The following is a 117,814-nucleotide window of genomic DNA, read 5'->3' on the forward strand; positions in this document are numbered from 1 at the left end:
AGTAGAAAGTACAATATTTCCCTCTAAAATGTAGTGGAGTGGGAGTATAAACTAGCAAAAGCTGAAAGAAACCAGATTAAAGGGTATACATGCACCGAATAATCTGACTACTGGGGAAAAAGCTAGATGTGTTTATCTGATTTCTCATAATCAGATAATGGCTTTTTTCTGATAAAGCCTATCGGATTATGCTGTTTACATGACCATTTGAATAATCAGTTAACTCCAGAAATCAGATAATGATCGGTTTATTAGTGTGCATGTAAACGCGCTCACTGTCCGAGGGCTGCCGTAGAATGGCAACGAGGATGTCAGCCGACCAACACTCGCTACCCAGCCCCTGGTTGCGACGATTTGCAATGCTGGCCAGCTAGGAATTAACTAGCAGCCAGTACAGTACAGTCCTCTAATGTCTAGTTAACATTTACTGATTCATTAGAAAGAAAGCTAGCTGGACATTGGTTTTGAAGCCTCTTTGGTCATGGAGCTCCCTCCATCTCTTGAACGCCTGACTGAGGTTTACTCTTGTTTTTCCTCTTCTTTTATCACTCTCCTTTTTGCTCTTTTTTGCCTCCTCAGACAGAGGAGCTCGTTTTTTGCTAGGCCGTTTTTCACTTGTCTCCAAACTTTGTCCATCTGCCACTGTGCTCGTGACTCAACTATCTCATGCCCAACTCCTCATAAGGACCAGCTCCAGTCCCTGATTGGCTGACCAATTTCGCAATACATGACGCGTTTCCTGCCGTAAAGCAGATTTTTTCCACAAATTTTTGGCACCGGTGGCAGAAGCTTATTGTACAGCCACTAAGTAACCTATGTAAATGCTGATAGTCAGATTTTACTGTGGCCACTACCCTGTGCATCCCACATTATTTTCATAATGATATATTTAGGAAAAGATGCTATCTGTTGCCTCTTTAAATTATTAAAGAAAAGATTGTTTTATTTAATATTTTACACAATTTATTCTTGTGGTCTTTATGTGCATCTATAACATATTTATATAAACAGCTATTCTTTCATATACATGTGTATATAGTCCTGTCCATGTCTTGCCTTTTTTGTCCAGCTTGTTGTCCTTGTTCCTATCTGATATGTTTATTCATGTGTAAGCAGAGGTGGACAGAGTACACAACTTCACTACTTGAGTAAAAGTACAGATACTTCTATTACTCCAATACAAGTAAAAGTAGCTTAGTTAAAATATTACTTAAGTAAAAGTACTAAAGTATTTGCTTAAAAAATTACTTAAGTAAAAGTACTTAAAAAAATGTCAGAAAATACAGGAAAGGAAAGCAGCTTTATTGTCATTCTGACGCGATTCTGCTACAGAAATGTTTATAGCTAAAAAAATAAACAAATAAAGGCAAGAGGCCTCATAACACAAACTCAGCTGCATTCATCAACAAATTAAATTGCTTCATATTGCCAAGAAAACAAATTTTACCTCCAACTGTATTTTTCTCACAAAAACTCAAATTTCCTTTTCTTGTTGTCACATTTGAACACAATATAGGCCTATGCTGCAAAAACTCAAAATCTTACCAAGAATATTGGTCTTATTTCTAGTCAAAATGTCTCATTTCTAGTCAAAACAAACCTCATTACACTTAAAATAAGACACATCATATAAAAAGTAGCTTGTTTTTAGAAAATTACTTACTTGTTTCAAGCAAATTTTCACTTGAAATGAGTAGAAAAATCTGCCAGTGGAACAAGATTTTTTTTGCTTGTAATAAGAAAAAAAAACCTTGCTCCACTGGCAGATTTTTCTACTTACACACACACACACACACACACACATACATATCTATAATAGTATAAAAAAGACAAACAGACACTTGAACTAATAAGAATCATTCTATGGGGTACCATTTGTAAAGTGGCTCACACTGAAAATAACATCAACATTTTGCCACATTCAGCTTCAAACAATGTTTAAAAAGTGTTTTTTTTTGTTTGTTTTTTTAAAGATTATTTTTTTTGGGCTTTTGCCTTTAATTGACAGGAGAGAGTGAAATGGGGGGGTGAGAGAGAGTGGAGGGATGACATGCAGCAAATGGTTGCGAGCCGGAGTCAAACCCGTGACCGCTGCAGCGAGGCAACACCTCTGTATGTGGGGTGCCGGAAAACATGTTTGGAGAAATTTTAATTGATGTGTACTTTGAGTTGTTAGTGTCCCTTCGGAGGGAATCGCCTTAAGAAATACTTTTGGGTAGAAAACCAGCAGACTTTAGCTATAGTATATATATGAATATCTCACATTTTTCACGTCACTATATCACCGTTTAGACTAATCTGATGTTGGTAAAGTCTATAAACACAATGATTGAACAAACATTACTATTTCTGTGTGCACATTTTGTAAATAATAACATGGTTATCGTAGATTAGCTGGGCTAACCGTTAGCTGTTAGCCCCCTTAGCGGTGTCTGTAATGACTCATTAACTCTAAACGGTCCATGAAAAAAATATTTCTTTCCAGCGGATATCTTAGTCTTATCTCTGAGCTAGCAAAGCAGTTTTGTGTTGCTATGTGTGGTATTTATTCAGTTTTGGGAAATCATGATGTCTAGAAAGCATAGTGGTCGCAGCTGACAGGGTCAGCTAACAGCAGCAGCAACGCTAACATCAGGACATCATCTGTTAAAAGCCTCCCGTTGTCGGATACAACATGAAACTACTCCAAGTTAGCTCAATCATGTTGTAACTAAGACATCTGCTGGAAAAAAATATTTTTTTCACGGACCATTTAGAGTTAATGAGTCATTACAGACACCGCTAACGGGGCTAACAGCTAACGGTTAGCCCCGCTAATCTACGATAACCATGTTATTAATTACAAAACGTGCACACAGAAATAGTAATGTTTGTTCAATCATTGTGTTTATAGACTTTACAAACATCAGATTAGTCTACACGGTGATATAGTGACGTGAAAATTGTGATATATATATATTTATACAACAGTTAGTTCCGGCCCTGCAATCTGATTGGTCGAGAGACAGTAAAACCGTGACCATATTGGAGTACAACATCACGGTTATTTCACTGTGTATGTATCACTCCGCCTCACAGCTGATTGCAATCAACAATCAAATCAAAACTGACGGTTAGTGTCAGTTAGGTCAGCAGTTGCGTTGTAGGCTAATTAATTCATCCACTGTCAAACAGCTAAAAAACATGGATTTATTTCCTAAAATAAGTTTTGAATTGAACTATGAATGGTCATCAGAGGAAGAGAAGGGAGAGGAGAAGCTGAATCCATCTGAGCATACATCCAGGTTTGTCAGTGTTTCATCAGCAGAGCTCAATGACTTGGAGAAAAGCAACATACTGTCAGATCAGAAGGCAGAGTTGGCTGTGCCTGTGAAGCGACAGTCCACCATGCAGTCACCAGAGACTTATTTCACCGGCTGCACAATTAATGGAAATGTGCAGATAAATGTGTATAAAGAGCAAGTGCCTGGCGCACCATGTCTGCGTTACATAGCAACGGTGACAGCGGAGTCCTGAGAGAACTATTTTTGTTGGCGGAAGACAAATAAAATGCTTAAATTATCTATTTTGTCCTCATTTTTCAACATTTCTTAATCAGCCTTGCTTATTTAACTGTTGAACTGTTGTATAAAAGCAATATCACACTCAAGCTCGTGATGCCTGCGGCCTCGTGCCTACAACCGAATCACAGCCGTGACGATATCACAGTACAACATCACTGCCTCTCGTGTGACATTGCTTAAATATACATAGCTAAACTCAACGAGGTAAACAACAAGGCGATTCCCATTTACACAGTGGTCAAGAGTGCTGGACCAGAAGTGTTGCACAAAAAAACGGAAGCTGGCTGCGTTCTGTTTTGCCTCCGTGTTTCCGTGAAAAATAAGGTGAATACGTCAAATAAAATTTCTCCAAACATGTTTTTTGTTATTTTAGGTAGTTATTATCACGCTAATGTATGTTCAAGTGTTCACTTCCCCCGATAAGTTGGTTTTAATTCGTTATTTGATTCTGTAAACACAGTCTGACCATCTCAAGCTTTTGTTTAGGTACTTCCAGTGACCGGCAGTGTGAATTTACATGTTAGCTAAATATTTAGTTTCACCCAGAACATTTAGATTTAACATTTAGATTTAGATTAAGATTTAGATTTGATTTAATATTTAGATTTAGCATTTAGATTTAACATTTAGATTTAAATTTAGATTTAACATTTAGATTTAAATTTAGATTTAATATTTAGATTTAGCATTTAATATTTAGGTGCCACATTTAATATTCAGATTTAACTATTTAATATATTTTATAAAATATAAGTTAACAAATATTGCTGTAAATGTGGTAAAAGGTGACGTTAAAAAATTCACAACACTTTTTTAAACATTGTTTGAAGCTAAATGTGGCAAAATGTTGATGTTATTTTCAGCGTGAGCCATTTTACAAACGGCACCCCATATTATTCTTCGTATCAAAAATCTCGAACTTGGGCTTGAGATACAGCCACAGATGCTCGGGGCCAGGGGAGTTTCTCTGGCGGTTTCTTCCTCTATTGCTGCTGAAGCCTTCGACACCGCTATCGCATGATGTGGATGTGAACCGCCAAAGTAAAGTTTTGTTTTAAGCATGACGTAGTACAGGTACGGCAATATGACTAAGACAAACCATACGCGAATCAGCAGAAACAGTTTACTTTCTTTGGTATCAGAATTTCATCAGCTGACATAAGAGCAAAAGTAGTGGGTAACCAGAGCATCAATAGAAATGCAATGAAGTAAAAGGTATACAATATTTGTCCTTCAAATGTAGTGGAGTATAAGTTAAACGATCCCCCAAAAATTTACTCAAGTAAAGTACAGATACTCAAAAATGTACTTAAGTACAGTAGGCTACTCAAGTAAACTTCATTACTGTCCACCACTGTGTGTAAGTACATTAAAAGCAATGAAAAAAAGAAACACGGAGTTAAATTTCTTGTATGTGTTCACATACTTAACCATCATCGGATCATTCATGTGATTACTTATTAATAATACTAACTCGTTCATTTATTTTATATTGAACACTTTGGGGCTCCATACTTCACAGCCGAGAAGACAACCTTTATTCCAAACGTCAAACAAACATCAAACTCTGTGTGGGTGCCTGCAGGGGTAGGAGGAAGCGGTAGGCCTACATCTCACCAAATCATACGTCAAACGCTCAGACCAGACCCACAGCCGTAAGCTATTTAATGCACGCCCTTTATTTCTGCGGGTTTCCCTACTGAGCATTAAGTGCTCGCGCGCTTTTACGCAGAGCAGCCAGAAGCGTCCGAGCGCACAGTCTCCAGTATGGCTCACCGATACTCCCAAATCATCCCTGCGACCATGCTGTTGATTCTGGCAATAGTCGGGATTCTGCTGGTGGTCCTTCCGGCTAAAGAGATGGAGACACCACCCGAAAACATGGTAATGAATATATATATATATTTAATGCAGTATTTCATGATTGGCAGGTACAGTTTTTATCTTTTTATAGGAGTGGTCTGATCTTATTGGGAGAACAAGGGAGGGTCGTTTATTTTATTTTCTCATCCTAGATTTATATTCTATTCTAGCCCTTCTTTACAATATACATACATCTCTTACTAGCACCATAGCTCATCAGTTGCGCTTTGCCATAAGCAGGGGGCACCAGTTTTGTCTCTGAATGAGGGTTTTATTAATGTATATGTGGTTGTGCACATTAGAAGTTCCATTAAGATAATAATGTTTAAATTGGGGTCTACTATTTGAACATGTGGGGAGGGTGTTTCACTTTTTTTTTTTTTTTTTTTTTACTTAAGTCTAGTGGAGTGTTCCAGAGACACATGACTCTAATACGAACTTGCTCAGCCATATGTCTCTGCTTCAGCTAAATGCTCAAAATGAAACACACAGCTGTGCACTTCGCTTGACATGCAAGAGATACCAGCCTCAGCAGTTGAAATGTGCTCTGCAGAAGGAAGTGGCACAGAGCACCACTGATTGGACAACAAAAAGAATCAAAGAGTGTAAGATAAAAGAAACGGTTTGTGAGCTTTGTTTGAGATTCTTTGTGAGAATGTTATTCATGTGCTCTTGCTTTTGTTAATGTGGCAGACACATTGAAATCGTTTTGAAAAGGGTACAGAAATTTATCTCATTCTGCTACATACAGTTTTTGCCCTTTAACTAAGAAGTAATGTTTGAGTAGAACTTGATGCTTTGAAGTTGTCATTGCAAAAAAGCACACATGGAGAAACCAAGTCAATATTGATGAATGAGTCAAGACAACATAATACATAACCCATGTTACTGAAGCAAATGAGTTTAAGTCTGACAGCAGACTATTTGTTTGCAAAAAGAATTAGTTCAACCACAAAGGGCAATAATCTTAAACAAAAAAATGTATAGAAGTTGCAAAGTTCAGAGGATGCCTCTGCTGTAACCACATCCTGTCAATACCACAGCTGAGAACAAACTAAACAGAAGAACCATGCACAAGTTGTACAACACCGAGTGATGACAAGTGCTAATACAAATACATAGTAAATAAAATGTACACAGACAATACCATTTGACATTAGTTTCTGTGCACTGAAGCATTCCAGATGTCATATTGGTTCAATATGATACATCAGCATAGCAATATATTACACTTTGAGCAACATTATAATGGCTAGAGTGAGGTCCTGGAGCAGGGGTGGGCTGGCCATAGGGAGGTTTTGGAGTATTCCCGAACGGCCAGTCTGTTCCAGGCCGAACCGGCCGGTGGTCGTTTTTTTACCCCATAAAATGCAGCCGCGGTTGACCGCAGCAGCCTGCCCTCGCAGCCGCAGGTTGCACAGAGTGGAACGTCAGACTGGGTCAATCTAATATTTTGCATATTAAGGGGAGATACGAGCGGCACTTCCCAATTTGAGCTGATCCTTGCTTCTATTGAAATGTGATTGGCTCAGCCGCTCAGTCAATAAACTGTTGTTTTCCTGTTACAAAAAGAAAAATAAAGAAAGAGGAGCGGGGTAAATTAGCAGACGCATAGTGCGTCCAAATTCACACCTGTTCTTCTTTATGGATTTTCTCCACGACCGTGTGTCATAGCGAGAAGCCACGCGTATCTCGTGAAACAGAGGAACCGCAGCTTTCCGACAAGACCACTTGTTGGTAGTCCACAGTTTTCACAGCGAAAAACAACGATAAAGTTACACTAAAATCATGAATAGCAGAGCTTTCATACAGCTTTACACACACATTACTCTTGGATGGATTACTCGCGAATGCAGGGTCGCACAGAAATGCCACGCATATCACAGAAAGCGCAGGAGCAGAGCTTTCCAATGATACCACACATCATTGTGCTGTCATCCCATCACGCTATAAATACAGATCAAATTGTCTACAAAATAAAAACCTGACGAATTTCTTTACAATCCATGATACTAGGCATGAAACGATATGTCGAATTTCACGGTGTCGCGATAAAATAAATTCTCGATACCGTCCTGGGAATGCCACGGTAGTTATATAGCTGCTTTCTCCTACAGAGCCGGTAATATGACTGTGTGACTACATTCCCCATAATCCTTTGCATGCAACTGCGCGCGCAGGTGAAAGCAGACTCGTGCAGCTCAGCCTCTCAGCCTTCGACTCTGACCCGTGCGTGACCGGAGGAAACAGCGAATAAAAGTAAAGCCTGATTTATGGTCCTGCATTGAATCAACGACGTCGCTACGTCGTAGGGTACGGGGCTACGCAGAAGGCTCGCAGAAGGCTCGCAGTAGCCCCCGGCATAGCCTGACGTACACCTCCCCAAAAATGTAACTACACGTCGAGGCGACGCAGACCCAGCGCAGACCGGCAGGGCTGTGATTGGTTTGCTTGGTAGCAACGCATTTCCGGTTCCGTATTTCCAGATTGCGCCATCCCCGCCATCTTTAAACATCTTCTGTTGCGATGTAGATGTTGCAGTATTAAGGCTCATTATATATATGCTATTATGCTCAACGTTCAATACGGATATGGATACGGCCGGAGCCGTCTGTCCATGCTCCGCGTTCGTTTCTCTGTGACCGGAAAAGCCGGAAGCTAAACAAACAATAACCACTCAGGAAAGGAATGCAGCCTCCTACCGGAGGAATTGCACCGCGATGAAACAGAGTGACGGAGAAGTTCGAAGGGTTCGCGACGGCGTCACGGCAACAACGTAGCGACGTTGTTGAGTCAACGCAGGACCATAAATCAGGCTTAAGGAGATTGACTGTTCTTCTCTATTGATTTTCTCCACGACCGTTCGTCATAGCGAGAAGCCACGCATATCACGTGAAACAGCGGAATCGTGGCTTTCCGACAAGAAAGAAAATGATAAAGTTACACTAAAATAATGTATAACAAAGCTTTCACACAGCTTTGCACACACATTACTTTTGGATGGATTATTCTTATTATTATGCATATCACATGAAAGCGCAGGACTAGAGCTTTCCTCTCCTCATCTCCTGTTCTAGGGTCTCCTTGATGTCAAGATTGTCAACCTGGCGTGAACAAACTGAGTGAATCGTGTGTTTTTGAGTTTTTCTATGACTTCCAGGGAGATGGCTGGGCTTTATTTATTTTGGTTTTCTTTTACACACATCTCTACCCACCTCTCCCCCTCTCTCTCTCTCTCTCTCTCTCTGTCTCTCTGTGTATCTGTGAGTGAGGGATTGTGTGTTATTGAGTTTACATTATTTCTAATTTGTTAATTTTGTTGTTGTTGCAGGGTCTGATTGTTCTAAGTTCTGTATATTTGATGAATATTAAGACTACTCTATCCTCATAATTTGATGTCATTCAGATGACTTTCTAGTAATAGTACTACACTACTTTTGTTCAGAGTAGGTTAAAAAATACCGAATGTTTCCATTTTCATATTCTGTCACTATAGTTTTAATTGACATGACTTTGTTATGGCACTTTAATGTCTGCCTGCCTAGCAGTAATAGGGGGGAAATGAAAGCACATGTTCAACTGTGTGTTGATTTGTTTATGATACGCTTCCAAGTTAAAAAATAACATGCTGTACAGTGTACATGCACTATTTTTGAATAAAATAGCTATTTTTAACAATAAATTTTCTCTTTTTTTCCCCTTGTATAAATATCGTGATAATATCGTATCATGAGTTTCTGGTATCGTTACATCCCTACATGATACAGATCTTGTTATCAGTGACTTCATATAGTGAGGAATATCATATCTTACCATGTCTTTGGCTTGCATGTGTTTCTCCCTGTCTATCCACATTTGTAGTCCAGCTTTCAAGATGCAAATATCTCCATATTGTCCAGTTGACACTCCATCAAACTTTGTATGACAAGACCAGCACACTTCACACCTTCACCAGACAACTGCAGCCTAATTATGCATGCTGACAGGGCCGTAGTCACCATATACATTGAGCCTCTCCAAACCACGCTCCCAGGCTGAATTTCAACCCCAGCCTGCCCCTGTCCTGGAGGCATGATGTATGTTCTGTTAACATAATGTATGTTCCATCTCACACAGGCTCTACCCTCTACTGGACTCTTTGGGTAAAACTCCTTTTAATCACAAGCACGCATTTGCACATTGAGAAAAGTAAAAATGTAGGCGGCCAATCCGGATGAGCCTACCTAAATAAATGCTGACCCCAAAATATATACGGAGGCGGATTCCTTCCGTCAGACATCTTTTTTCTTTTCAGTGAATGGCAAGTAGCACACTAAGCAGCTTCTTGCATGGATTGAGTTGCCACTTCAAGGATGTCATCAGTGCCTCGGTGCAGACCAAGCACAGTGGTGTTTAGCAGCCACCTGCCTGCAAGGCCTTTCAGGCGCTTCCCCAGTCTATTGCCTGTCTTTCAACCCCTGCAAGGTTAGACCAAAGCTCCACCCAGTTCGGTTCCTTACCAACTGGGTTGGCTGGGGCCCCCTACTTCCACACTGTGATGGCCTGGGTTATGAAGAAGTAGGCAGGCTACAGTGGCTAACCTTTAGCCGGTCAAGATCAGTGTGGCTGGGTCGATGTTATGTCATGACGGCGTTCATTCATCAGGCTCCGCCAACTGTACCAAAAGAGTCTATTAGAGTTCTATTAGCAAAGACGCAGCGCTCTACCTAGGGGCCCTGTGGTTCCTACATCACCCATTGAAAAGGGTGTAGGATGTCTGATGGCGGGAATCCACCTCCCTGTATACTGTGAGGTCCCAGGTATTCAGGTAGGCTCATTCTGATTGGCTATGCTTTTGTCAGTGTGTAAATGATGTGCTAGTGATTAGAGGGGTATTACCCAAAGAGTCCAGGGGAGGGCTCCACCTCAGCTAAAAGAGCTATGGTTACATTATTGTAACCTTTGTTTCTGACATGTAATGCTCTGTCTGTTACAGTATGGGATTGTTCTGGATGCAGGCTCATCCCACACCTCCATGTACATCTACAAATGGCCGGCTGACAAGCAAAATGGCACTGGTATTGTTACCCAGCACAGCGAGTGTCATGCAGCAGGTGAGCTCCTCTCAGTGGGTGAGAGAGGGCTGGCATAACATACGATGCAACACTGCTTTTTAGGGTTATTATCCTATTATCCATTTTTAAGGTGCAAGAAGAAGAACAATGGCTAATTGTGGTCCAGCTGAGCTATCTGTGCTGGGAAAGCCTAATGGCCACGCCAAACATACCTATGGAGAAGTGTTCAGATATGGAAGAAGACATAAGAAAAGAAGAAGAAGAAGGGGGGATGAGAAAGAGTAAAAGGAAGAAGAGGAGGAAGACAAATAACAAATCCATGAGAATCCATTGGTAGAACTCTCTTGGAAGAATCTCATTAATTCTCATTAATCTCATTAATTCTTGAAATAGCTTTGAAATCACATGTTTCTAACCCACACAGCACAACATCTGAGGAGGCAGAAGCATGTTAAAACTGCACCGCCCAGGACTCGAATTCACAGCCTTTACATGGGAGGTTGCTATCAAGTTAAGCTACCTTACCAGTATATAATATAAAGATGACTTTACACTGTGATACAGCCAACCACCAGGGTGTAGCATATCAGCTGTATATGCATTTACAGGCAGATTTCTAACTAGTGTCAAAAAACTCGAGACAAAACTCTGACAAACACAATTTGCAGACTTCAGCTAGACAGCACAGAAAACACCTGGAATGTCTTTTTACAAAGACTAATTGATCCATAAGTGAAAAAAAGAGGAATGATGGCCCAGAATTCTGATGGCAGAATTCAAAATTTGATCAACATACTAAATTGGTAAAAAAAAAAAAAAAAAAAAAAAAGCAGACTAGCGCTGACAAGGGCCATACTGCAGCAGCGAGGGCCACAGATGTTCACCAAGAGCCCAACACTGACCAACGAATGCCTGCTGACTCAATTTGTCAGGGCCTTTAATTTGCCCAAGTTCTAAGATCCATCAACTTTAATTTTATCACAGTAAAGTGCAGGTCAACTTACGCTGCTCACAGCAGCAAATGAAAATTTCAAAAATGCCATTCACTTTAATTACAAATCTCAAAACTTGGTCAAGCTTAACCAAAACATTTCATGTATATACCACTGGAGTTTGACTTGAAAATATGTTTGTTTTCTTACTCTGAACTGACACTTTAACCCCAGACTGTCCTGGTGGTGAAGAAATTCTCACTTCCACTTCCACAATGTCATCCTACAGAAACATATCCAATGACTTTATAAGAAAACCACAGAAGCAAGGTCAACATGCTATGTGTTGTGTAAGACTTCTGTTACTAAGTGCTCTACTTCCTCACCATGCCATTTGTGCCATCTTAGTCATTGCCAGTTGTTCCTGGTTTGTTTTTAGAGTTTCCCTGGAAACACCAACTAGAGCCTTCATCATTCATCCTTCTAAGACAAGGAAGTCCACTTTTTGAGAGGGTCAAGCTGTAAACAGAACTACTTTCTCTTTCTGTCAAGGTGGAGGTATATCCAGCTATGCAGGTATTCTTGGTGGTGCAGCAGCAAGTCTGGAGGCCTGTCTGGAACAAGCTGTGAAGGATATCCCCAACTCCAGGCACCACCAAACTCCACTCTGTCTGGGAGCTACTGCAGGGATGAGGATCTTGAAGTTAGTATAAATTCCTATTAAGACAGGACATTGTACTAATATATCTACCACACTGCTTATCAATAATGCATGAATGCATGAGAATGGATCTTGGAAGAATTTAATATTGTTTCATTCCCCATCTAACTCTCACCACACTTTAATAGCATGGTTAATGCCACAGAGTCCGAGCGAGTACTGAAGGAAGTGGAGAACAAACTGCGGTCATACCCTTTCAAATTCAAGGAGGCAACCATCCTGAGTGGACAAGAGGAGGGGGCATATGGTTGGGTCACAGTCAACTACTTACTTGAAAACTTTGTCAAGGTGAGCTCTGACATTTTTGCTCAACACACAGGAAATCACAGAGGAAAATAATCAGCCCTTAGATGCTTTTTCCCAATCTGGCCTTATTGAGTCAATCCTATGAGTCTTTCATAATCTAACAAACTCAATCAGTTTTATACAACCAACATGATTTGCTTTGACCTTGAAAAGATTAATGAGGTTGAACCAAATTAATAATTATCCAAAAGTTGTGGTGATATTTAATGGTCAAATTATTTTCCATAAGATATTCTAACTTATCCTTTTTATTTAACGTACTCAATAATGTAGAAAATGTTTAGGATTTTGATCAACCTCTGAAAAAAGGTTGTAAACTGACTAAAACACTTTAATGTAACTAATCTGTTATGCTGAAAAACATATTTATTTTAACCCAGGCATGTCCAAAGTCTGGCCTGGGGACCCATTGTGGCCTGTGGACCAATTTTAAACAGCCCTCGGCTTGCTTTTCAAAATCAACTTAATATATATGGCCAGTCACACAATATTGGTTAATCAAACAAAAACAAAGCATTTTTTTTCCATTCACCTCACTATGACAGGATCATCATACAGTTTGTAGATGTGCAAAAGTAGGAACTGCACAGGTGGAACTAATGTAATGATATGTAATGATAAACAGATGGTTATTAGGCAAATAGAATGCTTACCTAACAGCAGACATTTCCTGCTAGGAAGCAGACATGGCCACAGCAGAGAAGTGGAAAGTGGAAAGGGGAACCGTCACTTTCAGTAATGGAGAGTTGAATACTTCACTAAGATGAAACATGTGTTTTTGTCTCATTTATTCGTGACTTTTCTTTCTTTTTTTGATTTAAATAACCCATTAGATGTGAGAAGCAATTGGCTCCCAGATATTTTCATATTATCTGAACTGACCCCTAATAAAAAAGTTTGGACACCGCTGTCTTAAGCATTATCCACTAACCCCATAAATCATTTTTTAAGAGCACTCTCTAAAAATAATCCACTGGCTTAACTTAGAAAACAAAACAAAACAAAATAAAGGTAACAACTTGCATTCATCCTGTTAAGTGGTTCCCACTCTGGCCTTATTGATATAAGTCTTTTATAATCTGGCAAACTCAATCAGTTTAGTACAACCAACATGATCTGCCTTGATCTTGAAAAGCTCAATTAAGTTGAACCAACTTAATATTTATCCAAAAGTTGTGGTGATATTTACTGGTCAAATTATTTTTCTAGTTATATTCTTACTTATTATTTTAATTCGGTCATACTCAAAAATGTCAAAAAGGTTTTTGATTTTGACCAGCTTCTTAAAATAAGTTGTCAGCTGACTAAAACATGTTAATGTTTTAACATATTTTTTTTATGTTGAAAAACTTCTTTATTTTAAGTGTTATCCTCTATCATTTTTTAAAGTGTATTTGTGTGATGTATTTATGGTTACTACCAGTGTTTAAGTGCCCACTAAGACCACAAGCATGAGGAAGCTTATTAAGGCAGATTACTGCCAACAAGTGGACTGTTATAGACTGTTGTGAATTATGAAATACACTTATTTCTGAATACCACTTTGAAAAGGCATTGGGAAAGTGTGCATCGAGTGTACAGTGTGTCGTTTTGGGAGGGTTACTATTAAAATATATTCCACTACTGATTACTGAATGTGTATTCTAAAATGAAATTTGTAACATATTTCATAAGATTACTCAGACTGAGTAATGTCTTTTAAATACTTTGAATTACTTTTGGAATACCTCACAATCGTCTTGCTGAGCTCATTTGTCTGGCTTTTACATTTTCATGCCAAAAACACATGACAGTGTCCTGGCTGTGCATCTACTCTCCCATTGTGGTGTGGTGGGTGCACTGCACACACTTTTTAAAAATGGTTTTATGGAAAATGCGTGCCTCATATGAATTTTACATAGTGTCCTAACAGCAAGCAAGCATCGCTCTCTGTCCACACTGAGTCTGTTAAATATGCTTCTGTTACTTAATGTAAACAAACCATGTAACTACCTATCAGCTGTGTGCTCGACTAGAAACGTAACTACTTAAAGGATGGGCGAATACAAGCTATTTTTCAACGTTTTTTATTTTTTAAACAGAAAACATGCATTTTATATTGTGATATTTACTGGAAATGACATACAATATAGCCAACAAGTAGCATGATATTAGTGATGGTCATTTGAATCGACCATGGTGGATGAATGATTCAGTTGAATTCAACTCCCAAGACGATCCTCACCCAGCTGTCAATTCGATTGAGACTGGCCAATAGGAACGTGGCCCCGCCAATGACATTATTTTCGCAGCAAAAGCAAAATCCTGACACAAGAGCAAAGACTAAAGGCCCGAACATACTGGGGTGGACCGTATGCGGAACGGACTCCGCGGAGGTCCGCGCGGACTCAAAGCGGACGTTCGCAAGCCCTTTTACAGGAAACTACAACGTGGAAGTGCGCTCGACAATGGAAGCCCGAATGACTGCGGACATTCCTCGCGGAGTCCGTTCCGCGTACGGTCCACCCGAGTATGTTCGGGCCTTTAGGTTTTGAGAGAGAGAAGAAAAATGTTTTGTCAGAAACAATTTTTTTGAGAGAAAATGTTTTCACGCTGATAGCAAAAAAATTTGAGAGTAAAAAAAAGTTTTTTGAGAGAGTTTTTTTTCTCGGAAATCTTTTTTCTATGACAAAATACTTTCTCTCAAAACTTTTTTTAGTTTCAAATATTATTATTTTTGCTATCAGTGTGAAAACTCAAATAATTTTTTTTCTCTCAAACATTTTTTTCTCTCATATCATTTATTTTCTTGCATGTAATAAAGACACAAATCTAACTCCATAGAGGGTCACCAGAGTTATTAGGATTCGACACCTGGGAATTACTGCACCATACTTTGTGCCCATCCATCCAGTAAATGTCTACTCTAGTGCAGTGAATACTTTGATGTGCTGGTGGTGCTAACTGAAAAGTCAGAGGATCACAGTCATTAGGATTCATCTTTTACAGGTCATACAAAATTTCATGGCAATCCATAGGGCTGTGTCACTCTGAACCACAATGATAGACCAACTGACAGATTGTGACCGACTGACGTTGCCTTAAACTCTCATTGGTTTCATGACTAAAACACACAGGGGCTTTGAAAATATCGGTGTTTTTGGCTGGATGTTTTTCTCAGAGTAAATTCTGCTCAGTACTGGAATATTTTGATTGTCCTACTTCAGTTCAAATTGTTGTATCTTGACATTTCCTTTCTTGCCATTCAGTACGGTTTTGTCGGGCGTTGGCTGAATCCAGGCAGGAAGACAAGTGGAGCTTTGGATTTGGGCGGAGCTTCCACACAGATTACTTTTGAGACCTCGGAAGAGGTGGAGGACAAGGAGAAAGTGATGGAGCTTAAGTTTTATGGACAAACCTACAGACTATACACCCAGAGCTTCCTGTGCTACGGTCAAGGCCAGTTTGTAAAGAAACTGCTGGCCTATCTTATCAAGGTACTGTTCATAACATGCAAAGCCTAACAGTTACATATGGCTGTTAATAAACATCAACATTTTCATGATTTCTGCCTTAAAGGGATAGTTCAGATTTTTTGAAGTGGGTTTGTGTGAGGTACTTATCCATAGTCAGTATATTACAAACAGTAAATGTCAGTCAGCACAGCCCCAGTTTAGAGAAGCAGTCTGGAGTTTGACATGAAAGCTTTACCTAAAAAAAAGTCCCAACTAAAAAAAAAACCACAACATCAATTTGAGTGTACACTCTATTTAGAATATTTTCACTGCTTTACCTTAATGGCAGACAGTGGTTACCTGTGGAAAAATATGCAATTATTCTAGCTAGCTCTTCAAAGCTAGACTCCATTGAAAACACAGTGATTTAACACTGCTGAACACAAGAGCTGCTGGTCTGCTGTGGCCTCAATCAGTCAATTATTAGTTGTGTTAGTGTATGACTTTGGCATTTAAAAGGGTTAATTAAGTTTTGCCAAAGTCACGCAATAACACAAACGAACTTACTAATCGAGGCAGTGAGAGACGAGCAGCTCCCATGTTCAGTGAGCTAAAATACTTTTTCTCTCAATGGAGTCTGGTGGCTTTGACGAGAGCATAGATGGAGAAATGAAGCCGCTAACTGCTAAACAAGCTGACTCATGGAAAGGTAACATGGTGAAAATACTCTCAATATAATGTGCACTTAAGGCTCACTAATTGACACACTGTATTTCACTTGCCTAATCTGGACAAAACCCAAAATGTAAAATAACAATTTGTGGTGCCAGACTATTTCTTGGCCATTAGCAGTGATATACTGGAATCTTGCCAACACTGTGAGATTGCAAGGCAACCAGTGGGGACTCCAAGAGGGTACAGGCATTAGTAGGTAGGTGGATTTTTTTTTTTTTTTTTTAACATTCGGACAGTGCCAGGCTACCTGTTCCCCATTTCCAGTCTTTATGTTAAAGGGATAGTGCACCCGAAAATGAAAATTCAGCCATTATCTACTCACCCATATGCCGATGGAGGCTCAGGTGAAGTTTTAGAGTCCTCAAATCACTTGCGGAGATTCAAGGGGAGAGGGGGTAGCAGCACAACTCCACCTAATGTGGGCTTACGGCGCCCCAGATTCAAACGTCCAAAAATATATAATTGAAACTACAAAATATCTCCATACTGCTTGTCCGTAGTGATCCAAGTGTCCTGAAGCCCCTACATAAAAAGTCATTTGAAAAAACGTCATTTGAACTCTGTTTTTAGCCTCATTGTAGCCTGCAGTTCTAACTGCCTCTCTGTGCACCGCGTTCACATGTGCGCGCTTGCGCAAGACCGTGAGACATGGGCACCGCATTCGTGTGTTCACGTGCTTTTGCTGGTCTCGCGCGCAAGCGCACACACGTGAACGCGATGCACAGAGAGGCCGTTAGAGCTGCAGCTCTCATCTGACTCTCTGCAAGAAAGAGCCTAAGCCTTTTTTCAAAAATGTCAAACTATTCAGGCTGGTAAATTGTATATGTTTCTAGTCTACCAGTTTACTTGGAACTACAGGCCTACTTGTTATATGCTGTACTTTACTACTAATCTTTATTTCTTATTATTTATTTATTTATTTTGCCTCTTTAAGACTCAAGGTGTGAAACCTCAAGTGTACCATCCCTGCTATCCACAACAGTTCAACATATCTATCAAGCTGGGGGAGGATGTCTTTGATTCTCCGTGTACTAAGAGCTACAGGCCGGCCCAGTTTAATCCTCAGATGACTGTATCAGTCGTGGGCACAGGAGATTACCAGAACTGCCTGGACAACGTCACAAAGATGTTCTCCTTCGACAGCTGCTCTTACTCCAAGTGCTCCTTTGATGGAGTCTTCCAGCCCAGTATGAGCGGAAACTTCATGGTAAGAGAGCCATTTAGACGGATGGGGCAAAAGTAACAAAAAAGTGCATAATAGTTTTTACTCATAGACCAACATTAATGTTGTTAAAGTTGCAATGTTTTCTCATTCTCCACAACATAGTGTATACCAATTTATCAGTAAATGTCAATACTTTACATATATCATCAATCAATTCAATCAATTTTATTTATAAAGCCCAATATCACAAATCACAATTTGCCTCACAGGGCTTTACAGCATACGACATCCCTCTGTCCTTATGACCCTCACAGCGGATAAGGAAATATCATAACACATTACTTTATGGACAAAAAGAAGTTCAACTGAGAAATAATGTTACATCAGTCATTAATACACAGCTTGTCAAAGAATGTTGAAGAAAATGTTTGTTTCCTTTCTTAGTGTCCTTCTTGACAGTTTTACCTAACGTTTTTTACATTCTCAATCCAAAGTTTGTGAAGCTCATGATTATGTCCAAAGGAGCTTTAAAAAGTTGCACCCCACTTTACTAGCCCACCACAATCAATTTTTTCAACAGTGGTGTGGTGGTGGGTACGCTGTTGCTTCCATCCATTCATACTCCTGCAAGGAACTTGTAGGTCAAAAAATGATAGCAATGGAAAATGGAGGGGACTGTTATGTGTATGATTAGGCTAAAGTCAGGGAGCAATGTGCATAGTAATGCTCTGCAAAGTGGAAACTGCCTAAAAAACTGTATAATCCCTATGGGGGTGGTGTGCCTTCCTTAAGCTTGGGTCCTCTACCAGAGGCCTGGGAGTTTGAGGGTTCTGCGCCGTATCTTAAGGTAGCTGTAATTAAACCTTTTCTAAAAAAGTCCACCCTGGATCCAGAGGTGTAACTATAGACCAATATCTAATCTTCCCTGTCTTTCAAAGATCCTTGAGAAAGTAGTCGCAGACCAGCTGTGTGACTTTCTCCACAATAATAATTTATTTGAGGAATTTCAGTCAGGATTTAGAGTGCATCATAGCACTGAGACAGCACTAGTTAAAATTACAAATGACCTTCTGATTGCTTCAGACAAAGGACTCGTCTCTGTACTTTTATTAGATCACAACTGACCATCAAATTCTGCTACAGAGACTGGAAGTTATTGTTCTTGGTCCCAAACAACTCAGAGACTCTTAATCTGATGACATAGTTTCTCTGGATGGCATTGCTCTGGCCTCTAGCACTACTGTAAGAAACCTCGGAGTAATATTTGATCAAGATTTGTCTTTTAACTCCCATTTAAAACAAACTTCACGGACTACGTTTTTTCATCTGCGTAATATTGTGAAAATTAGGCATATCCTGACCCAAAAAGATGCAGAAAAATTGGTCCACGCTTCTAGGCTGGATTACTGTAACTCCCTATTATCTGGTAGCTCTAATAAGTCTTTAAAAACTCTCCAGAACGCAGCGACACGTCTACTGACAGAAACTAAGACGCGAGAACACATTTCCACTGTTTTAGATAAAATCCTACTCCTAACTTATAAAGCTTTAAATGGTCAGGCTCCGTCATATCTTGGAGAGCTCATAGTGCCATATTATCCCACCAGAACACTGCGCTCTGAGAATGCAGGGTTACTTGTGGTCCCTAAAGTCTCCAAAAGTAGATCAGGAGCCAGAGCCTTCAGCTATCAGGCTCCTCTTCTGTGGAATCATCTTCCTGTTGTGGTCCGGGAGGCAGACACCGTCTCCACATTTAAGACTAGACTTAAGACTTTCCTCTTTGATACAGCTTATAGTTAGGGCCGGCTGAGGCTTGCCTTGTACCTAGTTAGGCTGACTTAGTCCTAGTCTGCCGGGGGACCTCCTATAATACACTGAGCACCTTCTCTCTCTCTCTCTCTCTCTCTCTCTCTCTCTCTCTCTCCCTTTTGCTAACACTCATGTCCTGTAACTGCATCTTGCTAACTCGGCCATACTGCATGTCCCTAACTCGGCTTCTTCTCCGGAACCTTTGTGCTCCACTGTCTCGCATGTTAACTTATATCACAGCGGTGCCTGGATAGTGTGACGTGTGTGGTTGTGCTGCTGCCGTAGTCCTGCCTGATGCCTCCTGCTGCTGCTATCATTAGCCATACTTCTACTGTTATTATACACATGATTATTAGCACATATGTATACTATCATATATTAATATATACTTTCAACGTATTGTACCACAATAGCCGTAATCATTATCTTACTATATAATGACGAAAACTCTGTTCGTCTGTGGGTGTGTCTGTTCCATGTTTTTCTCCTCACTGACTCGGTCAATCCACGTGAAATTTGGCACAGTGGTAGAGGGTAATGGGAGGATGCGAATGAAGCAATATTACATCAATTGGCCAAAGGGGGGCGCTATAGCAACCCACTGAAATTGCAAACTTTTAATGGACATATCTGATGCCCCGTATGTCATAGATACATGACACTTTGCACAGAGATGCCTCTCCTCATGAGGAACAAATTTGCCTTAGAACCCATAACAGTTATATAGATTTTTGGCCATTTTGAATTTTTGGAAAAAAATCAATCTCTTCCTAGGAAGTTTGACCAATCTGCATGAAACTCAGTGAACATAATCTAGGGACCAATATCTAAAGTTCCCTCTTGGCAGAATTTGGAAAACTTACTTCTTCTATAAGGCAATGAATATTGCGGAGTGCGTGGCTCATCAGATAAAGGTGTATAGCATCTCAAGGGTTTCACCGATCACCATGCAACTTTGTAGGCATATGACCACACATAATCTGAGGGGACCCCTACATTATTGACCCAATCAAACAAAATGGGAGCGCTAGAGAGCTAATTTCTTATATATGCCTAACCGCCATATCGATTTTTACTAAACTTGGTAGATATGTAGTATGTATCTAATTGGCAACTGGGTGGCGCTATAACAACAGAAAAATGCTTTAAAATGGCTAAAATGCGACCGATTGCTGTGGCTCCCCCTGTGGCCGAATGTTTTGGGGGTTTTTTCTAATTTTTGGTATGACTAAGTCATGGTATGGTATGCTGTACATAATCACAGAAACTGTCAGTGTGTCATTCTGTCAGTCAGTCATTCTGTCTGTCAGTCAGTCACTCTGGATTGACTTAGTGTCCCATCTTCTCTACAGGCATTCTCTGCCTTCTACTTCACACATAACTACCTCAGCCGCCTCACCAACATCTCCATCATGTCCCCCAATCGACTGAAGAGTGCAATTCAACTTGTCTGCAACATGACCATCTCTGAGGTATTCTCCAGAACCCAGCTCTCTGAGCCCAAACCTAAAAATTAACACAAAAAATAATAATAATGATACTAATAATAATGATAATAATGATAATAATTCACAAACATGCTCATGTTTAAAACCACCAAATAGGCCAGTAGACTCTCATTTTAACCCCAAAACCCAAATGTTATCTGGTATTGAATATTGTGATTGTGATTTGAATAACAATATAAAATCAATTGTATTTCCACTCATAGCTGACAGAAAAGGCAAAACAGAAAGAGAAATACATGAAGAATGTCTGCGCCATTTCCAACTTCGTCCAGGTCCTCTTACTGCAGGGCTACCATTTTGATGAAGACTCCCTTCTTTCCATCTCTTTTCAGAAAAATGTCAGTGGTAAAGGAAACCTTTCTGTTCATCATTTGCTACGATTTAAGTCTGCACTGTCTACGGCACTGACAGCAGCAGACTTGTCCATGGTGTGCTTTGGTTTCAGTGGGTCCCTTCTTGTGTTTTTGCAGGTAGGCGGAGCCTCCATAGGCTGGGCTCTGGGGTACATGCTGAATCTGAGCAGTATGGTACCAGCAGAGAGATTTGGACTGATGAAGGCTCTGCCTCCAGGGACCTGGGCTGGCATTCTCTTCCTCTTCATCCTCCTCCTCCTCATTGCACTGGTATACCTACTGATGATCTACAGAAACACAAGAACTAAAGAAGGCATGGTGTAAAAGTGAGGGAAACACACCTCCCAGTCTAATTCATATTGCTCAGTTTTGGAAAAAACTGCAAATATATTTAGATTTTTTTCTTGAACTATTGTGTGCATGTACACAAAATCAACACAGCACTAAAATGTAGCCTGCACAGTTTTTTTTTTGCAAATCCAGAACCCTTCTGCTTGATTGTGTATGTGTAAATTAAACTACAAAATAATTTAGTTATAATAATGTCTTAGATCCATTAAGTACTAATACACCCACTTGAGACAACACAACATGACCACATTAGAGCAGTATGTTCTCTGTTTTCTCCTTGTTGTGACTGAAGCAACACATCTACACTTCAGAAGACACCTGAGGAGACTTTAACAGGCACAAGTGCCTACAAATTATGAAAGCTAAATGTAAGAATAAAGGAATAAAACCCAGATTGTATACATTCAAATGAGTGCTCAGCTGTGGTCATAGTATCTGTGAAGGCATTTTTCTCCAACAGATGTTTTAGTTTAATTAACTTTAACATATTCATTTTAATCAGCTGAATAAATCTGTCACATTTACATCTTGTATGGCTGTTGGTATATCCAGGACTAGTTATGTTCCTGTTCATGGACCTGTTTTTAACTGTACTTCTACTTTTTATTCAAGTATTTTTGAGCCAGTAATCTACGTTTTACTTCACTACATTTGCCATTTATACCTGTGTTACTACAAGTCTGCTGTATATGCAAAGTTTAAGTATAGAGGGAGCGCAAGCAGGGCTGTTTCTAGCTTTTTGGGGGTCCTTTGCAAAATCTTGTTTTGTCCCTCTATTTCAATCACTCATAAATTCATACCCAATCTGCATCATATTTCATATGCATGAGACACACAAAAACTTATTTCAATATAACTTAGCTGCATTTCTAGCATTAAAACACAAACTAAGTGTCACTGGCCCCCATCAAAAAAGACATTTGTCCACCAGCCAGAGCCAGGCCCAATCAAAAAATGCTTGCCACCTGGCCTAACAACTTTTCTGGTGGAGACCCTGCACTCAAGTTGCACATACTATAGGTGAAAATGTAGTTAGCTAGCTTACATTTGTTATGTTAATTCTTCATGTGCAATGTTAATCTGTGATGTTATGATAAGGAGGAGAAGGGTAGAGAGGAAGAGAGAGTGGGAGATCATTAATATCTCAGTGGTATAGTTTATTCCTATTTCTTTGATGAGCTGACCTACTCATGAAAACAAGTGCTGTGTTTTCATTATTTTGCACTGGCCTGCACAGAATGTAACTTGTACTTTGAGTACTTTTTTTTTTTTAGTTGAGTAGGTTTTTCAAAGGGTAGTCTTCAGTTCAGTTTTGGGGGTGGTGACATTGATGTGTATCCAGTGTAATGTTTCCCATAGAACTAGAAAGCCCCAACCAAGGGTGTTGTAGATGGAGTCTCACACAAAGTGGAGGCTTGGAGATTTATAGAGTGTAAGGGCATAACAGACAGTTTTAGTCCGTGAGCCAGGACCCCAAATTTGGCCCACCGGTACCACCTTGGGGGAATAATTCTCATAGTGATTTTTAGCACGGTAGCCTATACATCTCTAGTGTTAGAAAAATGTGATAGCCTTGCACCGGTGGTAGCTTTCTATGTGATATCACTTGATTTATAACCCCATAGGAAAACTAAAAAGAGCTCCAAAAAAGCCTGGCCGAATGGAGGTTAGGTCATATAAATCTATGTAGACTGACAATGCAAGCTCTGAGAGCTACCAAACTTGTCATGCTGGACAACAGGATATCCCTTTACATAATAGAAAAAAACAGAATGCAAATATCTTAATGCAAATAGGAGATACAGATTTATAAACACATACCTAAAAATAGGCAGAAATGTAAAAGATGGGCATCTATGTAGAATGCTCTCAATTATTTTGCAATATCTCTGCCATGGATTTTCATAGCAACACATGTTGGCTTGTTGGAAAGGTGTGGTTGTACTGAATCCAGCGATACCAAAACTGTAAAGATAGCTTGCATATTCAGGGAGTCAGCCCACGAAACATGAGGTGTCCCAAATGAAAGCAAACAAAACAGTAGCTTTTGACTTCATTTAATTTGTAGAGATCCCTTATGGTATTATTTAACAATTATTGGCCTGTTGTTTATGTTGGAAAAGTCAATAAAAACCCTAAGGCACATGTAATCACATGGATTTTAATAATAAAATTGTGAATCCTAATGTAGAGGGTGCTGTACGTTGTACAATCAGAGTCCAATATGGAGCATCCGAGAGGGCTTTTGGGGTTGAAAGCATTGGGGGAGATCTGTCTGAGAGAACAGAGTGATCCAGGGTGACGTAGTGAGGGATTGGTGGTTCTGAAAAAGGGTTTGGGTCCGGGATGGTGGGACAGTGGAAGGAAGGAGTCCAGAGACAGTAAGGGTGGAGCATTGGAGGGTGAGGAGACAATGGAGTTTTAGTGGAGGAGGCCTGGAAGAAGTAGAGGAGACAGCTGGTTAGAGCAGAACAAAGTGGTAAGGAGGATTAACTCTAACTACAAGTGTACATGAATATATGAAACTATACTCAAAAGCTTGCAACTGACCAACAGTAGTAGGCTTTAGTCTGCGAGCAGGGAGAGGGCGGTGAGTCAGGCTGAGCACTCCATGAGGGAATAAACGTTAAGATAATCCTGAGACAGAGACAGAGACAAGGTAAGGCAGGGGACACCAAACAAGTGAAGCAGGCAAACACTATTATTGTTACTGTACTATTTACTTCTTTTACATTACCTAATAATCACAAGAGTCATCCTCGTCTTCCACATCTTCATCTGAACTTTCCACACCATCATTGGTAGATGCCTGGTTCTCAGGCAGTCTACACGTCTGTATATCTGAGGCCATTTGCAACACACACACATCTTGAAAGTGTGCATTTTTTTGTACAGTTACAGGCCAGTAGTTCCAGGATGGCCCCCAGTGCTGGCTGGCCTTCCATCCAATCTACCACCAAGTGTTCAGTGTCCTCTTCTTTCTCCATCTTCCATCCTCTGCCAACAGGGCTTGGGACTTGGAGGTCGTTCTCCAAACACCTTCTCCATACACAAGCTTGATAGCTGGCTCGCTGTGCATGTTTTCTTAAGCAGTCCTTACACGGTGGGAGTTGATGGCTTTCGATTTCACCTTTTTTCGTACAGAAAAGGTGATACCTGAGCTCGTTGACCTTGGTGGTTGATGGTTTCGGAGCATACAGGGCACACGTAAATGCCTCGAGTTTGTCCATCAGTTCTGGGGAGAGGTCCCAGTCTTGGCTCCCCATCTTTTACATTTCCGGCTATTTTAGGTATGTGTTTATAAGTCTGTATCTCCTATTTGCATTGAGATATTTGCATTCTGTTTTTTTCTATTATGTAAAGGGATATCCTGCCGTCAGGCATGACAAGTTTAGTAGCTCTCAGAGCTTGCATTGTCAATTTACATGGATTTATATGACTTAACCTCCATTCAGCCAGGCTTTTTTTTGAGCTCCTTTTTAGTTTTCCTATGGGGTTATAAATCAAGTGATATCACATAGAAAGCTACCACCGGTGCAAGGCTATCACATTTTTTCTAACACTAGAGATGTATACCGTGCTAAAAATCACTATGACAATTATTCTCCCAAGGTGGTACCAGTGGGCCAAATTTGGGGTCCTGGCTCACGGACTAAAACTGTCTGTTATGCCTTTACACTCCATAAATCTCCAAGCCTCCACTTTGTGTGAGACTCCATCTACAACACCCTTGGTTGGGGCTTTCTAGTTCTATGGGAAACATTACACTGGATACACATCAATGTCACCACCCCCAAAACTGAACTGAAGACTACCCTTTGAAAAACCTACTCAACTAAAAAAAAAAAAAAAAAAAAAAGTACTCAAAGTACAAGTTATATTCTGTGTGGGCCAGTGCAAAATAATGAAAACACAGCACTTGTTTTCATGAGTAGGTCAGCTCATCAAAGAAATAGGAATAAACTATACCACTGAGATATTAATGATCTCCCACTCTCTCTTCCTCTCTCTCTCCCTTCCCCGCTCACCGACTATTTCAGGATGAGGAGATTTTACAAAGTGACTCAGCAAAAGTTTGAGACAATCTCCATCATGCTTCACTTTGATTTGAAATACTTGCTGGATAGGGTATATTTGGACCATGTATTTTATTCAGTAAGACAGTTGGTGCTTCTGAAAGTTGAGGAAGGATCTTTCCAATTCCAATGACTTGCCTGAATTGAAGGCGGGGCCTCTTCACTGATGCATGCCTGGGTACTTGCTACTCTGTTTCAATGTGTGTTCACAGAATGCTAGGAAGGAGCATTGCCTAGTCTCTGTAGAACTCGACTTGGAAGGGCCTGTCCTACCAAGGAAGCATCTTTAGCCCGTTTTACACAGAGATCGCACCACAGGGCATCTAGTGTGACAAATACGCATCGGCATTGCTTTTTGAACAACAACAATGGCATTAAATAGTCAATAACAATCATTTACCGTCCCTGTTACGTGGCGGCTGATCTGGTCCTCTGCTCGGAGGGTAAGCAGCTCCCGGATCTCATGTTTTCCCAATTTGCTGACATCTCATCTACAGCATTACGCATCGTCAAAATATCATACCCATACCACATGACTGTCATATTTATACAGACACCATTTAAGCGCTGTTACTACCTCCCATGGTGGATTAAAGGCAAAACCACTATGTCCCCCCCCATTCCGCGATCGAACCTTAGATATAGTGAGGCGGCATAATGGCGTGATATTCCCGCTTTGAACAGGCAGTGTAAAATGGACTCTTGGCTTCGAGAAGCACAGACTATGTATGAGGAACATTGTTGGTTATTAACTGTACTGCTGGAATAGAAAGAAAATCTGAGAAAACTGAAACAATCATAGATGCAACAAGGCGATTTCAGGATGTTGTGGGGTTTCTGGAGAAGGTGTAATGCAGCTTTTGAGAGAAGCTTTTAAATTCTCTCAAACAACCGGAAAATAGGACATATACAATAGAGTGGGAACGGGATGGAAAGGGCTCATAATAATTAGTACTATTATTATTATTTAATCTATTAAGTGGAAACCTCAGTGTAAATCCAATGAGTGGCGGTAATGCAAATTTTTGGATGCACACCGCCTTTGAAAACCAAAGAAGAAGAAGGACAAATTAAGCACGGAACAGTTGCGTCGCAGGCTTTCCTGACGGACTGTTTACAAAGTTACAACACAGGAAGTTTGCTTTGACAGCGGAGAGCGTAATGCGTTGGGGGCTGCAGATTCACTCGCAGATTCACTCGCAGATTCACATGGTAGAATAGTTAATTCTTCAATACATCGTTAAGTTGATGCTTAAACAGGAGCGACAATGTTCGCGGGGCTGCCTGAGCTCGGGATATCCAACGGAGAGGATCTTAAAGAAACTCTCACCAACTGTACGGAGCCCCTGAAAGCCATTGATCAGTTTCAGGTATCGTTAACGCCACGTTATAAGGTGTATGTTTGCTAAACAGAATTTAGTTGATAAATATAGAGGTATTTACTCCATGGTAACCATACAAACCATGGTGTGTAGTGTTGTGACGTTACAGTTCGAATATCCCAGAAGATACCTTAATGATGTAGCGTAACTAGTGTAACTTACCTGCAGGTATTCTCTGTAACATCTTAGCTAGCTGTTTGTCTCTGGTCTTTGTGATAGGGCTTATGTTACCACATGCAGATGCGCGAGATTCTCAGTGTGGAAGTACTGATACATCGTCTTGTGCAGGCGAGGAAACGAAGACACATTACGACGAAACATGATTTCACAAGCGTTAAGTTACACGACCTGTTGCGTGCTTTATTTGATTTCTTTTGAAAATAAAGTGTTACAGTTAAAAATAGCCAACCCAAACCATTTGAAGATGAACAGGAAAATACTGAAGTGCCGCTTGAATTCGACCTTTTCCTTGCACTCAAAACTTTTAGTTTAGAACAATATAGTAACAAAAAACTTAAGGAAGAAAAAAGAAGATTAATGTGGCACATGGCCCTTGTCTGACAGGAATTTAATATCAATTTAACGTAACTTTTTGTTGTTTTTGTTTGAGTAGGCCTACATTATTCCAATCATGTGAATGCAAAAGCATTGAGTTAGCATTGTACAACACTTTTTTATTTTATGTGATCATAAAAGTTTATTGCGGGTAATATAGGTTTCTTGGTGTAAAAGACTAAGACAAAGGGATGAATACAGAGTCAGGAATGCTTTGTAGTTCGCCTTAGCACATTCATATAAAATACTCTAATGTTTGCACAGGTGGGAGGTCACTAACTGTGTACAACTTAACTCATTGTGCAAAATGTCTTTTACCACAGCATTAACTGTAACCCATAGAACCATTGTGAAATAAATAAACATTAATCACTGTGTAATGGGTAACGTGAGTGATTTAAAACACATTTAAACAAAGTTTTCTTAGGTTTATGGCCTTAAACACATTTTCTCACTGCATACAGGGAAACTCCACCCATTTAGCCCTGACGCACCACAATGTGTTAAGTGCATAATGATAGTGTTTTTTGCTGGCCTTAAACTAATTAGGTGAAATCAGATTTATAAATTTTTGTCAAATTAACTCAAAACTCAAAATTTTTAGACATAACATGAAATATTATGTCAAACTCACAAGAGAAAACAAGAGTTTTTGTGTCAAGTGAACATAATGTTTTTATGTCATTTTCAGATAGCTTCAGATAGTAAATGATAATGTAATAAGTTACTATCTCTTAAAGAAATAAGTGTTGTCATTGTTATCCACATTGTTTTATGTCTCTAGGTAGGATTATTGTGCTGTTGTTCTTATCTGTTAGTTGACTTGTTACAAATCCATAAAAGCTACAAGCACAAACTAAATAATAATGCTTGACAGTTTACCAGACAGTCAAAAGAAGGAATATTATTTAGAATATGTAAATAGTTTCACAAGTCTTGAGGCTACTACTGATTCATACCATCAGCTATATACACTGATCAGCCAAATCATTAAAACCACTGAGAGGTGAAGTGAATAACATTGATCATCTTGTTACAATGCAATGTTTTGGGTCCTGGCATTCATGTGGATGCTTCTTGATGCGTTCCACCAATTCAAACACCATTACAGATGAAGTTCACCCCCTCATGGCAACGGCATTCCTCAATGGCAGTTTCCCTCCCAGCAGGACAGTGCAAAATGCCACACCATATAAACTGCTCAGGAATGACCTGAGGGACGTGACAAAGAGCTCAAGGCATCAACCTGGTTTCCCCAGATCCCAATCTGATCAAGCATTTTAGGGACATGCTGAGGGGCCAGTCAGTACGTTTACATGCAAAGCTTAATCGAGCTATGCTCAAAATTTGATTTTGGCGTCTAATTGGACTTCTGTCCTTGACCCAGTTTACATGCAACTGAGAAAATCGAATGACTGACGGGAACGTGTCCTCCTCCTCAACACTAGGTGGTGATATGCGTCGTTTCAGCGGGTTAATACGGCCCCCTTTCCGGTTGACCTATTACGTCATTTAATAATAAACAACTGGAGTCAGGCAGCAGACCGGCATTTTCGAACAACAGCAAGATGGATAATCGTACAGCTTTGTTCATCTCGTACGTAATGTACGCATTACTGATTGTGCAGATAAGGTACACGCTATCCCTCGTGGTCATGGTGATTTCGAAAGGCAGACAAGAATGCCGTATGCTGTTGGAGGGCTTCAGCAATAGCATGTCTTGTCTGTTCCGGGGTCATACGCCAGCGTGGGGGGTGTGGAGCATGCGCACATGCATTGTTTACCTCCGATTAAGGCGTATACATGCCGGAGAAAATCGAATTCCAGTCACATTATCTGGGTGTCTTAATCGGAGCTGGAGAACTCCGATATTAGTCGTTTACATGCACTTCAGTTGTCCAGTTATAGTCGGATTAAGGCAATAATTCGTTTTTTTCAAGTGTCATGTAAACGTACTGACTGCCATTAGTGATGGCGAGATGAAGCTTCATGAAGCATCGAAGCTTCCTATTCAATTGGTTCACTCATGGGCCGAAGCTTCATGGTGCTTCATTTGCTCTACTGTGCTATCAAGTGGACAATAAATGTAAAACAGGCAGAGTGATTATAATGGCACCATGGCTTTGGTGTGTGAAGCTTTAAATAAATGATTGATGTTTGTGATGCCAATACATAAATTATGAACTTATTAATATGATGTCTGTCTGTATGATACAATTGCGGGGTCAAAAGGGAAAGTGGAAACAAATTGGGGAGAGGGTTGTGATGTGAATGTGCTTGTGTTACTTGGTTTGTGACTGTGCTTATGTTACTAGGGACATTTTATTCATTTTTATTTCGAAATAACAACTTTTCCACAGTGCTGGGCCTCAGGCGGTTTCTTTTTTCTTTTTTTTTAGATGATTTCGCCCACTTTAGAAAATACCCTTTCACAGGGCACAGATGAAGCTGGGGTACAGAGAAAAGCAACAGCAAGTTTTTGCAAGTTGGGATATACATTTCTCTGTCTTTCCCAATACTCCAGGGGGTTCTCCAGTCTATAGGCTGAAATATGTGCCACCAGAAACTGAATTTGAATCATTTATATTTGAATTTGAATTTCTAAACTTGAATAATTGCATTGAAAAACTGAATTTGAATCACATAATTTGAAATTGTATTGTTTAATTTGAACCATTGCATTGAAAAACTGAATCTGAATAGTATAATTTGAAATTGAATTTATTTCTATATATCTTCACATTCAGTTCTCACAATTCAAATTCAGTTCTCAAAATTCAATTTCAATTTACTGTGACAGACATCCGGGTAGTTTAAGGATGAAGGAAGAGCAATCGAGGACAGATACACAGGACTCCTCTTCGGCCAATAAGCACCTACATTTCTGAGCACGTAGGAAGAAGCGCTCGCCTTGATCCATAGACCATAGACAATAGGCTCGTTCAAGATGAACCGCGCCTCGCCTGAAAAGTACACGGGAGCAGGCGGCCGCAGCAGGGGGCGGTAACAAAAAGCTGCGGTGAAGTCGGACAGTTTCCCGACAGTTTCCAGCAGCCTTCAGTCCGTACAGGAAGTCACAGACACATATTACATCCTGTCTGGAATGATGTCAATTCATTAAAAAAGTGATCAGACCCATATATCAGTTTGTTTTCAGTCTCCAGTTGTTTTAATTATTATAGATTAATTTATTAAAATGTTTTACAGGTGATCTGTAGTTTATGTTCATGGTTTAACCTCCATTTGATATGAATTCTCCTGTAAATCAGCATCATATCAGTTTGACCTGTCCCCTCAACTACACAGGCTGAATAAACTGTGTTTGACTATAAGGTTAATATTTTCAGAGGAAAAAAAATACAAGACAACAGCTTTCATTAAGGCTCAGTCAGATACAGTCAGGGCTTCACATCTGATGTTATTTTAAGAATCCTCACATCCCACTGACCACAAGTCTCTGTGTTGCTAAATGCTTCAATAATTAAATCGTCCAATATTAATATAGTACAGTAGACTCTGTATAGTTTATGATGAATGTATTCAGTCTCTGACAACTAAACTTCACCATCAGTCACACAACATGTTTTCTGTTCACAGAATAAACCTTCAGATCAGACAAATACAACCTTAATCTCTAAAATCCAACAAAAATGAATAGTTTATCTAAAACGTCATGTTGTTGAGTCGACATCTTAACCAATCAGCTGTTAGATCAGGTGAGAGCCAGGCGGTGCAGTCGGTGGGGAGCAGCTGCAGCGCCTGGCTCTAAAAACTGCGGCCGCCTCGCTCTCGCGGTTTTATCGCTGTCCACTTTTGTAATACGTCAGAGCAAGTTGGGATGAAGTCGGACACAAAACTAACTGGCATGCATTGTGCGCTGATCGCCGGTGATCAAATCTGCGCAGGCCTGGCTCATCTCGAACGAACCTATATATACATAGACGCCGCATCAAGTGGTGCTATATGTCAACGTCACCGCCATATTGAATGTGGCAAGGCTGCGCTGTAAACTAATACAAGTAAATGGACTTAATTTCATAAAGCGCCTTTCTACAAAGAAATTTACGTTAATGCCTCGTTTATTAATTCACACACGCACTAATATACTTGGGAAAGAGTTAGGCACCAAAAACAATGTATTTGATCTTCTCAGATGGCTAAGATAAGAACTTTATTGATCCCACACAGGAGTAATTCACGTTACATCAGCTATAGAGAACAAGGTAGTGCCGAAAAACAATACATAGTATATATACATATATATAAATGTATGTATATATACTGTGTATTGTTTTTCGGCACTACCTTGTTCTCTATAGCTGATGTAACGTGAATTACTCATCTCGAACGGACCTATATATATACGTAGACACCGCATCGAGTGTGTATGTGTATATATATATATATATGTATATATGTATATAAACATATATATATATATATATATATATATATATATATATATATATATATATATATATATACACACACAGTACAGGCCAAAAGTTTGGACACACCTTCTCATTCAATGCATTTTCTTTATTTTCATGACTATTTACATTGTAGATTCTCACTGAAGGCATCAAAACTATGAATGAACACGTGGAGTTATGTACTTAACAAAAAAAGTTCTAGTTTCTTCAAAATAGCCACCCTTTGCTCTGATTACTGCTTTGCACACTCTTGGCATTCTCTCGATGAGCTTCAAGAGGTAGTCACCTGAAATGGTTTTCCAACAGTCTTGAAGGAGTTCCCAGAGGTGTTTAGCACTTGTTGGCCCCTTTGCCTTCACTCTGCGGTCCAGCTCACCCCAAACCATCTCGATTGGGTTCAGGTCCGGTGACTGTGGAGGCCAGGTCATCTGCCGCAGCACTCCATCACTCTCCTTCTTGGTCAAATAGCCCTTACACAGCCTGGAGGTGTGTTTGGGGTCATTGTCCTGTTGGAAAATAAATGATCGTCCAACTAAACGCAAACCGGATGGGATGGCATGTCGCTGCAGGATGCTGTGGTAGCCATGCTGGTTCAGTGTGCCTTCAATTTTGAATAAATCCCCAACAGTGTCACCAGCAAAACACCCCCACACCATCACACCTCCTCCTCCATGCTTCACAGTGGGAACCAGGCATGTGGAATCCATCCGTTCACCTTTTCTGCGTCTCACAAAGACACGGCGGTTGGAACCAAAGATCTCAAATTTGGACTCATCAGACCAAAGCACAGATTTCCACTGGTCTAAGTCCATTCCTTGTGTTTCTTGGCCCAAACAAATCTCTTCTGCTTGTTGCCTCTCCTTAGCAGTGGTTTCCTAGCAGCTATTTGACCATGAAGGCCTGATTGGCGCAGTCTCCTCTTAACAGTTGTTCTAGAGATGGGTCTGCTGCTAGAACTCTGTGTGGCATTCATCTGGTCTCTGATCTGAGCTGCTGTTAACTTGCGATTTCTGAGGCTGGTGACTCGGATGAACTTATCCTCAGAAGCAGAGGTGACTCTTGGTCTTCCTTTCCTGGGTCGGTCCTCATGTGTGCCAGTTTGGTTGTAGCGCTTGATGATTTTTGCGACTCCACTTGGGGACACATTTAAAGTTTTTGCAATTTTCCGGACTGACTGACCTTCATTTCTTAAAGTAATGATGGCCACTGGTTTTTCTTTAGTTAGCTGATTGGTTCTTGCCATAATATGAATTTTAACAGTTGTCCAATAGGGCTGTTGGCTGTGTATTAACCTGACTTCTGCACAACACAACTGATGGTCCCAACCCCATTGATAAAGCAAGAAATTCCACTAATTAACCCTGATAAGGCACACCTGTGAAGTGGAAACCATTTCAGGTGACTACCTCTTGAAGCTCATCGAGAGAATGCCAAGAGTGTGCAAAGCAGTAATCAGAGCAAAGGGTGGCTATTTTGAAGAAACTAGAATATAAAACATGTTTTCAGTTATTTCACCTTTTTTTGTTAAGTACATAACTCCACATGTGTTCATTCATAGTTTTGATGCCTTCAGTGAGAATCTACAATGTAAATAGTCATGAAAATAGAGAAAACACATTGAATGAGAAGGTGTGTCCAAACCTTTGGCCTGTACTGTATATATGTGTGTGTGTGTGTGTGTGTGTGTATATGTATATGATGTATATATACTGTGTATTGTTTTTCAGCACTACCTTGTTCTCTATAGCTGATGTAACGTGAATTACTCCTGTGTGGGATCAATAAAGTTCTTATCTTAGCCATCTGAGAAGATCAAATACATTGTTTTTGGTGCCTAACTGTTTCCCAAGTATATTAGTGCGTGTGTGTGAATGAATAAACGAGAGGCATTAACGTAAATTTCTTTGTAGAAAGGCGCTTTATGAAATTAAGTCCATTTACTTGTATTAGTTTACAGCGCAGCCTTGCCACATCCAATATGGCGGCGACGTTGACATATAGCAGCAGCGGGTAAACCCACTCGATGCGGTGTCTACGTATATATAGGTTCGTTCGAGATGAGCCAGGGCTGCGCAGATTCGATCACTGGCGATCAGCGCACAATGCATGCCGGTTAGTTTTGTCAGAGATACTGGATGAAGGGAGATACCCAACTGTAGGCTTATCCAATGTTAAGAAAACGGTTACTCTTCCTGTCTCCTAAGTGGGCGTGGTTAGCGCTCCCTCCAATCAGAGCCTGTTCTCCCTCAACCCCCCCTTGATCTGTGCGGATGAAAAATGCAGCTTTAGTGTCAGAATATTGGGAAGATGTGTGGCTTGTGGAAAATGAACCCAATATTTACTTTAGTGACTACAGGGCGAAAGAATTGACCATAAATTGTGATCACGTTCATTTTCCTCATTGACGACAATACATTCAGAGCTGCCGCAAGTCTCCTATGGGGGCGTGGCGCTGACGTCACTGAATCAGGAAGTGAGCTGAGTTGGGTATCTCGCTTCATCCAATATCTCTGGTTTTGTGTCGGAGTTCATCCCGACTTGCTCTGACATATTACAAAAGTGGACGGCAATAAAACCGCGAGAGCGAGGCGGCCGCAGTTTTTAGAGCCAGGCACTGCAGTTGCTCTCCACCGACTGCACCGCCTGGCTCTCACCTGATCTAACAGCTGATTGGTTAAGATGTCAACTCAACAACATGACGTTTTAGATAAAGTATTCATTTTTGTTGGATTTTAGAGATTAAGGTTGTATTTGTCTGATCTGAAGGTTTATTCTGTGAACAGAAAACATGTTGTGTGACTGATGGTGAAGTTTAGTTGTCAGAGACTGAATACATTCATCATAAACTATACAGAGTCTACTGTACTATATTTATATTGGATGATTTAATTATTGAAGTATTTAGCAACACAGAGACTTGTGGTCAGTGGGATGTGAGGATTCTGAAAGTAACATCAGATGTGAAGCCCTGACTGTATCTGACTGAGCCTTAATGAAAGCTGTTGTCTTGTATTTTTTTTCCTCTGAAAATATTAACCTTATAGTCAAACACAGTTTATTCAGCCTGTGTAGTTGAGGGGACAGGTCAAACTGATATGATGCTGATTTACAGGAGAATTCATATCAAATGGAGGATAAATCATGAACATAAACTACAGATCACCTGTAAAGCATTTTAATAAATTAATCTATCATAATTAAAACAACTGGAGACTGAAAACAAACTGATAGCCTATATGGGTCTGATCACTTTTTTAATAGTCTGAGTGGGCGGAATGTCGCTACAAAGATCAGCCTCTCATTGGGCGGAACGAGCCACCCGCTGAAGTCCCGCCCTACCACCTACCAAGTTTTCAACACGTCCTTTACTAACTTTTGCGGTGTTTGATCTTGCAGGGATGTAGCCATTTTTCTGCCATGGTTCGCGTCCTGTAGGCGATATTTTTGTGGGCGTGTTACACCAAAACCTGTTTCCCCCTGGCAATATTTTTTCAAGCGCACCGTTGCTGTGGCACCGCCAAGAACGATTGTGATTGGTTGAAAGAAATACAAGCAGCTGGGGCATTTTTTTCTCCAATCTTAAAGTGAGAGTTGGCCCAGCCAGACCTTTCTTTTCTTGAGAAAGGTGAGCGAGACTACTTTTTTAATGAATTGACATCATTCCAGACAGGATGTTAGTGTGTCTGTGACTTCCTGTACAGACTGAAGGCTGCTGGAAACTGTCCGACTTCACCGCAGCTTTTTGTCACCGCCCCCCGCCGCGGCCGCTTGCTCTTGTGTATTTTTCAGGCAAGGCGCAGTTCATCTCAAACGAGCTTATTGTCTATGGTCTATGGATCAAGCCGAGCGCTTCTTCCTACGTCTTCAAAAACGTAGGTGCTGATTGGCCGAAGAGGAGTCCTGTGTATCTGCGCTCGACAGCTCTTCCTTCATCCTTAAACTACCCGGATGTCTGTCACAGTAAATTGAAATTGAATTTTGAGAACTGAATTTGAATTGTGAGAACTGAATGTGAAGATATATAGAAATAAATTCAATTTCAAATTATACTATTCAGATTCAGTTTTTCAATGCAATGATTCAAATTAAACAATACAATTTCAAATTATGTGATTCACATTCAGTTTCTGGTGGCACATATTTAAGCCCATACCAGTCTTCCAATGGTGGGTTCACCCAGGTACATTTTGACCTCCACTGTTGCGTCTGCAGTGACATTTTGGGTCCTCGTCTGCAGGACTGTGGTGTCCAAATGATGCCACAGTTTGCTACCTAAGACAGAAAAACAGGCTGCAAGTGACTAAATACAATAACACAATTATACAAAATACAAAATATATCCATTACTTTGAGTCACAGGCTGAGAAGCTTCTGATATGTGCGGTTGTGATGATGATGATGAGGAGGAGGAAGAGGAGGAAGAGGAGGTGCTGTTTCTCATAACAGCAGCAAGTGGGCCTCTTCTCGGCATCTGCTGCTTTATTTGGGTTAAAGAAGCCAATCTTTTTGAACCTGGGATCGAGCAGTGTCGCCAGTGACATGATGCTCATTGACTGTGTGCAGCTTCTCCCTTAACTGTCTCCTCAGAGTCTCAGCCATTGCTGTGCTCTCTGGAGTTTGGACACATCCCCTTTTCTCCTCCAGTGCGTGGTGTAGCATTGACAAAAGGGGAATGACTTTTGATCTAGACACCCTCTTCTCCTCTGACAGCTCAACTGTGGCATCATTAAATGGGGACAGTCATTATTCTGCGATAATGACATACTGCTCTGATGAGAGTGGGGCAATGTCAGTGGTGCGTAGGCCTGCCAAAGCTGCTCCTACAGGTTCCCTGAGGTCATAAAGACATTGGGGCATATGGTATGTGCTGTTCCAGCGTGTGTCCACCTCTTGAATTAGCTTCAGTGCTGGCAGGCCCATTTGCTCCTGCACCTGTGTCAGCCTCCCCTATAAAATTAGCCAACAAAAAGTGATTGATTCAAGTGTCACTGCAGCAGCAACTTAAACAAAACAGCATCACTTAGAATATTGCAATGAAATAAAGGAACTCACCTTTGCAGTGGTGCTACTCTTGAAATAGCCCACTATCTTCCTTGAGTTTGCCCGGATGTCAGACAACACAGTGTTTTAGTCAAGAGCCTTTTTTATCAGTACATTTAAAGTATGCGCCACACAATTTGTGTGATGCAAACTAAGCTACTTGGCACAAGCACCCATATTTGCTGCCCCATCGGTCACAAGGCAAGTAACTTTGTGTGTAATACCCCACTCTGACATAAGTGCTGCTTTTACTTTTGCCAAATTTTCAGCAGTATGTGCCTGTGAAATGCAGCACCCCTAAAACAACAGAATGCAAAGAGGTGCTTGCGTCTATAAAATGGCATGTCACAGCTAGATACGCATCAGTGTTGATTGAGGTCCACATATCTGATGTTAAATTAACTGCAGATGCCTTCGCCACAATGGCTTTGGCTTTCTCCTTGGATTCCTTGTATCTGTCCTCCACCCATGGGCGGATCTACCGGGGTGGCATAGGGTGGCAAATGCCACCCTAAACGAAAGCCATGCCACCCCTGCTGCCACCCCAGTTGGCAGCAACGAATTCAAAGGAAAGTTATGGCCAATTTGACATTTACGAGCGCGAATCTCCAATGTCCGACTGCAGTGAATGCAGCACAAGATAACGCCAGAGCAGCAAGAGACTGCTTTGTTTGGAAAACTGAGTGGAGCCTATTCCAGAAAGCGGGTTTAGTGAAAACTCTGAGTATGTTAACCCTGAAATGAGGGAAACTCTGTGTTTTCAGTTCCAGAAAGAGAGGTAATTCAAACTCTGAGTCAGTCACCATGGCAACTGAGTCTGTGAACCTAACCTGCTCGCTGGTTAGGTTTTTCTCCATCTCCTCCCTCTTACACGCTGTTTCATTTCCTCATTCATTCAGTCCGTGTAAAAGCTTGTATCGAAGCGCATTAATTAGCGGAGATTTACCGTCTGTCACAGTCTAAATCCTGCTGGATATTAGTTTGTTACTCAGGACTGTCTTAAGTTACTGAATTTATGCACATCAATCATTTCTTTGGACATCAGTTTATTGTCTTTACATTCAAATATTACACAGCGAGAATTCATCCTCAGCTCAGAATCAAACCTCTGTTCTTTTTATATTTATTATTTTTTATAACACTGTGCACAAGGATCAGACTGTCAGTCTGTTAGAGCAGCTCCGAAATGTTTATTGCACATATTGTGTAGGTCTAATTATTTAAATTTTAAAAATCGGTATGAAGCTTTAGACATGTATCAATGACTAATGATCTCTATCACTGATGTCATTGGTTGCACTGATGGAACATAATTCCTATAGCCTAATATTGGGGATTATATGTTAATATTTCTGAGTGAGCAATGGTGCAGCATTTCAGAGTCTTTAAATTTACTGCATTTGTAGCTGAAAAAAAAGTCACTGAATGCTGTTGAGTCAAGATACAAATAGATGTCCAACATTTTAAAATTATTACTGGGTCAGACTGTGAGTTTACAGTCATGTCTTTATGTCTTTGATCTGTAGCCTAGCCTATATGTTTTAAATCTTCCTATTTTTCAGTTGCTGCCTCCTGTGTTTTTCCCCGTCAGATTAAATCTGAACAAATATATTATTATATATTATTAATATAATGTAATGTATCTACAGCCTGATACACAGTCAGATTCCACCACTTTATCTTCATTAAGGAAATGTAAGTCTGATAAATGATGAATAAACGGACAACACTGAATAAAACTTTTTTATTAACTTTATGGTTAACTTATTTACACTTTCCTCGCTCTGACTCAGGCTCTTCTTTTAAAGATAAACGTGCACCGTCTGCTACACATGCATTAATATCTCTACATCCACTGGATTAAAATGGAGGCGTTGTCTTTTATTTGTGAGTGAACATTCTCAGAGTTGACTAAACTAACTCAAATCAGCTGTTCTGAAACTGGTAACTCAGAGTTTCCCATCTCAGGGTAGATCATCTCAGAGTTCAGGGTTAGACTCAGGGTTTATTGAACCTCCTTCAACACTTATTCCTAATATGAACTGTTTCACATGAAACCTCAAATGCAAGACATTGATTGCATGAGATTAAGTTTGTCTGTATGAGTTTGTAAATGGCAGCCCGTGCCCTTATGTAGTGTGAACATACTGTTTCTCATCAGACTGTGATAACTGTGATTAAATTCAGTATATATACGTATGCCATATGTTGCCACCCCTCAAAAATTCCTGCCCCCCTCTTGCCACCCCATAAATATTTTTCTAGATCCGCCCCTGCCTCCACCATAGCTTTCAAAGCCTAAAGGAAAGAGGAGAACACTCTTGTAATGGCAAATATGGGGAAATGGGGAAAATGCTTCATGTGCTCACATACACACCTGCTTTGTGGGGAGAACATAGTGAGGGTTCAAAGCTTTAACAAGCTTTCTGAACCCTTTGTCCTCCACAATAGTGAAGGGCTGGGAATCCTCAATCACCATATTCTTCTCCTGATGACAAAAAAAAAATGCAGTATTCAATTAGAGAGGTCTTTAATTAGTCACATTTAAAATATACATTAATGTTGTCTAATACAAACGTACCATGTAATTATATGTTTGTATGCTGTCTTATCATTGCATCCTAAAATGGCTTACCTGAGCTTGGTCCACCTTGGTTGGTCTCCTTGTTTTCATGCAGGGCTCGGTAATGCCTCACCATAGATGAGGTGTTATTGTTGTATCCAAGTTCTTTTGAACACAACAGACACTTCACCTTTTAAAATACAAGAAATTAGAAGAAAGAAATTAGAACAAGGGCAAAGCTGCGTTGTCACATTTATTTATATTACGCTAGTTATTACTACTATGTGCATACCTTATTATGAGAGATCAGCTCAAAATGTTCCCAGACAGGGGAAAATCTCCTCTTTCTTGCTGGTTCCATCGCAAAAAAAAGAAGCTCGAATAGATCGCAAACAAACACGTAACAAAGTCCACAAAATGTGACGGGGGGGGATCCATTGCGTTTCGCTGCCCCTTATATTTTGAATCTCACGCCAAACCCGCGAACCGTTTCCTGAATCAGTCACGTGGTACGGCCGGCTCGTGAGGCTTCGAACGTCACCACATACGTCATCAACACAAGCCTTGATACGCGCTTCACAAAAATCTTCCCAGATTACTCGACACACGCTTTGAAGCCTCGACATGGAAGGACACATCACTAACTGCCATCGCGGAGTGCTGCTGCCATGACAGGGGGTACTTGGTCTGTAACAATGTTTGGGTGGGAGGAGTAAATGAAGAAGCATCCACATGAAATGCCACAACCCAGTAGTTTCCCAACAGAACACTGCACTGTAACAAGATGATTAATGTTATTCACCTCACCTGTCAATGGTTTTAATGTTTTGGCTGATCTGTGTATATCTGGTCTTTCTTTAGACTGTTCTCAGGTATTTATGTTTTCTTAATTTTTACACTTCTGCGTTTACCAATAAATAATATCAGGATTATCAGGAAATGTTTTCAGTCAAAAATAGCCAGAGAGACTTTATGAAGCAGTTCTTAAATAAAGTGATGGGCCACTTATATGCTATTTTTTTCTAAAGAATTCACTGGTGTATCAAATGTCTGAAGTTGTGTTTTACCTGATACCCTGTTCTGAATTGAACAGCTGCAGCTAGAACTAATCTCTGATGAGTCTTTGATATGTAACATGCCTGCAGATGGAAAATGGCATCCTGCTGCCAACCCTCCAGTCAGCTCTTCCCTTCCTCGACCTCCATGGAACACCTCGGCTCGAGTTCCACCAGTCTGTCTTTGATGAGCTTCGAGAAAAGCTGATGGAACGAGTTGCTATCATTGCAGAGGGCAAGGACGAGGACAGGTGTGTCATTGGTTGTTTTTGATTTTAAGTCATGTTTTCTGAAGGAACCTGCTTGGATGTTATTTTGCATTGTTTCTTTGAAACTTACAGATATGGGAAGCTTGAAGAACTGCTGGAGAAGAGCTTTCCCCTTGTCAAAATGCCATCCATTCAGCCAGTGGTGATGCAGGTGCTGAAGCATCTACCCAAGGTGAGTTTCTTCAGAACTATTTCTTTCTGTTTCTTTGTAATTGTTTTCCTGTTGAAGAATAAAAATAGTACTGTGGATGTGCATAGTACTGACATTTAACCAGCAATGCTGGGATCACAGACAATGTTTATTGTAACAAGTTAACATGCATACGGTCACAGATAGTACAGCCGTTTCAAAACGGCTTTCAATGTGTGAAAGATGTTGTGTGTATTTTATTGTAGTCTTTTTTTTGTTTTGTTTTTCCTAAACGTTTAAATTTTATTTTTCTACAGGGGAAGCAGGTGTACATCAACATTTAATGTATGTCAGTTGTATACAATAAATATACATATCTTCTCACATTAACATACAACAGGGCATTAACAGAGAAATAGCTAAACAAAACAAAAAGCAACAAAACAAAAAATATAACTCCAACCCATTTCTGTTTAATTCATAACAATTAATCATATTATGAGTAGTGACTAAGGCATTAACAAATACAAGAAAACAACAATACAAAACCCCTGCATATTTTATAGCTCCTTAACCCTGACCAACCCCGTCCCCACAGATCTTTCTCTAAATTTCACTACATGCTGGATATTTCAGATCAATACATAAAAAAAACAAATAAGAAGAAAGAGTTTTATCATAGTTATAGCTACGTTGAGTGCCTCCTTCCTAGCCTTGAGCACTACCTGACCTGCCCCATTCATTCTAGCAACAGAAAGCTCCATAGACATCACCTCTAGAGCAGTCAATCTCTAAACCAAGTGTTTCAGAGACGTTTTGTTATTTGGTCCCAGAAATTTCGAACTGATGACACTCCCTCATGATATGTAAAAAGGTTCCCATTTGATTAAAATCATATAAATTACAGTTTCGAGAAGTGGTTAAATTAATCAGAAAACGTCGCTTTGGTATTAAATAGGTACGATAGATGAAGTTCAGATTTGTTAATTTATTATTTAGATTTTGCGAGGAAAAGGAAACATTCCTCCAAACTCTAGCCCAGTCTACAGATGATTCAGAGCAGTCTTTATTCCATACTTTAGTTATTGCTAACGGGGTCTGTAACTGTTCCAACAAAGTGTTTTAAATTGCAGAAACATGTCCTTTAGTTATTCATGATAATTTCTAAAAGGATTCCATCATTGGATGATTAATAGGTTGTCTGTCGGTCAAAACACCTGCTGCCCGTAAAGCAGAGCATAGTTGTAAATATATAAAAAAGCAGTTTAATGGCAGTTTATATGTTTCCCTCAAATCCTGAAAGCTTCTTAACCAGCATCATTCATGATGTCTCCTAAGCTATGGATACCTTAATTGTACCACTGAGGTGAGATAAAATGTTCTCCTCCAGACTTTAATAAACTATTATAAAATATTGGCGTATTAGCATGCCATTTAGATGTCCAATTATATATCTTTTCCATTTTCCGAAAATTTTGAATTGCATGGGCTATTACTGAACCGTACTCCAGTTTACATTTACTAACAGAAAGACCTGTAAACAAAAACCCATTTAAAGGAACTGGTGCCACCAAATTCTTCTCAATATTAAAGCTATAGTGCGTAACTTCTGTCGCCTCCCAGGGGATAATGCGTTATTACAACTAATAAGCCGGCGGCACTTCCATGTACACAGATAACACTCGCCACACACCGTGTACACAGAGTAACACTCGCCAGTTGCCACACACCGTACATAGAGTAACACTTGCCTTTGTGGTAGGATCCACTTCTGAACCGTCTCTCGGCCGCTTCTCCGCCATGTTGCTTTCTCTTTCTACCTGCGCTCTACCTCTTGTTATGACACTCTCCGCTCTTCCTCCCCCTCCCTTCTTGTTGTGAGGAAGCATTTCCTGTGCGCCAGCGCGGGAATGTCGCTGGTCGACACGCATACTAAAAATGATATATATTGAAAAATACCGCAAGATGTTAGAGGAGCCGATCGGCTTAATCAGCATTGTGTCATCTCCTCTAGTAGTGGCTTGGGTGAAACGGACATTTACGGACCTGTAGAAGTTACGCACTATAGCTTTAAGCCATAGAATTGAAGAGTTCTCACTAAAGCAATTTAATAAGGGACGGATAGTGAGAGCATGAAAATAAAGACTCCCTCTTTCTTTGTAAATTGGCTAATTCTATTTTAGGGGTTCTGCCTCTCCATAAAAATCTGGTAATAATACTCAGGGCTGTATGTTAACTTTTTTAGCCCATAGCACTGGTGCTACAGAGGGTGATAATTTTGTAGCACCTGTCACGATAACAAATTTTGTTGGGCAATTAATTGCATCAGAAATTATTGCAACAAGCGATAATATTGTGCAATATTGAGCTTTTAAGACCATTTTTATTATTATTGTAATTTTGCTGTTTTTAGACTATTTTTTAAAACTTATATAATGATAATAAAGGCATAGTGATACAAGTACACCCTTTTAAAGAGAAATAAACATTTATTTAACAAGAATATTTATAAAAAAAAAAATAGACTGTCAGTCTCTCACTCTCAGGTGTGCAGTTAAGTTGGTCGTATTCGCTCTTTTTGTTGTGATGGTTTTAGAACAAACCCGGCATACTGGCTTGTTCAAATTACTGGGCTCCCCTTTGTCATTTGGTTTAAATCCAAAACAATCCCACACAGGGGCCGTGGCATTTGGTTTAGGAACAAGGTCCCTGTCTTTCTCTTATGCTCAACTCTCAGTTTTCTTCTCCGCCTTGTCCCCCCCCCTCACAAAGATCGCTCTGTGTGTATGTGTAGCCCATAGCCCCTCCTCCCCCACAGAGACAAAGACACTCGATGACAAGAGCTTTCCCTCCTTTCATTATGCTAATGAACCAACTCACTTGGCTGCCAGACGATGCACGGCAGTGAATGCTCTTGTTGTCTAGTGAAAAAATGAGAAAAAACAGACTACGCACACAAACAAGCGGCTCACAAGCAGTCTGTCGCACGCGTGCTACTAGGCAAATAAATTCATTGCACAAACTTTTTTTTTCATCGCATGTGCGACATATATGTCACACTGTACAGCCCTGTATGTATTTTGTCCCAGTATCTCGGAGGTGGTGCTAGAGGTAGCATTTAGCTACAGAAATTGATTCTAGGAAGCATGTTCATTTTAATTATTGAAATTCTGCCAGACAAAAAAATAGGTAGCTTATGCCATCTTTCCAAATCATGTTTGATCATGCTAAGAGTACTATTATAGTTCTTAGAGATTGTTTTTTCTAAGGATATAAATACATTTATCCCTTAATATTTAAAGTGAGACAATACTGGGATTTTTTTTTATTTATTTATTTATTTTTTATATATTTTTTTTTTTACTTTGCACACTCATCTTTGCTCATAGAATTCGGTGGTAACAGAGAGGACTTGGACCAGTTTATTTTATAGCAAGAGACATAGCTAAACTGTTCAAAAATATTGAGAATGTTTGGAAGAGAGTACTTTATATCAGAAGAGAATAAAAGAACGTCATCGGCAAATAAGGATATGTGATGCTGAGTGGATTTTATTTTTATTGGTATGATGTTTGGAGATGACCTAATAGACTGTGCCAAAGGCTCCAATGATAAAATAAATAACACTGATGAAATTGGATCTCCCTGTCGACTGCTTCTGCTTATTTTGAAGGGAGCAGAGTGTATGTTACCAGTAACTACATTAGCTGAAAGATTTGCATATATAGTTTTGATTATGTTAATAAATTTAGACCCCAAACCCATGCAATTCAATACGGACCATAAAAAAGACCACTCAAGCCGGTCAAAGGCCTTTTCTGCATCAACTGATAAAATAGCTTTTGGGGAGAGATTATCAGAGGTATCAAGAATATGTAATAGGCGACGTAATTTTTTCTTTTTTTTTTTCTTTTTAACAAATCCACTTTGGTCTGGATGAACCAATTTAGGCAAGTAGACCTCCAACCGACTAGCAAGTGTCTTTGAAAATAATTTAATATCTGCATTTAATAGAGAGAGAGGGTGGTAGTAAGCGCAATTAGTTGGATCCTTATCTTTAGAGGCGTTATTAGTGCCATATTTACATCTCTTCCAAAAGATCCTTTGTGAATAGCTGTGTCAAACATCTCTAATAATCCAGCATTTTAAATAGACCTCAGGATGTATGCCATCAATTCCAGGTGACCTGTCTTTATTTATTTTTGCTAAAGATTGTTTAAGTTCATCAAGAGATAAAGGGGCCTCTAATATTGATGCTTCATCTGTTGATAAGGAAGTTAATTAAGTTTCTCAAGATAGTTGTCCTTATCTGATGCTGAGGAAAGATTGTCTGAAGTGTACAGCTGTCTATAGAAGTTGGAAAATCTTTGAATAATCAGCTTAGGGTCTGATAACATGGTCCCAGCTTCTGGTGTAATAAATCCTATATTTGTAAATTGATCATTTATTTTTAATTTATTAGCTAAGAGCCTACTAGGGCAGTTACCATAAAAATAGAGATTAATTCTATTTTTATGTATGGCAAGTTCTACTTTTGTTTTAGTTAAAGACTTTGCTGTTTGTTATTGTAGTCTGTTTTGTGATCATTTTTAACCAATGTAAAGCGTCTTTGAGTACCTTGAAAAGCTCTCTGTTAATAAAATGTATTATTATTGTTATTACTAAGTTTATGATATAATACCCCAATAAGACTGACACCATGATGTACTAGTGCTTTATCTGTAAGGTCAGTGAGTGTCAGTCATCCTACCTTTTGTAACAACCCTGCTCCTGCCCAGGGTTAGATGAGGGTCAAATATTGCCTTGATCTAAAATGATTGATTTTTTTATGGATTGTCAGTTACAGAAACAAAAAATCCAAATGATGACATGTTATATACTAAGATGTTAGAAGAAAAAGAAATCACAAAAAAGCATAACACATTCAACAAAAAAACTAAACAAACACAATCCTAAGATCCAAAAAACATCCCCACAATTTAAAAGTACTCCCACATCAAAAAACAAGAACAGCTAAAATAACAGTCTCATTGTAAATTTCATTATAAATATTACCCTGTCCAACAAAAACATCCTCACCTGACTTCTATAAGCCCCTTTCATATTTAAAGACTGGGGCCTGTATTTACAAAGCCTCTTAGAACAAAGATTTGGTCCTTGTGAATTTCTTTAAACAAAGATGTTTGCTAAGAATTTCCTTTTAAAGTTAGACTAGGTCTTGGTAAAAATAAAAATTATTCACAAACCATCTTAGCCCTTAAGAGCACTTCTAACGACACTTCTAATGACAGTGATTAATGAAACTCCATAGATTAGATGGCGTAGGGATACATTTTGTGGTCAGTCTCATTAAAGATGTGCTCACATCTTCCACCCAACACAATAACGATACAACGCCAGAACTAAAGTAATGACAACACTAAGACACCTGATGACATCTTCCCCTGGCTGAAAGCTGCAGTCATATCTAAGTGACTGAAGGAAATAGCATCAAGTTGTATTCAATAGGAAAACTGGAAGATGCAATAGTGCAGCAGTGATGACTTGGGTTTGTCTCGACCTTCCATCAGCAGGGTGTTCACACTAACAGTGACAACACTTTCACAGTCTGTAGCCCCTTTTACACTGCCAGATTTTCCGCGAATGTTGGGCCGTTTTGCTGGCAAGCTGTGAACGTTTAGACACACTGAGCCGGATTGCCGAGTTGATCCGAGGTGCCCAATTTTCCGCCTCGTATGGTAGTCATATTGGCGGAACCCTTTTAGTTTAAAAAGACAGAGGCGGCCTTCCGCAACGGGAGGGGCTGTTGATGGCTTGTGGGAGGAGCTGTTGATGGCGCTGCACGTGCGACCCACTGGCAGTGGATAAACAGGAAACAGCTGATAGCAGGAATGAGCAGCTAGTAACAAGAGGGAAACGCAAACCTGACCGACACTGTAAAGATGAGCAACTGGGGAGACAAGGAATTGCGCGCCCTCCTTGCCCTCGCAAATGAAGAGGCCATTAACCATCAGAAAACTGGAACGGTGAAGAACGGGCCGACTTACGAGAGAATCGCCGAAGGACTGACTAGCCGTGGCTTCCCTCCCACGTCACTGTTTACGTCACACGCTGAGCTATACGTTTTGTTACTTGCTCACTCCCCCCATTGCCCCAAAAAGGCGCATTCTGTTTAAACAAAAGTAGGTAGGTGCCATTTTGCTGCACTCCCAGATTTTGTTTTTATACTGCCAATGCTGAAAGAAGACTGATTGGGCTTCCCTGCAAATTTGCACAATTCCTACTGTATCTAAAAAAGGCTTCTAGTTCATTTCATTTCCATTGGGTGTCCACACTCTTCAGGCTCACAAATGGACAACAGATCACATCTGTCAAAAGAACATGTCAAACCTAGCATCTGGGTCAACCACACCTCCTCACTGAGGTCAAAGTTTCTGTCCCTTCCATACTCATGAGAATTTCATAAGTCACTCCTAAGCTAGGACTCCTTGCCAGATTTTTTTAGGCCAAGTTTAGAGCTTTATGAGAGTATTGTCAGAATGGTTGTGAATACAGCCGCTGTTGACAAAAGAAGTCTTTATCCATTGATGGGGTCATTCCTCATAAAATGACAAGCTGACTTGGTGATTCAGTGATGACCAGAATATCAGCTTTATTTTTTATTTTTTTACAAATTGTATAAGTGCTTAGTGAGGAGGCCTAGTTGATTTTGGATCAAAGTGTGAAGAAGAAAAGATCTAAGTGACTTTATCACATGATGAATAGACCTACTCTGATGGGAGTGCTCTGTTCCATAAGGACAATGTTCCCCTCCACAGTGAATGCAGGCTCCCTAACTGGTTTGATTAGTATGTAAATGATGTGAATCATAATTTGTGGCCTTCACAGTAAGCACATTAAGGCCCAACTGAACACCAATGGGGGATTTTAATGCAACATGTTAGACAGTGCCCTCCACCACCATCATCAAAACACCTAATGAAAAACTGCTGTTCATCCCTCCAGTAGAGCCCTGCATACTTGGAGAGTCTATGATACACTTAAGCTGTTCTGTTTGTCCTTTTATTTTTTTTTAATTTGTAAGCATTGTGTACCCTGTTATGAGTGGTAGTGTATGAATTCTACCCTCTGGGAACCTTGAATGTTTATTTGGTATAGGGACAATTATTGAACTGAAATCTTCAAATTGGCTGAGCAGAAAGTGAAGAACACCCCCTTACCCTTATCACATGCTTTCTCCTGCAGGTGCCAGAAAAGAAACTGAAGATGGTGATGGCTGATAAGGAGCTGTACAAAGTGTGCGCTGTAGAGGTGAAAAGGCAGATCTGGCAGGACAACCAGGCTCTGTTTGGGGATGAAGTCTCACCCCTCCTAAAGCAGTACATTGTGGAGAAGGAAGCAGCCTTGTTCAGTAGTGATCTCTCCATCTTGCACAATTTCTTCAGCCCATCTCCTAAAACACGACGGCAAGGCGAGGTGAGTCACAGTCATTCGATGAGATGTCTGATAAACGCTAGCCAAAGTTTTTGACACATCACAATCAGAATAAGGTTCATTGCCAAGAGGGGTTGTTTACATCTGAGGAATTTACCTTTGCGTTTGGTACATACAATTAACATGTAGAGAAGAAATAGAAATAAAAGCGAAGTACTGCAGAAGTCAAGAAACACAAATATAAAGTACAAAAATTACAATGAAAAAAGGAAAAAGTATGATAAAGATATGTACAATATAAGTGTTTAAGTGAGAGATTTGTCCAGTTTTGTGCAGAAGTTGATGAATCCCTGTGTGAGATTAAGCTTTTCTGTTGTTGTAGGTGGTCCTAAAACTGACACAGATGATTGGAAAGAACGTAAAGCTGTATGACATGGTGCTGCAGTTTTTACGAACACTCTTCCTGCGAACACGGAATGTCCATTACTGCACACTGAGAGCAGAGCTGCTGATGTCTCTTCACGACCTGGACATCAGTGAGATCTGCTCCGTAGACCCCTGCCATAAGGTCAGGATACGAACAGTTATGGCAAACCTGTTCAGTAACACCATTGTACCCCTGAAGAGCCCCAAACCCTGTATTGTGTTTTAGCTTTGTGTTACATTTTTTCCTCTGTGTGCTGTGACAGTTTACTTGGTGTTTAGACGCCTGCATCCGTGAGAAGTTTGTGGATGGTAAGCGAGCCAGAGAGCTGCAAGGTTTCCTGGATGGAGTGAAGAAAGGACAAGAGCAAGTCCTCGGGTAACAGATGATAGGATGGTTAAAATGTATGAATAGAGCTGCTCATCTCTGATGAATCGATGAATTAATCTCTGGAAAGTTTGTGTGCACTTAGGGACCTGTCCATGATCCTGTGTGACCCGTTTGCTTGTAATACCCTGGTCCTGAGTATCATGAGGAACCTGCAAGAGCTGCTGAGTCAGGACGCTTTACCAAGGGTGAGCATACTGTGCGCAAGGACACAAACATGGCATTGTGTCCCTCGGTCAGAATTATCAAGTTTTAAGGCACACTCCTACATAACATCAGAATCAGAATCAGACATACTTTATTGATCCCTGAGGGGAAATTATTTGCGTTACAGGTGCTCCTTGCAAGAGTGGAAAGATAAGTGAAAATATAAGAAATTTAACAACAGTATTTACAAATATATAGTTCAAATAAACAGGATTAATAACAAAAAATAAAAGTATATATATATATAGTATAAATAGATAATACACAGAATATATACAGTCAAGGTGAAATGGGGTTATTGCACAAGTTAAATTAAATTATTGTCATTGTGTACCCCAGGTACTTTTAGTCCTCCACAATGTCCACACTGACCCCCTGGATGGAAACAGGGGTCACCGGTGTCTTGGTCCTCCTCAGATCTACAGCCAGTTCCTTTGTCTTTGCCACATTGAGCTGCAGATGGTTCTGCTCACACCATGTGACAAAGTTATCCAAAACAGCCCTGTACTCATCCTCATCACCCTTGGTGATACATTCAGCTATAGCAGAGTCATCAGAAAACTTCTGAAGATGGCAGGTCTCAGTGCAATAGCTGAAGTCTGTGGTGTAGAGGGTGAAGAGGAAGGGGAGAGAGGACTGTCCCCTGCAGGGCCCCGGTATTGCTGACCACTCTGTCTGACACACAGCGTTGCTAGCACACATACTGTGGTCTGCCAGTCAGGTAGTCTACAATCCAGGACACCAGGGGGGCATCCACCTGCATTGCTGTCAGCTTGTCACCCAGTTGAGCTGGACGGATGGTGTTGAACGCACTAGAGAAGTCAAAAACACATGACCCTCACAGTGCTCGCCGGCTTGTCCAGGTGGGCGTAGACGCGGTTGAGCAGGTAGATGATGGCGTCCTCAACTCCAAGTCGGGGCTGATAGGCGAACTGGAGGGGGTCCAAAAGTGGCTTGACCATGGGCCGGAGCTGCTCCAAGACGAGTCTCTCCAGGGTCTTCATGATGTGGGAGGTCAGTGCCACGGGTCTGTAGCCCTTGGAGCCACTGGGATGCGACGTCTTTGGTACAGGAACGAGGCAGGATATCTTCCACAGCATGGGGACCCTCCTGGAGACTTAGGCTCATGTTGAAGACATGCTGAAGTACTCCACATAGCTGGGGGGCACAGGCTTTGAGCACCCTGGGGCTGCAGCCTTATTTGAGTGGAGTCTCATCAGCTGTCTTCTCACATCGTCAGCAGTGAAGCACATTGTGGAGGTGATGACAGGTGGGGGAGGGGTGTAGTCCTCATGATGGAGAGTGCAGTCGGTAGGCCCGTTTCCACTGCAGGAACTTAGGGGTAATTTTACGGGGCCGGGGCCGTTGGTGCGTGTCTCCACCGCAGGAACCACCCCCAAAGGACAGAGTTCCGGAACTTCTACAGGGGCTAAACAAGTCCCTGCCTCGGAGTAGGTACTCAGAATGGCCCCGAGAAACTCCTGGCTGGGGCTTGGGGTTTACTTGGTGCTGATTGGAGATATTCAAGGCGGGATGTGACTAGGGATGGGTATCGTTAAGATTTTAACGGTACTACTACTCTTATCGATACTGCTTATTGATCCGGTATTTTAACGGTGGTCTTATCGATACTTTTTGAGGAAGAAAAAAACAAATTAAGAACATAAATTGCTTTATTTTCTCAATTCTCATTATGCAACAAAATAGTTTTTTAACAAAACATTTTACTTTTTACAACTTGAAATGTAAAATACATAAAATAATAGTGTTGTCACGGTACCAAAATTGGGACCCACGGTACGATACCAGTGAAAGTATCACGGTTCTGAGTAGTATCACGATACCATAGCAAAAATTATGCAGATGTGCCTTTTGTCATTTATAAAAAGATAAATCACTTTTCTATAATACATCAATGATATTTCAATGGAATAAATTACTTATTGACTTATTCATACTTCAAAAACAGCATCAATAAGTGATTAACATAGGGGGGATCAAAATAAAATAAATAAATAAAATGAAAATCAACCAGCCACCCTCCTCCCCTGACAAGTAAAGAACAGTCCCTAAAGTGCACTGAGGTTTGTGGACCGTTACCTGCCACAAAGAGTAATGTTGTCCATTAAGGTCAGAGCTGATCAATACTGCGGTCTTGAAGAATGTAGCCCCGGGGCTCGTTCAGTACCGGAGTTCGGTACCCATCCCTAGATGTGACATCAACATAAAGCGACAAAATAGCCGGCATTTTTAAAACTCGGCAGATCCCAGACGAGGGTTAGCTCGTTCATAGCTTCCACCGCCATGTAGGGAGGAGTGGGGGAGGAGGGTGGAGTGGGTGATGGTTGTCCAAGACAGACAGCAGAAGAGTCAGAGGGGGATAGGCAGGGCCAGCAGTGTCAAATCTGTTAAAAAAACAGATTCAGTTCATTGGCCCTGACCATGCTGCCTTCAACTCCTCTGTTGTTGTTCGTCCTGAAGCCAGTGACGGTCCTCATTCCACTCCAGCTTCCTCCTGTACCTCTCCTTAGCCTCCCTGATCTTCATCTTCAATTCCCCCTGTATTGTTCTCACCTCCTCCCTGTTACCAGCTCTGAAGGCCCTCTTCTTTGCATTGAGGATGGCTTTGATGTCCTTTGTTACCCACGGTTTGTTATTTGGATAACAATGGACAGTCCTGGCTGGGACAGTGGAGTCCACACAGAAACTGATGTAGACCGTGATGCATTTTGTGAGCCCATCAATGTCCTCCCCATGTGGCTCACAGAGTGCCTGCCAGTCTGTCACACCAAAACAGCCCTGCAGTGTCTCATAAGCCTCCTCCGACCATCTCCTCACTGTCCTCATGGTTGCAGGCAGGCTCCTGACTAGTGGTACATAGCAGGGGTTGAGGTGCACCAGGTTGTGGTCTGACCTACTCAGAGGGGGGAGGGGGGAGCAGCTGTATGCATCCTTGGCGTTTGCATACAGCAAGTCCAGTGTTCTCTCTTCTCTGGTAGGACAGCTCACATACTGTGTAAAGGTGGGCAATGTTGTTGCCATGGTGACATGGTTGAAGTCACCCGAGATAGCTATGAAGGCACTCGGGTGTTTAGTCTGCAGGCGGGCTATGGTGGAGTGAATGACATCACATGCCAACGTCGGGTTGGCAGAGGGGGGGATGTAAACAGTTACAATAATGGCATGTGAAAACTCCCTGGGCAAATAATACGGCCTGAGTCCAACAGCAAACAGTTCAATGTCTGGGCAACAGATACGTTCCTTAATAGAAATATGGTCAGGACTGCACCATCGGTTGTTGACTAGAACGGCAAGCCCCCCTCCTTTGCGCTTACCGCTCTCGGTGCAGTCCTGGTCAGCCCGAACAGTCTGAAAGCCACTGATGGAGATGTTGTTGTCAGGAATGTCCTGGTGAAGCCATGTCTCAGTGAAGCACATCAGACTACATTCCCGGTACTCCTTCTGACTCCTGGTGACTGCTGTTAGCTCGTCCGTCTTATTTGCCAGCGACCTCACGTTGCCCATGATGAGAGAGGGGAGACAGGGCTTATATTTCCTCTTCTCCATAATCTTTGCTTTTTTTCCTCCGCTGTTTACTTCCTCCCCTGCATCCTCTGTGTGTTTTCCTCCACATTTCAGCTGGGATCTCTGATGTTCCGGCCGCCAAGCCGGCCAGCCTCAGTGCAATCAGCTGATCTCTGGAGTAAACAATGCGGCCATGAAGTTGTTGCACAATGATGCCGGGTCCAAATGAAAGAAGTAATTCCAGAGTGAGGAAACAGAGCACAAGTCTCTCAATCAGCGTGTTTGGAGAGGGTGCAGTTTCAAAGCGTCAGTCATAAAAAAACAAGCACAAATACCTAACTTCGCTTCGCCAACCTCGCTTTCATCTCTAAAGTCATAGAATGCACAGTAGCCTCCCAACTCCAAGACCATCTGTCAATAAACAGCCTCCTTGAGCCATTTCAGTCCGGTTTCCATCGCAATCACAGCACAGAAACAGCTCTCATTCAAATAACAAATGATCTTCTTCTCGCAGCAGATTCTGGTCTTCTCACCATTCTCATAATCCTTGACCTCAGTGCCGCCTTCGACACTATATCTCACTCAATCCTTCTCCTCGATCGCTTGGCTGGCACTGGGGTCTCTGGCACTGCTCTTCTCTGGTTTCATTCATACCTGTCCGACCGTTCACAGTTCATTCAAGGCCAAAACACCAGATCGTCGCCCTCACTACTCACTCACGGTGTTCAGTGCTAGGCCCTCTTCTCTTCATCATCTATATCCTCCCCCTTGGCAATATTTTCCATCACTTTGGTATCCACTTCCATTGTTATGCCGATGACACCCAAATTTACATTTCCACTAAACCCGACTTTACCTCACCCCCAGCTGCCCTCACTGACTGCCTGCAAGCCATCAATAACTGGATGTCAAATAACATGCTCAAACTCAACACCAATAAAAGTGAAGTTCTCCTCATTGGATCCAAGTCATCACTCTCCAAAGCCCACCCCCACAGTATTCCCATCGACGGCTGTTTGGTCCCCACCACATCACAAGTTAAAAGCCTTGGTGTTATTCTGGACAGTACCCTTTCATTTACCTCCCACATCAACAACACCTCACGCACCGCATTTTTTCATCTCTATAATATCTCCAGATTCCGCCCCTCCCTTTCTCAGCATTCTACAGAAGTCCTCATCAATGCACTGGTCACCTCTCGTTTGGATTATTGTAACTCCCTTCTCACCGGTCTACCACACAAACTCATTCACCGTTTACAAACCATCCAGAACTCTGCTGCTAGAATAATCACTCGCACTAGATCCTCTGATCACATCACTCCAGTCCTCATCCAGCTCCATTGGCTCCCTGTCCAGCAAAGAATACAATATAAACTCCTCCTGATAACATTCAAAGCCCTCCATAATCTGCCCCCCCCCCCCCCCCAAATCTCTCTAACATGCTTCACCCATATATCCCCCCTTGTCCACTCCGTTCTTCATCGGCTGCTCTGCTCACCACACCTCCTTTCAAACTCAGTTCTTTTGGTGCTCGTGCTTTTAGCTGCTCAGCTCCCAGACTTTGGAACACTCTCCCACTACAGATCCGTAATCTGGACTCAGTTGATACCTTCAAATCACACCTCAAGACACACCTCTTCAAAACTGCCTACTCCCTTTAATCCAAATAGTTTATCCATCCGTTTAGCCATCTATTCGTATGTTCTCTATATTTATTACTTGTACATTTATTTTGCTATTTCTATGTTCTGCATGTTTGTTATTTGTATATTTATTATTTGCTACTGTACTGTTCTTATGTTTTCTGTTATTTACTTGTAAGGTGACCTTGAGTGCCTTGAAAGGCGCCAAACAAATAAAATGTGTTATTATTATTATTATTATAACTTAATAAAGCAAAAAAGTAGGAAAACTAAGAAAACAAGCAGGAGCGACTGCAACAGACTGCACGCGCGGACGCATGCGCACTACTTGTATGTAACATGTATGTATTTTTACTCAAGTAAAATGTTTTGTTGGATGTCGGATCTTAAGTTTTGACCCGTGACCTGGGTTAATCTACCTGGAGACTCGATTTCCTCCCTGGCTACCACTACTACAACTACAGAAGGCAAAACTTCGGCAGCGGGCCCAGTTCTGGGCCCATGCCGGTACGTTTTCTTCTCTGAAGTCTTCCATCTGAGCATCAATACCACTTACAGCTACTAAAACAGATGATCGCAGTGGGCTCCTTATGGGAGCCCTTGTGTGTAATTGCCGGTGCCTGCTAGGAGCCAACATTAGCTCATTGCTGGCTTACTAAAACAACGTTGCCCACCACTAAAAGCTCTGTGCACTGGCAGTTTTATTTCTCTTTGCAGCATGATTTCACTTAGCCTGGTGAAACCATCCTGATCTGGCAAGCTCATATTCAATTTTGCTCTGCAGATCAGTCTGGCCATGCAATCATTAAGTCAAATTCTTGCATCGGTTAAAGCATACCGGGCCAATCACAACAGTTTATTACTTTGGGGCGGGTTATTTGAAATCACATCATCAGAATAGGAGGGACCAGGAGCGGAGTGAATGCCTTTCGTAAACAACCAACATGGCTACTGATTTTGAAACTGCAATGGTAAATGTGTTGAACGTACTGGAATGTACATTTTCTTTAAAAGCAGAGCAAATGGCTGCACCGAAAGCTTTTGTTGAAAAAAAAAAAAAGATGTTTGCCTTCCTTCCTACGGGGTTTGGTAAAAGTTTAATTTACCAACTGGCTCCATTGATTGGGAAAAAGATGGGACTCAGTGAAAACCCAGTGGCTATTGTTGTTTCTCCGCTAGTTGATCTCATGGAGGAGCAGGTCAGGGAAGCAACCAAGCTGGGAATCACAGCCATGCAACTCGTCCACAGTGAGGAGGAAATCTGTTAAGATGGCAACACTCTTTCCCAGACATCATCACAGCTCATCTCCGCTGCACGCTGCACTTGCTTGCTGGTCTGTTTACAGTGGCGTTCTGCTAGCCTATGTCACAAGTTTTGTTTACTCTGATTGGTTTTCCGTCTTTGCAATTGTGTGAAGGGGCACTTTGAGTGACAGCTGTTGATACCGCCCCTCAGGAATAGAGGAAATGTACGCTCCGTGTCCAGACCCATTCGCGTTTTGCAAATTGGGTCTGGCAACGCCAGGCTAGATTTCACTTACCCCAGTAGATTCCGAGCTATCCAGTCATATCCGAACTCTATTCCATTGAGAGTGTCCTGAACATTGTCCTCCAGTGGTAATCGCTGCTCCTTTCCCGGCTGGATACACTGCAACAAGATGCTCCCTCCAGCTCTGAGAAATGGGCTGAAAGTCCCACTCCCGGCCCATCGGCAGTCCACCCTCTCTCCTGAGTGTTCGTTGTGAAGAATGGGAGAAAGATTTCTCTTCCTCTTCTCTCACCAGACAGGGATGATGACCCGGTCCCCATCTCCAACTACTTTGCTCCACTCGAGATGCTAACTGAGCCGGATGCTGAACTGCTCCGGAGCCACCCGCCCCAGTCCTCTCCAAAACCTTAAAAAAGTGGTGGATTTCCCAGACGATCCCGGTATCCCATGGAAAACATCACTGACGCCTTTCCCCTCCAGCATTATCCAACTCTGGGTGCAGTCCTCCTGGCCCCCAGTCTTCAACATAACTGCTCAACAGAGAAGTGGACACTGCTGTAGGTACTAGTAACATCATCTCCACAGGCACACCAGATGAATCGTGTTCATTTAACTCTGCTGTCGTTGCCACTACCCTAGCTAAAGTGGCTAATTGCAATCCGCAACCTCTTTCATCCAAACTCGCCGTCTTTAAGCGAGGCAGTAGAGACAGACGACCCAAAATCGTCAGATTTGTTGAACGTCCAGGTGCTATCACCTACTGCCTTCCTGGCAGCAAAGTTTCAGACATTATTAAATTGTCACCAGTGCACACAGACCTGCATCCCTCAGCTCACACACTGATTGTTCATGTGGGTACCAATGACGTCATGGATAAACAATTACTTAAACTCTGCATGCAACTAAAATCTATGGCAATCACAATTCAGAACCTGAGCAAAACCTGTGTTTTTCTGGCCCAATTCCCACTCTCTCAAAAACCCCTGAACGTTTCAGCCATCGTAACAGTCTGCATTAATGGATAAAAACTTAATTTTAATGTAATTTGACAGCCTACACCTGAACACAGGGGATCTTAAACAGCTTGTAAAAACTTGATCCAGCATATTGCTTTTAATTCTGACTGATGCTTACCTCAGCACGACCCTGCTCCAGAAGCCACTCCTGTCCATAATGTTGAGCATTTTTCCTTGGGTCCTGCTGAGTACGGCTCTATCAATACTATACCTGTGAGGATCACAGGATCACAAACTGCCCCACCTATAGACCCAGCTGATCTGCTTATTCTACAATAAGAGATTACTACTTTTACTCCCCATTCCACCCACTCCAGTAACAGACCCCAGCACATCAGTTCAACCTCACTTGTACCCTTTAGCTGTACTGTCTGCTGATCCCAGCTTTAGCATTTTAGCTGTTTTTAGTTTTCTTAATGTAAGGTCCCTTGCAAACAAATCTTTTTTATTCCAAGATTTTATTATGTCTAGCAGTATTGATTCTTCCTTTACTACTCAATCCTGGTTAAGCCCCGGATTCTCTATCCTGCTAAATGAGGCATGTCCCCCTATCTACTCCTGTTTTAATCAACTCATCTATTGTAATGGGAGAATATTCTTCATCCCCAACCCCCCTCTCTTGTGGTGTTCCCCAGGGCTCAATTCTAGGTCCTCCTCTGTTTTTTATTTATATGCTTTCTCTGGGTCAGATAATCCGTAATTATAATATTAATTTTCATAGTTACGTGGACGACATGCAACTTCATGTTCCGCTGACTGGTAGTGACAATCTCTCTCATGTTATGGCTTTTCTCTCAGATATTAAGTGCTGGATGTCATAAAACTTCCTCCAGCTCAATGAGTCCACATCTGAGGTCCTTTTTTTTTTGGACCCCCAAACCTGACCTCTAACTTAAATAAGAACCTTGGGAGCCTGTCCTCCAATGTAAAGCAACCAAGGTTGTGCAATCGTGCTTCCATCAAATTAGAAACATTTCAAAAGTAAAAAACTTTTTATCTCAAGCAGACCTTCTTCATGCCTTTATCTCATCACATCTGGACTAAGTTTTAAGTTTTTAAGTTTAAGTTTATTTCCTTTATTAATCCCCCTGAGGAGAAATTCAATGTTTTCACTCTTGCTTGTCAATTACACACAGGTCCGAAAGACACACACGCACAAACAGAACCTATACATGCACAAATTGGAGAGATGTCAGAGTGAGGGGGCTGCCCTTGGTGAGGCGCCCCACGCCCCTTGCTCAAGGGCACCTCGGCAGTGCCCAAGAGGTGAACTGGCACCTCTCCAGCCACCAGTCCACGCTCCATATTTTGGTCTGGACGGGGACTCTAACAGGCAACCCTCCGGTTCCCAACCCAAGTCCCTATGGACTGAGCTACTGCCGCCCCCCACTACTGTAATTTCTTGTATTCAGGGCTCAGTCTAAATGCCATTTCCCATCTCCAGCTTGTTCAAAACTCGGCTGCCAGATTTTAACTAATTATAAGAGACAAGACCATATGACTCCCACCCTTGCAATGCTACACTGGCTACCTTTTAAGCATAGAATTGATTTTAAACTTTCACTAATTACTATTATAGCCCTACATGGCCTTGCTCTAACATACATTTTAGATTAACTTCCACCCTATGAGCCTAGCCGCTGCTTACGCTCCTCAGGTAGGACTCTCCGAACTGTTCCTACAGCCCGCCTCGTTACTAAAAGAAACCGGGCATTTTCCATTAGAGTCCCACAGTATGGGCTGAATATGTGCCACCAGAAACTGAATTTGAATCATTTATATTTGAATTTGAATTTCTAAACTTTAATAATTGCATTGAAAAACTGAATTTGAATCACATAATTTGAAATTGTATTGTTAATTTGAATCATTGCATTGAAAAACTGAATCTGAATAGTATAATTTGAAATTGAATTTATTTCTATATATCTTCACATTCAGTTCTCACAATTCAAATTCAGTTCTCAAAATTCAATTTCAATTTACTGTGACAGACATCCGGGTAGTTTAAGGATGAAGGAAGAGCAATTGAGCACAGATACACAGGACTCCTCTTCGGCCAATCAGCACCTACGTTTTTGAGCACGTAGGAAGAAGCGCTCGGCTTGATCCATAGACCATAGACAATAGGCTCGTTCGAGATGAACTGCGCCTCGCCTGAAAAGTACACGAGAGCAGGCGGCCACAGCGGGGGGTGGTGACAAAAAGCTGCGGTGAAGTCGGACAGTTTCCCGACAGTTTCCAGCAGCCTTCAGTCCGTCCAGGAGGTCACAGACACACTAACATCCTGTCTGGAATGATGTCAGTTCATTAAAAAAGTGATCAGACCCATATATCAGTTTGTTTTCAGTCTCCAGTTGTTTTAATTATTATAGATTAATTTATTAAGATGTTTTACAGGTGATCTGTAGTTTATGTTCATGGTTTAACCTCCATTTGATATGAATTCTCCTGTAAATCAGCATCATATCAGTTTGACCTGTCCCCTCAACTACACAGGCTGAATAAACTGTGTTTGACTATAAGGTTAATATTTTCAGAGGAAAAAAAAAACCAAGACAACAGCTTTCATTAAGGCTCAGTCAGATACAGTCAGGGCTTCACATCTGATGTTATTTTAAGAATCCTCACATCCCACTGACCACAAGTCTCTGTGTTGCTGAATACTTCAATAATTAAACCGTTCAATATTAATATAGTACAGTAGACTCTGTATAGTTTATGATGAATGTATTCAGTCTCTGACAACTAAACTTCACCATCAGTCACACAACATGTTTCCTGTTCACAGAATAAACCTTCAGATCAGACAAATACAACCTTAATCTCTAAAATCCAACAAAAATGAATAGTTGATCTAAAACGTCATATTGTTGAGTCGACATCTTAACCAATCAGCTGTTAGATCAGGTGAGAGCCAGGCGGTGCAGTTGGTGGAGAGCAATTGAGTGCTTGGCTCTAAAAACTGCGGCCGCCTCGCTCTCGCAGTTTTATTGCCGTCCACTTTTGTAATACGTCAGAGCAAGTCGGGATGAAGTCGGACACAAAACTAACTGGCATGCATTGTGCGCCGATCGCCTTTTTTATGAATTGACATCATTCCAGACAGGATGTTAGTGTGTCTGTGACTTCCTGTACAGACTGAAGGCTGCTGGAAGCAGCTTTTTGTCACCGCCCCCCGCTGCGGCCGCCTGCTCTCGTGTACTTTTCAGGCAAGGCGCAGTTCATCTTGAATGAGCCTATTGTCTATGGTCTATGGATCAAGGCGAGCGCTTCTTCCTACGTGCTCAAAAACATAGGTGCTGATTGGCTGAAGAGGAATCCTGTGTATCTGCGCTCGATTGCTCTTCCTTCATCCTTAAACTACCCAGATGTCTGTCACAGTAAATTGAAATTGAATTTTGAGAACTGAATTTGAATTGTGAGAACTGAATGTGAAGATATATAGAAATAAATTCAATTTCAAATTATACTATTCAGATTCAGTTTTTCAATGCAATGATTCAAATTAACAACACAATTTCAAATTATGTGATTCAAATTCAGTTTTTCAATGCAATTACTCAAGTTTAGAAATTCAAATATAAATGATTCAATTTCAAATTATGTGATTCAAATTCAGTTTTTCAATGCAATTATTAAAGTTTAGAAATTCAAATTCAGATATAAATGATTCAAATTCAGTTTCTGGTGGCACATATTTCAGCCCATACCACAGCTGTGGAACTCCTAATCTGAGGAACTTAGGCTGGCAAACTCAGTGTCTTCCTTTAAAACACTACTAAGAACATACTTTGACAGAAAGGCTTTTTTACAGTAAATTTGTGTGTCTAGTTTCTATCCTTCTTTTATTGATTTTATTATTTATTGATTTTTTTAACACACTTTGTTTTATTTGGTCTTGGCCTATGTTCAATGTTTTTGTTGCTGTTTTTATCTTTTTTTTTTGGAACATTATTTTTATTGATCATCTTTATGCTACAGAACATAGTTCAGCAGCTACAAGCGAGAAAAACAATCAAGTATATGTGTAAAAAATAAAAAAACAAAAACAGATAAACAACCAAAACTAAAAATCAAAAAAACAAATTAAAGATCAAAATGATATGCAAATTTCAATTACACAGCATCTCCTCCAAATATATTTCACATAGAGACTGCCATATCAGTGCAAAAGGAAAACAATGAAATAGATAAAAAAGAAAAAAGAAAGAACATTTTGCATGAATGGTGCTGATGGAAATAAAAGTAATGGTGGTGCAGTACAGGTTTAACAGATCACTGTTCTAGGAAGTTAATCCAGGCTTGCCATGTTTTTAAGAATCTCTGTGGGTTACCTCTAATACTATATGTGATCTTTTCTAAGGGCATACAGTAGTTGAGTTCATTTACCCAGTGTGAGTGACTAGGGGGGTCCTCAACAATCCATTTAGACAGAATACACTTTTTTGCTGCCAGTCCCAAGAAATCTGCTGAGTGTATTGAGTCGAACTGGAGATTAGAGTAGTCCCCAAGAAGTACTATGGAGGGTGATAAATTAAGTTCCATATTTAAGACTTTCTTGAGTGTATATTCTATGTCTTTCCACCATTGTTCTAGCTTTTTTTCAGGGGTGTAATAGAACCTGTGAATGGTTTTGAAATTACATATTTTATATCTTGTATTAATAAATCCTTTTTGTGCATCTGTGAGCAATAAGGACCACTTTTCTTTGACCAGGTTAGTATTAGCTTTATTGTATGACATTAAAAGGTCATAAATTCGCGAAGTATGCTTTCTGTTAATTCTTTGGGTAAGCAGCAATTCTAACTGTTAAAGCTCTGGTTTTTCCAGGGCTCCCCCCAGTTGTGATCATATAAAGTGGCGCAGTTGTAAATATCTATAAAAATGTGTAGCTGGCAATTGGTGGGAGTCTCTCAACTGCTGAAATAACTTTAAAATGTTATCATCATATAGGTCATCAATCTTAATTATATTCTTCTGGGCCCAAACTTTAAAGCCCAGGTCCTTCTGCACAAAATCTAAGGACGGGTTAGACATGATTGGGGTAAGTGGAGATAAGGAGGTGACTTGTCCTAAAAAATAGTTAATTTTGCCCCAAATGTTAACTGAGTAAATAATGATTGGGTTGTCTGTGTATTTCTTTACAGTTTTTTTGTTAAAACAATACGGGATATGCGATAAATCTTTTATATTTAAGATATGTCTTTCATTTTTTTTTTAAAGATTATTTTTATGGGCTTTTTGCCTTTATTGACAGGACAGAGAGTGAAATGGGGAGACAGAGAGAGAGAGTGGGGACTGACATGCAGCAAAGGGCTGCGAGCCGGATTCGAACCCGCGGCCGCTGCAGCGAGGCGATGCCTCTGTACATGGGGCACCGGCACTATCCACTACGCTACTGACGCCCCTAAGATATGTCTTTCTATTTGTGTCCAGGAGGGGGTCTCTTCATCATCAAACCAGTAAAACAATGGTCTTACTTGGGCAGCCCAGTAATATAATTGCATATCTGGAAGTCCTAGTCCTCCTCTCTCCACTCTCGTTTTTTTTTCTTCATTTTTTTGGGGGAGGCCTTAAACGCAACACTAACCCCCACCAGTCTGATACTGACAACGAGCGCACTCAGAGCTGGCAGACATGTCCAAGAGGTCATTAGATGTGTGGTTGCACTTAAAAATATGCCCCGACAACCCCTAGAAAACAGAGTGCCAGATTTGCCAAAAGCAATTGGCATATCACAACTCAACAACAAATTTGGGAAATCACTTGAAAAACATAAGTAGTAATTAAAAAAGATAAAATCTCCGACAAGGAAATAGAAAGCCCGACGCACAATGGAGACTTGCTATTATCCTGCTTAAACAGAGACGACTAAATTCTTTCAACAATGTGACTCAAAATAATGATTAAATAGATTTTAAAATATGCATTTTCCAGTTCCCACCGGTCCGCTCTGAGTCTGGTGTCAGAGACACTTCTGATGCTCTGAGTTGCGCATCTGTTTGATTGTGCTGCAGTATGCGCCAAGGGTTTTAATTTAGTGTTCAATCAAAAGTTAAACACTACTTATCGCCATTAGTGTTTTTTCATTTGTGAATATTTTTATGTTAATTCTAGTGTTGGAAGAAACTACGTTTTCGCCATAATTTTTTTTTTTTTTTTTAATATTGGGAAGAGCTCACTTTTAGTCCAGTTAATTTTGTAGCCGGAAGAACCACTGAAGGTGTCAGTCAAGTTCAGTAAGGCTACAAGGGATGTATCAGGATTGATTAAAAACAAAAGTATATCGTCAGCATAGAGGGCAATTTTGTGTGTAATTTTTCCAATCGAAATTCCCATTATGTTAGATTCTTCTCTCACTTGTTGAGCCAGTGGTTCCAAGATGAGGGCAAAGATCAGGGGCGAAAGAGGGCACCCCTGTCTTGTGCCCTGTCCAATAGCAAAGGGGCCTGATATAATTCCATTGGTACCAACTCTGGCTCTGGGTTCATCATATAAGAGTCTAATACAATTTATAAAATAATTACCAAAATTGAAATGTTCCAGAACTTTAAACATGTAGCACCACTCAACACGATCAAAGGCTTTTTCTGCATCTAGCGAAACGATTACGGGTGTGTCCTTTAAATTAACTGCCTCTGATATTATATGAAAAAGGCGCCTCAGGTTGTTCATTGAAGCCCCGTTTTTAATAAAGCCAGTCTGATCTTTGTGAATGAGTGATGGTAGATGTTTTTCTAGCCTCATTGCTATAGCCTTGGCAAATATTTCGCTCTCTACTGAAAGCAGAGAGATGGGGTGATAGGAGCCCATAAGTTCGGGGTCTTTATCTGGTTTACAAATTAGCGTAATTAGGGCTTCTTGAGTTGTTGGGGGCAGTGTCTTGTTGTCGATTGAGTGGCGATACATATCCATTAAAGGATTCATCAAATGGCTATGAAATTTTTTATAAAATTCGGGTGTGAACCCATCTAAACCAGGTGCTTTCCCAGACTGGAGAGACATTAAAGCTTTTAGAATTTCGTTTCTGGTTAGTGGTTGTTCCAATAGGGCTTGATCTAGGACCGATAGTTTTGGTAGGTTCAAGGAGGAAGGGAATTTCTCACATTTATCTGCTGTATTCTCGCACTCTGATGTGTATAAATTCTTATAAAACTCTTGGAAGCAGTCATTAATCTCTTTTGGGTTACATGTGGTGGTATTATCTGTTTTTTTAACTTTATGAATCATGGAGGTGGATATTTGTCTTTTCAGCTGCCAAGCTAACAATTTATTTCCCTTGTCCCCCAGTTCGTAATATCTCTGCTTAGTTCCTAGTAGGGCTTTCTCTGTTTTATGTGTTTGATATATTATATTGATTACATTTTCTTAGCAGGACCTTGTGTATCCCTTCTGATCTTGTTTTGAAGTGTTCCTTCTCCAAACTCCTTATTTCTGCTTCTAGAAGTTCCAAGTTTTTCCAACTTTATTTTTTCCTATGACTAGAGAAAGATATCATTTGTCCCCTCAGGTAGGCCTTCAGTGATTCCCAAAGGATAGAGGGTGATGGGGTGGTTTCAGAGTTGGTCTCTAAAAATAATTTAATGTGGGAGGTAATAAATTTATCAAATTCTGGATCATGTAATAGTGAGGGGTTAACTCTCCACCTATAAAATTTCTGAAAGTTGTCTTTAGGAAGCATTACTATAGAGATGGGGGCATGGTCAGACATTACACGTGGTAGATATTCACAACTGCTAACCCTGTGAACCATTGCCATAGATATAATGAAATAGTCTATTCGGGTAAAGGAGTTATGTACAGCTGAGAAAAATGAGTATTCTTTAGTATTAGGATGTGTGTATCTCCATATGTCACATAATCCCAGATCCTTTATATAGGAGTTGATTACTTTCCTCGACCTGCATTTCACAGGATTTTTATCAGAAGAGCGATCTAGTTTAGGGTCAAATTAAGGTCACCCGCTATAATAATGTCCCCTTCTGCTCCACTTAGTTTTAAAAATAAAGACTGGTAAAAGTTTAGATCATCATAATTGGGGGCGTAGATGTTGACCAGGGTAATGACCTCAGATAATACCTTACCCTTGACCAGTATAAATCTACCACCTGGGTCACGTTCTATTTTGTCTGGTATAAAGGGAAAGTGTTAGGATAGCAATTGCCAATTAGTCATCAGAGATGGTTTTAAGTGTTTTTAAATTCTGTATATTTCCCCAGCATGAATTTTGGCATGTGGGCACCCTGGATTGGTGGATAATTTTCCTAGCATTTGGTTTAGGTTTGACTGCACTGCACCAAAATAAAATTACCATAACAAAAGCAAAAAAAAAAGGAACTGAGATAAATGAACTATTAAATGCATACAAACAAAATTCTTTCTTGGAAAGAGTTGGAAAGTACCCCAAAATGCACAAGCACGTGTTTGCACTCCTCCTTAGCACAAATAACGCGCATTGATAGGTAGTAACATAACAGCAGTCTCCGTTTCTGTACTGGTATACATTTAAAGGGTCAGTGTGTAAAATGGGTGGAAAACCATTGGAAACAGTGACATCAGTGGTCAAATTCTAGATTGCAGGACTCACTCACTCACCCCTCCCGTCGGGTAAATGACGGTGGCCTCTTAGGGACAAAAAGCCTTGCGCACGAGTTTTTCAGGAGTAGGTCTATCTAGCGACGAGGTGAATGTTTATTTAGAAATCTAAACCATGTTACGATATTGTAATGAATCCCTCACGAGCAGGAGACCAGAGGAGTGTTCGGGAAAAAGGCCCGTTTATTTGAGCACTCCAGAAACTCCGGTAACACTCCACTCTGACTCTTCTGGCGTAACGACACACTTCTAACTTTACACACATACTCGTTTACGATACTAAGTGGGGACCCCCCTCCCCTCTCTGCTCCGCCAATCTCCAGCCCGCACACTGACTGACAGCGTAGCCGGTAAACAGTGCTCAGCTGTTTATTTAGCCTAGCAATATCTCCGGACTATAGTAGCTGCAATGGACGACTTTGAACGCGATTTTGAAGAGTTTCTTGTAGTGGACACAGACCCAGAGCCATACCTGTTTGAGCCGGAGCATACAGATGAGGAACTCCATGTGTTTGATGCTGAGTGGGTGAGAAGAGAGGCTGAATGCACAGAATGGGATTCGGTGCTACTGCTGCCATTGTTGGGGAGATATCACCAGGAGGAAAAGCGCCGCAGAGAGTGCATCACAAGGAGTGAAGTTGCGTCTTCTTTTCCTCGCAGATGACAGTTCGGGTTCATTCTCTCCTGTTGCGTGGTAAGTGTGGTCCATTCGCAAACTTTATAACTAAAAAAACTTTTCACTACTCTCTATCGACGAACTACTAACACTCTGCTGTTTCCTCCTCCTTCTTCCTTCCTTCCGCTGTCTTTGTTGGTTCATTTATACACGCGAAACGCGTTCTCTGGCTGGCTGGATTGTCCACTCGGTCTGCCGTACATACATGGCGGCGCAAGATGGCGATCTCTCTAAAGCAAGGCCCTTGCTATATATATATATATATATATATATATGTATATATATAAAAGCATAATTATAAGGCTACGAAAACCAAACGAATTTTATTTTATAGTGATCATACACTTGTATAAACATATTAATGGGTAGAATATTCAGATTCAGATTCATATTGACAATAAACCATGCCAAATATTACACACTGGCCCTTTAAAACATACGGGACAAAAAGGAACCTGTTTTTAACTGCGAGATATCTGGTGTCAAGAGTCCTCATTTCCTGAATACTAAGCCACACATCAGGAACACGGGGCTTGCCATCAGGCTCCCCTAAACAGTCTCAAAACGGGATTTCACAATATCCAATCACATAGATTATATCAATAACCTCAAATTAAACCCTCGTTTCAGCAGAGATTTCTTATGATCATTTGATTAGACATCAATAATTCAAGGGTAATAATAAGGTAAATTAAAGTCAGCTGTTTGAAACAAGGCTGTGAGCAGAGAAAATGAGATAACTTACCCTCATGGTGTAATATCAGACTATATATACAGTACAGGCCAAAAGTTTGGACACACCTTCTCATTCAAAGAGTTTTCTTTATTTTCATGACTATTTACATTGTAGATTCTCACTGAAGGCATCAAAACTATGAATGAACACATGTGGAGTTATGTACTTAACAAAAAAAGGTGAAATAACTGAAAACATGTTTTATATTCTAGTTTCTTCAAAATAGCCACCCTTTGCTCTGATTACTGCTTTGCACACTCTTGGCATTCTCTCGATGAGCTTCAAGAGGTAGTCACCTGAAATGGTTTTCCAACAGTCTTGAAGGAGTTCCCAGAGGTGTTTAGCACTTGTTGGCTCCTTTGCCTTCACTCTGCGGTCCAGCTCACCCCAAACCATCTCGATTGGGTTCAGGTCCGGTGACTGTGGAGGCCAGGTCATCTGCCGCAGCACTCCATCACTCTCCTTCTTGGTCAAATAGCCCTTACACAGCCTGGAGGTGTGTTTGGGGTCATTGTCCTGTTGAAAAATAAATGATCGTCCAACTAAACGCAAACCGGATGGGATGGCATGTCGCTGCAGGATGCTGTGGTAGCCATGCTGGTTCAGTGTGCCTTCAATTTTGAATAAATCCCCAACAGTGTCACCAGCAAAACACCCCCACACCATCACACCTCCTCCTTCATGCTTCACAATGGGAACCAGGCATGTGGAATCCATCCGTTCACCTTTTCTGCGTCTCACAAAGACACGGCGGTTGGAACCAAAGATCTCAAATTTGGACTCATCAGACCAAAGCACAGATTTCCACTGGTCTAATGTCCATTCCTTGTGTTTCTTGGCCCAAACAAATCTCTTCTGCTTGTTGCCTCTCCTTAGCAGTGGTTTCCTAGCAGCTATTTGACCATGAAGGCCTGATTCGCGCAGTCTCCTCTTAACAGTTGTTCTAGAGATGGGTCTGCTGCTAGAACTCTGTGTGGCATTCATCTGGTCTCTGATCTGAGCTGCTGTTAACTTGCGATTTCTGAGGCTGGTGACTCGGATGAACTTATCCTCAGAAGCAGAGGTGACTCTTGGTCTTCCTTTCCTGGGTCAGTCCTCATGTGTGCCAGTTTGGTTGTAGCGCTTGATGGTTTTTGCGACTCCACTTGGGGACACATTTAAAGTTTTTGCAATTTTCCGGACTGACTGACCTTCATTTCTTAAAGTAATGATGGCCACTCGTTTTTCTTTAGTTAGCTGATTGGTTCTTGCCATAATATGAATTTTAACAGTTGTCCAATAGGGCTGTTGGCTGTGTATTAACCTGACTTCTGCACAACACAACTGATGGTCCCAACCCCATTGATAAAGCAAGAAATTCCACTAATTAACCCTGATAAGACACACCTGTGAAGTGGAAACCATTTCAGGTGACTACCTCTTGAAGCTCATCGAGAGAATGCCAAGAGTGTGCAAAGCAGTAATCAGAGCAAAGGGTGGCTATTTTGAAGAAACTAGAATATAAAACATGTTTTCAGTTATTTCACCTTTTTTTGTTAAGTACATAACTCCACATGTGTTCATTCATAGTTTTGATGCCTTCAGTGAGAATCTACAATGTAAATAGTCATGAAAATAAAGAAAACGCATTGAATGAGAAGGTGTGTCCAAACTTTTGGCCTGTACTGTATACGGGGATGGCATGAGGAGAGTCGTTTATCGTCCATCCCTAGAAACAAAACAAAACAAGCAGAACCTGTTTACAATCCCATCTCTTTTTGGCTGGGTGGTCAGTAGTCCAGGGATAGATATGCTTCTCATTTTCGTGGTGTTGTCCAGATACTCTGAGAAAAGTCTCACCGACAGGAATTGGCGAGTATGTCTACACCCACAGTGCAGGCTCGGCTGTGGTTCATTCACTCTGATGTATGCGCCAAAGTCAATGTCCTCGTCCTCTCAGGAGAGTCATATAGCTCAGTCCGTATTAAATGACAACTGAGTGAAAGGTGAACAGGCGGCCTCCAAGTGTCTTTATGTTTAGTTTGCCAAGGACAGATTTTTGGCAAATTTACGAGCTTCATCTGGATCTGTGTAGTGTAGAAGCAAAAAAGTCAAGGTCGCGACCTCGCTCTTCTTCTCTCAAACGGACTTTCTTTGTCTTCCATTAGATATCAAAAACTCAAATACTCAGAGGTCAAAAAATCACTGGAGACACGTAGAATCAGATGCAACTGAGTTTAATGTGCTCGCAGGCAACAAACACATCACAACCCAAATGAGCCAAGCTCCGGAGCAAGGCTGGAATTTCTTTGTTTGCGCTCGCTCTTTTATCGTAGAATTTCTGCTGAGTCATTTCTTTCCCTTAATCCTTCCCACTTGGCTCTGATCGTAACGATATCCCACCTCTGCTGAGTCACTTTTTCTCCACCATAATGGTGTCATATTTCTGCTGACTCAGCACTTTTTAGTCCTTCCCCCTCTAGGGTCATTCTCAGGACAAGCTGTAATTCCCCTAATTTTCCACTAGTGTTTTCTGAACCCATCCTCATGCTATTTTTAGAAATAATTCACAGTGAGTCCTAGGTACTTCTCCACCACAATGCTTAAGTGCTCAATAAGTGTGTGTGTGTGTCATAAGAATACATGAAATATTAAACCAGTGTGTAATTTGTCAGTTGCACAGATTATATTGCTTCAACACATATCTTTTAAAGGTCAGCTAAAAGGTACAGTATATGTCTTCAGTAAATCAGTACATTACACTACATTCCCCCCTTTGGGGCTCCATAGTCCCATATAATATCTTAAATCACAGCAAGGGGGAGAAAATATATATATCCCCCCTTTGGGACTTCATAGTCCCATACCATTAAGATTTAGATTGGCTATTATCACACATGAATCATTTTCCAGTGATCAACATCAGTAGAGCTGCACATAAGTCATACTTCATTGATTATCAGCAGTATCTGTCACACATTTTGTCATCTGTAGGTATCACACACAATTCATGATTATCACCTCGAATAATTCGTATGTATATAGAGTATAAGAGCTAGCCTAATAATGTCTTTGTTTTTCTTGTTGCATGATTAATCATAATGACATTCTTATACAGTGGTTGTGACTACAGTCGTTACTGGTATTTTCTTCAGTGAATGCATGATAACTTCACATATACAGGGTACAGTAAGCAAGGTACATAGTTATCTTTGCTGTTAATGCTGCCAAGTTACTGTCCGTCGGGCACATAGGCGGATGTACCAGTCATCCGCAGGCGCCAGTAGGACGCCACCTGATCCCCTCAGCATCTCAATCTTCCGTTGCAGCACGTGGTGGTTGACCAGTTGCCGCTGTAGGTCATCCCTAGCCTGGGCTCAAATGGGGGCTGGTCCTCTGACATGGCTGGGCGCTCTTGGTAGGCCAACCCTGGATTCTGCTGCTTTGGATACAGGGATCTCCACATGCTGGCCATGCTCTGCACCAATCTGTGTGTTAGAAAGGACATTGTTTAGTTCAATTCACTTCCCTCCTTTTCCTCCTAATTGCCCCGTGGTATAGATAACCTATATATGTTAATCAGTCGATTGTTAGTATGGGTTTGGTAACAGCAAGGTTTTTCCTGAATCTATTGCCAATTATTTGGTTATTTCTTACCCTGAATCGGCTCTCCCTCTCTCTCTCTATACAACCTCGTATTCCCCTTCCAGGTTCCCCTTCATTGGCTCATATAAGTTTATATTGTCAGCCATATTCTCACATATGTCCGTATTGTCAATCATGGTTTCAATCTTTTGGATGCATAGGATCTTACCCACGGTTCATCTAGTTTCCACAATTCGCCTTTCTTGGGGAGCTTTTTCTGCTGTTGTATCAGCATAATAAATTGTCCTGTGGCCGTTCTCATGGCCCTTCTTATCAGGATCTGTACTAGGGGAAGGACGCCGAGTCCAAATATTACTCCTATAGTCTGTAAGATTTTTCCAACAGAGAACTTTTCTAACCAATCAAGAATTGATGAGGTTTTTAGTGTTCCAATTGGAATGTTGTATTTGTTGGTCTCTGTCTACATACGTATGTAAACTTGAGTCAAGTTACCATCTTCACCTGTTTCTGAGCTGCTGCTTTCTTCTCCCTGCTCTCTTTCTGTCTCTGCTCTCTCTCCTCTCTCTGCTCCCCCTGCGCTTGGGCCCTCATCCTCAGCCCTGTGGCTACCAGGTGGCAACTGAGGATGGGGTGTTTTCCTCTGAGGTGCTCTCTGTCGACACCCTCTCTGGGTTGTTAGCTCTGCAGCAGTGGTTAAGATGGAACCAAACGTCCTCACCTTCAACTTTCAAGGCAGTTGGTGTAGCTAATATGACCTTGTATGGACCTTCTCTGCATGGCTGGTCCCACTTCCTTTTGAACACCTTGACGTACACCCACTCTCCAGGAAGTATGCGTTGAAGGTCTTCTGGGATTTCGACCCTTCTGTCCTCTGTGGTGCCTTTCACCTGCTGGGAGATAGCCCTATGGATACGGGTTAGACTTCGTAAATAGTCAAACATTTCGCCTTGTAATTGTTCCAGGGACAGTCCCTCATGGGGACCTCTTAAGTATGGTAGTGGCATGGGCCGGCTCGTAAGCATTTCATGCGGTGTTAGATGCGTGACTCGGCTGGCTTGTGAACGCATAGACATTAGTGCAAGCGGTAAAGCATCCACCCAATTCAGCTTATTTCCACTATCTACTACTATTTTTGCTATTTTGGTTTTTAAAATACCATTTGCTCTTTCTACAGCTCCCTGTGATTGGGGATGGTAAACGCAGCCAAATTTTTGTTTGTTGTTTCAGTGTCTCTTGTATGACGTTAGACACAAAATGGCTACCATTGTCCAATGATATTGTATCTTTTTACCCATAGACGTTTTTCGGCCTCAGTAACTCTGTTTTGAGCTGCTATGAGGGAGGGCATGGTTGTGAGAGGTTCACAGTCTTGTATGGTTAGTAAGGGTGTCATTACTGCCCCTATTGCTGCCTGTTCATCTGCAAGGTTATTGCCTTTGGCTATCAATGTATCAGTGTTTTGGCGGGCTGGACATTTAATTACTGCTAGAGCTGTGGGAAGGAACATGGCTTCTATCAGGTCGAGGATGGCAGCTCCATGTGTTACAGGAGTGCCGTCAGCTCTGCGAATCCTCTTTGTTTCCATATGTTAGCATGGACGTGGCACACACCATAGGTGTATGCTGAGTCTGTGTATACATTTAGTGATTGTCCCTCTGCCAATTTACATGCTGCTGTTAAAGCTTTTATCTCTGCAAGTTGGGCTGAGCATGGCTGAGCAAGTTTACGTGATTGTAGTGTCTCAAAGGTGTGATCATTGTTGTGAAGTTGAACAATCCCGTAGCCTGCATGTCTACCAGTGGTGTCACGAAAACATGAGCCATCTACAAACAATGTGAGATCAGCTGGGATTGGTTGATTGTGCAAATCTTCACATAAATTTCTCTGTGTCATGAATGCAATCATGTGGCTTACCATCTGTTGGCAGCACCAGTTTAGTGGCGGGGTTGATGGTGGAACAGCGTTGAATGTTAAATTCAGGGGCTGATAGGATTACCTCATAGCCCGTACGCCTGGCCTGTGGGCATGTCTTGCATCAGGACGGCACATGCAAAGCCTGATCTTTCTGCTACCTAGAGATGAAAAGGTTTAGCATAGTTAGGAGTCCCTAACGCTGGAGCTGACTGCATGTCTATTTTTTAGATTTGGAACGCACCCTCAGCTTCCTCTGTCCATGTCAATTGTGCTGTGTTGTTTGTCTGTCCTACTGCTCTTAGTAAAGCTCTGAGTGGAGCAGTTTTTATAGCATAGTCACAAATCCATGGCCGACTGTATCCCGTCATGCCGAGAAAAGACAGCATTTGGCCCACCGCCTGCGGTTGAGGTGCCTTACTTACTACCTCTATTTGAGATGGGGCAATGCACTTTTTATCCCCACTCGACTGTCTGCCCAAGTACTCTACAGACTGCTGGCAGAACTGCAATTTGTTTTTACGGACCTTTGTGTCCCCCCCTTTGCTAATGCTGTGAGCACTGCAGTGGAATCTTTTTGACATTGTTCTTTTGAAAAGCTACAGACAAGCAAATCATATGCATGTTGTAATACAGTGCTTGGCACGTTCAAATTAGCTAGGTCATATTGCTGACCTTCATAAGTGAATGCAAACAAATATTGAGAGTCTGGGTGTAGCGGTACACTGAAAAAGGCTGAACACAAATCGATAACTGTGTACCACTGTGTATCGGATGGTATGTTTGAAAGCAATGTGTGTGAATCTGGCACATGTGGCATCTCTGTTTCCACCACTGCATTAGCTACTCTTCTGAGGAATTTGGTTTCTTGATTGGAAAAATGGGCGTGTTGCAGGGACTTCTAGTTTTGACCAGAACTCCAGCTTTTACCAAGCCTTCAATTGTGGGTTGGATACCGTCAATGGCATGCCGCTACAGAGGATACTGCCTCTGGTATGGTAGGCTAGCATGTGGTTTTAGTGTGATGTGAATAGGTTGCGCTGATTTTATCAAGCCTACGTCTGTTTTATGTGCTGTCCATAGCTGTGGTGGAACTGTGCGTGTTCTTCTGTGACTGCCATCTGTGTGGGAGTAGTACCATCTACAAGTACCTAATCTGTGACTGCTTTATCACCTGTCTTAGTTGAGATTCTAATGTATTGTTTGTCATCTGAAATGTGGATGTATTTGTTCTTGTTGGGTAACCACTCTCGCACCTGCAGTGCACAACCGACCATTGGACCCAAATGATGAGACTCATAACCTTCTGCTATCATCAGTGTAACGTGTGGTGCAGAATTTGGCACCTGAAACCATCCTGCTAATTCCTCTGGGAGGCGGACGGCTGCCGCCACACCTTGAGGTGCTGAATACATGTCTTCACTAATGATCAGGCATGTTTTTTTTTTTTTTTTGAGCACTGTGTCCCTGCATTCTTGACAATCTACATGAGTCTGGTCAGCGTCATACATGAGTGTGCAATGCAGTGGCAGAGTGGGACTATGTGCTGTTTCAAAATGTAACCTGACCCATGGTTCCCACTGAGTCCATGTCTGTTTAAGGTGCGGCTCTTCTGGTGTCAGTTGGAGGCAGTAGCCCAACACCTATTGTGTCTCTGTGGCGTTCACGGGGCAGCTGTGGCATCATGCTTTGTGGAGGTTCCTCAGGGAAATCTAAATATAGTCCATCTTGAGCACACATGTTCTTAGCTTTGAGAGGGCACAATATATCTCTGCCTAGAAGATTCACTGGCGTATGAGCTGAGTAGAGCATGAGTGCAAATATGACTTTTCCTGCGATAAGCAGTGGAACGGGCTCTGTCAATGGTATGACTTGTGATTTCAAAGAGAAGCCTATGGTCTTGATGGATGACTTAGAGAGGGGGAGTTCAGAGCCCTCTTTTCCTAGGCATGAATAGGCAGCCCCTGTGTCCACCATAAAAGGATATGCTTGTTCGTGGGTGACAACAGGTACAGTTGGTTCGTCGTGTGGCTGTAATGAAATGACTGGTGACATTACTTCTCCCTCAGGCTTCTCTGGGCAACCCTACCATGGGCACCCTGTCTCGTTTTCGGCAAATTTTCTGCTGGACCTTCCCATGGGTTGACCGAACAGTCTTTGTGTCGGTGGCCGGGCTGGTAACAACCTCAGCATAGCTGGTTAGATGCTGCAGGATTCACTCCTGGAAATCCTGTGTTCATTTCCTGGGAGCCTGATTGCTGATAGGGTGTGGCTCGCTGATAGGTTTGCTGTTGCGGTGGCTGGGGTCTTGGAGGAAAGCTCAGTCCCCCTCTCCATCCTCCTCGGCCTGCCAGTCCTCCCCTAGGTCCAACTCGACCCCGCCACCTCGGGGGCCTCTGGAGTGGTAATGAGTGGCACTGGATTGTCAGTGTTCTGCGTGTGGGGAGCGTCTTCTTTCATCTGCTCTCGGCCTTCGTATCTCTGGCCAAGGTCACTGTGAACCTTCCCTCCACTTGGCCTTCCATTGTTGTTGCTGCTCTTGCCGCCCCCACCGAGCGCAGTGGGTATTGTCCCGTCTCTGATGGTGATGTGTCTTGTGGGTATGGTGGTGGTGATGCTGGTAGGGGTGGGGCTATGGGTCTCACATCCATCAGTGCCCGTGGGTCCTGTGGATGCCTGCTGCACTCCCTTGGCTCGGTTAAATCTAGGCTCAAAACATATCTCTTCTCAAAAACATTTGTATTCTTCTGACATGATATTTTAATCTCCTACTCTGTGCTTATTTGTGCCTTGATTTATGTATTTATGTATGTTGCTGTTATGGCTTTGGTTTTTTTGTTATTGTGTTTCCTCTGTATTTTTCATTTTCTATTTTTTATATGGTCAGCACTTTGGTCAATGTGAGTTGTTTTTTATGTGCTTTATAAATAAAGTTGACTTGACTTGACTTGACTACTTGCAACATTCGCTTCCTACCCCCTGCTTGTCTAAACCACCCTAATACCTCCCTTTCCTTAACCCTATTGTTCTTTTTTATAACTCACCTTAGTGTCTTTTGCCTCAATGTATTTAGTTCTGTATCCACCTCGTCGCAACATGCCAGGTTGAAGGTTCCATCTTTAGGCCAACAATTTTTTTTTCCCCAGATTTTTGATTTATTCATTTATTTATTTATTTATTTTTGTTTTTCCTGATGTTCTTTTTGTGCCATTTAGTCACACAGCGCTGGATTCAGTTTCTCCTACCTTGATGTTATGTCATCACTATCTCTATGGGTGTCAGACCCTTTTTTCCATCTTTCCTTGAAGTCTTGTTTCACTGTGCCAGCTCTTGGAATTTCTTGTTGCTCGTCTGTTTCTTTTGTGCTTATCAGTGCTAATAATTTCCTCTACTGTAACGGTAGTTTCTTTTTTTTATTGTTATATTATTATTATTATTATTATTATTATTTCTTTTTCAGAGATTATATTCTAATTTATGTGACCTGTCTCCTAGGGGGACTTTGGTTAAACAGCCAAATGTTCATGTCTCCCAAATCAACTTTTCTGGGCACAACAACAATCCGCAGCCATGGATTATGTGTCTCTCCTTTGTGACCTCGTATTCTTATCTGGTGTAGAGGGAGTGAAGCTACTGGCGCGTCCTTATGATTATCACACAAATTCTGCAGCAGCGGATTTAATGAGTAAGGAACCCACAGTCTGCGCAAAATCACTTCCCACGGGACACCTGGAAATAACTCTTTTACTCTCTTCAAGTTAAATTTGGTGACCTGCCAAAGTTTTTGTTTGATCTCCTGCTCGTCTTGCCAATGTTCTACCCCTTTACTGTCAAAGTATGTTCTTCTCCAGCCAAAATTGCGCTCTTATGCCCCTGAATTCTACTGGACCCTCAGTGACGCAATGACTCTCTGTTATAATCTCATCTCCCCCTTCATTTCCCTCTTCCATCTATTTCAGGTGTTCTGATGTGAGTTATGTATAACCTCACCTCTTAACCTGTCACTGGTGAAATTTATGTGTTTGCCTTATTACTCTCCCTATTTGTGTTATCTCTGGTCCACAATGTTGTACCAGTGAAGTCAGCCTAATTTGATCTCCCAATGTTGCAGCAGCGAGGCCTTATCAGACAGCCTAATTATGATCTCCCAATGTTGCAGCAGCGAGGCCTGTGTACTTGATTTATTTAACAGCTTAGTTTGATTCTCTCTATCTGCTCACCCCCTTCGCTGTCTATGTAGCTTCTTTCCAACCCAAAATGTGTTTTTTATGCCTCTAGTGTCCACTGAACCATCAGTCATGCAATATTCTTCGGCCCAAATTTCATTACTACTGCTGTCACCCTCTTCCATCCAACTCTTAACAGCTTGATCTCAACTTCTTTTTTCTTTATTTTATTACTTATTGTATTTATTATAAAACTATACATATAAACTAAAACTACTTATCATTTATAATTTATTTATAATTTTATTGCTTATTCTAGTCATTTATGAGACTATACTTATCACTTATTTTATTTATCTATAAAATTAAATTAAAATAACAGATATTTCTTTTTTATTCTCTCCTTAACAGCCAACCAGTTTGTATGGAGTTCACCCGAGCAACTGGTTCAATCAGTGAAACATGTGGACTTTTTGTTGGCACCGTTAGGTTACCCTTGTCTGGTTTTGTTTCACTGAGACACTGTTAATAACTACCTCATGTAACAAAACTTTGAAACAAATCACATAAAACAAACACACAGATACCAGATTATGATAAAACATTCAGGCCCCAAAATGTCTTTTTTCTTTGTAATGACCTTTAACCCAATAGAGGTCAGAACCAAACTATCAAATTTTAACAAAGCTTTGTTTTTTGTATAAGCCCACTTCTGTTGGCTGTGTTCCTCACTCTATGCTGGCTGCATGCCTCACCCCCTCCTTTTGTGCTCTCTGTTTAGTCAGTCTCCCAATGATTTGTCAGTCTTTTTACAGTTACATTTTATTTAACACTTTACTGTATTTACAACACTTTATACAACGCTTCGTGCATTACTCTAAATAGATTATACTGTGTTTACTACAACTTACTTCTAAATATACTACAATGTATGTACAGCAACTTTATAGCTTACAGTTAGGTTTTTACAATTTTTACACTTTGATCGATCTGTTAACTGTTTTGACTTGTTTTTTGTCTTTTTTACTTTTCCTTTATCTCTTTGGTTGCAACATTTTAAGCGTTCTGCCCGTGTCAGACCTGTTCTGTCTACGGTGACTCCCCTCCTTCTTGGCCGGGAGTTCACTTTCTTCAAAACAGCGGTATCCACAGAAGCTTTTTTACTTTAGGCCTTTTCTTAATCTCTATTCCCTAAGATCTCCGTCTAAGCTGTCCCAACGGTTGACTCACACACACCTGCCCCTACAGGCTTAAAGGTGTGCGTGGCAAGTCGCTAGCGGTATCCACGGATTCGCTTTTGAGTACCTCTGACTCTCTTATTTTTGCATTCCGCCCGAGCAGCCTATTGGTTGGCTCAACGCCCCTGCCTTCACAGATTTAAAGGATGCGTTTGTCAAGTCAATAGCGGTAACCACGGATATGCTTTTGAGTATCTCTCTGACTCTTTTCTTCTCTTATTGTGCACTTTTGTCTCTTTAAATACTTTAAATACTCCTCATACTTTAAATACTTTACTCTTACTACATTCCTCACTACATTTGTTACCATACATTCAGCACACACACGTTCACTCTTTCTTTTGCCTGCTTGGTTTCTCTAGCTCACTCCCCCACATTCCACACACACATACACACACTCACTCACTCCCTCCCACATTCACTCTCCATGTTTATCTCTCTAACTTACACACACACACACACACACACACACACACACACACACTGTGTTGCACTAGATTCAGTTGTCTCCAGCAATATATCAGCCATGTTCCAATGTTGTGTTATTAGTTAGTAATTTTTACATCACATTTTAGGTTCTTTAGGAGAGGAATTTGTCAAATACCTCCGACCTGGGCGGCTCCCAACTGCACCTCAGACGCACCCGGTTTAGGCAGAAAAAAAGGCTCTGCTTACCTTATCTGGTGGCCAGCTGTACGTCTGATGTGCAGCCAAGCGCCCCCTGATCTCAGGATCCAACCTCCTCGTCCTCCTGGCTGGCTCGCCAAATAATGTAGAAGCAAAAAAGTCAAGGTCCCGAGCCGGGCCAGTTAGCTCGCGACCTCGCTCTTCTTCTCTCAAACGGACTTTCTTTGTCTTCCATTAGATATCAAAAACTCAAATACTCAGAGGTCAAAAAATCACTGGAGACACGTAGAATCAGATGCAACTGAGTTTAATGTGCTCGCAGGCAACAAACACATCACAACCCAAATGAGCCAAGCTCCGGAGCAAGGCTGGAATTTCTTTGTTTGCGCTCGCTCTTTTATCATAGAATTTCTGCTGAGTCATTTCTTTCCCTTAATCCTTCCCACTTGGCTCTGATCGTAACGATATCCCACCTCTGCTGAGTCACTTTTTCTCCACCATAATGGTGTCATATTTCTGCTGACTCAGCACTTTTTAGTCCTTCCCCCTCTAGGGTCATTCTCAGGACAAGCTGTAATTCCCCTAATTTTCCACTAGTGTTTTCTGAACCCATCCTCATGCTATTTTTAGAAATAATTCACAGTGAGTCCTAGGTACTTCTCCACCACAATGCTTAAGTGCTCAATAAGTGTGTGTGTGTGTCATAAGAATACATGAAATATTAAACCAGTGTGTAATTTGTCAGTTGCACAGATTATATTGCTTCAACACATATCTTTTAAAGGTCAGCTAAAAGGTACAGTATATGTCTTCAGTAAATCAGTACATTACACTACAGTAGCTTAGATCTTTACCAGCATGTTTCAGTATCAGACGAGCAGGATAAACCAGCCGGTATTCAACTCTTTTCTCCCGCAGGATTTTCTTCGTCTCGTCAGATCTTCGCCTTTTCTGTTGAAGCTCAAATGAATAATCCGAGTAGAGTCGCATGATGTTGTTTTCATGTCGCAGCATGCCTTGCTGTCGCACGGACGTCAAGGCCCGCTCCTTATCCTGGTAACAGAGGAACTGCATTATTAACGCCCGTGGCGGCTGGCCTGGCTTCGGTCTCAGGGCGAGTGTCCTGTGGGCGCACTGCAGCTCCACTCCGTTAGTAAAGCTCCCAGGATGTTAAGCAGTAGTTTCTCCACAAATTTGGTGGGTGCACTTCCTTCAAACCCTTCTGGTAGCCCCGTCAAGCAGAGACTGCATCTCCTGGAGCGGTTTTCCATGTCATTTAGCTTTACTCTCAACTCCTGTACCATTTGCTCCATTTGAGAGAGGCGCCTGGACATGCTATCCACATCGCCGTCGAGCCTGTTAAGGCCGCCTTCCAGGTCTTCTTGTTTCTTCTCAATAAGTGAACTTTTCTGTTGTAAAGCTTTTAGGGTCAAGTTTAGGTCCTCAATCTTGCTAGTTATCGCCTTGTTTCCCTTGTTGATAGCAGCCATTATTTCGGCGGAGCTGTACTCCCGTTCTGCACTTTCTTCCTGGGCAGACATGGCTAATAGCGTCGCCTCTTTGCTAGCTGTTTTCATTGCTGCACCATGGAGTTTTCTCACTGCCGTCCTTTTACTTTTAGACATGTATGAGGATGAGAATCAGTCCCCTTTGCATTTAGTAAGCTGTTCAAGCTTTTATTTTCCGCTATCAGTACGTAAAAATCATTTATTTAATCAATAGATACGGAGCTGACGTTTCTGTGTCTGTTCTCTAGCTTGCCATCACGTGACCGTTGCTGTTTTTATCTTGATGGTGTATACTATTTTATTTGTCTTATAAAGCCCTTTGTGAATGTGTTGTGTAAAGTGCTGTACAAATAATGTTTATTATAATTATTATTATCATTATTATTATTATTAGATTAGAGATTAGATTAGATTAGATAGAACTGTATTAATCCCTTGGGAAGAGTTGTACAGTCTGATGGCCTGAGGGACAAAGGAGTTTTTCAGTCTGTTAGTCCTACACTTGGGAAGGAGCAGTCTTTGGCTGAACAGGCTCCTCTGGTTGCTGATGACGGTGTGCAGAGGGCGACTGGCATCGTCCATAATGTCCAGCAGTTTGTCCAGTATTCTCTTCTCTGCCACCGTCACCAGAGAGTCTAGCTTCATGCCAACCACAGAGCCAGCCCGCCCGATCAGTTTGTCCAGCCTGGATGTGTCCTTCTTGGATGTGCTGCCCCCCCAGCACACCACGGTGTAAAAGAGGACGCTGGCTATCACGGACTGGTAAAACATCCGCAGGAGTTTCCTGCAGATGTTAAACGACCGCAGCCTCCTCAGGAAGTACAGCCTGTTCTGTCTCTTCCTGTACAGGTGGTTGGTGTGGGTTGTCCAGTCCAGTTTGCTGTCCAGCCACAGCCCGATGTACCTGTAGGAATCCACAGCCTCCACCTCAACTCCCTCGATCAGAACTGGTCGCGGTCTTGGTCTGGACTTCCCAAAGTCAATGACCAGCTCCTTGGTCTTCGAGGTGTTGAGCTGTAGATGGTTTGTGTGGCACCAGACAGCAAAGTCCCTCACTAGGCTCCTGTACTGTACTATGTGACATGAGTTGTAGCAGAAGTCTGAGGTGTACAGGGTGAAGAGAAGAGGTGCCAGCACCGTGCCCTGGGGTGCTCCGGTGCTGCTGATGACAGTGGCAGACGTGGTGTCCCTCAGCCTGACGTACTGCGGCCTGTCGGTGAGGTAGCTGGAGATCCAAGTGACCAGGCAGGGGTCCACTCTCATCCTGTTAAGTTTGTCCTGAAGCACAAGGGGCTGGATGGTGTTAAAGGCACTCGAGAAGTCCAGGAAGAGAATCCTCACCATGCTGCTTCCCTTATCCAGGTGCGAGTGGGCTCGTTGTAGCAGGTAGAGGATGGCATCCTCCACACCTACCCAGTATGCAAACTGTTGCGTTACATAACACTGATCTTCGGAAAAGCAATACCGGTGTGCATCTCTCCTCTCACACTCTTCGCACTGCTCCGCCCCACTCACTCACTCACTCACAAGTTCTCCAGCAACACTAAGAGAGACACAGACACACACTGCTATTCTGTTTAACCTGTCTGTGAATTAGTCTCGAGTGTGACATCAGTCTATATGTTGCACGTGTTGCACTAAATCAGTCTGTGAGATGAATGAAATGACCGCAGTAACAAATGCGCAGTACAGCACTGTGCTGCATGTGTGGGAGACAGAGCTGCTTGATTGTGTCAGGTGAGTGTTTGTTTGCTAATTTGTGTGTGAAATGGATCATAGCGCATTGCCGTTCCTCTTGGTAGTTGTAGTGTGACATTGAGACAGCCTGCAGGTGACAGATGTGTTTGAAAAAATGCAGCGACAACACAGACATTTCATATACAAGACCTATATAATGAGAACAGTCTCTTGCTCCTTTCCTCCCTCAGCCTCTCTGTTGATGCTATGTGCATTAATACGATTAATAGCCTAAATAAATGAAAAGATTTAAATGATTTCCCAGCACTAGTTTCATTTGAAAGGCTGTGGAAAACGACTTTTTAAACACCACCGCCACCCCCCCCCCCCCCCCCCCCCAAAAACTACAAGGGATTTAGGCCTACTTGACACTTTTTTACTCATGTTATAGTTTTGTGGCCTGTGCTGCAAACCCTTAAACTTCTGCAGCTCCAGTGCTATGTGCAAAAAGTTAAGGTACAGCCCTGCTATATATTTTATATAATTTTTCTCTTACATGTTGTGCAGCTGTACATTTTCAAACAGGGAAAAAATATCCCCAGCTCTACATTTTATTCTGATCAGTCTGTTTTTATGAAAGTGCTTGTGACATCTCAAATGTGGCTTTGACTTGTAACTGAACATGTAGCCAATTTTATAGAAGATGCCAAGATACATATCGTGTATTACCATTCAGCCTAAAAATACTGAGATATGAATTTTTTGTCTGTATCGCCCATCCCTACTTTATATCATAAATGTAACATAAGACTCAAAAAAGGATTAATTATGAATTATCAGTTGCAACTTTTAGCTGAGATTGAGCTGAATGTTTGCTTACATACTTAAAACCAATGGCAACACGGCAGAAACTGATCACTGGTTTGTATAAAACAATCTCACTCACCAATTAAGTCCAACCACAGTTAGAATATTTCAGTGTTGCTTTCCATTTAAGGTCCAGTGTGTAGGATATAGGTGGATATATTGGCAGAAATGTAATATGTAATTTTAACTATGTTTTTATTAGTCTATAATCACCTGAAAATAAGAATCATTATCATTACCTTAGAATGAGCCGTTTGTACTACATACAGAGCAGGTCCTCTTCCACTGAATCCACCATTTTGTTTCTACAATGGCCCAAAAGGGACAAACTAAGCACTGGCTCTGGATGGGGCCAATTGTATTTTCACGTCAGCCACCGCTTGGCACACTGGACAAGTTTTAGTTTGTTGCAATCTGCAACTTCACCACTAGATGCCACCAAATCTTAAACACAAGACCTTTAAAGCAGCTGTATTGTAGTCTTGTCTCTGTGAGCCATCAGACTCATTTTTTATGCAATTATTTATTTTCAATTTGCATATTTCCTTCTGTGTTGGTGCTGGGTCTAAAAGACTCCCCCTCAAGTAAATGTGTTTTCACTGTGTTTTCCCTCATACACAGCCTATTTAATCAACAAAAGGTCAAGTTGCATGTGTGTTTGTGAACAGGATAGTCCAGACCTGATGCTGCTGCTGAGGATGCTGTCACTGGGTCAGGGGGCGTGGGACATGATTGACAGCCAGGTGTTCAAAGAGCCTCGTTTGGTACGTACAGTGTACAGCTCAGGTGTATCTTTGTGTCAGTTCATAAAATCACACCAAGGCTAAAACAAACTGTTGGTAAATAGCTTATTTGTTTTTCACGCTGTTGGTTATAGGCTAGTTGAAGGTCACTGCATTGAAATAAATGGACTGTAAGTTGTTAACGTTGTCTTCCTGTGTACCTACTATCAGGATTTGGAGGTGGTGACCCGCTTCTTGCCTGCCATGATGTCAGTGGTTGTTGATGATCACACCTTCACTGTAGAACAGAAGCTTCCCAGTGAAGAGAAGAGTTCATTAACATACCCCACCACACTGCCTGATACCTTCAACAGGTGAAGCACTGCACACAGGACAGAGGGTGACATCATATAGCATCACTTCATAGAAAGGTTTTTTGTCCATAGCAGCATTTCAGAGTTTACCTTGCTAGGACCTGTGTGAAGAGGTGAGAAAAGTGGGTTAGCACGTTAACAGGCTTAACCTCGACATCTTACACTGGTGTCATTCAGACGGGATAGATCGCCACAGTGTCAACAGGAAATTAGATTATATTCAGTAAGGTGACACAATATTGTAATGGGTGACACAATGTTGTAACAGTAATGCTTATATCTGATTTAACTGTCTGCGACCCTTGGTTCTCTGTGAGGATCTTACATTTTGGGTTTGCTGCACCTTGAAATTCATTCTGCTTAACTTAGACCTGCTGTCCTCATTCATGGACATTTTCATGTGCCATCTACTGGTAGCAAGAGCACAACATAACCGCAATCCATGTAAAAACAAGGTGGCAGCCATCTCTGCCAAGTCTGTCTACATCCAAGCCTTACAAAAGTGGACAAGGTACTAAACCTGATCACATTTTATGGTTGAAAGTTATTTATGCTTAATTAAGTTTGTAATTTGATATGGCATACAGATTTGACCATTTTTAGCAAAAGTGACAAGCTATGACGCTTTTTATTAGAACGTACTTGTTTAAGGACATTGGAGTTTGTGTTTGTGTGCAAAGTAAAAACATTTCTACACACATATTAGTGAATGAGGCCCAGTGTTCTTAATGTGTTGGTGTTAAATGTAATTGACTGTGTTACTAACTTTACATGCAGCCAGATAGGACAACTGTGAGAGGACTCACAGCATAACTGTAAGACAGCCCAAAGCTCGTGAGATGTGCAGCTGGAACAAAAACAACTACAAACAGGGAATTCAAGGCACTCTTGTAATGCTCATTCAATTCAGGATGTTTGTCCTTATCTGTAATGACTGATGTGATAGGAAAAATGTGTTAGTGAGAAGTATTGTGATTGTGATGGTCTTTGTTTCTCTTTCTCAGGTACCTGCAGGAGAACAGAGTGGCCTGTGAAATGGGTCTCTACTACGTCCTCCATATTGCCAAACTGAGGAACAAGAATGCCTTACAGAGGTTACTGCCTCCCCTGGGTCAGTATCACTCTTCCCCTAATGTTGTGTAAAATATGAGAAGTCCTAGATCATAGTATCCAACACCACACACCCCTTTAAAGGTTGCACTTCACTTACTTACCTACTCCTCTTCATCCCCTATGGTACATAAGGCTTAATTGAGCACTTTCCATTGCATTTGATCCTTGGCAGCATGTTGCTCCTCTCCCCTTGACAGGTTCATCTTTTCCAACTCCAGTGTCACAGTTCTGCACCACGTGGTTTGGGGCCTTCCAGGTTTTCTTTTGGCAAAGATGATGCCATTTTTGTTCTCAACGTGATTAGTTTGGCTTGTACATTTGCCACAGAGTTGCTTTGTGATCTTATACATAGTGCTCAGATTCCCATAGGCTACAGCCTTCTCAGCTTCATGGCAAGGTTTTCAACAAAGACCCTCTTGTCTCTTCTGGCACTCCTCTTCACCTCTCTGTCCTTGTTTTTATAGGGCATCTTGGCTTTTTCAAGGAGACGTTGAGACTTGGTGTTCAGCATCTTTGTCTTTAGCTGTTACCTCTCTTTGATTTTCTGCTGAGTGTTAGCTGATATCCATTCTTTGGCCCCTTTTTGTTTGAAGCCCAGGACTTCATGCTGTTTCAGAGTATATAGTCTTGATAGCATTCCATTTACTGTTTATCAGAGATGGGGACTCGAGTCATTGTGACTTGGACTCGAGTCGACTCGAGTCACTGTTTTGATGACTCGTGACTTGACTTGACAAAAAATAAAAGACTTGAGACTTGACTCGGACTTGGAAGTTAAAGACTCGGGACTTGACTTGAGACACGATGACTCAAAATTAATAAATTAATTTAATTTAATTTAATTTAAAAAAAAAGTCGATTACCCGGTAGGAGCGCAGGCTGAAAATGGCGTTGTCATGAATGGATCACTACCCTGTCAATCAGTCATGCCCTCTCTTCGTACCTTACGTGTTTATTGGAGAAACACGCCCTCTTATATCAGATAGGCATTAGTCTGAGTGGGTGGAAGTTCGCTGCAAAGCTCAGCCTCTCATTGGGCGGAATGAGCCACCCGCTGAAGCTTTTGCGGTGTTTGATCTTGCGGGGATGTAGCCATTTTTCTGCCATGGTTTGCGTCCTGTAGGCAATATTTTTGTGGGTGTGTTACACCAAAACCTGTTTCCCCCCGGCAATATTTTTGCAAGCGCACCGTTGCTGTGGCACCGCCAAGAACGATTGTGATTGGTTGAAAGAAATACAAGCAGCCGGGGCGTTTTTTTCTCCAATCTTAAAGTGAGAGTCGGCCCAAAGAAAGGTCTGGTGAGCGAGACTAGATAGGCATCAACATGTCAGCGGGAGGGGTACCGAGGGTCATCATCTTTGTTTTCTAATTTATTTGCTAACATTAACCCCAGAAAATGTGAGCGAACATTCCAACCGGTTCATCACAAGACCGGCTGTACGTTTTATGAACGAGCAACACAGGGTTAAATGAGCTAAATGGGTGAGTTTGGCCGCTGCGTTGGTTAGTGTGTGTGTGTGTGTGTGTGCGCGCCCATGGGGGTCGTCCCTGCAAAGTAAACGTTGCAGCGATGAAGTCGCCTAAAATTTGGTTAAAACTGAGTAACCCAAGTAACTACATGCTAAAACACTAGTAAACAAAGTAGATATTGCTTAAAAACAGATCATGACATACATATGGGTTTAAAACTTAGCAAAGTAAGTAAATATAATTTAAAATGGAATAAATATGTTAATGAAGTAACTTTTAGTTAAAACCAGCATATGCAGTTGAGCTAAGATCAGATTCTGCAGGTAAAATGACAATAATAAGGTGACTTGACTTGGACTTGACTTGACCTATTACAGGACTTGACTTGACTTGACTTGACTTGACATAACCTGTGACTTGACTTGACTTGACTTGCCCAAGAAAAAATGATTTGGGACTTACTTGAGATTTGAAGGTTAAGACTTGAGACTTACTTGAGACTTGCACATGTGTGACTTGGTCCCATCTCTGCTGTTTATAGTGGGTTCTTCTTCCATTTCAGAGGCAGCATCTAGTATGCTAAAGTGGTTTCTAAGTTCCAACACAAACTCTTGGTTTTCCTTTGGATACTGGAGTTTAGCAATGTCCAGTTTTTTTCTGTCGCTGGCCTTGTGGGATCAGCTGCTTAAACTTGAGTTTGATGGTGGCAACGGTTAGGTAGTGGTTGCTGTAGGCATCTGCACCCCAGTATGCTACACCACTTACCATTAATGATAATGTGATCTGTTTGGTTGATGATCCTACCATCAGGTGACTTCCATATGAGCTTGTGGATTTTCTTATGTGGAAAGATGGTTCCACCAATGACCAGGTTGTTATTCATGCAGAATCCAACAAGGCGTTCACCACTGTTGTTTCTCTCTCCACATCTGTGTGCAGGGCTGGACTGAGATATAAAATCAGCCCTGGACTTTTGCCCAGACCAGCCCACCACAATCGGCTGGACATCACCCATCCTTGTTCTCCCCTTCAATACATGAACATACCAGCCCCAAATACCACTACTTAGCTGAGTGGTATTAGAGTAGAGTGCAGATAGACTTATATACTAACAATATGCGATGTTGGGCCCTCCTTACACTGAGAGAGGACCATCCTACTTTCTTATAAAGATCATGCCTCCCTCTCCTACACTGTGAGCCTCCTCCTGTTCCCTGCTGTCCTGTCCCTCTGTCTCAGTGGGATCTCTGGCCTCACTCTGTTCCTCTCCTCCATCATTACTGTCCTGATGGCACACCTGTTGAAGACTAGCGGTTGCAGGATGGGGGTGGGCCGTGGGAGACAAACCAGTGGGCCCATCATCTCTCTGCTCTGTGGGCTGATCAGCCAAAAACCAAATATTTTTTTTTAAAAAGAAAAAAAAACCGCTTACTACCAGCCCACACTAGAGCGGCCCCCCAGGAATTCTCCCAGTACTCCTGATGGCCAATCCATCCCTGTCTGTGTGTGCCCATTACCCTCTCATAGTTGGAATTTTTGGTTCCCACTTTGGCATTCATGTCATGAGTTACCAGTAGCATGTTGTGTTGTACATACCAATCCTCTTTGTTCTCTTCTTCAGCCTCATTAGTTGGTGCATATCACTGCAAGATGGTGAGTTTGCAGAACTTTGAGTTGAGGTACACTCTGATCAACTTCTCACTTGCTGGTTCCCATTCAAGCAGGGTTTTGGCTTTCTCCTTTGATTATGACAGCTATGCTGTGTGTGTGTGTGTGAGTATTCTCATGGCCTGAATGGAGGATGACAGATCCATCATGTAGCATTTGGCGTCTGAAGCCAGTCTAGTGACTTTCAGTTATCCTCAGGATGTCCAGATAGTATCTCTTCATCTTACTGAGGACTTGTGCTGCTGTCTTGGTGGTCTCTTACATGGTTCGGACATTCCATGTTCTAAGGCAGATCTTGAATATTGGCCTTAGTAGACCCTCTTTCTCACTCCTGATTTTCTTTCAGCTTTCATCCGGAGTGGTCATCCTGCCACCATTTTGGTGGCTGGGGTCTGTTATGTGCCTGATGTCAATAGTTTTGCTCAGTGTAGTTTTTGATCGGGTGGCATTATCAGCGCCGCGCCCAACCCCCAAGCTTAGAGGGCCAGTGTGCTGACTTTTATCTGACTCCTCTCTTGAGACCAGACTGGTAAGGTTTAAGCTACCACAGGCCGCAGACTAGGGGTGTGCCATAACATCTAGTTCACAATAATACCGGTATGATTTTTGATATCATATGAAAAATTCATATCATGATACTCGCAATATTTAGACTTGTTGACAGTGACGTCATACTGTTACCCATGGCAACAATAAACATGGCTTAAAACGAAATTATTAGCTACTCTGCGGTGGTTCCAAAAAGAGGAGCAGCTTCAATAGTCTTGTCTCGTCATCCTCCGCTTATCCGGGTCCGGGTCGCGGGGGCAGCAGCCTCAGCAAAGAAGCCCAGACAGTCCTCTCCCCAGCCACCTCCGTCAGCTCTTCCGAGGGAACCCCGAGGCGTTCCCAGGCCAGCCGGGCGATGTAATCCCTCCAGCGTGTCCTGGGTCGGCCCCGAGGTCTCCTCCCGGTTGGACATGCCCAAAATACCTCCCAAGGGAGGCGTCCGGGAGGCATCCTTACCAGATGCCTGAACCATCTCAACTGGCTCCTCTGGATGTGGAGGAGCAGCGGCTCTACTCCGAATCCCTCCCGGATGTCCGAGCTCCTCACCCTATCTCTAAGGCTGAGCCCAGCCACCCTGCAGAGGAAACTCATTTCGGCCGCTTGTACTCGTGATCTCGTTCTTTCGGTCACTACCCAGAGCTCATGACCATAGGTGAGGGTTGGAACGTAGATCGACCGGTAAATCGAGAGCTTCGCTTTCTGGCTAAGCTCCCTTTTCACCACAACGGACCGGTTAAGCGTCTGCATCACTGCTGACGCCGCCTCAATCCGCCTGTCAATCTCCCGCTCCATCCTACCCTCACTCGTGAACAATAGTGTGGAATAAAATGTTGTAGTGTTAGGCCTGGGCATCCTGAATGTTTTATAAACAGTCCCAGACTTCTCAGACTCTTTTAGCGAGTCACCACAAGTTACCCTTCCTGCAGAGGGAGCTCATTTAGCGACTCTGCCCGGCAGCAGCGCAGTCTCTCTCCTTCTCCTCTCTTGCCATTTGCTCACAGGAGTCCATGTAGTCAAGTGATTTTCTCATAAACCTTTTGCAGTGTAAACCTATGTGACACTTGCAGCTCAACAAAAAACTACATATATGTGAGTGTGTGATAGTTAATGGTGGCATAACAGCCTGTCACAGGTTACAGCGTGATGATTAAAGGATTAATTAATTAATAGTAATTAATTAATATTGTATACAGATTCTGAATCTTACTCTGAGTTACTGTTGTTGTTTACAAACTAAAGAAATGAGAGATAATTTTTGTTTAGTTTTTACTGAATATTTGAAGGCAAGCTGTTAGGCTGATATGTAAAACTATATCACTTATTTTGTTGCAATATTATTTTCTAAAATTAATAATCAAATATATTTTTTTTACTAATTTGTCATATGGTCAAGAATATCATAATCACAAAAAGGTGATAAGTGGCTTAATTCAGTGAGTAATTGTCAGAGAAAGGCACTGACACTGGATGGGTCAACAGTTTAAATCAATGTGTGGGCAGTAAATTACACTAGCGGGGTCAGTAGTAAAGAGAATACAGTCAAAGCTGTCTTTTTATAGTAGGAACTGTATGACTTGTCAAAATAAGAGTTGGATCTCTGCTGTTCCCCCACAGTGGAGACCTACAATGACATGGCCTTTAGCGACATCTTCCTGCACCTGCTGACTGGACACCTCACCCTCCTCTCTGATGAGTTTGGATCAGAAGAATTTTGTTCTGTTGTCTTTGATGGCTTCCTTCTTACTTCTTCTTCCAGGTGGGTTGATTCTAGCAGAGCCTATGACATCACTGCATGCCTATAGTCAGCGTCTTCTAGTTTATGAAGTTCCACATAGTTTCAGTGCATTAAAAGTATAAACAGTGGACCGTGGACTTAAAGTGGACTGAGACAGACACGAGAATCTGCTTGCTAAAAGATATACACACAAATCTACATATCATTGAGCAGGCCGAGCAGGTTTTTTGCATGATGGTGTTAAATGGCATCACCACTCCCCAGGACGCTTCCAAATTATTTTTATTGCACTGGACTCAAACTTGTCTGCCATGTCTCTTGACAGATTTTGTTTGTGTCTGAATATTTTGCAGTAAAGAGAATGTCCACAGACACACCCTCCGGATGTTGCTGCATCTACACCACAAAGTGCTGCCATCATACATGGAAACCTTGATGAAAACTCTGGAACCTCCAAAACAGGTTTGTTTCATTTATACATTTACATTTATACATAGCTAGCAATATCTTCCTGCGAAGATCTCTCATGTTGACTGTCACTGTACCAACTGAACTGAGACGAGTTGAGTAGTGTACTATTGAAAGAGCTGATATATATAGAAATGAATGCGAAATTCGAAAATATAGAGTAATTATCAACCGCATAGAAATCAACCTATGGTCAACAATCACTTTTAATAGTGGAAAAAAAGCTTATGCTTGTTTTTCTTTTGTATAAATAAATGAAATATTGTTTGTTTACAACTGCGATTGCAATTTATTTCCTACTTCCGGCACCGTAACGCTCCGTTTCTCCCATCTCCTCAACGCCCGAGTAGGAAAAATCCAACGCCTCTACGGTCCGATGGTCAACGGAACCGCTGCCGTGCTGCGCGCTAGTCCGTTACTATCCGTCATTTTCACCTCCATTGGAATGAATGACTTCCGGTCAGCATCAATCTGTCAATGCATTAGGTTGTGCACCCGTCTTAAAGGGGAAGTTCCCTTTTTTACAACCTGGACCTTATTTCTGGCATTAAATACGGTTGTTTACTCACCCAGATAAGTTTGGTGTCATTTGGAGTCCGTCTCGTCTCGCCCCTCTCGTCCTCCGCTTATCCAGGTCCGGGTCGCGGGGGCAGCAACCTCAGCAAAGAAGCCCAGACACTCCTCTCCCCAGCCACCTCCGTCAGCTCTTCTGAGGGCGCTCCCAGGCCAGCCGGGCGATGTAATCCCTCCAGCGTGTCCTGGGTCGGCCCCGAGGTCTCCTCCTGGTTGGACATGCCCGGAATACCTCCCAAGGGAGGCGTCCGGGAGGCATCCTTACCAGATGCCCGAACCACCTCAACTGGCTCCTCTGGATGTGGAGGAGCAGCGGCTCTACTCCGAGTCCCTCCCGGATGTCCGAGCTCCTCACCCTATCTCTAAGGCTGAGCCCAGCCACCCTGCGGAGAAAACTCATTTCGGCCGCTTGTACTCGCGATCTCGTTCTTTCGGTCACTACCCAGAGCTCATGACCATAGGTGAGGGTTGGAACGTAGATCGACCGGTAAATCGAGAGCTTCGCTTTCTGGCTAAGCTCCCTTTTCACCACAACGGACCGGTTAAGCGTCCGCATCACTGCTGACGCCGCCCCAATCCACCTGTCAATCTCCCGCTCCATCCTACCCTCACTCGTGAACAAGATCCCGAGGTACTTAAACTCCTCCACCTGAGGCAGGACCTCCCCCCCGACCTGGAGTGGGCAATCCACCCTTTTCCGGCTGAGGACCATGGCCTCAGACTTGGAGGTGCTGATTCTCATCCCAGCCGCTTCACACTCGGCTGCGAACCGTCCCAGCGAGAGCTGGAGGTCAATGTTCGATGGAGCTAGGAGGACCACGTCATCCACAAATAGCAGGGACGAGATTCTCCTGTCACCAAACCTGACACCCTCCACCCCTCAGCTGCGCCTAGAAATTCTGTCCATGAAAGTTATGAACAGAACCGGTGACAAAGGGCAGCCCTGGTGGAGTCCAACCCTCACCGGGAACAGGTCCGACTTACTGCCAGCCACATGAACCAGACTTGTGCTCCTTCGGTTCAGGAACTGGATGGCCCTTAGCAAAGGGCCACCAACCCCATACTCCTGGAGCACCCCCCACAGGATACCCCTGGGGACACGGTCGTAAGCCTTCTCCAAATCCACAAAACACATGTGGACTGGTTGGGCGAACTCCCATGCCCCCTCCAGCACCCTGGCGAGGGTAAAGAGCTGGTCCACGGTTCCGCGTCCAGGACGAAAACCACATTGCTCCTCCTCAATCCGAGGTTCAACTATCGACCGGACCCTCTTCTCCAGCACCCTGGCGTAGATCTTACCAGGTAGGCTGAGGAGTGTGATCCCCCTATAGTTGGAACACACCCTCTGGTCCCCTTTCTTGAAGATGGGGACCACCACCCCGGTCTGCCACTCCAGAGGCACTGCCCCCGATGTCCACGCAGTGTTGCAGAGGCGTGTCAGCCAGGACAGCCCTACAACATCCAGACCCTTGAGATATCCAGGGCGAATCTCGTCCACCCCCGGGGCCCCGCTGCCGTGCAGTTCCTTCACTACCTCGGCGACTTCTGCCCCCGAAATTGGACGACCCGCCCCCAAGACCCCCGGCTCTGTTTTCTCACTGGAATACATGCTGGTGGGATTGAGGAGCTCCTCAAAGTATTCCTTCCACCGCCCGACAATGTCCCCAGTTGACGTCAGCAGCTCCCCGCCCCCACTGTAAACAGTGTGAGCAAGTTGCCGCCTTCCCCCCCTGAGGCGCCGGACGGTTTGCCAGAACCTCTTTGGAGCCGATCGATAGTCTTTCTCCATGGCCTCACCGAACTCCTCCCACGCCCGAGTTTTTGCCTCCGCGACTGCCGCTGCTGCGCTCCGCTTGGCCCGCTGGTACATGTGAGCTGCTTCTGGAGACCCACAGACCAACCATGCCCTGTAGGCCTCCTTCTTCAGCCTGACGGCTCCCCTCACCTCTGGTGTCCACCAGCGGGTTCGGGGGTTACCACCGCGACTGGCCCCCGCGGCCTTGCTGCCACAGCTCGCAACAGCCACCTCGACAATGGCAGAGCGGAACAAGGCCCATTCGGACTCAATGTCCCCCTCCGCCCTCGGGACGCAGTCGAAGCTCTCCCGGAGGTGGGAGTTGAAGATCATCTTGACAGGTTCTTCCGCCAGGCGTTCCCAGCAGACCTTCACTGCTCATTTGGGCCTGCCAGGTCTGCGCGGCGTCCTCCCCTGCCACCTGATCCAACTCACCACCAGGTGGGGATCAGTTGACAGCTCTGCTCCTCTCTTCACCCGAGTGTCCAGAACATATGGTCGCAGGTCAAATGACACGACTACAAAGTCAATCATTGACCTGCGACCTAGGCTGTCCTGGTGCCACGTGCACCGATGGACATCCTTATGCTCGAACATGGTGTTAGTTATGGCCAAACTGCGACCCGCACAGAAGTCCAATAACTGCACACCACTTGGGTTCAGATCGGGCAGGCCGTTCCTCCCAATCACGCCCCTCCAGGTCCTGCTGTCATTGCCCACGTGAGCGTTGAAGTCCCCCAGCAGAACAACATTTGGAGTCCTTCGGAAGATATTTAGATCCACGAGAGCCGCGTACATCCATATAGTGGGAATGATCGGGGCACCGACAATGAGGCTCTAAATAACACATTATCTGCCGCGAAACTTGTTCATTTCACCAATATGTTTTTATGAATCGCTAGAGTTGCTTGTCATCATCATCTGGGTCATTTATACTGACCTACTAACCTCTGACCTGGATGAGGTCCGCACACTGCAAAAAAAAATTAGAGGCAATTCGTAAAGACAATCCTCTTTACCACCGAAACATTCACCTTTCTGTTTCTCACTTTTTTGTCACTGAGCACTATGTAATAAAAAATTCACATTTTGCATAAGAAGTGCCTCTACTTTTTGTGCAGTGTGCGGGCCGTTCTACACAAGCAATGAGAAGAAACTAAAGAAATGTGAATTCTCGTAGTTATTTACTTATCAAGCAAACATATTCAAGGAAAATAAACAATTTATGCATGTGTGTAGGCTACGTACTCAGTCGAAAGTTGCCTGTCCGGTCCTGCAGGTTTTGGCTGGGTCTTCCAGTTTACTTTCGGGACACGAAAAAACAGCCCGGTTGATCATAGAAGTGAAATCCTCTGTAGTTGTGAGACATTCATTTCAGAAGACATCCAGACGTGTATCTCCTGGCCTCAAATCCCACTTGGAGCAACAAAGGCATTCCTCCTCTGTTGGCATAGTGGAATTGTCCACAAGAATACCACCAGTTAGCATGTATTCTCGGACGTGCAGCGGTTTGTTGTTCTCTGACCAGCTGTTTCTCTCTCTCCCTCCACATCCTCCTTTCAAAGAGCTCCTCATCCGTATACTCTGGCTCAAAACGGTAAGGACGTCCATCATATTCAAAGTCGTCGTCCACAACCTCAAAATCTGACAAATATTCAGCCATTTCAAAAAACTAACAGTAGCAAATTCCAGCTGTAAACAGAGCCGTGCTGCGGGTGTGTGGCGGCGTGCGCGCCCGCGGTGCGCCTGGATGACATCATCCAGGTCAGAGGTTAGTAGGTCAGTATAAATGACCCGGATGATGATGTTATGTTATGTTATGTTATGTTATGTTCTTTATTTATACAGCCCTTTACAACAACCCTTTCGGTGAACCAAAGTGCTTTACAATAGGTGCAAAAAACAATTAAAAATAAATAGAGGCAAAAACAACAATAAAAACAATAAAAGCAATGAAAATAATAAAAGCAATAGGAGCAATAAAATACAGTAAAACAGAGTAAAAGTAAAAGAGTCACCACACTACTGGGTATTAAAAGCCATCCTAAATAAATATGTCTTCAGTCTAGATTTGAAAAGGCCCAGGTCAGAAATGAGGCGCATTTCAACAGGGAGCTTATTCCAAAGCCTGGGAGCAGCGATGGAAAAGGCTTGATCACCCCAGTGTTTGTATTTTGACCTGGGCACTTCCAGCAAAAGTTGGTTTGACGATCTTAGCGCTCTACCAGGTTCCCGAACAGTTAAAAGCTCAGTTAAGTACACTGGGGCGAGACCATGAAGAGCTTTAAAAACAAACAGTAAAATTTTAAAATCAATCCTATACTGGACGGGAAGCCAGTGAAGGGATTTAAGAACAGGAGTGATGTGCTCTCGTCTGTTAGTGCTGGTTAAAAGACGGGCCGCAGCATTTTGCACCAGCTGGAGGTGACCAAGAGAAACCTGGGAGACACCAACATAGAGAGCATTACAGTAATCTAGTCTAGAGCTTATAAGAGCATGGATGGCCATTTCGAGGTTGCGGCGACTTAAAAACATTTTAACTTTGGCCAGGAGACGAAGCTGGAAAAAACTAGTTCGGACAACACTGTTTATTTGTTTGTCGAATTTAAGGTCTGAGTCAAGAAACACTCCCAGATTTCTGACATTTTGACTGAGTGTTGGAAACAAGGTTCCAAAGCCAGTCGTCCCTGTGTCCCCAAACATGATGCACTCTGTTTTACCATCATTAAGGTGAAGAAAATTCTGGGCCAACCACTGCTTAATTTCAGCCACACAGGAAAACAAAGAACTCTGCGCACTTTGACTGTTTGGCTTCACTGGCAGATAAATTTGCAGATCATCTGCATAACAGTGAAAGGAGAGGTTGTTCCTGGCTATAATTGACCCAAGAGGCAACATATACAAAGAAAAAAGAATAGGGCCAAGAATAGACCCCTGTGGGACCCCACAGGAGAGAGGAGCACTTGATGAGGACAAGTCACCAACCATAACAGAGAAGGTTCTGCCGGATAAGTATGATTGAAGTATGAAAGGCAGCTGAGAGGTCAAGTAACAGCTGAGAGGTCAAGTAACACTAACACAACCGGAGATTTGGTATCCACTGCCCGTGCAATATCGTTATGTACTTTTAACAGCGCAGACTCAGTGCTGTGACGAGACCTAAACCCAGACTGGAACTACTCAAGGACTGAGTTGTTTTCCAGAAATGACTGTAATTGATTAAAAACAACTTTTTCTAAAACCTTGGAAAGAAAGGGCAAATGGGAAACAGGTCTAAAATTTGACATCACTGAGGGGTCAAGATTAGGCTTTTTAAGAAGGGGCCTGACCACAGCATGTTTAAAGGAGGCTGGGACAGTTCCTAGTCCAAGACAACTGTTAATAAGAAAAAGTAGACTAGGCCCCACAGTGTTAAAAACCATTTTCAGCACCTTGGGAGGGACAATATCCACTGGGCAATTTGTAGGCTTTAAGGATTTAACAATGTTACTTAGGAAGGAGAGAGAAACCATGTCAAACTGGTTGAACACAGCAGAGTGAGTAGGAGCAACAAGCAAGTCCTTATTAAGATTCAAGTTACAACATTTACTGATGTCTTGTCTGACAGACTCCACTTTGTCAACAAAATAGCAAAGAAACTTCTCACAAGTGGCGATTGAGACATCAGTCAGAGCAGAGGTGCATGGGTTCACAGCAGCATTGATTGTGTTAAATAAAACCCTGGGACAATGATTGCTGCTAGAAATAATGTTAGAGAGGTACTGAGATTTTGCTTCACGTACAGCCTTCTGATAATCAGCAAGGGAAACCTTTAGCATTTCCAGAGACACTTGCAATTTGTCCTTTTTCCATCTGCGTTCTGCCTGCCTGCAGCGTTGCCTAACGGCGCGGGTGGTGTCATTCAACCAGGGATCTGTTCTTGGCTTGGCAGATTTTTGCCTAAAAGGTGCGACCAAATCCAGGATCCCAGTGCAGGTGGAGTGGAAGAAGGAGAGAAAGTCGTCGGGACATGGAGGGGAAACCAAGCCATCCCAGGCAAACAGCTGAGAGTCCTTGAAAGCAGCGGTAAATTCATCGGCTGTGTAGGGAGTGATAATTCGCCGTTGCCAAGATGGAGCAAGAGGTTTGCTCCTTGATTGGGGGGCTATCAGTTCAAAAATAACAGGGAAATGGTCTGAGATTGCAGTCTCAGAAATTTCTTTGAGGGAGACTGAGAGCCCAAGGGAAATTACAAGGTCTAATATGTGCCCAAGCTGGTGTGTTTTTTTATCCACTGACTGAGTTAGATTAAAACTTGCCAAAAGACTTTTGAAGTCAGTGGCAAACTGGTCAGACAGACAACACACATGAACATTAAAATCCCCACAAATTAGAAGTTTATCATATTTTGGTAGAAAGTCTGCCAAAAACTCAGAAAACTCCTGAAAAAAGTCTTTATTATATTTTGGAGGGCGACAGACAAGCAACTCTATTTAGAGCCTCATTGTCGGCGCCCCGATCATTCCCACTATATGGATGTACACGGCTCTCGCGGATCTAAATATCTTCCAAAGGACTCCAAATGACACCAAACTTATCTGGGTGAGTAAACAACTGTATTTAATGCCAGAAATAAGGTCCAGGTTGTAAAAAACGGAACTTCCTCTTTAAGGCTGAGCCCATCCACCCCACGGAGGAAACTCATTTCCGCTGCTTGTATCCACGATCTTATTCTTTCGGTCACTACCCAGAGCTCATGACCATAGGTGAGGGTTGGGACATAGTTAATCGAAAGCTTTGCCTTCCAGCTCAACTCCCTCTTCACCACGACAGATCGGTGCAGCGCCTGCATCAATGCAAAAGCCGCACCAAACCGCCGATCCGTCTCACGCTCCATTCTACCCTTGCTCGTGAACAAGACCCCAAGATACTCCAACTCCCTCACTTGAGGCAGTAACTCTTCCCAACCCAGAGAGGTCAATCCGCCGGTTTCCTGCAGAGCACCATGGCCTCAGATTTGGAGGTGCTGACTCTCATTCCGACCGCTTCATACTCAGCTGCAAACCGCCCCAGTGCATGCTGGAGGTCACGGTGTGATGAAGCCAACAGACAGGGTTGGGAGGGTTACTTTAAAAATGTAATCCAGTACAGTTACAAGTTACCTGTTAAAAATACCAAACATGCAAATTAAGACAAGAGAGTGTAGAAGATGTGTCTGTTGTGTGCAGAGTTGGGTATAACGTGTTACAAAGAAACGTTAGAGTACTTTGATTACTTTTTGCAGTAACGAGTAACCTAACGCGTTAGTTTGCTGTTTGAGTAATCAAATACTTAAGTATATTTTCAAACAAGACATCAGTTACTTCCGTTACTTTTAGAACACTGGTCCTTCAGCTCCGAAACAGCAACGGCTGTCGTTTGGTTCTAATAACGGAGATAACGTTAAACCTATCAGTCTGAAAGAAGCCACGGAGCTTGTGGCTCGCTACGTGGTTGGAGAAATGCTGCCGTTGTCTACGTTGGAGTCTAAATAGGTGGAGTAGGACTCGCTGATAGACATATTTCAGACTCAGGACTTGCATTATGCCTGGTACACGCTACACGCTGGTACTCACCAATTATCCCCGGTTGTCTTTCACGGCATGTGTGATGTCATCGGGTTATTCTTGTCCTATTTTTATGACTTTCACTATTATTTGAGTCACTGCCAGAACTGTGTCTGTTCATGTGCCAGCCGACATGTTGTTGTAGTCACTTAAAAGCGTCAGCAGATGGCAGGAGCTACATTTGAAGCGCCATACGTAAACTATCAAACTACTGTATCTTCCACAGGAAGTTCTGACAAATGTTTCAGAATAAAAGCCTATTTAGAAAATGGAGGGATTCTCTCAGCCGAGGTTATAAGGGGCTTTTAATTTGAAACAAGTGTTGAGTTTGAAATGACGGTGCGATATGTTAACTTTTTAAAGACTACGGAGCGGATAAAAAGTAAATATATAAACACACAGAGGGATTAATAAATAACGCACCATCTATAATGTAGTTTGTTTCAAATGAAGCTGGGAGCCTCTGCAGTTGTGGTGAGTGAAAGCCCCACCGCTATTTGTTAATGTTATTACTTTATGTCCAACCGTGAGGATTCAATTCAATTCAATTCAATTTTATTTATAAAGCCCAATATCACAAATCACAATTTGCCTCACAGGGCTTTACAGCATACAACATCCCTCTGTCCTTAAGACCCTCACAGCGGATAAGGAAAAACTCCCCAAAAAAAACCCCTTTAACGGGGAAAAAAAACGGTAGAAACCTCAGGAAGAGCAACTGAGGAGGGATCCCTCTTCCAGGACGGACAGACGTGCAATAGATGTCGTACAGAACAGATCAGCATAATAAATTAACAGTAATCCATATGACACAATGAGACAGAGAGAGAGAGAGAGAGAGAGAGAGAGAGAGAGAGAGAGAGAGAGAGAGAGAGATGCAGGTAATGACAGTAGCTTACAACAACATTAATGAAAGTAATAATATTATAGTTATAGTTCTGGCTACTGTGGTACAATATGTTGCATGTATGTATTAATATCTGACAGTATACTTGTGTGACAATAGTCATATGTGTATAATAACAGTAGAAGTATGACTAATGACTAATGATGGCAGCAGCAGCAGGAGGCATCTGGCAGGACCACGGCAGCAGCACAACCACACACGTCACACTGTCCAGGCACCGCTGCGGTATGAGTTATTCTGAGAGACAGTGGAGCACAAAGGCTCCGGAGAAGAAGCCGAGTTAGTGACATCCAGAATGGCCAAGTTAGCAAGATGCAGTAATAGGATGAGAGTGAGAGAGAGAGAGAGAGAGAGAGGGAGAGAGAGGGAGCCCGGTGTATTATAGGGGGTCCTCCGGCAGACTAGGCCTAAGTCAGCCTAACTAGGGGCTGGTACAGGGCAAGCCTGAGCCAGCCCTAACTATAAGCTTTATCAAAGAGGAAAGTCTTAAGTCTAGTCTTAAATGTGGAGACGGTGTCTGCCTCCCGGACCGTAACAGGAAGATGATTCCACAGGAGAGGAGCCTGATAGCTGAAGGCTCTGGCTCCTGATCTGCTTTTGGAGACTTTAGGGACCACGAGTAACCCTGCGTTCTCAGAGCGCAGTGTTCTGGTGGGATAATATGGCACTATGAGCTCTCTAAGATATGATGGAGCTTGACCATTTAGAGCTTTATAAGTTAACAGTAGGATTTTAAATTCAATTCTGGATTTTACAGGGAGCCAGTGCAGAGAAGCTAAAACAGGAGAAATATGATCTCGTTTCTTAGTTCCTGTTAGTACACGAGCTGCTGCATTCTGAATTAGCTGGAGAGTTTTTAAGGACTTACTAGAGCTACCTGATAATAGAGAGTTACAGTAATCCAGCCTTGAGGTAACAAAAGCGTGGACCAATTTTTCTGCATCTTTTCGGGTCAGGATAGGCCTAATTTTCGCAATATTACGCAGATGAAAAAATGCAGTCCGTGAGGTTTGCTTTAAATGAGAATTAAAAGACAAATCTTGATCAAATATTACTCCGAGGTTTCTTACGGTAGTGCTAGAGGCCAGAGCAATGCCATCTGGAGAAACTATGTCATCAGATAAAGAGTCTCTGAGTTGTTTGGGGCCAAGAACAATAACTTCAGTTTTGTCTGAATTTAACATCAGGAAATTGGTGCTCATCCAATTTTTTATGTCTTTAAGGCAGTTATGGAGTTTAGTTAATTGATTACTTTCTTCTGGCTTCATCGATAAATACAACTGTGTATCATCCGCATAACAATGGAAATTTATAGAGTGATTTCTAATGATGTTACCTAAAGGAAGCATATATAGAGTAAATAGGATTGGTCCGAGCACAGAACCTTGCGGAACTCCAAAACAAACTTTGGTACGTAAGGATGATTCATTACGAACATCAACAAATTGAAAACGATCAGATAAATAAGATTTAAACCAGCTTAGTGCTGAACCTTTTAGGCCAATTAAGTGATCCAGTCTCTGCAGTAGAATTTGATGGTCAATTGTGTCAAACGCCGCACTAAGATCTAATAAAACAAGAACAGAGACGAGTCCTTTGTCTGAAGCAATCAGAAGGTCATTTGTAATTTTAACTAGAGCTGTCTCAGTGCTATGATGCACTCTAAATCCTGACTGAAATTCCTCAAATAAATTATTATCCTGGAGAAAATCACACAGCTGGTCTGCGACTACTTTCTCAAGGATCTTTGACATAAAGGGAAGATTAGATATTGGTCTATAGTTGGCTAACACCTCTGGATCCAGGGTGGGCTTTTTTAGGAGAGGTTTAATTACAGCTACCTTAAAAGACTGTGGTACATAGCCTGTTAATAGGGATATATTGATCATATCTAATATATGAGTGTTAACTAAAGGAAAGACCTCCTTAAGTAGCCTAGTTGGGATGGGGTCTAAGAGACACGTTGATGATTTAGATGAAGAAATCACTGCGGTCAATTCTTGAAGAGAAATTGGGGAGAAGCAATCTAAATATATATTAGATTCTACAGCTGTGTTTGAGGTTAGATAGGTAGGCCTACCATCTGAGGGCAGGAGGTCATGAATTTTGCCTCTAATAGTTAGAATTTTGTCATTAAAAAAGCTCATAAAATCATTACTGCTAAGGGCTAAAGGAATACAAGGCTCAATAGAGCTTTGACTCTCAGTCAGCCTGGCTACAGTGCTGAAAAGAAACCTGGGGTTGTTCTTGTTTTCTTCTATTAATGCTGAGTAATAGTTTGCTCTGGCATTGCGGAGGCCCCTCTTATAAGTTTTGAGACTGTCTGTCCAGATTAAACGAGATTCTTCCAGTTTGGTTAATCGCCAATTCCTTTCAAATTTTCGCGATATTTGTTTTAACCTACGGGTTTGAGAGTTATACCAAAGAGCAAACTTTCTTTGCTTTGTTAACTTCTTTTTAAGAGGAGCTACAGAGTCGAGCGTTGTTCGCAGCGAGCCTACGGCGCTATCAACAAAATGATCAATTTGGGAGAGGTTAAAGTCGGCACGGGAAACCTCTGTTACTGAAGGTATTGGTATTGAATTTAACGACGAAGTAATCTTTTCCTTAAATTTTGTGACAGCACTATCTGATAAACATCTAGTATAGTAACTGTTGCTGAGTGGCGTGTAATCGAGTAAAAAGAAATCAAAAGTAATCAGATAATGATCTGATAGCAAGGGATTCTGTGGAAAGACTTTTAGGTTATCAATTTCAATTCCATACGTCAGAACTAGATCGAGGGTATGGTTAAAACAGTGAGTGGGTTCATGTACACCCTGACTGAAGCCAATGGAGTCTATTAATGAGATAAACGCGGTAGCCAGGGAGTCATTATCAACGTCGACATGAATGTTAAAATCGCCTACAATAATAACTTTATCTGATTTAAGAACTAAACTGGATAAAAACTCTGAGAATTCAGATACAAATTCAGAATACGGGCCAGGAGCACGGTACACTATAACAAATAAAAGTGGCTGCGAGGTTTTCCAGGTCGGATGTAAAACACTAAGAACGAGGCTTTCAAATGAATTATAATCTAGTTTAGGTTTAGGGCTGATTAACAGACTAGAGTTAAAAATGGCTGCAACTCCCCCTCCTCGGCCGCTGCCTCGAGGAATGTGGGTATTATTATGACTGGGAGGAGTGGACTCATTTAGACTAACATATTCATCTTGACATAGCCAGGTTTCAGTGAGACTGAGTAAATCAATATGATTATCTGATATTAATTCGTTTACTAACACTGCTTTAGACGATAGAGACCTGATATTTAACAGTCCGCATTTAATTCTCCTGTTTTGTCTTTCTGTCACAGAAGAGGTTTTAATTTTTATGAGGTTGTTATGCACAACTCCTCTTTGTTTAATTTTAGATTTAAATAATTTAGGTGGTCGGGGGACAGACACCGTTTGTATAAAACTATGAAAACTATGGCTGGGTAACTGAACTAGAAGCTCAGAGAGGCGTTTAGGACTGCAACTCTCTGTCCTGGTCTCAACTCTGGGTTGTCAGGGATTTAAATTACTAATAAAATTTGCCAGGTTCCTAGAAATGAGAGCAGCTCCATCCAAAGTGGGGTGAATGCCGTCTCTCCTAATAAGACCAGGTTTTCCCCAGAAAGTTTGCCAATTATTAACAAAACCCACATCGTTTGCTGGACACCACCTGGACAGCCAGCGGTTAAATGATGACATGCGGCTAAACATGTCATCACTGGTCAGATTTGGGAGGGGTCCAGAGAAAACTACGAAGTCCGACATCGTTTTTGCATATTCACACACCGAGGCAATATTAATTTTAGTGACCTCCGATTGGCGTAACCGGGTGTCATTGCCGCTGACGTGAATAACAATCTTACTGAATCTACGTTTAGCTTTAGCCAGCAGTTTTAAATTTGACTCAATGTCGCCCGCTCTGGCCCCAGGGATACATTTGACTATGGCCGCTGGTGTTGCTAACTTCACGTTCCTCAGAATAGAGCTGCCAATAACCAGAGTTTTATCCTCAGCGGATGTAACATTGTTTGCTAGCTTGATGTTAATGACAGTAACGTTAACTCAGCGGGTTGACAAAGTGCCTCTGCTGTTTCACACCATCATTTCCCCTTTTACTCTGTGTGGTAACATCCCTAGAGGAAATATTATAAATGCTGGGGTGGTGTTGTCATACAGTTGTCTACGGCAGCAGATTGTTCTGTGTTTCTACTGGTCAAAGTGACAGTTGTGATGGGAGAATTGGATCTCAGTGAAGGGCAAGTGGTCCATAACTTTAATTTTGGAGACAAAAAAATGTAGGCTTAGCGCCCTGTGGTTCATTGCCCAATAGGAAATGTAGAATTCTCAAAAGTACTTTAAAAGTGCTTGAGTTACTTTTCTCAGGGAGTAACGTTGGAAGTACTTTTAAAGTAATTGAGTTACTTTATTGAGGGAGTAACGAGTAAAGTAACTGGTTACTTTTTTAAAAAGTAACACAGTAACGTACTTTGATTACTTTTAAAGTAACCCTTACCCAACACTGATTGTGTGTATTGTTTACAAAGTTGACAGAAAACATGCTTTTTCAAAATAAACAAGGCTCTATTTTAGTGTTAATAACATCCACTGTATTTTTTTTAACAAAGCAGATGTCCATATTTCTGAATTTAAAAAAAGTAAAAAAGAAAATTAAAACCATAAAGCAAATTCAGGCAGTACACCTACTAATTCCAAATTAAAGTATTTGGCTACAAAACAGTATTATTTACAACGTTAACAGAAAATCTGCTTTTTCAAAGCAAACATAAAATACCTTTTACACGGTAAACAAAGAAGGCTCTATTTTAGTGTTAAGAACATCCACTTGTATTTTTTGAACAAACCAGGTGTCCACCTATTTAATTTTCAACAATAGATACAAATAAATAAATCATATATCAAATTAAAGCTGCAGTAGGTAGAAAGCCTGAAAACGGTTGATGTTTGAGTTTCATCTGAGTTAGGTTTCGTTCTTCTCCACCCTGAGCCCCTCCTACCAGACAAGCACGCGAGTATTTTATCCTACTTGGTTCTATTTCTCCCTCTCTGGGAGCCTTGGCTCTCCCTCACCGCGCAGCAGCCCTCGGCTCCACTCCATGGCCGACCCTCGTGCCCTCCGGCCGGGCCCAGCCCCACCTCACCCTTCCCCTCCCTTCGGGGCTCCAGGGAACTGAGTTCTGTCTTCCTTTTTTGGGTTGTTTAGCCGTGTAGGCAGTTGCTGTGCTGGAATAGCTATTTTACCTGGTGCACTGTTCGCCACTGTTCTCCCCTTCTGCCGGCGGCAGGGGAACGCACATATGCAGTAGAACAGCCAATAGGAATGCAGTGGTCTGAGCTGACCTTTGATTGGTTGATGCACATCGGCACGATACTGATTCTTTAGAGGCTGAACTCAGAGCCATGGTGAGGTGCAGAAACCTACTGTTTGTCTCAGACCACTTGATTTATACAAAAACAATGTTGCCTACTGAAGCTTTGAGGCATGAGAATCTAAATTCAGTGACCTGCAATTAAAGACCAGAGAAAGGTTTACATCATAAAAGAACATTAGCTGCCTTCACAGTTGCAGTTGAGTTTAGTATGTACTAGGCACCAGTGGTTACATGTGAATCCCAACTGTAGGCCTACATTCAATCAAAACCTAACTTTGGGCAAAACCTTCTGTTATAACGAAGGAGGAGGACTTGTGGTCATCGGACATTCTGCCCCGAGATGAGGTAAGTACGTTTCCTCCATAACTGAACAGACGTTCAACTGGAGCACTAGAAGGCAGTGTAGTATTGTACTTCATGAAGAGCTGCTTAACCAAGAGAAATGCATGTAGGGAATCCATGCTCTTCACAGTGTCATCAAGGAACTGCTGTACCTCTTCTTCAGCTGTGCTTTTATCAGCCCTATTTTTCCTTCACAAACACAAAAAAATCCTCATCTGATCCATCAGTCTCATGAGTGCTGCTCATTTCAGCTATAGGAGATGCTCTGGATTCCAAAGATGTTGCCTCCTGAACCATTGTTTTGCACATATCCTCCCTCTTCTCAGCAGGGAGCCAACACAAGCGGAATTTTGGCATGGTAGTTGTTGCCATTTTTGCATCATGGCTGCTCAGCAAAGCGACTGTGAAGTGCCTCAGTGACTGCAGTGATGATGTTTGCTGTGTAGATCACATGTGGCAGATTACCTGAGAGTTTAGACTTGAGGCTTAAGATTGGAAGGTTGGAATGAGGAACCCAAGATAACATTTTTTCTCCCCCTGTAGAAAATCAATGAATTGAGCAAGTGGCTGTAACACAGCTACATATTCCCAGAGAAAAGTCAGCTTGTGAGGGTGTAGCCTGGTCACTCCAAGCCTTCCACAGATGTCACCCAGTTGATCTTCTGTAAGTCCAATCAGTTTGGAAATGGCCATATATTCAGAGCTCATTCTTGTGACACATGGAACAGAAAGCCTCATGTTGGCAATATCTTGAACTGCTTCTGCAGCTGCTGATGACCTGTGTGCCTTGTTCCATATAGAAGCACACTTACCCATTGCACTTCAGTACACTTTCCGAGATGGCCCTTTTGATGCTGCTTTATCCACTTAATTGGTGGCAATAAGGTTGGGTGTGTGTGCTGCACATCTTTGATGAGGGGGAGGAAAAAATGAAGCTTCTCGCCTCCATCCATCTCCAGAATGGCATTCATATCCAGGAACCTTGTTCCATCATCCAACCCATCTGGTGCTTCTTCCACAGTTGATTAAAATTCACGGTAGGCCTTAACAAAGTTGCTCCCGTTGTCTGTGACTGTGGCCCTTACTTTATGTTGTATTTTGTACTCTGCATGTATTTCATAGATTTTTCCAGCAAGGACATCAAAAGTATGCCGTCCCTTCACTCGCAGGCCAGAGCTGCAGACCTCCTCTCCATAGTCTGCTCCTCAATCCAGTGGCATGTCATGCCAAAGAAGCTTCTGTTATGTGCAGTCCACAAGTCTGCTGTTTTGCAGACATTTGTCGCTTTCTGAAGTGTTGCAGTCAAGATTTCTTTCATGGCAGTAAATTCTCTCTCAATACGCTGGACTAGTGTCTTTCTGCACATGACTGTTTTGCCACCACTGATTCCCTCAATGAGCTTTTTGAATGAAGGCTGCTCAACCAAGGAGAAAGACTGAACATCATCAATCACAAATTCAAATATCAGTCTTCTGACTAAACTCTGGGATGTGCTGCATCAAAGGTCAAGTTTCATTTCTTTGGTGGGAGGATGTCCTTGTCTATGTTCAGGTATACTGGGCTGCTCACTCATCTCGAACTGGCCAGTGACTTCATTTGTCAGAAGTAAGTGACTTTGATGTTTCCTCTGGAAAATACACAGCGCAAAATTAACAATAAATTAACTTATTAATTATAAACTATTCAGCTGTATTCATGAATTAGATCACAGGTTATAATGACAATAACTGTAGTAATGTAATAATAATAATAATAATAATAATTATAACAATCCTTATTTATTCAATCAATTACTCATTATTGTTATACTTATTATTAGATGGAAAAAATCACCACCTTAAAGAGGTGTGTCAGGTATTAACATGTTTCAGAGTTACCTAAAAATTACCTACACAACATCAACAATAATAGTAACAATTATTATTTTTGTTATTAGTTTAAAAAAAAAAATAAAATAAAATTACCACCTGAAAGAGGTGTGTAGGTATTAACATGCCCCAGAGTTACCTAAAAGTTAACTACACATCAACAATAATAGTATTATTATTGTTATTAGTTGTAAAAAAAAAAAAAAAAAAGAATAAATAAATCACCACCTAGGTATTAACATGCTCCAAAGTTACTTAAATGTAATTTTCCTGCCCTTGTGTCTGTATTGCCTGTGACATGAAATGCACAGGTGTTGACTTTAATTACAGGTGTGCCAGACATGATCATCTGCCGAAACTGATTTCCTTTGCACACAGAAGCAGTTTAGCCTTAATGGCGTTGTGCCAATAGCCCTTTCTGGCACAAATCTTGCTATTATCACTAAAAACATGATTTGTTTCCTCTGTAAACCTACCCAAGAAGGGCTTGGGTAGGTTTACAGCACACAGCACAGAGCAGGTAAAATAATGCAGAGGATAATCAGGAATATAAGACCAAATGCATATACAACAGGACATGACGCCATGTTTATTGCACGTTATGACTGTTTGATCCAGATAAATGCAGCTGTTACAATATTAGATGTATATAAACTTCGCACGACACAAGTCAGCATCAGCACCTAAGTTACAGTCCCGACATGTTTTCCAGTAGTAGTTATATAGTACAGTAGTAGCACGAGTAGCAGTATTGACAGGTTAGCAAGCTAACAAACCTTAACTTTAACTTACTGGATTTCTGTGTATTTCAGCAAATGTTAGTGGTTTGTCATCTTACCTGTAGATGTTTCTTTAAGTTGGACGTCGAGTCGCTGGATGTTGACAGTATTTTGACAGCTGGGAGGCATAACTTGCACTGTACTGTGATGTTGTTCCCCTTTTCTGATTTAAAGGCAAAATGATGCCGGAGTTTCCATGCAGACAGGAGGGAAAAGACCCCAAAGGTGCTGGCATGGGCTAGCAACCCATGGTAGCAGTGGTGAGGCCTAGCAGCCTTACTACAACCAAAATTAGCTACAGCCAACATAGGAAAAATACCCCAAGAGTCAGCGAGAGCAGGGGTGGAAGATGACTCAAAGGTGGATTACACGGTAACAGACATTGGAACGGACACGACTACGCATTGGTTCTGTGACTCAGTGAAGGATAGGGGCACGGACCTATCCACCAGGGCTAGAATTAGCAGCACTCAGGGCAAGGCGAGCGCATCTGTAGAGGATAAAAGTAGCACAGTTGAGAACAAGATGCTTCAGGTTTGTCCTTGTGGCTGGCAGAAAGTAACATCAGTAAAAGGCCTCAGAACTCATCAGGGAAAGAAGAAGTGTGTGGCAAAGAAAGGGCAAAGTAGCCGCATTGATCAGTACTTCCTAAGAAGTCAGTCGGATGAAGTCCAGCGGCAGGTAGAAAACCACAGTTCGCAGGATATCAGTAACGCTGCCACTGAGAAGGAGGGGGGAGTAGTAAGAGAGGATGCAGGTGACAATGAGGCCAGTGTGCCAGTCAGAGAGAGAACCATGGAGCAAAAGGCTAGAGTTAGATGGCCTAGGGCAAATGACAGTAAAGAATGGGAGATAGTTAATAGAGATTTGTCAGTAATCTTAAGTAGGCTTAGCGGAAATGCAATAGAAAGGTTAGAAAAGATGGAAGATATCATTTACTCATATGGTGTAGAGAGGTTTGGGTTGCATGAGAGAAAGAGGAGTGAGAAGGTACAGTCAGGTAAATCTAGGCGGCAAAGAGAAATAGAGGAGCTAGTCAAGGAAAGGAGACAGTTAAGAAAGGTGTGGAGAAAGGCTACAGAAGAAGAAAGGGAGGGAATTAAGGTGTTGCAAGAGGAGTTGAGAAGCAGGCTAGCAGTTCTTAGAAGGGCAGAGCATCTCAGGAAAAAGAGGAGGAAGAAGGAACATGTAAGGACAGGTTTTTTCAGAGACCCTTTTAAGTTTGTTAAAGGATTGTTCAGCCAGGAAAAGGGAAGGCAGCTCAAAGCAGAAAGGCTAGAGGTTGAAGAATATTTGAGAAATACATATTCAGATTTAGAGAAGAATAGGATAGTAGGTTTCCCACCCAATATCCCTCCATTAGAAGGGATAGAGCATGAGATGGATGTCAGACCACCTAGGTGGAAGGAAGTTCAGGAGGTGGTCAGGCGTGCAAAGGCTTCTTCGGCCCCAGGGCCTAATGGAGTCCCCTACCGGGTTTATAAAAGTGCGCCTGATACCCTTAAATTTTTATGGAAACAGCTAAGAATAGTTTGGGAGAAGCAAATTATACCAAGAGCATGGCGTAGGGCAGGAGGTGTCCTCATTCCTAAGGAGAAGGAGTCTGTGGACCTTAGCCAGTCCCGGATGATTTCTCTCTTGAATGTAGAGGGGAAGATTTTCTTTAGTGTAGTAGCGCAGAGATTAGCTAGCTACTTAGAAAAGAATAGCTTAATAGATACCATGGTGCAGAAGGCAGGAATACCAGGTTTTTCAGGGTGTTTAGAGCATACTAGCATGATCTGGCACCAGATTCAGGCAGCGAAGATTAAGAAAAGGGACCTGCATGTAGTATTTTTAGATCTTGCAAATGCGTTTGGTTCAGTACCGCATAGCCTCATCTGGAGTGCGTTTGACTACTTCAGAGTGCCACAGGTAGTTGTTAACTTAGTGAAAGCGTATTTTCAGGATATTAGGCTGTGTCTAAGTACAGCAGGTTTCACAACAGGTTGGCAGAGGCTAGAAATAGGCATTATGGCATGGTGTACAATTTCTCCATTAGCATTTACTATAGCAATGGAAGTAATCATCAGGGCTTCTAGGTGGGTGGTAGGTGGAGAGAGACGGCAGATTGGGTTGCATTTTCCACCAGTTAGGGCTTACATGGATGACATGACACTGGTGACCACAACAATGCCATGTACAAAGAGGCTATTAGAGAAGGTAAATAAGAACCTCAAGTGGGCCAGCATGAAGATCAAGCCTAGTAAATCTAGAAGCATCTCGATACGTAGAGGGAAGTTAAGTGATAGGAAATTTGTCATAGATGATGAGGAAATCCCAACAATTAGGGAAAAGTCAGTAAAGAGCTTAGGTAGGTGGTACAATGTGGAGTTGAATGATGAGGAACAGGTGGTGAAATTTAGGAAAGATGTGGCAGAAGGATTGGATGGAATAGATAAATCTGAACTTCCAGGAAAGTTGAAGTTGTGGTGTTTGCAATTTGGGCTATATCCTAGGTTAATGTGGCCATTGTCAATTTATGAAATTCCAATATCCGTAGTGGAGAGAATTGAAAGGTCGGTTAGCTCCTATATTAGGAAGTGGTTGGGTGCTCCTAGGTGCCTAAGTAGTGTTGCATTGTATGGAAAAGGGATACTTCAGCTGCCAGTATTTAGTTTAACAGAGGAATTTAAATGTACCAAGGTCAGGACAGAGCTGTTGTTATCTGGGAGTAAGGACGTGGTAGTTAGGAGTGTGGTTCCAAATCCAACCAAGGGGAGGAAGTGGAACCCAAGATCGGCAGTTCAGGAGGCAGAGGCAGCTCTTAGGCATGCAGAGATTTTAGGTAATGTTCAGTTTGGCCGGGGAGGCCTGGGGCTTGGCTCAGGCAAACCGGTATGGAATAAAGCAGGTCTCAAAGATAAAAGAAAGCTGGTTGTAGAACAGATATGTAGACGGGAAGAGATGCTAAGGGGTGCAAAGGTAGTGGCCCATGCTAAACAGGGACAGTGGTTGAATTGGGAAAGTGTAGAGAAGAGGAAGTTTAGTTGGAGGGACCTGTGGAGTATGGAGGAGAATCGTATTAGATTCCTGGTAGGGGCTACATACGATGTGTTACCAACCCCCCAGAACCTAAAACTGTGGGTAAATGAGGACCCATCATGCCCATTGTGTTCACATACCGCAACCTTAAAGCATATTCTGTCAGGCTGTAAAGTTAGCTGATAGCAAGGCTGATATACATGGCGACATAACCAGGTGCTGAAATGTTTAGCTGCAGGCATCGAAGGGAAACGAAGACAGGTGAATTCAGAAGGTGTTAAGGATAGGAGTTTAGTAATTCAGTTTGTCCGTGAGGGAGAGAAACACAGAAGGGATAAGTTAGTGAAGAGGCAAGGGTGTGGCCGCCTAGAAGGTGCTTGTGATTGGGAAATGCAAATAGATTTAGGGGGAAAGCTTGTTGTCCCCCAGGAAATAGTTTGTACCAGGCAGAGGCCTGACTTAGTGTTGTGGTCAGTGAGTCAACGGATAGTTTATTTCATTGAGCTGACAGTTCCTTGGGAAGACTCAGTGGAAGAAGCCTATGAAAGAAAAAAGCTTAGATATGCAGACTTAGGAGCAGAAGCTCAGCAGCGAGGATGGAAGACTAGGATTTGTCCAGTGGAAGTGGGGTGTAGGGGATTCATAGCAAGATCAGCTGTCTCGCTCCTGGGGGAACTCGGAGTGCGGGGACAGAGTTTGAGGAAGACAATGAGGGAAATGTCAGATGAAGCAATTAAATGTAGCCAGTTTATCTATAAGAGAAGAAGTAATGTCAGTTGCGGGCCAGCAGGGGGAACTACTAAACAGGGCACATAACTCCTTGAGATCAGGTGGAGAGATCCACTTCCTCTCAGGAGGAAATCCAGGAAGAGGAAGTATTTAAGTGTGGGAGTGGCCTATTTGAGGCCATGCGGCAAGGTGAGTGTGCTTGCTGATCCGGTAAGTTCATTTAGCTCCTTTAACTTTAGCTTATATTGTAGTTATGTTATGTAGCGTGTGAAATAGAGTATGGTGAATGTGCTAGGAAAGGTAGTATCAGCCCTGTTTCTACCTGGAACTTGCATGTACGGAGCCTGTGTTTGGTTGAAGATGGCAGTGCTGTTTGGGCTGAGAAAGTCATGTGTAAGTAAGGTGGAAGTCCAGGAAGAGGAAGGTTATTTAAGTGTGGGAGTGGCCTATTTGAATCCATTTTGTTTGAGGCCATGCGGCAAGGTGAGTGTGTTTGCTGATCCTGTAAGTTTATTTAGCTCCTTTAGCTTTAGTTTATATTAACTTTAGCTTGTATTGTAGTGTGGTAAATGTGCTAGGAAAGGTAGTATCAGCCCTGCTTCTACCTAGAGCTCGCATGTACGGAGCCTGGGTTTGGTTGAAGGTGGCAGTGCTGTTTGGGCTGAGAAAGCCATGTGTAAGTAAAGTAAAGAAGGTTATTAGGTTGGTGCAGGGAGGGGAGCAGTGAGACCTGGCATTAGGGGAGTGTCTCTGGGACGCTAGAGATCACTGTCTAGCCTCCTGGAGGTGTCGTGGGACCAACTAGACAAAACACTGGTGAAAGGAGGTTCCCACCCGATGACCCCAAAGACATTCTAGTTATCACTGCTCATTGGTTTGTATAGTTAAGCCTTGCCATATTAGCTTATCATAGGGCTTAGGTTTTTCACTGAGTGTTGATCCTTTCTCTAGAGCACAAACTTCTTGTGTTTATTTGAACTCAGTGAAGGCATTTTTCTCCCCAGCAGTGGCAGTAACGATGAACAGTCATTGGTGCTTGGTGGTCGTTTCATGTGTTGTTTTGTTGTGGTGTTGTGTCGTAAAGTGTCGCAATGCGTGTGCACTGTGCATGTGTCTGCTGCATCCCGTTTGATTTTAAAATGTAATCCTGCTAAGTAATCCCTGTTTTTATCGAATATACCGGTAATCTGATTACATATTTTTTTCTGTACTGTAACGGATTAGTTACCTTTTTTTTGCCTCCTAATTACGTAACGCCATTACATGTAATCCATTACTCCCCAAGCCTGCCAACAGAACCACATCATCTGCAGAAAGCAGAGATGCAATTCTGAGGTCCCCAAACCGGACCCCTGACTCGTCCTAGCTGTGCCTTGAGATCCTGTCCATGAAAATCACAAACAGGATTGTGACAAGGGACAACCTTGTCCACCAAGGACATGTTTGACTTTACACCAAGTATGCCGATACAGCTCTCACTTTGGTCATACATGGACTGTATGGCTCATAGCGGTGAGCCCGGTAACTGCCACGACAGGCACCAACAACCTTCTGACCACAGCTACTAGCAGCCGCCTCCACAATGGAGGCTTTGAACATGGACCACTCAGACTCAGGCCCCACCCCTGCCTGCCACCCGCACACAATGCACCTGACCCTGATGTCTATCCTTGCGGGTGGTGGGCCCACAGGGCGGCGGCTCCATGTTACCTCTTCGGGCTGAGCCCGACCGGGCCTTAGGCCATGAGGCCCAGCCACCAGATGCTCGCTGGCGAGGTGTTCACAATAATACCGGTATAATTTTTGATATCATATGAAAAATTCATATTGTGATACTCGCGACTTTTAGACTTGTTGACAGTGACGTCATACTGTTACCCATGGCAACAACAAACATGGCTTAAAGCAAAATAATTAGTGACTCCAAAAGGATTTTGCTAAAGGAAAAGAAAATCACCTGTTGATTTATATATACTGATCCCAGGGTAAAATTTTTTTGTATTTGTATTTTGTTTAAATGTGTAATTTGTGGTAGATTTAATTTTGTTGTACTATTAATATTGTATACAGATTCTGAATCTCACTCTGAGTAACTGTTGTTGTTTACAAACAAACAAACAAAAATAAGAGATCATTTTTGTTTAGTTTTTACTGAAAGTTTTAAGGCAAACTGTTAGATTGACATGTAAAACTATATCACTTATTTTGTTGCCATAGTATTTTCTTCATTTTTTTTTTATTTTTTATTTTTTTACTAATTTGTCATATCGCCAAGAATATCTTTGTCGCAAAAATACCCTGAAATATCGTGATAGTGAAGTGAAGTGAATAACATTGATCATCTTGTTCCAAAGCAATGTTCTGCTTGGAAACGTTGGGTCCTGGTATTCATGTAGGTGCCACTTGACACGCTTTACCCAAACACCTGTGCAAACCAAGAACACCCCCACATGTCAGCAACACTCTCCAATGACAGTGCCCCCCCCCCCCCCCAGCAGGACCATGAACTATGCCACACCACAAATATTGTTCAGGAATGACCAGAGGATTGTGACAAACAACTCAGATCCCGATCTGATTGAGCATTTGTTGGACATGCAGGCACCCCAGAAGTACTCCCAATCCATGGTGGGGCCTTCTTGGGTCAGACTTGGCTCTGAACTGTTGAGACATGGACATAGGACCTCTGCGGGGTGTCCTGTGGTGTCTGACACTAGGGCGTTGGTGGGGGATGATTTAAGTCCTGTTGTGTGGTGGGGTACCAGCACATCCCACAGACACTCAATCAGATCGGGAAATTTGGAGGCCAGGTTGACGACTTGAGCTCTGTTGTGTTCCTCTGGTCATTCCTGAGCAGTTTTTTATGGTGCGGCATGGTGCATTGTCCTGCTGGAGGGCTACTGCCAACAGGGAGTGCTGTTGCCATGAGGGGGGGTACTTGATCTGCAACAGTGTTTCAGTGAAGCGTGTCATCTACATGAATGTCAAGACCAAAGGTTTCCCAGCAGAACATTTTTTGGAACAAGATAATCACTCCACCTGTTGGGTGGATTTAATGTTGTGGCTGATCAGTGTATATTAACCAGATATGAGCCTTAAGCCCCATTTGGACAGAAGATTTTAGTCTATGGGGAGTTGGGGTGACTTCAGTATTACCTGTGTGTATATGTGTGAGATTTTTCACCGCTGAGCTCATTAAAATTGCAGCCTAAATTACTGACCTTTTTTTGGCAAACTAACTGTTTCTCTCGTGTTTTAAGCCCAGTTCACGTGGACACTTTGATTCTTACAGAGTGTCTGAGTTTTTATAGATGCAGCTGTATTTCCTGTTACTGTAAGTATGGTGGCCAGCTTAGGAAAGGGACAAGGGTTTTAGAAGAAGACGAAGATGAAGACAAAGACGAAGAAGAAGAAGGAGAAGAAGAAGGAGAAGGAGGAGAAGAATCCCCAAGGGGAAATTCAGTCCTTTTTCACTCTGTTATCGTATACACACAGGCCTAAAACACACATGCACAAACAGGACCAACACATGCATGAAATGAAGAGATGTCAGAGCAAGGGGCTGCTTTGGACAGGCACCCCGACCAGTTGGGGGTTCGGGGCCTTGCCCAGGGGCACCTTGGCAGGAGGCAAACTGGCACCTCTCTAGCTACCAGTCCAAGCTCCATACTTGCTCCATATGGGGACTTGAGCCAGCGACCCTCCGGTTACCAAGCCAAGTCTGCCCCCAATACTAACCTGACAGATCACAATATCAGTCTATCAACTACTGCAATGAAGGAAAGCGCAAGACGAAGTAGTTTGAAACTGTCTGTGTTAATTAAATTACAACTAGATAGTTACTGGTGATTAAACCAATAATAAAATGCATACTAAAGCCTCCAGTCAGCTAAAATACTGTTGGCAACAACAACTTTTATTACAGTGAAGGAGGGGGAATATTTTCTTGCCCATGTGACATTACTCCCATCTAAATGGGACTTTAAACTGGAGAAGCTATGATAAACATTTGCTTTTGTCACCTCCTGGAGGGAGAATACTAATAACTGAACCTGTCATTTAACATCAGAGGGGGTGGAGAGCATCACAGCCATAATCATCAATCAACTGCACACTTACATGCATATTGGGCTGGTCTATATGATTTAAAACATTACCATGATATTGATAGAGATACTTTACAATATTGATACATATCATCAAATGTCATAAAATAAGCTCATGTTTAAACCAGTAAACTGTGTTTTCTTTAATGAGATCAAATCTTTCACGTTTCACAAACAAAAAACATACATAAACAAGTTCCTTGTCTTGATAAGCTGTCTATCTTGAAACAACATCCAGCTAGAATCTCAGATATCTAGCATGAAATTACAACATAGTTAGAGGAAATGGTTTGTGCCCAGAAGTGTCCCAAACATGAGTTAAAGTTCAGAGATCAACACTCAGGATCTCAAACTGACACAGATGCATTTTTTATCCAGTTAATTATTTCAAGACATGTCTCAGATTGTAGCTTTGAAACAGAACAAATGTATGCATGAGAGAAAGAACATGTCAGCGGCTGGAGTGTTGTGTGTATTGTATGTACTGACACTTTGTGTGATGCTGTGCCTGGTGACCACAGAGCAGCGAACCAGTGAAGGAGCTGTACACTCAGCTGACGGAGAAGCTGGATGCCCAGAAGAAGAGCCCTCCGCCACCAGATGAAACTCCATCCCTGGATTTGGGGCTGCATCCAGTGACTGTCCCCACCACTGCCTCCACCCCAACCACGCCTCTCTGAGGCCCAGCAGAAACAAATACAGTCACCAGCTAGCTTGTGAATTTGAAAAAAGACCATTTTACATTATTGTTCGTTCTATGATTTCCATGGACGTTTATTTTCTTTAGATGTTTCTCTCTAAGTAGGTCTTCCATCTCTGACAGTGTAGTCCAGCAGCCATCTGCCTTTCTAAACTTGTGCTACAGTATTTTCATATGTAATTAGGCTATCAGTGTGTTATTTGATTTGTGCCAGGAGTGCACAATATCTGTAAATAAATGATTCTTTAGCAATGGAAAGTGGTGTTATTGTTTTCCAGGCAAAGTGATGAACTGCTGCACAACATCTTATATAACACTTCAACACCTCTGTGTGTGTTCAGTCACTTTATGAGAAACACTTGACTAAAACTGAAAATGTTTCTCTATGAACCTCATTGGGTAACTCCCCTGGTAACCACACATATAGGCAGTGTGAAACAGGAACAGTTAGTGTGTTTTACTGGCCTCAACACACTGAGGACAACTTCAGCACTGGTAAGATCTCAAATAATTGTACATGACAAACTAATGCCCATAGATGAGGTTTAAAAACACAATTTTATCTTACATATCGTTATGTTGGGGTTTATATTTGCACTGTATAGATATGTTTGCATACCTAAAAGAACTTAGTAATATTGGTAATACTTTGGACTATGTAATAGAAAGGCCTGGATGTAGTATTTTAAAGTTCTTACAGAAGTTTGTTGCCATGTGCTTTTACCACACTGTACATGAAAATGACAGGAAACCTCGTGGGGGATCAGAAGTTTTTTCTTGAGTGCTGCACATACACACATATATATATATATATATATATATATATATATATATATATATATATATATATATGTATATATAC

General features: G+C 42.1%; 2 protein-coding genes across 3 annotated transcripts; both read left to right on the forward strand.

The window, feature by feature from the left end:
* Window positions 1-5,258: 5,258 nt before the first annotated feature.
* On the forward strand, window positions 5,259-22,318 carry LOC117252175 (ectonucleoside triphosphate diphosphohydrolase 2-like). 2 transcript variants are annotated; one of them, XM_033618885.2, is made up of 9 exons: window positions 5,259-5,447; window positions 10,402-10,519; window positions 11,965-12,115; window positions 12,262-12,421; window positions 15,688-15,915; window positions 17,543-17,815; window positions 20,935-21,054; window positions 21,294-21,435; window positions 21,561-22,318. In XM_033618885.2, exons 1-9 carry the CDS (start codon window positions 5,331-5,333, stop codon window positions 21,749-21,751), a joined length of 1,500 nt encoding a protein of 499 aa, XP_033474776.2. In that variant the 5' UTR covers window positions 5,259-5,330; the 3' UTR covers window positions 21,752-22,318. The 2 variants fall into 2 exon arrangements, with proteins under 2 accessions (XP_033474776.2, XP_033474775.2); XM_033618884.2 differs by having other exon boundaries at window positions 21,294-21,428.
* Window positions 22,319-26,859: 4,541 nt separating this feature from the next.
* nelfb (negative elongation factor complex member B) lies at window positions 26,860-117,210 on the forward strand. Its single transcript, XM_078171001.1, has 13 exons — window positions 26,860-27,240; window positions 40,989-41,149; window positions 41,240-41,339; window positions 48,543-48,773; window positions 49,114-49,299; window positions 49,421-49,533; window positions 49,628-49,730; window positions 83,682-83,777; window positions 83,967-84,109; window positions 85,114-85,220; window positions 90,525-90,666; window positions 90,999-91,107; window positions 116,774-117,210. The coding sequence occupies exons 1-13, from the start codon at window positions 27,139-27,141 to the stop codon at window positions 116,930-116,932; spliced, it is 1,752 nt and encodes a 583-aa protein (XP_078027127.1). The 5' UTR covers window positions 26,860-27,138; the 3' UTR covers window positions 116,933-117,210.
* Window positions 117,211-117,814: the final 604 nt, after the last annotated feature.

The sequence above is a fragment of the Epinephelus lanceolatus genome, chromosome 9 (genome assembly GCF_041903045.1).
Source record: "Epinephelus lanceolatus isolate andai-2023 chromosome 9, ASM4190304v1, whole genome shotgun sequence".
NCBI lineage: Eukaryota > Metazoa > Chordata > Actinopteri > Perciformes > Serranidae > Epinephelus > Epinephelus lanceolatus.

Coding starts and splice junctions, on each gene's coding strand:
- LOC117252175 (XM_033618884.2), top strand. CDS start 5,331: ATGGCTCACCGATACTCCCAAATCATCCCTGCGACCATGCTGTTGATT. Junction 17,816..20,934: donor GTATGAGCGGAAACTTCATG/GTAAGAGAGCCA, acceptor TCTTCTCTACAG/GCATTCTCTGCCTTCTACTT. Junction 21,429..21,560: donor CCATCTCTTTTCAGAAAAAT/GTCAGTGGTAAA, acceptor GTGTTTTTGCAG/GTAGGCGGAGCCTCCATAGG.
- nelfb (XM_078171001.1), top strand. CDS start 27,139: ATGTTCGCGGGGCTGCCTGAGCTCGGGATATCCAACGGAGAGGATCTT. Junction 49,300..49,420: donor CCGTAGACCCCTGCCATAAG/GTCAGGATACGA, acceptor GTGCTGTGACAG/TTTACTTGGTGTTTAGACGC. Junction 83,778..83,966: donor TGTTCAAAGAGCCTCGTTTG/GTACGTACAGTG, acceptor ACCTACTATCAG/GATTTGGAGGTGGTGACCCG.